The sequence below is a fragment of the Copadichromis virginalis genome, linkage group LG14 (genome assembly GCF_057382275.1).
Source record: "Copadichromis virginalis isolate Kocher_CV1m ecotype Utaka linkage group LG14, C_Virginalis_male_GT1.1, whole genome shotgun sequence".
Taxonomy (NCBI): domain Eukaryota; kingdom Metazoa; phylum Chordata; class Actinopteri; order Cichliformes; family Cichlidae; genus Copadichromis; species Copadichromis virginalis.
Window position 1 is genome coordinate 8,132,423 of NC_140631.1, and position 144,179 is coordinate 8,276,601.

The 144,179-nt window shown below is 40.8% G+C and overlaps 4 protein-coding genes across 5 annotated transcripts; 2 read left to right on the forward strand and 2 right to left on the reverse strand.

Annotated features, from left to right (window-relative positions):
• Nucleotides 1-3,477: 3,477 nt before the first annotated feature.
• On the reverse strand, nucleotides 3,478-87,602 carry LOC146693355 (solute carrier family 12 member 9). Its single transcript, XM_085479171.1, has 13 exons — nucleotides 86,977-87,602; nucleotides 84,074-84,208; nucleotides 82,282-82,419; nucleotides 81,844-82,146; nucleotides 76,405-76,512; nucleotides 76,213-76,324; nucleotides 54,169-54,326; nucleotides 44,158-44,240; nucleotides 35,117-35,241; nucleotides 19,871-20,063; nucleotides 9,338-9,512; nucleotides 7,876-8,022; nucleotides 3,478-7,073 (listed from the first exon to the last, which is right to left on the reverse strand). The coding sequence occupies exons 1-13, from the start codon at nucleotides 87,194-87,196 to the stop codon at nucleotides 6,118-6,120; spliced, it is 2,853 nt and encodes a 950-aa protein (XP_085335297.1). The 5' UTR covers nucleotides 87,197-87,602; the 3' UTR covers nucleotides 3,478-6,117.
• A 505-nt stretch (nucleotides 87,603-88,107) lies between these two features.
• On the reverse strand, nucleotides 88,108-96,174 carry LOC146693356 (uncharacterized). Its single transcript, XM_085479172.1, has 5 exons — nucleotides 95,928-96,174; nucleotides 95,226-95,356; nucleotides 94,907-94,993; nucleotides 90,411-90,554; nucleotides 88,108-89,848 (listed from the first exon to the last, which is right to left on the reverse strand). The coding sequence occupies exons 1-5, from the start codon at nucleotides 95,938-95,940 to the stop codon at nucleotides 89,666-89,668; spliced, it is 558 nt and encodes a 185-aa protein (XP_085335298.1). The 5' UTR covers nucleotides 95,941-96,174; the 3' UTR covers nucleotides 88,108-89,665.
• Nucleotides 96,175-97,462: 1,288 nt separating this feature from the next.
• On the forward strand, nucleotides 97,463-110,480 carry LOC146693357 (uncharacterized). The gene is made up of 6 exons (XM_085479173.1): nucleotides 97,463-97,522; nucleotides 98,621-99,326; nucleotides 105,731-105,752; nucleotides 105,853-105,936; nucleotides 106,135-106,383; nucleotides 108,766-110,480. Exons 2-6 carry the CDS (start codon nucleotides 98,952-98,954, stop codon nucleotides 109,302-109,304), a joined length of 1,269 nt encoding a protein of 422 aa, XP_085335299.1. The 5' UTR covers nucleotides 97,463-97,522; nucleotides 98,621-98,951; the 3' UTR covers nucleotides 109,305-110,480.
• Nucleotides 110,481-119,034: 8,554 nt separating this feature from the next.
• Nucleotides 119,035-135,122, forward strand: chrd (chordin). Of its 2 annotated transcripts, none has more exons than XM_085479174.1 (21): nucleotides 119,035-119,429; nucleotides 121,513-121,616; nucleotides 121,741-121,867; nucleotides 124,264-124,410; nucleotides 124,518-124,635; nucleotides 124,932-125,019; nucleotides 125,928-126,069; nucleotides 126,312-126,449; nucleotides 126,561-126,643; nucleotides 128,284-128,431; nucleotides 129,563-129,669; nucleotides 129,994-130,273; nucleotides 130,365-130,600; nucleotides 130,697-130,810; nucleotides 131,458-131,658; nucleotides 131,793-131,886; nucleotides 132,007-132,063; nucleotides 132,633-132,736; nucleotides 132,965-133,228; nucleotides 133,934-134,027; nucleotides 134,247-135,122. In XM_085479174.1, the coding sequence occupies exons 1-21, from the start codon at nucleotides 119,285-119,287 to the stop codon at nucleotides 134,312-134,314; spliced, it is 2,859 nt and encodes a 952-aa protein (XP_085335300.1). In that variant the 5' UTR covers nucleotides 119,035-119,284; the 3' UTR covers nucleotides 134,315-135,122. The 2 variants fall into 2 exon arrangements, with proteins under 2 accessions (XP_085335300.1, XP_085335301.1); XM_085479175.1 differs by lacking the exon at nucleotides 119,035-119,429 and adding an exon at nucleotides 119,873-120,031.
• The last annotated feature ends 9,057 nt before the right edge of the window (nucleotides 135,123-144,179 follow it).

Genomic DNA, 144,179 nt, shown 5'->3' on the forward strand with positions numbered 1-144,179 from the left:
CAAAAACTAAACACAGACGGTGCAGCTTAGCAAAGTCCAGCAAGTGAAGTTGGACTTTGTAGAAAGCACTCATCCAGATGCTCCTGGTGAACACTCACTAAATGATTGACCTGCCTACCTCTTGGTAGGGTTGGTCATCAAACTATGTAATACAACCTAGGGCTAAGTGCATGTCTCCCCGTAGAATTAAATAGTTGCGTTGGCTCTTGTCTGATATCACGATTTAATAAAATATAACTGCAAATCCTTGTCAGAACATTTCCACCTGGGTTGTCTTGGTGCAGTTTCCAATTATAATGCACATCTTGGTCAAACATGGCGGTTGGCACTGTAGTCCACTGAGAGAAAGCCAGTTAAAAATTAAGAGAGCAGAGTTCATCACATGGCTGTGTTCACTGTAAAATCCAAAGCTTAAAAGTATGAGTGGGTCAGCTGGAGTGCAGTTTGGCCAGTGGTAGACATGACTGGTTATTAAAATGCAATTTTTGAGTACTTTCTAAAGCAAAATGTGCCAAAATTGCTCAGTTGGGAGAGCGTTAGACTGAACATCTAAAGGACTGTATTTCGAGCCTGGGTTTCGGCAAAGTCATTTTGATCACCATCTAGCACTTGGTAGGTTTGTTGGTAGGACTTCATAAAACAGCTTACAACTAAGTGGGTCATTCACATTGAATCAAAAACTAAACACAGACGGTGCAGCTTAGCAAAGTCCATCAAGTGCAGGTAGCATTTGTGGAAGACCACCCTGCAGAACACTCACTATATGATTGACCTACCTCTTGGTAGGGTTTGTAATCCAATTCCTATTCAATTCAATTCATAATACAGCCTAGGGAGGCATGTCTCCCCCTAGAATTAAATACTTGCATTGGCTTTTGTCTGACATAATGATTTAATAATATCTAACTGCAAATCGTCGCTAGTACATACAGTGAAATAACAGGTTAAAAGTTCACATTTTTACAGAACAGAAAAAATATATATTTAAATGTGTGGACCAGATGACAAAAGTGTGACTTTTGGAGCCTGGGTAGCTCAGATGGAAGAGCATCAGACTCTTTTGTCAATCACAAGACAACTCGTGTTCCAACAGTGTTCAGTTCCTTACTAATTTTGTTTTTTTTACCAAAGCAACATGTGCCAATTGCAGTGTTGTACACAAAGCTATTTCAACTTTACTCTGACCTTTACTATGGTCTTAAACAGAATCATACCCTGCATTCCCTTTCCTCCCTACACCTATAAACAAGTTCCTACTATTGACCCCAGAATGTGGCAATCTATGCTTTATGAATGCTTTTTCCCCCCTGGTGGTGGTCAGAGGGCCCGGTGGCGCCAGTGTCCGGCAGCCTTGCCACTGTCAGTGCGCCCCAGGGTGGCTGTGGCTACAATGTAGCTTGCCATCACCAGTGTGTGAATGGGTGGATGACTGGTTGTGTAAAGCGCTTTGGGGTCCTTAGGGACTAGAAAAGCGCTATACAAATGCAGGCCATTTACCATTCTTATATTTTGCTTGTTCTTATGTTATTGTATTTTTGCACACCTCTGTTGCTTGTGAAGCTCGCACACAAGAATTTCACTCACATGTACTGTACCAGTGTACCTGCACATGTGATGTGACAATAAAGTGATTTGATTTGATTTGAAGTATTAAGCCAAGAAATTCTTTGTGAAATGGAAAAGTAAATGCCACTTTATGTAATCCGTTTGTTCATACATACACATACTGATTGACCTAAAAAGATGTAACTCTTAGACCCCCTTGTATTCATAAAAATTCGACCAGCTGCCACGCAAGAAAGTTGAAAGAGACTTTCAGGTTTCTTTTCATTTTTTCCAAACAAACGGACTATTCATTTGCCCCAAACAATGACAAATTGATACCAAATACACCCAAGTGAGAGCTGGTAAATAAGGTCAACTCAGCCACATGCAATGAGATACTAGTGTGGGAAAAGAACAAAGGACGAAAGTGAAAACAGTAACCCTAAAAGTAAAGCAGCAAGTAAACTGAAAGAAGAGCAGACAAGAAGAAAACAGAAAGAAGATGACACACACACACACACACACACAAAAAACCCCCAAAACAATTATGACATTTTTACTGGCATCTGTCCAATATTTACAGATTTATCATTTTTGCCCCCTTTTTTCTAACTGAGTTCACAAGGTATTGTTTTTCTCCCTTGAATGTCTTTTAAACATCAAACATTAAAAACATGAAATTTTCTGCAACAATATCTCAGAAGGTCAAGCTTTGGAAAAACACTGTTTGTTCATAGTCTATGATTGAAAAGTACCCAGTGAAATGCAAACTGGCTAATAGCTGCTTAGAAAATAGAGCTGTGCCATGAAGAAGTAACATGCTAAGCCTCACTTTATTATTGCATGAGATGTGCAGACCTTAAGGATTGTTATCATCAAAACAGCAGATATTGAGCATTTACTGAACAATCCTAATATCATCCTACTAAAAGTGGACAACACGCGTTCAGTATGTAAGACATCTCAAATGCACTGAGACTGCTGTATCAATGTGAGAGCTTTAGCTATTCAAAATCTTAAAATGTGAGGATGCACTTTCTACACATTTGCATGCACACATGATTCACAGGAAAAGCCAGCGGCCTGTTTGGCCTCCGAAAACCTTAACTAGTAATTGAATCTGGGTGTCAGCATGACCAAATCCTACTTGACACCCCCCTTCCTCCTCTCCTCCCGTCTTCTCTCTCCCTCTCCGATCCATCTGATGACTCTGGCAATCTGCGTGTCATGTACAATTAAGTGGATCTGGAGATGTAGAGAGGGAGATGAAATTTAAAGTGCTGTAGAAATTAGAAGTGATGAAGTACGGTGGTGTGTGCCGATGGGATCCCCAGTGGTTAGAGCTCTGACACACTGTAGAGGTGACAGGTTTCCTCTGATCAGGGCTGCACACGTGGCAGAGCAGGGTTGTCATAGTAATATTTATAATAATAAGTGTATAATAAAAAAAAAAATGTATACATACTCATAACATTTGCATTTCCAGTGTTTATAATAGTGGCTCATTGGGTTGCATGTTTTTGTGTGGGTTGCTACTCATTGTGTATACAGTAATATTTCATTCGCAGCACATTTCTGTATCTCACTGATGGTTGCTTTTGGCTTTTTTTTGGCATCATTTACATTTTTTTTCATGCCAAAATTCAAAAAATGTGTTCATATTTGTGAAAATGTTTTAACCATTTGTTTTCAAGATGCAGTGCATGTACAGGCCATCCTTTTCTTGCTGCCTGTTTCCTAATGTGATAATAATAATTTAAAGGAGACGAATTCTGGAGTCTAAAACACAACATATGCTATCCATTCAGGCAGCTCATTCCCAAACATAGTTAGTTGTCAGTTTTTCTTTTAATGAGCAAAATTTCTGACTTGCTAGTCTATATTTTCTTCTTTCATTAAATCATGTGTATGGAGAATGAAAGTAAGCAGTGATAGATTCAAGTGATAGATACTTTATTAATTATAAAGAGAATTTAGGCATTCAGTAGCTTGTTAAACACAGTGCATCACACAGGAGATAAACAGCAAATAGACTGGCTCTTATACAGTGCTTTTCTGCTCTATTTGAGCACTCGGAGCACTTATACAAAATGCCTCATTCACCTATTCACACAAGCACTTTCTAAGCCCAAGTGCTCTGTATCTAACATTCACACCTACAGCCACCCCAAAAATCGTCCTGATGTCTGATTCAAGCAAGCGTTCTTCTAACTGGGTCTTTCTCATGAACAGGTTTGTACAGCTGGGTGGAGCTTCTGTGCTTAAGGCTAGAGGAGTGTGCTTGAGATGACCATATTAGGAATATCCTCTCTTACCAACAGTCAGAAACTGTCTGAGCTTTTGGCTCTCAGGGATTATTTGTACATGGGATGATTTCATTGTAAAACTAATAGTATATTTACGACAAAAAGAAAGGGAAAATCTAATCAAACTGCTTGTCAACTGTAAATTGTAAGAGCATACGCCTTTGTATTTTTGATTCATGTTGGATTATATATCAGTTTGTTTGATTCATACTGATTGGGATTTGTTTCGATCTACTTACAAATTGCATTTTTCTTAAGACTAATTACATGCCATTAATGGTGCAACCAATAAACAAGCACGTCAGAAAACTAAGTTGCGATCTTTTTTTCTCTGCACACACGCAGACCCAATCCTCTCAGAGCCCACGTCTTTCCCTCAGTGATAAATGTCAGCCTCCCTCCTCCTGAACAGATATCGATGGTTATTTGGGCTTATTTCTCCAATCTGTTGTTCACCTCAGAACGGAGATGGAATCCATTTCTGCCTGGTTGGCAGCGAGGGTGACTGTAGGACAAAGTAATTTGGCTGGCTGGCACCCTCTAGAATCTCTCTGTCTGAGCTGCTGAGCTATCTCAGCCCTATTTCCAAAGTTTACCTCACACAAACAAGCGCTCACAAAAACCCCTCAGATCTCTTCTCAAAGACGCATAAACTGGTCTAAGGCTGAAGGAAACAAAGTGCAGACATTTGGAGAAGTAGTTAAGTTTGATCTGGCTTTTGCAAACAATCTGAGCAGGTATAACAAAACAAAAAGGACATATAATACAAACATTTTATTATTTATCTGCCATTTCAATTTAAAAGTATATATCAAACTCTAAACATTTCATTCTTTCAATAAAGCATGTGATTTATTTTTTTTGCAGGACAAAGAAGAACTCTATAATCAGTTGCTTGTTGGGGGCTGTAGTGTCCAAAAGGGAACCCAGCTGTAGCAACAGAGTGGACCCAGTGGGTCGAGAAATAAAAATATGTGTCATTCCAAAAACTGCAAAAAAAACCCCCAACAAACATTTCAAGCCATGTCCAAAACCAAGCACCAACCTCTCTTCAAGTACCACACAGGCATGTTGGAGTCAGGGTGAAAAAGAGTTTCAAGTGTAAGTTGAAGTGAATTAATTTATTTTACATGAAATATTTATGGACCCCTAGCCTTCAGATTTTTACAGAAAAGAGAGGGATTTTCCAAAGAATGGAAATCCAATTTGCCACAGAATCCTGGGTCACACAGGGATGACACACTATGTATATTGGTAATCTAGCAGTTACAAATATCCCATAAATTTGTCCATACAGTTTAGCAAAAGCTACATAGACTCACTAAAGAAATGGTTTAGGTAAAAGGCAAAGAAGTTACTTCAATTAAGCCTGGCCAACAACGCCGTACCAAAAATGACATATCAATAAAACATAGATAATCACAGTAACGATTTGCATTGTAAACATGTTAAATTAATGTTGGAAGGCTGCTATTTGGCAGTGGAGGGACAAAAGTGTATTTGGATAAAAGGTGGAGTGTGTTTCTCAGATCCCACACGCAAGATGTTTGGAATTAAACCTTAAAGGCATCAAGCACCATTGTTATTGTTCGGGTGTTTCATTTGTAAAGGCAAAAAATGGAGATTTCACGAGTCAAGGTCTAACAGTCCAACTCCAGCTCCCTAACTAGCAAGGCACTTTTTGATCTGGAAAAGTAAAAAACTAAAATAGAATGATTATTGTAAGAAAACAGGGAAGGAAGCTCTAGGAGAGGGGAAATTTAAAACTAGCTGAGCCTGCTGCGAGCGATTTAGCTCATTAATGTAACACTGGTGAAAAGTGAGAACAATTGTGCCATTTGACTGTGGTTTTTTGATTGACTGGCTCTACTTTTTCAACATTCACCTCCTGCTTTTCCCCTGAAAACATTATTTTGGTAAATCCAATCATCATCTGATTGTACTCATCTTATATTGAAATGAGGTCCATAAATGGAATATGATGGTGCCTTCAGGGGCTTGATTGGAATACTAGAATTTTTACTGGAGTGCACATATAAAATAAAGAAATGGTAAATATGTAGACAGTCAAGTTGAAACTGACGACTTTGTTCTGTGTCAGTGTAAAATGTGCAAGGGAGTGCAGACGGTCTCTGTGAGTGACGAGGTGTTTTGTTGAACTACTGTTGGGTGGACAGGTCAGACAAAGGCAGCTCCGAGGTCCACACACCTTCAGTGAATTCAAGAAAACTCTGTGTGTGAAGCACACTTCATCGAGCGTGCCGTTTCAAAGGTCGGTGGTGATGACTGGTGTTACGCCGTGGATGAGCAGCGTAGGGCCAAGGTCCTGAGTCAGCAGCTCCAGCTGGCGCAGGTAAACAGTATAGCGGCGGGTGTCAGCTGGGGGGCGTGGCAAGTACAAGAAACGCACAGCGGGTTGGGGCCGGGACTGATCCAGGATCAGCTTGTTGACAGCTGAAAGGTAGTCATCTGACACACGTGTGGCGTTGCTTGGGAAGCTGTTGACGTAATCTTCTTCGTTCTCCTCATCCTCCTCCTCCTCAGGTTGCAGCTTCTTCTCTTCCGTAGTAGCATCCAGCTGTTTCTTCCCCCAGTTGCCTTGACGCTGCCAGTGTAGTGCCACCTGCTGATCCCAAGGCACGGGGTGGATCTGAGCCTTAATTCTCAACTCCTTAAGCAGCTGGCTGAGCTTCTCCTCCGGGCCCCTCACACTTCGGCCCTCCTCAACACACAGGAAGAGACGCAGTGTAGCTTTGCGCCAGTCCCGCACCATGTTAAGGATACATGCCAGCTGCAGCAGGAATAGAGAGCAGGTATCCACATAGCTACAGCTGTCTGGGCGTAGGAGGTTGACTGGCCAGACATCCACATACACAGCTCTCTTCCCGGGAGTGCAGGAGGGAGGTGAGAGAACCTGGGCTCTGTCAAAGTTGTTGAAGTATCGAGCTAGTACCACGTTCTTGAGCATCTTCATGGCATCAGCAATGATAGCTACATACTCCTGGGACCCTAGAACCTTTCCGTCTCCAAATTCACCATAGTCCAGTCTGTTACTAGAGCCCCGCAGGGATACAAAGTGGAAGAGAGGAGGTTGCTCTGGCTCGTGAGAAGGACCTGAGGGATCTGTGGACTGAGTGCTCGACATTGATGGTTCAATCAGTTTGTCTTTTGGAAGACAGTCATCATAGAAACCCAGGACAAGGGTGTTAGGACGCATCCCACCTGGGAAGAGGAAAGGCAAAAATTATTTCTTTTATTACCATCATTCATTTCCTATAATGTTGAGAGTGGAAGACTTAGAATGATTCACAATATGTCCGTTACATGGCCTGGACTGAAAGTGAGCAAAAGAGCAACCGATGGCTAAAGAAAATTTTTAAAAGACCTTATGAAAGCCTGGAGAACTATTACTTAAGACAACTTGAACAAAATAACAAGAAAATCTGGCTCCTTGGAAGCAAAATATATAGAACTAGTGAGTAACTCAAGACTTTTGCGCAGTACTGTATGTTTTGTGGCTCTGTAAAGACCTTTTTGATCAAATGTGACTCTTTTGATATGCTGCCAGTCCTTGCCCTTGGGGCGGGATTAGGGTTATGGTGCATTTCAGGCATGTTAAATAAACACATTTACATAGAAACTACAAGAAGTTAAAATCAAGTGCATTTTGGGCACATAGATAAAAAGTGCAAATAGCAGTTTGGATATCGCAGCTCAATAACCGACACAGCATATCATCTTAGAGTGTTAACGTGTCTGCTTCTGGATGTTTGGGCAGTTTAGTTCAATACTTGAAACTTTGAGTAAACATAGTAACCAAACCACTGGTTGAAGAGCAGGTACTATTTTTTGACAGTCTAAATAATAATATAATATAATGTAAATGTAAAAACATTCATTAGGCATTGGCTTTAATCAAAATGTAAGTACGTGGAAGGAACAAAAATCATATTAGTATATTGATACTTGCCTTTGAATTTAATAACAAATAAGGACAATGTGCGTTATTAATAGGGGTACTGACCAAGTCCTGAAATGAAGAGGAGATGTTGGACACCATGACGTACAGAATCAGCTAAGGTCAGGTTGACAAAGGCTTTGATATTTAGATGGTCCACCAGGGACAACCAGGACTCATATTGGGCCTGCAGAGGGTCAGACGGCAAAGTGTCTGGAAAAAAAACATAAAGTTGAATTGCACTAGAAATACATCTGACAGTTGAACAGAAGTGTGCTAAGATTCAGAGAATGAGAAGGAAATGGACCCAGAAGCAGGAAAGCCAAAAAGTAAAAGGAGGGAGTGGAGAAGTGAGTTGACAGAGCTGGAATTAGAGGCAGAGCGTGAGTGAGATGCAAGAGAGCATGCTGAGATATGGAGGAGAGGGAAGAAACAGAAAGATGCAAGCGCAAATGACAGTGTAGACAGACTTGGATAAAGAATGAAAGATACAGGGAAGCACAAACAGGCGAGCAGGTGATCAGTCATCCCAAAAAAAAGCATCAGCATGTATGTAGAGGGCCATCCAGAGGCCACGTCTACAGGCGTCCTGTGGTTGTTTGAACTGTGCTAGAAGCTGCCATGTATTCCATTCAGCTTTAAGGCAAACAGCTGCTGCACAATTGTAAGCATAAATGGGTAGACTCAAAATAGATTAGCAGGGCAATGTGCAAATCCTCAACAACAAACTCCACTTCAGTGTAATTATGTGAATGAATCGCTCGCTCATATTTCTCAAGACCAAGTGGCTCGTCAAGTGAGAGAAGGGCCCTTCAGCGGCTAATGAACATATCATTTTTTTCCACTGTGAAACACAAAGGATTTGGACTGGGAGCACTCCATTCATGGCCAGTCCCGGTCTGCCATCATCTCCCCCACCCCTTTACACCCCACGGAAGACAAAGAAAAAGACAATCAATGACCTTGCCCCTTGAAAATCTGCAAGTGTGTAGAAAGGAGGTGCCTCCAGAGCTTTGTGCGTGCGATTACTTCCCTCGACAGCAGCAGATGAGGCGATGTCAAAGAGAACGGGTTAGCATTCTGAAGAGGTCCATTAAACAATGAACCGCTCAGTCTGGAACTTTGGACTGCATTGCCAACATAGAGGCGCATTTCTCACTCATATACTTTCCATATTTAGCCATTTTAAACTGAACCAAAATGAAAGGACTTTAGTGATAGTGGTATATTTGATATATTTTATAGCAATACAGTTGAAGTTCTCAGGGAAAGAAGATTTTTTTGCTGCCTCTGCTGCTTTTAAATATCATAATCATGTTAAAATCCTCCAAAAACAATATCTTCTCAGCATCCCATATTTATTTTGCTCATAATTAATAGTCTCTCTCTCACACTGAGTGGGTGTACATGAGAAATGGTGCAGAAGTAAGCCTTCGAATCCTCCTAATGCAAAAGTCACTGGAGAAGAAGCTGATTAAATAAACGAAAAAAGTTTCTCGAGGTTTAAATTGAACTTTGGTGTTCTTACTAAGGTCTCCGAGCTGGACATGTCCCAGCACGTACAGGCCACTCTTCTTGATGTCGTTGATGAAGGTGATGAGGCCCACGCTACTGCGAGGGTTGGAAACCATGAGCAGGATCTGAGGTCTCCAGAATTTGACGTGGTCCTTCCTCACGTCCAGCATTAGCAAATACTTACGCACCTAAAGGTTGAAGAGAGACATGTAAGCAGAGCTGTTGGAGAATCTGTGCGTTTTTAACCCCATAAACTCCTACTTCACTAAACCTGCATTCCACAGAAGCCTCTAGTTTGACTTTCACTAAATCTGAGTTGTATCTGCAGCTGTCTCATGCTCAAGTCCATTTGAGTCCCACCAAAATAAATATCCAGATGTGACTGAACTTGCAATGACCTAAATTTTAGTTTTTTCACTTAATGTTAATTTCCATAATATTTGATATTGTGCAGGGGAAAAAAAACAACACTTCAAGCTGAAATTGCCAATATACAGTGGGGCAAAAAAGTATTTAGTCAGCCACCGATTGTGCAAGTTCCCCCACTTAAAATGATGACAGAGGTCAGTAATTTGCACCAGAGGTACACTTCAACTGTGAGAGACAGAATGTGAAAAAAAAAAATCCATGAATCCACATGGTAGGATTTGTAAAGAATTTATTCGTAAATCAGGGTGGAAAATAAGTATTTGGTCAATAACAAAAATACAACTCAATACTTTGTAACATAACCTTTGTTGGCAATAACAGAGGTCAAACGTTTACTATAGGTCTTTACCAGGTTTGCACACACAGTAGCTGGTATTTTGGCCCATTCCTCCATGCAGATCTTCTCGAGAGCAGTGATGTTTTGGGGCTGTCGCCGAGCAACACGGACTTTCAACTCCCGCCACAGATTTTCTATGGGGTTGAGGTCTGGAGACTGGCTAGGCCACTCCAGGACTTTCAAATGCTTCTTACGGAGCCACTCCTTTGTTGCCCGGGCGCTGTGTTTTGGATCATTGTCATGTTGGAAGACCCAGCCTCGTTTCATCTTCAAAGTTCTCACTGATGGAAGGAGGTTTTGGCTCAAAATCTCACGATACATGGCCCCATTCATTCTGTCCTTAACACGGATCAGTCGTCCTGTGCCCTTGGCAGAAAAACAGCCCCATAGCATGATGTTTCCACCCCCATGCTTCACAGTAGGTATGGTGTTCTTGGGATGCAACTCAGTATTCTTCTTCCTCCAAACACGACGAGTTGAGTTTATACCAAAAAGTTCTACTTTGGTTTCATCTGACCACATGACATTCTCCCAATCCTCTGCTGTATCATCCATGTGCTCTCTGGCAAACTTCAGACGGGCCTGGACATGCACTGGCTTCAGCAGCGGAACACGTCTGGCACTGCGGGATTTGATTCCCTGCCGTTGTAGTGTGTTACTGATGGTGACCTTTGTTACTTTGGTCCCAGCTCTCTGCAGGTCATTCACCAGGTCCCCCCGTGTGGTTCTGGGATCTTTGCTCACCGTTCTCATGATCATTTTGACCCCACGGGATGAGATCTTGCGTGGAGCCCCAGATCGAGGGAGATTATCAGTGGTCTTGTATGTCTTCCATTTTCTGATGATTGCTCCCACAGTTGATTTTTTCACACCAAGCTGCTTGCCTATTGTAGATTCACTCTTCCCAGTCTGGTGCAGGTCTACAATACTTTTCCTGGTGTCCTTCGAAAGCTCTTTGGTCTTGGCCATGGCGGAGTTTGGAGTCTGACTGTTTGAGGCTGTGGGCAGGTGTCTTTTATACAGATGATGAGTTCAAACAGGTGCCATTCATACAGGTAACGAGTGGGGGACAGAAAAGCTTCTTACAGAAGACGTTACAGGTCTGTGAGAGCCAGAGATTTTCCTTGTTTGAGGTGACCAAATACTTATTTTCCACCCTGATTTACGAATAAATTCTTTACAAATCCTACCATGTGGATTCATGGATTTTTTTTTTCACATTCTGTCTCTCACAGTTGAAGTGTACCTCTGGTGCAAATTACTGACCTCTGTCATCATTTTAAGTGGGGGAACTTGCACAATCGGTGGCTGACTAAATACTTTTTTGCCCCACTGTATGTGTTTTGCTCACTTTTCTGTGTTGTTTTTTTGGCATCAAGGAAAATTGACTTTTATTGGTCCTGAGATTTAGCATGAGGTACATTAAGGAAGGTTTCAGAAACTATGAATTTCATTCCTCTACCATCTGTACAGGCAGTCATCTTTAGAAAGATTTTTTAGCAACTTCTTCAACAACAGAAGCCCGCTTTCTTCTAAAGCAGTGCTTCCCAAACCTTTTTTTACTGGGCCCCCCTTTGTTTTACAAGAAAAATATTCTCCCCCCCTTGCGCGCGCACACACGCACAAACACATCCTCCAACCACGCACACCCATATTTTGCCCCATTGCAGTTTATTTCACACCTCAAACATTTAGTAAACAATTAAGCAAATACAAGTAATCTGCAGGTAGTAAGAAAATAAACTACTAACTCTTTTACGCTGCGTCTGCACGTGATTTTGAAAACGCAGCTGTTTCGTCCACATGTAAACAGCGTTTGGAATCACCGAAAACTGAGATTTTTTAAAACTCCTTTTTTGGGTTTATATGTGGACGAGGAATACGGAGTTCGTCACGCAACGTTTTCCACGTCACGCTGTGCGCCACGTTATTGTTTACATGAGATGAATTGCAGAATGGCAGATAGTCAGATTAACAGTATTTTGTCTCTATCTTCAGGTTTTATACGCTTACATACACACATGCAGTTACTGTCCCTCCATTTAGAATTCAGAGGCGTCACTGTGTAATTATTTTACATGTACTTGTTTTTTTCCTTTGTATTAATATTCAACATTGCTATCAATACATTTTTCAAAAAATGCCTGTGCAGGTGAAACCAAAGGGAAGATATGCTTCACCAGATTTTCTAGTCTTTGGCTTAGAATGAAGTTGGTTTGGAAACATATTCAGCGATGCGATGCTTCATCTCCTGCTTTGCGTTTGTGTGGGAGCCCCGTGCTAGCAGTGTCCAAGCGTTGTTTTTTTTCCCCCTTTTCATGCTGCGCCCCCCCTGCAATGGGGCCCCACACTTTGGGAAGGTCTGTTCTACAGCTTGTAGCAGTGACCAGTGATGAAGTTCCCACAGGACCAGGGATCCCAGTTCAACTAAAGCCTGATCCACACATGTCCCTGTACCAGACACTGCCATGGTTTTGTTGCCATGGATGAGAGGTAGATAAAGTATTTATAGTGTATAGAATAAAGTACTCTATAAATGTATGGTGGAAGTGGTCTCTAAAACTAGAAAAAGGCTATATAACCACTAGTCCAGATCCATTCATTGAATAATAATAATAATAATAATAATAATGGATTGCATTTATATAGCGCTTTTCAAGGCACCCAAAGCGCTTTACAATGCCACTATTCATTCACTCTCACATTCACACACTGGTGGAGGCAAGCTACGGTTGTAGCCACAGCTGCCCTGGGGCAGACTGACAGAAGCGAGGCTGCCATATCGCGCCATCGGCCCCTCTGGCCAACACCAGTAGGCGGTAGGGTAAAGTGTCTTGCCCAAGGACACAATGACCAGGACAGAGAGTCCGGGGATCGAACCGGCAACCTTCTGGTTACAGATACGCTTCCCAACCCCCTGAGCCACGGCCGCCCAAGTATAGAATAGTCAGACATGTTAAGATGTTTATATGCATGTATAGATTAGAGATGGACCGATCCGATATTACGTATCGGTATCGGTCCGATACTGACCTAAATTACTGGATCCGATATCGGAGAAAAATAAAAAATGTAATCCGATCCATTAAATATCACGAAAGCACCTCACAAAACTTGCAACACCCGTAACTCACCTCAGAACGTTAGCACGTCGGAGCAGTATGCATCACGTGATAGAGCGGCTGTGGCATGCGGGACCTGTCGGTGGTCTGGATAGCATTTGGAGCTTCGCTAGCAACCCGGCATTTCATCTCCGACAAAGTTATCCCCGAGAGAAGTAAAGCAAGTGTGTAAGTCCATCTCTGAATGTTTGTAAAGCATTCCTGCGTTAAGCTTAACAAGCGATATATGGAGCGACTTCCTCCTCTTGCTGCTACTTCAATCATGAAACTGCTTAATGATCAGCTGATCGGCTTTTCTGTCGCGAGTCCGTGTCTCTTGTTTGTTTTTGGCCCACTTTGCACCAGAAAGAGCAAACCAGCGGCTGAACAACAGCAGCACGTTTAAGCTTGATCAGCTGCTGTTAGAATTTATTTAATATTACTTTCTACTCGAGGATCTTTTTCTACGTAGCTGACGGCTGGTAACTGTGCAGGGACGGATCTAGCAAAGTTTAGCCAGGGGGGCCGATAGGGCATTAACAGGGAAAAGGGGCACAGAGACATACTTTTCTTTCTTATTCTCATTTAAAATGTCGAGCTTTTAATAAATAATTATCTGACACCCAAAGTTTTAATTTGATGTAAAATGAATAGAAGTCAATTACTGTATATAGTGACTATTAAGTCTAATATACCCTAGTAAGCTATAGTACTTTTTCCTTTGGGAAGGTACCATCTGTGCAGTCTGCAATTTTGTTGAAGAAAGATGTTGAATCTATTTAATATTTTAATATATTGAAAAAAATAATTGATTTCTGTGCATTTTTTTTCACACTGCATCAAATTAAGGTTGATTACGTCGATTAAGCATCATGAGGTGGAGCGTGAGGGGTGGTTCCCTATTTTTTATTTATTTATTTTTGTTGTTGCTGGGAGTTGGAACCCTATTAGTTAGGTTGCTTAATATTTCTGCTAAGTACTCTTTAAAATACCAGAATAGGGAGGATGGTGTAGGTTTAAGTTTATTAGATTGATCAGTATTGCTGAACTATGAAATATTTTTTTTTGCATACAGGTATAACAGAATAGCTTTAGTGTAGTTGTTGTTTTAAACTTGAGTATGAACTTATACAAAATGCAGCAAGATATTTAAAAAAAACAGTTTTGTTGATTAAAAAACACTATATCGGATTCATATCGGTATCGGCAGATATCCAAATTTATGATATCGGTATCGGACATAAAAAAGTGGTATCGTGCCATCTCTAGTATAGATGTGTGTCATTCAGACTGTTACTGTGAAAAATGTGCCCATGTGCTGCTGCTTATGAATGTACACTTAAATGCCAGAGTGTATTAGAATTATATATATTATATATATTATTATATTTTACAATGCAAGCAATCATGCAGCCATCATCAGGATTCACGTTGATAAAATTGGCTCAAGGTACCATTAAGGAAATGCAGCTGAGTAGAACCAAACATTAGGACTAAACAGCAATGATTAACGCTGACTACATATTGATCATTAACTCTGATGACATGTTAAAGCTGCATCCTACGCAGCCCAATTTATCTCTATGATAGAAAATGGTAATGGACAATTCCATGCTTTTCTTCAGACTTTTTGGAGTTTTGAGTGTTAAAACCAAGGAGCAATTTCAGGGCTGAAAAGGAAAATGTGACAAGACTGCTGTTCCTCTACTGACCAATTGGGGCTGGCTGAAAAAGCAAAGACATTCCAGTCACTGCCCAACTTCACAGCATTAAATAGAAATGATTACACTCTGATTAAAAAAAAGAAAGAAAGGAAGAAATACTTGGGTCTGTACAGATATCATCACCTTCAAAAAGTATAAGGTGGGTGAATTTTCTTTCTATGTATTTGGACACCAACAAAGCCTGAAGGAAGGACTGGTGTACTCTAATTATCTGACAAATATTATGGACTGGTATGCGGTACAACAAATGAAAAATGTTTGTGCTTCAGTTCTGGTGAGTGAAGTTATAGTATTTTATTATCTGTTACTTAACACTAATTAGCACATACACATCTATGTATTTTGAACCTGTCAAGGTTATGGATGCACCTAATAAACCAATCTTGCCAACATTAGTGGATAACTTAAAACTAGGGACGTGTGCGACCAGTTGACCACGCTATTGTCACTAGTCAGTACCAGACGTATTGGCATTTAATCCGATTGCTATCATTTTAATTGATGCTGAAATACTTTAAATTGCTGTGTTCTAAATGTTATGCAGCGATGTGCCACCAGATGGAGCATCACTGAGAAATGAGATTGCAGGGAAATGAGCGATTTCCAAAGGGTGGAGGGGCTCTCGAAAGAGGAATTCAATAATTCGAGAGAAGTTCAGAGCAGAGTTGCTGCTCCTCCACATTGAAAGGAGACAGCTGAGGCATAAGGTTAAGATGTTTTAGCCAGGGTTGGCCTACTGGGAGGAGGCCAGGGGCTAGCCGAGGACGAGCTGGAGAGATTACATCTATTCTTACATCTGGTCTGGGAATGCCTCGATGTTCCTCCAGATAAGCTGGAGTAGGGGACTGACAAGAGTGAGGTTTCGGCTTCTCTGCTTAGGCTGCTGCCCCCGTTACCCAACTCCAGATGGGTGAAGAAAACAGGTGGATGATTTATCATTTTGTTGTTTTAGACAGTAGTTGTCATGAATCTTTGAACAGCGTTCATAATGCACCACACTTTTCAGCCGCAGTTTATCAGTTTTTCGGATATTTTTAAAATACATGGACTTTTTTTATAGTAAAGAAATCGATTTAGGAACCAGGCACATCAACTAATTCATTTCAAAACCATACACAGAACATACATTACACCCTATAAGAGATTCCAGATGAAACTACAGGATACATATCACTGTCACATATGCAATGATTCGTCACCAGGCACGTTCTTACACATGTTATGAGACTGTCCAGTTATATCCAATTTTTGGGTCTTTGTGAACTCTGTGTTATCTGAGGTGCTGGAAGTTTTTTTATATCCCCAATCCTGGTCTTTGTCTCCTCAATGATACCTCTGAAATCTCCTTAAAACAAATACAATGCAAAATGTTGTTCGCCGGATTCACATCCGCAAAGAAGAAAATTACAAAGCAATAGTTCAGTCCTGACATTTGTATGGAATCATTCTGGATACGATGTCTTATCCGTATCATTAATCTTGAACATACCACAGCAAAATTAAATAAAGCTCGACCCACGACTGTCGAAGCTTGGAAAATCTTCTCATCCAAAGTTATCTCCTGGAAGAGGCAAGAACTGGTTGTAACTGTGTGTTTTTGTGTTTTTTCTTTCCTGTCCCCATGCCTTGTGACCAATGTTTGCTTTGCTACTGCAGTTTACAGTCGTGCTGTATATGTCTGTACACCCCCAACCCTGTTGTAAATCAATAAAATGTTGATCACAAAAAAAAAGAAATCAATTTAATATCATATTTCACAAAGAGACTGTTTGTTTGAAATACGACGTGCAATGTTGATAATGTGTGACGCGAGGTGCCGCTCAGTTAAGCAGTATGATTCATTACTGAAGAATGTGATTAATGGCTTCAAATGCCTTTGTTTAGATTGATTTTGACATTTTCCATTAATCGATTCACAAATTCAGCTTGATATAATAATAATGGATTGCATTTATATAGCGCTTTGCAAGGCACCCAAAGTGCTTTACAATTCCACTATTCATTCACTCTCACATTCATACACTGGCGGAAGCAAGCTACAGTTGTAGCCACAGCTGCCCTGGGGCAGACGGACAGAAGCGAGGCTGCCATATTGCAGCCCCTCTGAGAGCCCGGGGATCGAACCGACGACCTTCCGGTTACAGAGGCGCTTCCCAACCCCCTGACCCACGGTCGCCCATATCTGAGTGTTATTTAGTTTTAGACTAGTCGGTTAGTAATTTTTTTCCCCGTTTAGTCAGCTGCCAGGAACATCTCTATTTAGCACACCACCCTCTGGTCCAAATACTCTGGCTCCAAAAAACGGACATGGCAACAGCGACTGCTGCTATTGTAGAAGTTTCAAAATGCCAATCGATGGCATAACAGTAGCTTTTATTTGCAGTCTATGGTTAAAATTGGTGTTCCTGGTATAAAAGGAAAGTTGGGGAGGAAAAAAATAGTTTGAAAACCTTTAAATACATTCAGACACTTGCAGGGTGACTATAAAACAGACAAATGGAAAACTTCACTTGAGAATATCCTAAAATAGTTAAAATGGCTTCCACTTAAAAGTACTTTCAGGGTGTGCTTCATTTTATGGACTATAATCACTCTTGTGCTGCAGCTGGAGTTTAGCCTGAAAAGGCCTCGAAAAAGCCTCTGACAATAACGACTGTCTTAACAATCCAAGTTCAGCTCAAGCTGCTGAGTTTATGTTTGTGTGTACATGACTATCAATCAAAACTTGAGGATGCAACCAGCATTATTATATCATGATTGTCACACTTGTTTTCGTTTTTTTGCTGTAAAACACACACACACACACACACACAAAACATGGTCCCAGAGGCAGCGTCCAACTGCCTCCACTCATCTAATCATCTGTCTTCCTTTATCTCTCCATTTTCCCATCTTCTCATCCATCAGACTATCATCATTTCACTGTCGCTTCGGTCTCATCCATCACTTAGTTTCTCAATCACTCAACCCCACTCCCTCCTTATATTCCTGCTTCCTTCTTTCTTTTCCCATGATACCATCAGGCTTTGGTGCCTCAGTTTGTCTTTTTCTCCTCTCACTTTCTTTCCTAAACTCTGTTGTCAGCTGCTTGTTATCTCCAATTGAGATTTTTTTGTTGCTGTTGCTGTCGTTGTAGAATGCTGTGTTTTGTTTTTGTTGCTTTGCTTCAATGTCACCCAGCTGGCAGACCGCCACACTGGTTACTACTCGAGGGTGCAGGAGCATTGGACAAGTGTATGCATGAGCTCAGTAAATGTGCATGTATGGTCTCCTCTGCTGAGCCCATCAGTATAATCATTTGCGCTCTTTGCCTGGGGAGGTTTGAAAGCTCGGAGGGCCAAGCTGAGGCTCACTTGTGAAATGAGTATTCAAAGGGTTTATGACTTACATTTTAGATATTTGGAAATAAGTGCGGATGCACTGATATAAGTACCTCGTTGTTTGCCAGCAGCCTATTGGCATTAAAGATGACATTCGCAATGGCAATGTTTATCTAGAGTGTCAAATCAATTTTGCGCTGGATAAATATTCAAACACATTGTGATTTAACAGGTCACTTAATTTTATAATGACATAACAAAACAACAACAAAAACACTGGAATTCTAACTGACTGTCAGCCAAGCTGTTTTTAAAAATATGAATTACAGCCAAAGACTGTAAACAAAAAGTGGATGTAGTTGCCAGATCTGAAAAGTGATGCAATATCATTCCCTAATGGCCAGCCCCCATGTGGGATTTGAAGATGTCTAAGATTTCTAGTAGCTTCACCTGTGGGATGAAAATCCTTTGTCACCTCGTTTGAGTTATTGTGTTCAGAGTTTTAGAAAATTTGACCTCTAACTTTAACCTTGAAGTTGAAGTCACTGAGATTAATGTACCTATGGTACTAATTTGAAAATCGTACACCACCTGGTTCTCAAATTATCACACTGATGAACTCTGGTGTCAACGGCAACAGCCCGCCCATCAGCCTTTTACAGCTGAGGGGTAAAAAGCTATGGTAGCTATTATATGGATTAAAAACTATAACAAAGGACTTTACATAATTATTATAATAATAACTACACATAGATTGAGTGTTTAATAATGGAATAGAGATTCATAGATTGACTGATGATATGTTAAAATACATTTTAAATATTATTCAACTACTGACAAAGCAGTAATATGACTGACCAGCTAAGTGCAGGTTTAAATAAACCAGTCTTCAGCCCTCATCCGTACCTATCACCACCATTCTGGTAAACAGAGCTATCAAGGGTGGCCAATTGAATTACTTGAGAGTAGCTGCTGCCTCAGTGTTGTGTCTTGTGTAAGAGAAACTGCAGAAGTGGGAGGAGATGATACTAGAAGAAAATGGGAAAAGGGGGTGGTGAGGATTTGGAGGAAAAGTGCAATAAGTTAAGTGGTTGTAATCATGTTCTGCCTCCTGACAAGCGAGTGGCAAACCCAGACACCCTCTCTGCAGCCTTGGCAATGACTCCCCCACTCGGCTGTGGGCCGTCCTGGCAACGGTGAGCTGTCTCCTTGAGAGCAACAGGCTGGCCCGCTAGAGGACATGAAGAGCTGGATGATGTAAAGCTCTGTTTGTGTGTATCAGTGTCATAAATGTAAAGAGCTTTGCGGGGGAATAGATGTAGGTGTGTGTGTGTGTCTGCTAAGCCTGATATAAAGGTGACAGATAGCTGCTGTAGGGATGACAAGGCGGCATGAGTGAGAAAAGAGAGAGGGGAAAATGTGTGTGTTTGTCTGCTAAATGCAAAATCATTGGCTGAGGAGAGGCAGCGGAGAACTGTCTGTGTTTGTATTCGTTTGTGTGTCTCTATAAACCTGATAGAATGGTTGCTTGGCAGAGGTACGGGCTCTTGTAAAGCTGAGGGGATGAGATTTTAGTTGCTATAGTAATGACAAGGCAATACTGAGTGTGTGTTTGTGTGTGTGTGTGTGTCAGACCTGGTGGAAAATGAGAGCCTGGCTGATGTAGCCCCAGCTGGAGGTGGGACTGAGGTAGTGAATCAGCAGAAGCAGCAGGAGCATGAAGGCGATGCTGGCCGAGGCGTAGATGGCATTGATGAGGAACATCATGATGGCGCAACCGATGATGCCCAATATGCATGTGTGCCAGGTGAAATAACGAAAGGTGGGCCTGGGGAGAAAACAAGGGTGGTGAAGAGAGCACCACATTAGAATATTAGCCACCCCCCCACCAGCCCTCCAGAAAAACAGACTGCAAACCTCTGAAGTCATTCAATACTGGAGGGATATTTGTGCTTTTTTTAAAAAATTGTTTTCTAACTTAATACTCATTACTATTTTCTTACTAACTAAATGGTTTTGACTCTTCTAATATTCTAAAGATGAGATATTGCTTTGCTTTCAAATCAAGCCTTGAGAAACGAGAGAAAAAACCCTGCAGGAAACAAACGCAGTTTAACTCTCTGCTCTATGCCTGTTTCTTTTTACTTGTTTCCCAAGTTCATTCAAAAGGAGACCAAGTGTGCTTGGTCTGCACTGAATGCATTCACATAATCTAAACTAAGTTCAGATGGTACTATAGGGTATAAGGTTTTTCTGAAATTACCAACCAAACAAATAAGTAGACACTTGTAAACCAACTATAGTAAACTGTTTCAGAGTATTTAAAGTTTAGTTGCATTGAAATAAAGGTGGGTGAGCTCTACAAAGTTCTGGCTGTGTAAGGGGTACAGATTTAAACTGCCAATCTCCCTTTCACAATAACTTCTATCAATAGCAGCATAGCTTTGGTTTGGCTTTTTAAAAATGCAAATACGCTTCTACTGCAGAGCCCAGTGAAATTAGATGTATGAAAAAACAGACATTGCGAAGGCCTACTTTACACTTTAAAATTGACATTTTATAAACAAGGGCAACACAAACAGACCGTCTGAAATGTCTGTAAAATTCTGAATCCCACGTAATAAACAGCATGTTTCATTTGTGCGTCGCTGTTTGATTGGACTCCTTCAGAGGATACAGTCAGACAAACCTTTTGTTAGTGACCAGCTTCCATCTCACACCTCTGAAGAAAGATTTCCCAAAATGTCAGAATGTTCTTTAAAATGAGAAGGATTTAACAAACCACCAAGGAGTTTAGTGAAACAGCAGCTGCAATGGAATGAAGATTCTCCTAACATGGCTGTACATGTACTTGGGCTGAGAAAGATAACTAAGGGAAGGCCCTACTGAATGAGTAATGTCTGGCAGGAGCAAAGAATTACATTCTCAGCCAGAATAGTACTGCTCCCATTCTCCAGTCAATTTTTATTAGCAATTAGCAGTTGCTAATTTTAGAGTTAGCAACTGCTAACTGCTGATTTAATCAGACACCAACTATGCTTTTAATACTTAAATAAATACTTGAAAGGATGTCTAATCAGCCAATCACATGACAGCCAATGAATGCGTTTAGACACGTTCACATGATGAAGACAAGCTGCTGAAGTTCAAACCGAGCATCAGAATGGGGAAGAAAGGTGATTTGAGTCAGTATTTCAGAAACTGCTGATCTACTGGGGTTTTACCACATAGCCATGTCAAGATTTGTACAGAAAATGGTCTGAAAAATAGGAACTATCCAGTGAGCAGCAGTTGTCTGGGTGAAAATGTGTTGATACAAGAGGTCAGAGAAGAATGGTTAGACTGCTTCAAGCTGATAGGAAGGCAAAAGTAACTCAAATAACCACTCGTTACAACCAAGACATGCAGAAGAGCATCTCTGAATGCACAACATGTCAAACCTTGAGGCAGATGGGCTACAGCAGCAGAAGACCACGCCAGCTGTCACTCCTGTCAGCTAAGAACAGGAAACTGAGGCTATAATTCACACAGACTCATCAAAAAGTAGAGAACAATTATTTATTTATTCATTATTGTTATATACATATATATATATATTTATTTTTTTCTACTTTCTTTTACCTCCTCGGTTATTTTACTTTTCTTTTCTTTTTTTCCGTCTCCATGCTTACAAGTCCACATATGCTAGTAATTGTTTACAATTGAATCTGTATAAGCATGCTGTGTTAAAAAAAAAAGCAAAAAAAACAAAAACAAAGAGAGAACAGAACATTAAAAAAGTAATTTTTCATAAACAACAATAAAGAGTGGATCCATCCTTCCCTGTGTCAGTGGTTCAGGCTGGTGGGATATTTTCATGGGACACTTTGGGCACCTTAGTATGAACTGAGCATCATTTAAATGTCACAGCCTACCTGAATGTTGTTGCTGCTGACCATCTCCATCTCTTTATGACCACAGTGTATCATCTTTTGATGGCTAGTTCCAGCAGAATATCACATTTTTATCATAAAGCTCAAATCATCTCAAACTTGAAAATAAGATCACTGTATTCAAATACACTCCACAGTGACCAAATGTCAATCCACAGGAGCACTTTTGGGATGTGGTGGACATCTGCCTGATCCAGTCATACCAAAATGATCCAAAATCTCTCAGGTGTGTCCAGTACCTTCTTGAATCTGTGTCATGATAAATTATGGGAGTTCTGAAAGCAAAAGGGGTTCAAACCTGCTACTGGCAAAGTGTAATGAAGAGTGTATATGCTGTGAAGTAAAATCTCAGGCCTCAGACTGCTTGATAATTGTTGTGATCTTCTGCTTTGCCTAGTGTATAGTTGTGCTACTTACCATGGATTCTTTAAGTATATATCGTATCAAAGAAGATAAAAACTGGGAAAGAGCCATCTGGACACATTTTTACCACTGCTAAGGGAATCTTTTATACAGCTGCTACGGCCATAAAAGAATTTAATTTGTCTGAGTTTCACTGGAGAATTTCAGTGACACGTGAATTCCCACTTGCTGAGACTTTTGTACTTTCACAGACATGAAATACATGAATGCTTACCAGTTGTTTGGAAAACACTAACATTTAAAGTATGAATTTTATAGAAATCAACTACACAAAATTTACAGGGAATAAATTGTGCTCCTTAGGGTTTATCACCAAGGTCTTTATGCAACTATCTTAGCTTTTGACATCATAACATTTTAATTTCTGCCTCTCATTACCTCGGTTCTGTGTTCCTACCTGATGCTCCAACAGCTTGAGATGCAAATTTCTTGGGGGCAATATACTATTATCTGTCCTTGATTATACTACCTTAATTAAGTCAGGTTAAATTACTTGGCTAAGTAAACCTCATAATGAAAAATCTTCAATCAATATCTATATTTTAGAAATTATGCCAACTTAATATCTGCCATAATTTTGCTAAAGTGTTTTTTAAAGGTTTTTTTTTTTAACCAAAAGTGATGTCTCACTCTCAATGTTAGACAAACCATAATTAAACATCAGAGTCATTCCCTAATGTGTGACTTCACAGCAGCATCAAAACTAATGTGGCGTTAATGCTGTGACAAGATCAATTAAAACAAACAGCACACATAGATAATAGGCTGCTGCTGCTTACTGCTTTAGACCTTTCAGTGTTTGTGTGATCGGGCATAAATTCTTATATGAATGCATGAATGCATAAGGACACATTAGCTGGCTTCCATCCACAAATACTTGCATGAATTTTTGTACTAGTTTTAAGTGGAAATGAGTTGGAGGGTCATGGAGTTGGGAACTGCACAGAGGATGGAAATGCTCATATTTTTGGAGGAGCATGTAACTGACCTCGATTTCCCTGCAATAACTGAAGCTGTGCGGATAAACAGCCATTAAAATAGTCCCAGCTGTAATTACACAAAGCAGCTCAAATGACCGGCGGGCTTACTTCCTGGATTCACTTATAGATTTAGACTCTTTGTAAGAGACAGAAGCAACAACTGCTGAACACAACGATGCAGCGAAGTGCTAAAGTACGGAGAGAAGGGCAGGGGGGTGGGCCCACCAGAAAGCTAAATTAAAAGAGAAGACAAACACAGAGCTCAACTGAAAGAAGCAGCCATGAGGTAGTCATTAGTCTTTCTGTTGGTCAAGCTGTTAAAGGCAAAGGAGCAAAGCGAAATGTGTGCAAGTCTAAGATTAAAAACCTGAAAGTGAAATCTTTCAAAGCCAAAAATTGCTAAGGCAAAAATTTTCTTAGTACTGGCTCAATAATGACAGTTTTTAACTGTGTAACTGAGTCAGTAGATCCAGCCTATTTGCCAGAAATACTCGTGACTAAAACACTAGTAACATAAGCCCAATTTATGAGCGGGATTTACAACAGCCGACAAATGAAAATTTAAAAAGCAGAAGTAGAACAGATGGAAGAAACATCCTTCAGTTTTGTTCACCAGAAAGAACTTTGCAACTTCTCCGTTGGAAACACTCCAAACAGCTGATCCAGGGGTAGAGGGTAAGCGAGTAAATAAATAACTTGACATAACTAATTTTAGGGAAAGATGTTTATGGTTTTTGTCATGAGGTGCACATCAGGTTGGTGAGAACAGAAATAATGAAACGCTCAACGTCACACCAGCTGAGTTGCTGATGCAGTTTGTGGAGTTTATATGATTAACATAATTTGGGTTAATGATTAAAACTATAAAGTTATAGCTTGGAATAGAATAGAATGGAATAGAATAGAATAATCCTTTAATTGTCCCACAAGGGGAAATTTGGTATAAAAAAAGAAAAAAGGACTCTGTGTTGACACTGCCAGCTCGGAGTGGCGCCGGAAGAATCTTGGACTTGCTTAGTGTTGTATTATATTGGAAGTAATACTTACAGATTAACATATCAGGAATAATGGAATAAGTTTGTAGTTTAATTTCTTGTGCTTAAAATGTATACTTTTATTTTGATAGTCTGGCAGAGACAGGAAGTTAGGCGAGTTCAGAGTGGAGCCACACAGTTTTTTGACCTCTAAATCTCTGCATCCATTTTAACTGAACTTTGTAAGCCTTCGATAATTCCGGATTCAGTTACCGTGTACCTGTTTTGGACATTTTTGGATAAGGAAAGATTTTTGGATAAGAAAAAAAGGGACTAAGTGGAGAGTCGAGCTAAGGCTTCATTCACTGGAAAGCGACACATACTATTCTCAGAAGCATTTAAAAGAGCAATGAAATAACATGGGGAACTGAAACTCACACCGAATTTGATGGATGGCTGGTTAGCAACTGTTTAAGTTACAAAAACGCTGGTTTCATTAGAGTTTAATGACTAACACTTTAGGGAAAGTTAAGCCTCCATTTTGAAGACGAAACAGTAAAACACTTGAACTTGCTGGAGGACGGTATCTTCTTAATATTTCAGCTCCCTCCTAGCTTGTTCCCAGTGTTGTACCATACAGGCCTTCTGTCTTCAAACTTTGCTTTTATTTCCTCTTGACCTGATCACTTCAGCATCAGCGTTGCCCACAATTGTCTCATCTAATCCTTCTCTTCATCTCATCGAAGAGTTGGTGTAATTACGATAAAAGCTTGCCCACCCGGTCTGCCTCCCCCCTTTACCATCAGCGACGACGGTCCCCTCGTACACTCACCTCGCACGCTCCCCTTTCTCCCTGCCTCACTTGTTCTCAAGCAACTGATGTCACTTAGCTGACACAGCAAAATGCTGCCAATCAAATCCCCAGAGACATTAAGAAACGCAGAATGATGAAGACAGAGAGAGAGAGAGAGGGAGAGAGGGCCAGGCTTTAGCCAAAAGACACGTCATAATTGAGAAGTAGGGACAGAAATGTTATCCTTCCTCACATACACTCCCAAGGGGAGGCGAGAAGAAGATGCCAGATTCTTTAAGTAAGAGGTCAGTGAGTTTGAGACGTTACGTCATGCAGCACCCCAACACTGGCACAACACCAGTGGGGACGGGACTGACCTTAAGAAACCTTAGATCATTTGATATTGGATCAGCCTGGTAAATTGCATCCGCTTCCTCTTAGTGCTTGATATATGAGATACCTGAGCAAAGGTTCAACCAGAAGTCAGAATATTATCTGAAAACTCTTCATGCAATTTAACAAGAGAATCATGGCAGGATAAGTTTTTTGCATCATTATTTTTTCTTAAAATCTCTTCTATTTTCTTTGAAGGGAATATAGTATGTCCTGTCCTACTAAGGTTTTTCTCTTCTGCTGTTGAATACCTTCATTAGAAAACACACCGTTTTATCTTTTGTCTCTACATGTTCACGATTAGTAAGTCTGAAGTCCTATCACAAAATATTCCCAATCAATTGCAGCTTTCATAACCTAACATCACTAGCAAAGGGGAGCCAATGACAATCTCCTGCAAACATTGGACAACACTGGTGTACAAATCTATGATTCAGCTATATTTCATAGCTGAATTTGTTTGTACTCTACAAACACATCTAGAACTTCAGATCATGCGTGTGAACAAGCTCTTCTGGTTTTCCTGTCAAATTAAACAATAATAGCATAAGCAGAAAAAATTTAGACCGTAACCTTTTATTTTAAACATATTCCAAAATACTTTATCTTATCATAAAAATAACTTCTGTCATTGTGAATACTATCGGCTAATTTACTTGGAAGTATCTCAGTCTCTATAAACATACAGTTCCAATCGATTATATTACCTCAATTCTTCTATTAACTGCTTTTAGAAATATAAGCAGCAACTGTAAAAATGTTAAAAAAGAGTAAAGAACCAGACAAAGAGTATAAATCAGCTCTCTCTTATGTATAAAACTGTTAAATGAACTTTATACATAAAGGTCATCCAATACAAGCCCTAGGTGTTGCATTTTAAGATAAAAAAAAAAAAACAACATCCAAGGAATACAGTTGTTCTTCAGAACCAGAAAGGGTGGTCTGTAAATCCTATAGATCTTCTTACTGCCTGCACATTAGGGTCTATGGAATCTTTCAAGAATAGTGAGGTCACCTTTCAGTTGTTGATCTCTTAATCCATACATAACCTGCTCCAGAACGCAAGTTACCACTGTGATGGACCTTAATAAGATGAAAAACAAGGATTAAAGCTGAAGTCACCTTAACAAGCTCTGAATCCCCCTCATATTACAGGCCTCTGCCTTTCTGTAAGAAATCCTACACTCTGACATATGTCACAGCAAATCACTATCAGTTTCTGTCCCTGTTGTCCATACTCAGTTCTGAATCAGCAAGTCTTTTGGGTCAGGCTGATATTATGTAGTTTGAATTTGAGTACAGGAAGAGCAGATATCCTACTGTACAGTTTGGTTCCACAGGTTGAAAAGGCCGCCGAGAGAAACTAGTGATGTTGGGCTTGACTTCACAAAGTATGATACAAAGTGACGGTGTTCATGTATGAACAAATATCAGTTTAAAAAACATCTGTAAACTGAGTATCGACTATACTGAATCAGTATCATCACTAACTGAAAGGAAGCATTCAGCAGAGGAGCTCCCCTTAATGTTGTCTGAAAGCAACTTGATGAGCTTAATTGTGATCACTTTGGAATGAATTTACATAAATTAAATAAGCAACATGGAAGCTGAAATGTGTAACATAAGATCATTTTCTCTCCAGCTAATTCTGACACAAGCTATCCAAGTCATGTGGGAGTCCTGCATGTTTCTGCAATTAGAGAGCAACAGTTATTTGTAAAACAGGAGAGAGCCTTCAAATCATAATGCAATAATGCTTTTGTAAATAGGTAACTGCTATGCTGATGGATTTCTAGTGCTTGGCTAGACCTGGTTTTGTACTGAAATGAGCATAATGGCCTGAACCAACAACAGGCGGAGGCACCACTTACTATTCCACTGAAGGGGTTTAGAGTCAGAGCCAGAGTGTCACGGCATTATGAAGTGTGATGTGTTCACTTGCTGATACTGAAGTGCATTTGAATGGTGATGGGATTCTGTAGCTTTGATAAAAATTGAATGAACTCCACAGTTGCTGAATATGAATGGCAATTTGCAAAAGGTTATCCACTGTACATTACAGCATCAGCCTTTCATCGAAAATTGGAGCACTTGATAAAACTCAAGATGAAACGGATCAAACATCAAAGTGTATACCTCAATATATCGTTCGCAGAAGTCTCCCTCGGACAGGATTTTATTTTCAGAGGTGGTGGGGTGTTTCCCTATTACATGCTTTTGTCTGCAATTTCAATGTCTGAAATTTTACACCCTCTCCACCCAAGGAATAATTACAGGCCGGGTTTCACACAGATTTTCACCAAACTCCCAGGTCCTCTTGCATTTAAAATCCAGCTCGGAAATCCACTTTGCATTTTAAAAATATGATTATACAGCTGCTTACTGATACTGAGTTTCATCAGCCTAGGATAGTATGGGAGCCAAAGTTAAATAAAACCAAGTGACACTAGCAAGACGGTAACATGACTCACAAACCAGCAAATAAACTTTCCACATAATATTTGCCGGCAATTGCAAAGTGTTTTAGATATACCTTTCTGAATTACTTTGTCATGGTTTGTGTTTTTTTCCCAGCTGTTTCACCAAGGTTTATGACCAAACATACATTTTTGAATATTTCCTATTGTAGAAACTACGTTTTCTATTAATAAAAAACATGTACTGGGAATTGTGTGTACCATTCGGCCCGTATACAGGAAAAAACATGGATGTAGCCATTATGTTACCCGCTAGTTTTGGACTCACATTTTGAAGCTTGATCATTAGTGTTTCAGCCGCTGCCATATTGTTGTTTTGAAGCTTGAAGGTACCTTGCACCTTGAAAAGGTGGATGGCTAAGTTAACAGTTAATGCAAGCAAGCTTGAATGGCAAGCTGCATCCATAAACTGCATGTGTGCAAAAGCATAGACAAAGGTTATAAAACATTTTTTAACGCATCCTCAAGCAAAACCCAGAGGAACTACAGTGGTTGTTACTTCCATGCTAACTTCATCTTACTGCTCTGGAGGTTTCCAACTGATTCCCCCCTACATTGGCTCCTCCCCGTGTCCTTTCATTTGCCATATCCAAGTTAGAATCCATGAAGAAGAAGAAGAAGAAGAAGAAGAAGAAGAAGAATCAGAATCCTTTATTGTTATATTTGGTAACTCTCGGCACATATCAGAAGAGTCCTTCGACCTCAGCTAAGAAACACAAAAAGTGGCAAGGGTTATTTTTTCCAGCCTTCATTTGAAGAAGTTAAACAAGTTTAAACAATTATTTCCACTGGGAGTTAGATAAATGTAACACTGTGCAGGGAACAATGTTCAGGGAAAGAGCTCTTCTTGTGATATATATGGCTATGAAAGTTGATTCAGGGAGCATACTTAAAATTGAGAGTAAAAAACAGCAAATAGTGTTTTTATGCTTTGTGATTCTGTCCCCTGTTACACCTCTGTGGACCCAAATGAGACTGAGAATACAATAAAGTTTAAAATATGCCACCAGCTCTGAAATATACAAATCAAAGGCATTACATGGGCACTTCCACTTAAAGTCTGCAATATTTGTTAATTCATTATAGACTTATTAACAATATTTACTCGAGGTTTCTCCTCAATTCCCCTCCATATTAAATCCTTCGTGTATCATTTCATATGCCATAGAGTTAAATGTTGATTATTTTAAGATACTATTTAACAATTTTATAGCTGAGCAGGGGGTGGCTCTAGCTCAGGATGTAGAGCAGGTCTTCAGCTGATTGGAAGGTTGGTGGTTCGATCCCTGGCTCCCCCCCAGTCTGCATGCCAAATATCCTTGGGCAAGATACTAACCCCCACTGGCTCTCCGATGCACCCATCAGACTATGAATGTTCATGAGTGTTAGTTTGAAAGCACTGACAAGTATAGAAAACAGTGCTTGTGTGAATGGGGCGTGTTGTACAAAGCGCTTTGAGTACTCCAGGAGAGTAGAAAAGTGCTATATAAAAAGAATCAGTCCATTTACCATTTACTTTTCATGTCTCCTTTAAAACTGACAGTGTTCCTTTTCTGTAACTCCTGAAATGCAGTTTAACCACAAATGGTTGCCATAGAATTTAAGGGCAAACAGTAGAAGGTTAGTACAGGTCAGCTTTCAACACAATAAATGAAACAGTGCCCGTTGGCCTGTAAAAAAAAAAAATGTTGGGCAAGTTGAGTGTAAAGCTGCTTGCCCATTTGGGCAAGTCACACCGTTTCCACCTTTTGATTCACCTAAGAAGCAAACTGACTGTTCTTCATCTCATACACATGCACACCTTCATACACCCAGTAACCTTTTGCACAATGCTCAGTCGTTTGCACATTTCTGTTGCACTGTTGTGTCTGCACTGTCTTTGCTTTGGGTTTTTTTTGCAATTTTTGCACATAGTCCTGTAGTCCTGTGCTGATTGTCTGTTATATGTCATCAGAATCAGAATCAGAATACTTTATTGATCCCTGGGGGAAATTATTTTTTGTTACAGTGCTCCATTTTAAACCATATGTAGCACCATGGTCTTGTAGGAACACTGTGTCGTTTCACTGTGTACTCTACCACTACACATGGTTGAAATGACAATAAAGCCACTTGACTTGACTTAAAACTAAAGAAAATGTATCTGTTCATGTGCTCCCGTCTAGCTCCCAGTTGTTTTACAAAGCAACAGCTCAACTAAATTAAAAACAGACTAAAATTTGGCAGATATCTTGTAATTTGCTGAAGGCTGACAGCAGCCACCCTGTCTCTTTCTAACAGTGATACCTGCAGCTTGCAGGGGTTAGCCTGCTAACTTTAATGTATTAATTTAAAAGTGTAACTTACACACTCTTTTCTGATACAGATTTATAACATAAAACATATAGATCTAGTTCCAATTATGCTTTATTCTTGTACAATAAACTGAACTTTGTAAGGCAACTTTATATTGGACCATCACCAAGTCAGATCCCTCCATTAACAGATAATGACTCTCTAACAACCTATTTTTTCTCATTCATCCAGACCTTCCATCTGGATTTTTACACTACCCCAATCTCATTTAATAACACAGGCTGACTCATATTTGGACAAAGGACTGACCCAGCTTTTGTTTTTGGAGCTGATGGCTTGTCAATTTACACGTTATTACAAAGACGATTAAAGAGAACACAGTTGTAATTTGGGCATCACATGGCAACAAGCTGGTAAAAGTTTGTTTTTTGTCTAACTGAAGGTCACTGCATCTGTGAGTTCTATGCCTTCCATAAACACCCTTTGGCATCAATGCAGAGCACACAGTCGAGTCCTGATTCTTGGCCAGTGACCCTACCATACAGTGTGTGTGTGTGTGCGTGTGTGTTTTACATGCACGTGTTCATGCGCGTTTAAGCCACTAGTCCAAGTGGCTGGTGCCTGTGCAGCATCAGCAGCAGGACCACTCCACGCAGCTGGGGCCATTGCTGATAAAGCTGCGGCCAACACAAGCCTCTTCCCACAAAAACGCATAAATAAAGATAAAGCTTCAAACACACACCAATAAAGGGGAACGCAAGCAAGCGCACACATGCACTCACACATCAGTGATCAGAAAAAACAAAAAAAACAAAACAGAAAGCGTGACGGGGATGTCAGACAAACACCCAGGCTCTAAAATTGCATACCTTAACTCTCTCTGTGCAGACACATGCACACACACACACACACACACACACACACACACACACACACACACACACACACACACACACACTTAACAAGCAGGCATCTTTTCCGCTACATCATAATTGCAGCCCCCTTCCCTCCCCTACGCAACAGCAAATTTAAGGGAAAGGGAAATATTTCTGCTAAATTAGTTATGCTAATTACACAGTATTTCTCAGGGGGAGAGACAGCACTAAATGGCTTTTAATTCTTTTCGCCTGGAAAGAGATGTGGGAGAGAGCCAGACAGAGAGCACAGAGAGAGACAGCACAAATTTGTGTTCAAGTGTTTTGTGTTCAAGAGACAGTTCAAATTTGCCCAGTGACACAGCAACAGTGAACTAACGGAATTAACAGTGGGGGGGGGGACGACACACACACATCATCTTATCAGCTCCGGAGGCCTTGGTCCCCTCGGCCAACAGAGAGGGGATAGTGGGAAAAGTTTTGAGGCTAACTTTGTGTCCTGTAGCCTTTGCCAGCGGTCACATATTGATAACGAGGCATGAGCAGATAGCACACAGCACTCTATATGGAGGGCACCAGAGGAAACACTTGGTACTGAGTGTGGCACACTCAAAGCTACTTATTCTCTCACACTCACTTTTGAGCAACCCGTTGTTCACTAAAGTATACAGTGTGTACTGGTGTCCACAGTGCACTCCTGTGGCAGTTAGCCATTGCTAATTTGGAAGAATACCGATGAAGGAATCGCAGCTTTGAAACATTTCTGCCAAAATTTAAAGTGAAAACTTTCCCCCATAGAAGACATGCTTTTGAGTGAATTTCCAAAGCTTCAGTAGCTTTTGCTGGAGCTTATTCAGAACTCTGTAGTAAGGCTATTACCAAAATAAAGAGGACATCAGCTCCATTTTAACAGAGTTTCACTGACCTCTAAGTATCCTACAGAATATAAACCTCAAATGGCCTCAGATCACGCTACATTTCTGACAGTCTGTCATGTTTATGCACCGACTCACACGCTTAGATCCTCCAGTGCTGAAATGTTGGTCGTGCAGCAGTTTCCAGAGATAAAAAGAGGAAGTAGCTTTTTTTTTTTATCTTTCTGGAATATAGCCAAACTTAAAATATTGGGGAAGCAAACTTGAATGATACTTACAAGAAGCTATTAAAGGTGCATTTTTAACTGATGTTCTTACTAAGTCGCGATTACCAAGTCTAAGAGGAGAAGCTTCAGCTAGCTTCAGTGAGCAGACAGCTACAGAACAGATGCAGTTTCTTCATCAGTATCAGATCAGCCTTCTGTTATTTCTCTGCATTTTTCTGCTTCTGTCTCTCTTTCGCTTCATGTCTCTGTTTCTCAGGGTCTCTGTTTATGTACATTTTATATAAAATCTTTGTTTGGATTTCTTGCCTTTTTTCATGTTAATATGCTTTTATATCCGTGAAGCTTTCTAAAACCTTTCTGTGCCATACTGACTTCATTTGACTCAGCAGGTAATATTCAGAAATGGGGATTTCAGATTGAGATTTTTAAGGTCAAACACGTTACTAAAGACACTTGCTATCTGTCTATATTTCTGCTGCTTCTTTGTAGTTATCTGAGACCTACAGAAAAATCATCAACATGCTGGCAAATAAAATTTTCTCTCACGGACACAGACTTTTAATTCTGCACTTTAAGGGCCTGGACATCAGTCTATTCAAAGCAGTTATGAACACATTCTTAGGTATTTTATAGATATGGACTTATTCTGTTGTGATTGCAGTAAATACACATTGTATGCACGCAAGAAAAAGCTGGAAAAAAACATGCCACATGCCTCTAAACAATATCACCAGAGGGATTCCTGACATATCAGTTTTTTTTATTAGTATTTGGCAAAAAGTTTAGTAAAATTTTAGTTCTATTTTTTTAATCAGTTTATTTGTGAAAAATCCCCATGCAATTATTTTGTTAACTAGCCAGCTTCTAGCTAGCTTATACCCCTGATAAAGTCTGTGGCAATCCTTACAGCTCAGCTGTCTCCCTAGAGGATGCTGTACTGTAGTCGGACACACTCAAACACCAACATCATGGACAACAGCTGGCAATGATTGTATCTCTGCTGCTTTAGAGATACAAGATTTAATGCAAGCTGCAGGGTCGAGCGAACAAGAGCTTCAGTAAGTGAAAGCCCGCTTCATTTGTTGCTACGCCATGTGAACCAATACTGCAAAACAGAACAACAATTAGCATAGCTACTGTTATTGCAATGCAGTACAATGGAGTTGGGAGTTCATCCACAGGACAGACAGACTCACTGAAGGGGCACCTAATGATATTTCTCTGTTATTTTCCTAGGCATCGCTTCATCTTCGACCTTCACCGAGTCCCGATCAATAGTTCTATTGCGAATAAATGGTTCCATTCAATATCGAAAATAGAAGCAACTGTTGTTGAAGAACATTATCTTACAAGTGCTCTCTTTCTGTGTGAATGTCCTTAAGTGACGAATTCAATGCCTAAACTGCTCTCCAGGAGTATAATTGTGGTGCTCAGCTCCAATATGCAGCCATCAGTTTAATCCACTCATATTGTGCACCTAAATGTTCAGAGAACAGCTGAATAAATCCCACTGCGCCCAGATCCAATATTACACGAATTACTTATCAACCTCTTTGTTTTTCCTCACATACAGTATGTTTGACGTTTGCTGCTGTATCCCGATTTCGGCTTCACTTGACTGATGTGACCTTGATATGGGCAGAAGTGTTCTAACATGTCTTCTGCCTCATTTCCAACTATCACTGCAGAGGAATATATAACGGCAAATGCAGCGCTGGAGGCAATTTGTCACAACAATAAAGCGATGTGTGGTTTTTAAACAGTTCCATTTCCCCCATAACAAATAAAAACAGTGGCAGTTAACACATTGGAAATGTATTTCACAGCCAGCGGAGAAAGTATGAATCTTTAAAATAAAAAAATAAAAAAACACAATAATACAGGTTATTGGATTTTCCAAGAGATTTTTCGTGTGACACCATCAACACCTCACAAAGAAAATATGAAATGAGTCATAAAAAGTTGCAGATCGAATCAAATGCCTGGCTGTGTCATGATGTCATTGAGACAGGGATGTGCATGCACACACACACACACACACACACACACACACACACACACACACACACACACACACACACACACACACAGAGTTGTGCTACTGTTATGTGAGAATGGTTTCCAGGAGCTTTTATAAATCAGAATCACTGCAAGCATCCTAGGAATACAAACACAGCACACACACTCTCTCTCTCTCTCTCTCACACACACACACACACACACACACACACACACACACACACACACACACACACACACACTCCACAAACATTGTAAATTTAAATCTCTAAGCATCTCCACACGCTGTAGCTTGAGCATCCAGTTCAGGCTGCTCCTCCACAAAAACAAACAGTTTTATTGTCAGTCCCTGTCCAATATGGGGCTATAAGCAGTGGCCAGTTTTATGTCTTTTAATTAGTACACCGTCGCTATAGCAGCATCCAACTGGCAAACAACCACCTCCAAATACACATATACATAAACAATAGCAGAGGGAAAAAAATACAATGGGGAGCGCAGTGTGCTCAGTGAGTCAGGAAAAAGTGATGGAGAACATGTGCAAGAAAGCCATGAGCTTTTATTATGGCACAGAATCTCTGTCTACATGTGTGTGTAAATTACCAGACGTGTGTGTACCTGAAATTAGGTGCCGAGGCCCATTCTAGGGCGAGGCAAGCCAAGTCCACAGCAGCGTACACCAGCAGGAAGAAAATGGTCACAATGCTGGCGATGGTGTTGAGCTTCCCTGAAAACAGGACCAGCTAGAATGACCGAAACAAAGAAGCAGGGAAAGAAGGGGGAAGACAAACAGAGAAGAGATTAGCATTTAGAGCAATACTACATTCTACAGTCAGAACAGTGCATTTTATTCTTTTTTTATGACTTTTTTCCAGCGCCTAACAACTTTTCACTTCCAAAAATCTAAAATATGAAGTTAAAGCCATGTCAGCTGCTCTGATACATCTGAGCTTTGTTTGCCTCTTAGCTGGATATTTTCCAAAAATATAAAATAACCAAAAATAAATACATAAAATAATACCAGCAATCAGAGAATTGTTGGAGCTAAAACGTCTCAGAGGCTTTAAAGTGAGGTCTTAACAAGGGCAGAGGTTCCATACATTTTCAAGCCAAGGATCCCTAGATAATTGAGTTTTGGTCCCAAGAAACCTTTTTGCTGTGAGATATGATTATCTAGCTCCACTGTGGCAAAGAGGTGACATAAAGGATAGATTAGACTAGCATCTAGGGAGCAAGACACCGTTAAACTAAACTGTTCTACACTTTTCTGGGGATCTTGGAAGGACCACAGGTGGTCATCTGGCTCCACTTTGGGAGCCACTTACTGAGGCTAATGTTGAGTTTTAATTAAGATGGTATCAAGCCTGCTGTTCAGACAGGCAGCTATGTTAGCTATGGCAGCTACGTGACAAAACAGCCACATCCGCTTGCACTTTATATTCTCAGTGGCCGATTCAGGGGGAGAGCCGTACATCTAATAATAATGACAGCACATAGATGTATGAGACTCACCCTTTCTTACAGAGGTGCACTAGTTGACTTCTAATGGAGCAGGGAAATGATGACCTCATTATAAGCCCTGCTCCCTGCCATGTTCCCTGATATCAGAATGTGTGAACAAGGCTCTATGCAATTCACTGCGAGTAATATTTGGACGGGGAAGTCACGAATAAAGACAGTAAAAGCTTCAACTGTTTCACCTGACAACAGTTTACTTAGCATAATAAATCACAATGACATAGCTTAATGTTTGGACTAGAAATGGTCATTTTGGATACTGGAGTATTAGACTGTTGCTGCATATGCATCTTCTTTTAAATATATATTTCTCCCTCGTTTTACCAGTACCCTGTAATCAACCTAGAATTAACACACTACTATTAAGCCGTGAAAGAAAAAACATTATTTTTTGAATGACTGTCACAGGTCATCTCTGTGTTAGATGTGATGATGTAGAATATCCCGGGCAACTTATGAACGCTCATTTAGCCTTTTGTTAGCCATCTTATTCCCTAAAACACAAAAGCCAAAAATGGGGTATTTACATATTTATTAAATGGTGGAAAATAAAATGTGAAAATGCCTATAGCAGTCATAATTTCAGGCATCTAACCAAAAATTTATTTAAAAAGAAAAACCTACATTTAGACCAGAAATGCAAAAGGCTAAGTTATATGCACAAAGCTACAGCACAATTTGAATTTTATACCAAATTATGTTGTTCTTGACTTTGAGCCACGAGCTGCTAGGAGTAAATATTAAAATGTGTCAATTATAAGACTAATACTCACTTTACTTGCTTGTCTCAAACTACAAGTTGCAAACTCCACCAACTGGGACTTAACTCCTCTCTGTGCAACTGGATTGTGGACTTCCTCACTAACCGTAGACAGAGTGTCAGAGTGGGTAAGAACACCTCTTCCACCCTTGTGGTCAACACCGGTGCCCCTCAGGGGTGTGTTCTGAGCCCTCTGCTATACACTCTCTTCACCCATGACTGTATTTCCTCCTGCGCGTCCAATCTCATTGTTAAGTTTGCAGATGACACTACAGTGCTCGGACTTATATCCAACAATGATGAGACAAACTATAGGACAGAGGTGCAACAACTAGAGTCATGGTGCCACGACAATAACTTGGTCTTAAACACCAAAAAGACCAAGGAGATCATTGTAGATTTCCGGAAGAGGGGTCATAACAACCATCTGCCTCTCTTCATTGGCAGTGAGGCGGTGGAGAGGGTGAGCAGTTTTAAATTCTTGGGGGTAACTGTGACCGAGGACCTGTCCTGGGGCAACCATATCACCTCAGTTGTACGGAAGGCCCAACAGCGCCTCTACTACCTGAGGAGACTGCGGAGCGCACACATTCCCAGATCTCTGATGTTGAACTTCTACAACTGTGCCATCAGCAGCATTCTGACGTATGGATTTCTAGTGTGGTTCCCCAGCTGCACCAAGGCCGATCAGCAAGCACTCCAGCGGGTGGTGAAAGAAGCTGGCAGAATTATTGGAACAAGTCTGCCAGAGATCAGTAATATCTTCCCCACTCGCTGTCTGAGGAGGGTGCACAGTATCCTGCGGGACCAACATCACCCTGCGCGCCACCTTTTCCATCTGCTGCCCTCAGGGAGAAGGTACAGGTCTATACAGGCCAGAACATCCAGACTGGCCAACAGCCTGTATCCACAGGCTGTGAGGCTCCTGAACTCTCTGCCCCCCTCTCACGGACAATAACCATATCCAACTTCTTAATAGCAATGAACTGGTCTGCATTGGTGCATCATATCTTTATTCTCTTCCCCCTCCTGCCCCCCTCTTTCTTAAATAGATAACTATCATATCTGATATCATATCTCACAGTACAATAATATTGAATGGGTTGCATTGTTGTATTTTGTCATGTTTCTCAGGTCTTTGTCTGAATTTCTACGAACATTATTGCTAAGGATTGTCTTATTGCATTGGAGTCACACTGGGTTAAATATGTACACTTGGGTTTTAAGGGGTATTTATTATTTTCTTCTTTTTTTTGGGTTGTATGGAAGCCCCAAACGCAATTTCATTGTTCTTGACAATGACAATAAATAAATAAATACTAAAATACTAAAATACTAATGTGCCACTAAATGCTGATAGCAAAGTTTAAGATCAGAAATTCAAATCATTATTAAATTATAAGTAGCTAAAAGCTTCACAGACAACTGTGCTAAACTAAACTGAAAACTCAATTCTGAGGGTTTCCTGCTCTTTCTGTAAATGCTTCAAACTTTTTATTCTATTCACTTCAATTCAGTTTTAGTTATAAAGAGAAAATTTACAACAACAGCTACCTTACAGCAGTACATATTGCAAGCTAAGCACTCTACAGTATTAGAAAGAAGACTCCAAAATGAAGTGATCTCCTTTTAGCAGCACTTGGCATGAGTGGGAAAGAAAAACGCTCTTTTAATAGGAAGAAACCTTTTGCAGAACCAGGGTCTGCGACGGCCAACTGGGGCAGTGAACATTGAGCAACAGGAGTGGAAAAGGGGGGCAAACAATCTGAGCCTTTAGTAGCACAGCTACGGGATGGTTCAGGTTCTGGCTCCCATTCTACTTTGAGAGACTTCTTAAGATGGAAACTACTTCTCCATTTCTTTATTTTATTATTTGCAACAACGTGTAGGACATCAAAACTATAAAATAACACTCAATGTGTGACATTTATTTAATTTATTCTATGTTGCACTTCATGGTTGTAAATATCAACTGTATCTACATCCAAGAGAATATTACAAGCAGATATCTCAGATGTATTTGACGTGAAACTACACTTTAAAAATAAACACACATGATCAGCTCAACTATCCCCCATTTGAACAAAACTCTAATGTCACAGTAATACATGTGTGCTACTTTCACAACACATTATCACCATCACGCAAACCATAGCTTAGCTGTTCATTCAGTGTGTAAATTACACTCATTTGCAACAATCTCTGTTGAATTGTGGCAGGAACACGACTAAATTGTCAGAAATGGATATCTTCCCCACTGCTACCTTCCGTTCCTCAAGCACCTCACCTTCACTTTGGTGGAGAAACAGCACATGTAAATCTTTCAGGTAAAGACCGTCATTAGCTCGTCTGTGCCGAATGAAACATTTCCTGCAGTCGTTTCATCATCATGGAGTGGGCTTTTTATATGTGTTTGTGAGCTGCAGGGCCTGATTGCACAGACCAAGGAGGTAACTGCTGTACTGTACAAACACACTCTCTCCTTTTATTGTGTGTTTTATGATTTGCTACTGAGAAACTTCTCCAGAGTTGGGGAACATATTCATGAGCTCAAGGATATATTATTGGTATGTGTGGAGGGGAGATAGCAGCCACCATAAGGCAGATGTACACTGAGAAAGAGAGAGGGGGGAGAAAATGTAACGGTGGGGAGTTGAAATTAATGATGTCACATTATTGACAGGCGGGGAGAACAGGTCACCATGCACCGAGGGAGCAGTGAGGCTGGAGAAGTGGGGGAAGACAAAGAAGAGAGAGGAAGACAAGTGAAAAAGAGAAAGTGTGTGAGGGAGCACTGCTGACCTCTGACAGTCAAAGTCAGTGGGTGTCTCTTCAGTGCACCCGTGGGAGCTGGCTCTACCAGAGCATTAATTAGCCATTAACTCAGACACAGGCCTGCATGTACAACCGCTCTGACAGCACACCAACTGAGTGTGAATGAGTTGCATTTGTGTGTGCATACACACACCATCCCGCTATTATGCGCTGATTTAAAAGACTGTTTTTACTGGAGAGCAGTGTGCATTAATTGCCACACAGGTCCTTGCAGTGTAAAGGCTCACACACACGTTTTTATTAAATAAAAAGAATAAAGTGGAAAAAGCTGAGTAATGCTTTTTACTACAGAACTGTGCTTTTCCAGACATGGCTAAGCATTACAGGTAACAATCATACAGCACATTCTAGAGTGTGTATTTGAGTCCAGATGCAGAAAGCCGGGTCCATCAGTTAGGACAGAGACAATTCGGTACAACACCACAGTGAATTTGAACTAAAACAATCAAGAATTAAAGACTTTCACCTTTCATTCAAGAGGGTTATAAAATAACTTGACTATGAAGACATAGTCTACAATTTATTATATTAGTATTTATAAAATGTAAAATGATCCTATCACGTTAACACTCAAATACAGACTAGAATGTCAAACGATTGGACCGGTACTGGTCCCAAACTCTGGAGTTTCCTTGTGTGTAAGGTAACCAGGGAGCAAAGTATAACTGACATCAGTCAAACTGTGCATCAAAAACAAAGACATCACAGAGGCAAGGAGGCAATGTTCCTCTACACCAACAAAGGGGAAAGATGTTTGTTGTACAGAGCTCTGCTTTCTCCCATCGTCTGTTAAAGACTCAAACAACTGTTTTATATTAACACGGATTCCATCAGCAGTCATTTCAGATTAAATTTGCATCCATGTCCATAACATAGCCACCCTCAACTCTTATATCCAACTCAAGATTCACGATTACCGGCTGGAGAACACCTGGTGGCTATCGACAGGTCTGTATCCATCTGAATTGCCTACGAGTCATCAAAAATGTTCACATCTGTCATGTTTCTTAACAAGATTTTAGATTCCATTGAGATTATTTGAAACCAAACGCCCGGCCTGTAGGACCAGCCTAAAACTTAAGCCTAAAACTGTGGTCAAACATTATCAAACATCACCGGCAGTGTAAAAATGACTAGTCAAGCATCAACAGTGATGAAAGCTGGAACTGAATCCAACAACAACAATTTAAGTTGTCCCAACAACACATCAGTGCCCGATTAGTGCTGGACAGTAGAATTAAAACTATGGATCAGCTTGGGCGTTCAACACAACCATGTTGGTTGACATATGACAAATGCTGGTTGAAGAGTGGGACGCCATCACACAGCAGTGTGTGACAAAGTTGATGACCAGCATAAGGAGGAAGTGCCAGGCTGTTGCGGCTTTGTCCGGTTCATCTTGCTTTGTTTTTGCCAAGTTTATTGACGTCCTTTGGAAGTGACATACATACCATTTATTTTTCTTGGGTTGCAGCCTATATTGTCAGATCACCATCCAACCCTATGCTCTTCAGTCTTCTCTTCAACCATTTATACTTTTCTCTCCCTGCATTCCCCGACCATTTCTCCTTTACTTAGAAGTCCAATAAAGCAAGGCCCCTGCCGCCCTCTTCCCTCCTCCTTCCTTTTCAATCCCGCAGCACATGAGAGTTTAAGGCAAGATTACAATCAGACTTTTGTCATCAGTGAATCATTCAAATGGTGGAGGAAGAGGCAGAGAGAAAGAGGACAGGAGTCAATGATTTCTGATGATGGCAGCAGCAGCGACGCAGCTAACGATTTCCATCTAATTGCTCCTCCTCCGCTCCTGGAGAGTGCCGGAGATGAAGAGAAGGGGACGAGAGGGGGACAGCGAGTGAGAAAAAGAGAGGGCGCAAATAATGACAAGCCATTCAGCCTTTAACACTCACCTCTGATAATGATGGTTTAGTCAGGCCTATTTGCTCCTAAGATCCTCCGCCTGCTCTTCATCTCTATCCCCACCCTCCTCTACTCTGCCAATATTTTCTCCTGGTCTAAATTGGCTTCTTTCCTCCACTTAGGTGACACAATAGAAGAGAAAAACACTATGTGCTGTCTTTTGGTCAGAGTGGGAAAAAAGTGCCAGTTTTTCCCATTCAGCTGCTCTGATATTGTTCAGTCTTGTTCGGTTTGCGCTGCCTCTATACTTTAATCACCTACACACCAGGTTGTTGCTAGTAATGAACCCAGATGGGAAGTGAATCGATTAGATGATAAGTTACTCTTGTTTAGTTATAATTTTGCTTGTCAAAAATGCTTCTGAATGTTTTCCACCTCCCTATTTTTATTCTTGGACAGTTCTAAATAGTTTGTATTTTATACTGTGAAGCTGAAGGCTTAAAGGAATTGAAAGGATTAAGTTGTATAATGTTAATTCCACTTAAAGGTTTTGAATTCATTTGACAGCCTTTTACACCTGATTATCTTGATTAACTTGAACTAAACATCTGCTTAACAAAGCCCTAAAAAGCACACTTCCACGCTATTGGTATGATATTGGTGCTTGCGGTGGGAATTAACAGCAAAGACTCAATGTGAGCCCCATCAGGCTGAAGAAAGGTTCATCCATGCAGTCATAGATTGGTCCAAGTGTGAAGAAAGACAAAATGTAACGGCAGCCACCACCTGCCACCTGTTTGTCAGCTGCAGCTTCGTATTGTAGTCTCCTGAGTAACCGTGTCTGAAATAGCTTTTATGTTTCAGCATAAAGAAATAAGTATGCATGTTACAACATACTAATGTGGTTGTGTTTTATTTACAACTGTGACACTATAAGTGAAGTGGGTTGTTGGTTTGAAGACTAACACCATGCTAATGATAGTAGAAAGGAAAGTGAAGAGGGGGGGGGCTGTATTGACAGGTCGACAGATGGGCTCAATGTGCGATGGTGAAGAGAGAGTGAAGGTGAATCTGTCCATTTAACAGTTGATCTGCATTCCTCCCCTCACTTATGGCCATGAGCTGACCACTCCCTTAGAGACAGGACGATGAGCTCGACCATTTGGGAGAAGCTCAGAGTGGAGACGTTATCCTCCGCACTGAAAGGAGGGGGTTCGAGTGGTTCAGGCATTTGACTAGGTTGCCTCCTTTGTCCTTCCTATGCAAGGTGTTTCAGGCATATCCAACTGGGAGGAGGCCCAGGGGCAGACCCAAGACCCACTGGAGGGACTACATCTTTTTCGCTAGCCCCCTCAGAAGAGCTGAGGGAGGAAAGTTCTCTGCCTCTCTGCTTAGACTTGTGCTCCTGGATCCAGAAAAGTGGCAAAAAAATGAGCAGACGGAGGGATAGATGTTCTTCCTAGATTGGAGAAATGAAGTGAGAAGTCTGAAGCCTGACCTTTTGGCTCACAGGGATTACATCTACATCCACTGGCCTCCCGATTTGAAACTTTGGCAGCCACCATTGTAACAAAATATATATGACAGAAAAATAAAGAAACACATAATGGGTCCACTTTAATCTAAAGGGACATAAATGCCTGCAGCAATTATGAATAACATTATAAACTGTCAGATATCTGACAGATACTGCCTCTGTGGTAGCAGTCTGTAACCATGTTACAAAAGTGAACGCACTTCATCTTGATCCGTTTTCCTTCCAGCTGCTATCCTCTGCAAATCCCACAGCCTGTCTGCCTGTCTCTCTATTTATTTATATCTCTTTGTCTATCAAAAATTTTAAAGTGTTATTAATAAAAGACGGGGAAGGAAAGGAAATTTCAGCATCCTCACCTACCAATCAACACAGTAAAACTACTTAAAGTAAGTAAGTTGTGCTTTTTTGGAAAATTCACTGAACTCTATTAAACCAAAGAGACTTTAGTGATGCAGAAGCACGCCTTTGGAACGCATTAGTCGACAGAATAACTGACTTCAGGTGCCATTTGTTTAATGCAAATGCACAAATTTAAGCAGCACTATGACAGGTGTGCGTGGATGCAGATTGAGCGGTGATAGAAAACAAAGACATCAAACTGCTCAGGCTGAACTGGTGAATGAATAAGTTTAGTTTGAAGGGAGAGAGGACTTTCTGATCTTCTTGCCTGAGGAAAGTTTCTTTGAAAAACACTGAACAATCCAAACAACAGGAATTCCCGATGATTTTGTCCCTCTACCTTGCCAACCTTGCATTAATTATACAGAAATAATATTGGCTTGTTTGAAGGTTCTCTACCTTCCTTATGTACTGAGAATTATATCTCTCGTAGAAGAATGTTACTGATTTCAGTGAAATATTGAAAGCCAAGTCTAAGGCTAGTGTTGTCTTGTTTGGACGTTTGATCACTGAAGCTCTTATTTTTGACACAGCATTCCTTTGCTTTTAATTTTGCTATTCAAAACATGTTTCCTCATTTGGATTTGTACAAAACATGAAGCTGACGGGACAAACTCTAACATTAGACTCTTTTCTCCTCAGCCCACACACTGATTACAAAACATTTACTTACAGTTATTTAGCAGTACTGCTTGACGTGATATAAAGTTGCACTTATCTGCTGATACTGATTTGCTTATCACTACTAACCTGCACTAGGAACCAGGAGATCAGCACTGAGACCCAGGGGTTGCCACTGCGAGATGTCTTCTTAGCCAGCCACAGCGCCTTACCTGCAGAGGTGAGAAAAAAACAAAAACAATAAAGACAGTGACCTTTTGAATCTTAGTATTAAAATATTTATCAGCAGCATCACCGTAACAACAGTCTTCCATGTTCACATCAGTAAAGCATGTGTCAACAGAACAGCTTAATCAGTGAAAGATTGTAACGAATGGCCTTTCTCGGTTTTAATAGACAGTGTTATCTATTAAATGTGTTCGTAGAAGCAGAAAAGGGGACACAGCTTGACACAGTGTCGATATCTGGGGAAGTTAAATAGCAAGTGCAGAGCACTGGGGTGTACTAAGAATCATGATTATTGGGTTAGCAAGCTATGTTGAGCTTAAAGTTTTCAGTGTCACAAAAATTTATCCTCTTTTTTAAACTGGCTAAATCACCATGGTAACGTATGTCTATGAACATATAACCTGTTCAGAGTTTTATTTATATTGAGTTTCAGTTCAAAACCAGCAGGAAGCTTCATGTTTTCACTGATTCTCTGCAGTATAGATTCTCTGCTAAGGAAATACAGTTTACATGTGCAGTTTGTTGAGTTACACGTTACTAACACCGCCAAATGAAGCCCAACACTGTCAATGGAAGTGATGCAAAAATGTATAAATGTTTTACATACATTCACACAGCAAGAAGACCTGTTCAATAAGTCGAATAATTAATTTTATTTTGATGTGCTGACAAACTAAAGCAATTTACACACCTTTGGTAGACTATGAAAGTAACGTTTGATGTTTAAATATATCCAGTTTATAGTTTCGGTTGTGTTACTAATGCGCAGCTTCTAATGAGCAAACTCATCATTTTTAATCTGTGCTTTGATTTTTCAGAACTACTGCAGTAAAAATAACAGCTTAAAAAACACTGTTTTTCTACTTCACTATTTTATCATCGTCATCATCTCTGACTGGCGTAGGCAGAACTGACAGGGATTATTTTGTGTGGAAGAAGTGGAAGAAGAGTCACATGGTGCACAAAACAACTCTTTTCATGTGAGGAAGAAATAGAAAGCTTGGATAGCCGAAAACGCTGATAACCAACGTTGTGATATCCATTATCCCTCACTGGGTTTCAGGTTTTGTCACAGCAGCTGATCCAAAGAAAGCCTGGCTGTATTGAACTTCCTTCGCTGTATACCCCACAGGTGTCAGTCATTGTGCCTGTTGCAGGCCTTTGGTCTAATGCTTAGTTTATGTGTGCCATTTTTCGACCTCGTGAATGTGAGTGACGTGAAAAGCTAAGTCATAACTGCTGGTGTGCACCACGCTTTAGTGTCGTTTTGTATGGTTGTGTACGTCTCGCTTTTCGTAACCTGGGGTGTGTAGCGCAGCCATTAGTACATTGAAATGGAGGTGCGGCTGTCGCAGTCTGCATGTGCAACAGTCGAGGCAATGACCATAAACAAGATTTTGCTGGTATGCATTACTGAAAGTACATCCAAGTCCCTTTGACGATCTAATTTGTCACTCTTTAAATTCTGAACATTTCACTCAAGTAGGGAGATATTAACACAGTATGAGATTTAAAAAACAAACTCCTCCTGGAAGCGACAGCCAATCCCGCTCCGACTCGCTAGGTTCTGTTACTGCTTTCTTTCCATTTTTTATTTTATTTCCAAGAGCAACAGATATAAATAATAACCGATGATGGTAAAGTGCACAGAACAGATCTGATTTTCACTGGGGATGGTATTTTCTACCTTTACTGACATTTGCACAAAATTTATGTAATTAACTAAATGTCTGCTTTGAAAAGGGAGAGCGAGAGAGAGGGAAAGCGAGTGGGCAGGCGACAGCGAGGGAGACAAACGACGCGTCACTCTATTTAATACCTTACAGGCCTGTATGGTCTATTGAAAGATATTTACATACATTTACATACATCTCATAGCTTGCACGACATTTCATCGTGTGGCGATGATGGTATTTGCTTTGAACCCTGTGGTGGCTGAGCACAACAGAGGTAAGGCTGGTGAAAGACTATGGAGACGATAACGAGGCTCACACGGTGGAGAGACAGGAGGTGCAGGGACGAGGCGGGCGGTCGAGGGGGATCTGAGTTTAAGAGTAAATTTCACAGATGGTAAAGGACTGGAATTAAATCAGCGCGACTTTAAAGTCAAATCAATGCGGCAGAGCAGGGAGATGGAAAGGATGAAGAGAGGCAGGGCAGAGGTGAAGGAGTTAGAGATTAGCAAGTTAGAGAGGAGAAAGAAATGGAAGAGGTGTGGGACAGAGGGAGGAAAAACAAAGAACTTCTTTTGAGTGTGATTGTGTGTGTGTGTGTGTGTGTGTGTGTGTGTGTGTGTGTGTGTGTGTGTGTGTGTGTGTGTGTGTGTGTGTGTGTTGGGAAAAATTGACGCATCCATCACTTAGTTTGCATAGGACAGTGGCAAGGTTAAGCAGTGAGCAGCATGCATGAGTGACAACAACCAGAACAACACACACGTTATGATCCTACTGTCCCTTTTACACACACACACACACACACACACACACTACACATTTATGGTTCCACAGTCACTGACTCTTAATTAAAGACATTAATCTAACTTAAGTTAACCCTTTGGGTGTCAGTGAGTGAACAGACTCGTACCAGAGTCGTCTGCCTCTGCGCCATCAGATCACTTCATCGAGGAACTCTGACTAATACGGCCATTTATCTCCCCTGACACACACGCACAGAAGTGCGGCTATACACACAGACAGAAACGGGCCAAATCCATTTGCAACAGACTTAACAAAAAAAGGAGAGGACGGGATAAGGAAGTTGCTCAGAGTCATTAATAACGACAAAGCAGCAGGCAGCGTCGACTCACACAGAGAAGTGATTGAAATCAAACGCTGCACTCGCTTGATATGGGAATGGCTTTGACTCAGAGGGTTTGTGTTCAGTTTTTTCAGAGTTTTTTTTTTTTTAAGAAAAGAAATAAGCACCACTGATCCCTGAAATACACCAGCCGCCTACACATGGACCTACACACATGACAAAAAGTTTCTGCTGGATATTAGGACTGCTTTTTGGATTTCCTGTCACGGTGAAGGTACAAACAAAGTGTTTGTCTTTTAATCTGTGTAAAATTTAAATAAGAAACAGGAAGCAGTAATTTGAAAATCTCAAAAACACATTTTATTCACAATAAAACACACAAGTATATCAAATGTTTACGCTGAGTCTTTTTACTATTTCATGTTGCTCATTTTGAAACTTTCTGGCAGTGCAAAAAAAAAAACGTTGGGACAGCTCCATGTTTACACTGTGTAGCATCCCATCTGCTTTAAACAACAGCCTGTGAACATCCTTATTGGGAAGACGAGTGTTGTCCCATTCTGATCTGATAGAGGGTTCTAGCTGCCTGGGTCATATTTTCTTTGTTTCTGTGTTTTCTTTTCTGTTTTGCTGGTGAAAGGTCTGGACTGCAGGCAGGCAGCTGCACTGTTCTACTACAAAGCCATGCTGTTGTAAAAGATGCACTATGTGGTTTAACTTTGTCTTGCTAAAACATGCAAGGCCTTCACTGTTCGAAGGGAGTATAAGTTGCTCTAAAACCTGTGCATACCTCTAAGTATTGATGGAGCCTTTCCAGATATGCAAGCTGCCAATTCCACAGGCACTGATACATCTCCATACCAGAGATGCAGGCTTTACTGATAACAAACCAGCTGGTCCCTTTCCTTTTTAGTTTGGATGATGAAGAATCCAATTTTTTTAGAGAGAATTTAAAATTCTGCTTCATCTGACCACAGAACAGTTTTCCGCAGTTCATTTTAAATTAACTTTGGCTCAGAGAAGATAGCAGTGTTTCTGCATCATGTTGAAATATGACTACTTTGTATCAAAGAGCAGCAGTCCCCAACCCCCGGGCCACGGACCGGTATCGGTCCGTGAGTCATTTGGTACCACGAGAGTTGAGGCTCGGGTGTGAAATTTATGGTTTTCAGGATTTTTATCGGTTTTTAGCGTTATTTTTTTTAAATCGTTTTTATCGTTAACTCGGTTTCCCTGGCTCTTTTCCCATGTGTTATGAATAAATCTTATTTTTTTGGTACAGGTACTGGTTTTATTTTGTTGTATTTATCTGCGACACCGGTCCGTGAAAATATTGTCGGACATAAACCGGTCCGTGGCGCAAAAAAGGTTGGGGACCACTGTCAAAGAGCTTCAACAGGCATTTGTGGATGGCATGGTGAACTATGATCCCAGAAAATGGGTTCATTCACTGATTTCCATGACACTATCATGACGGTTTTTAATGCTGAGCTGCCTGAAGGCCTGAAGATCACAGCCTTATCCCTTGCACACAGAGATTTCTTCACATACCTGAATCTTTTGATGATACAACAAACTCTAGATGATCACATACTTTACAATTCTGTTACGCACTCTTTTTTTAAATGTGAAAATGTAAACACAGCTAGGTGTTGGGTCTGCGCTTCCACAGGCCCCGCTGGTTTAGAAACTTATTCCCGTTAATGACAAGCAAGGAAACAAGACGAACAGCTTTTACTTGCTAGCAAGGGAGACTGGTCGGAACCAGGCTCTTGGAGCTGAACGCTCCTCACCTGTCTCCTAGCCAGCATCAAATAAAAAGCCTTCCTTGCCGCCTTTTATTGAAAACAGTTACAGTACACACAAGCACCTCCCATTGTAAACCCCCCCTATGGTTACAAAAGATAAGGTACTATGTGTGTATGTATGTGCAAGCATCTGTATGTGTGTGTATGTGTGTGTGTATGCATGTGAGTGTGTGTGTTTGTGTTTGGGGGTGCGTTTGTGTGACCTCCTGCTCACCAAAAGGGTCATAAAAGAAGGAAGCTTACTAACCAAGAAAACAGAACCTTCAGATAGGATGTCCCTATAATAAAACACTGCAGCCTCCCCCATGGCGATCGTGGCTCAAGAGTTGGGAGTTCGCCTTGTAATCGGAAGGTTGCCGGTTCGAGCCCCGGCTCGGACAGTCTCAGTCGTTGTGTCCTTGGGCAAGACACTTCACCCGTTGCCTACTGGTGGTGGTCAGAGGGCCCGCCGGTGCCAGGGTTCGGCAGCCTCGCCTCTGTCAGTGCGCCCCAGGGTGGCTGTGGCTACAATGTAGCTTGCCATCACCGATGGGTGGATGACTGAAAGTGTAAAGCACTTTGAGGTCCTTAGGGACTAGTAAAGCGCTATAAAAATACATTTATCAACAAACTGGTTGGAGAGGTGGTCAGAGACAAAGGAATGTCTTTGATCATGCTTGAACTAAGACTTACAAATGTAAGTAACACAATGACAACATTTAACAATTTGACTCCAACACTGTGTAATCTATAGTCAGCACTGCTCTGTAACAGATCACTTGCTCCCACTGTTCACTCTCTGGAGGTGTACATGAGAACAAAGTAACAACTTTGTTTCTAACATTCTCTCCCATTTCAGTTTAGCTCACTGTTGCAAACTTAGTTCAACATTTAGTTACTTTTCTTATTTCTTTAGCAACTTTTTCCTCAAATAACAACCTAGCAGAAAAGACTGACAGACGTTGCGTTGCTTCTAACTTTGAGTCACTACCACACAGCTATCATGTTTAACAAAGGTGTATAATTTTGTCAGATGACACTGAGTTAAAGTATTTGCTGTAGGTTACAATCAGCTCAAAAGATTAGAGTGACCACAGCTCTACAATAACTTAAATAACCAAAGACTTTTTCTTATACTTTCAAGGCAGTAAGCAGTTCTAACATTGTAATCTGTGGGTCTGATTTGTCTTGAGCCTAATGTGAACGTGTTAACAATAAATCCACGGGCATCTACCAGATGAGCCTCATGTAGAGGACCACACTGATACCCCCCTGCTGTAGGAGTAAATTTAATGCTTTCAGGAATACCCAGGGGCGTTCCCAGACCAGCCAAGAGATACAATCTCTCCAGCGTGTCCTGGGTCTGCCCCGGTGCCTCCTTCCGCTGGGACATGCCTGGAACACCGGAGGTGAGGAGGCATCTCACATAGCACTGTCTCCTCACCTAGGAGGCATCCTTGTCAGATGCCCAAACCACCTCAACTGGCTCCTTTCGATGTGGAGCTTCAGCTTCAGCTTCACTTCTACACAACAGACCGGTCGGTACAGTATCCGCATCAATGAGGCCACAGCACCAATCCATCTGTCGATCTCCCTTCTCCCGTCACTCATGAACAAGAACCCATGATACTTAAACTTCTCCACTTGGGGCAGGTGAATGTGAACGTGTTAAGAATATTCCACAGAATAGGAATACATATTAGAGGAAAATATGAGTAAACTCATTTAAATTGGAAAAAAAATATATCAAGAAGGAATAAAAAAAAAAAAGTCTCCTGAACCTTATGTTCTAACACTAACTACAGTGCTGCCAAAAGTATTTGTCCCCTTCCTGATTTTCTGGCAGAGAGCAGAACTCACAGTTTCATAAGTAAGGTCCTAAAGCAGCAAAACAGTCCAAGACCGGTGGTTGAAACCGTGGATGGACAGATCGATCCTCACTGCAGTAAACGCCAGGACCGCCTCCTACAACGCGGGTCTCGCCACTGGCGATATGAGCGCCTACAAAGCGGCCTCATACGGCGTGCGGCGCACGGTGAGAGATGCCAAACGCTGGTACCGGGAACGTGTGGAGTCCCACTTCCACCAGGGCGACACACGGAGTATGTGGCACGGACTACGCACCATTACGGACTACAAAGCCAGGGACACTGCGCTGATCAACGCTGACTCTGCATTCACCAACGAGCTGAATCAGTTCTACGCCCGTTTCGAGGTTAGCCAGGCGGCTAATGCTATCTACCGCCTGACTACCGAGGACAGTGATGTCATCAGCGAGAGACCGGTGACCAGCATCGCGGAGCATCACGTCCGAGCGGCACTGAGGAGAGTGAACACAAGGAAAGCGGCGGGGCCAGACGGCATCACCGGCCGTCTGCTGCGCTGCTGTGCTGACCAGCTAGCAGGTGTGTTCACTTACATCTTCAACGAGTCCTTGGCGAAGTCTGTGGTCCCCACATGCTTCAAAAGATCCACCATCATCCCTGTGCCCAAGAACAGCAAACCCTAATCCCTGAACGATTACCGGCCAGTTGCACTGACCTCGGTAGTAATGAAGGTGTTTGAGAGGCTGCTGAAGAACATCATCTCCTCCTCCATCCCAGACACCACAGATCCGCTGCAGTTTGCCTACAGATCCAACAGATCCACAGAGGATGCCATCGCCCACGTCCTACACACCACTCTCAGCCATGTGGACAAGAAACAGGGTAACTATGTGCGAATGCTGTTTGTTGATTACAGTTCAGCGTTTAACACAATAGTGCCCTGCAGACTGTTCACAAAGCTGAGGGATCTGGGACTTAACAGCCGTCTGTGTGCATGGGTGTTGGACTTCCTCACTGGCAGAACTCAGGTGGTGAGGGTGGGCAGGTGCTTCTCCAACAGCATCACCATCAACACAGGAGCACCTCAGGGATGTGTCCTCTCGCCACTGCTCTACTCCCTCTACACTTCATACTGTGTGGCCACCCATGGCTCCAACACCATTGTGAAGTTTGCTGACGACACAGTGGTGTTGGGTGCTATCTCCAACAATGATGAGACGGCCTACATGGATGAAGTGAAGAATCTGGCATCGTGGTGCCAGGACAACCACCTCCAGCTGAACGTCAGCAAGACCAAGGAGCTGGTGGTGGACTTCAGAAGGGGTCAGCACAGAGACTACAAGCCCATTATCATCAATGGAGCTCCAGTGGAGAGGGTGCAGTCCTTCAAGTATCTTGGTGTCCACATCTCCTCAGACCTGACATGGGCTGCCCACATTCAGGTCCAGACCAAAAAGGCTAGGCAGCGCCTGTATCACCTACGACAACTGAGGAAATTCAGGGTCTCTCCAAAGATCCTCAGGATTTTCTATACAGGCGCTGTGGAGAGCATCCTCACACAGAACATGACATCGTGGTTTGGGAACAGCTGTGTGAAGGACCAAAAAGCTCTCCAGAGAGTGATCCGTACAGCAGAACGCTGCTGCAGGATTGCTCTCCCCGCGCTTCAGGACACCTACACCAGGAGATGCCGGACTAGAGCAGCGCAGATACTGAAGGACCCGTCCCATCCTGGCAACAAACTGTTCCAACTTCTGCAATCTGGTAGAAGGTTCTGCATCATCCGGGCAAGGACAGAGAGACTCAAGAGGAGCTTCTATCCCCAAGCCATCCGTGCCCTAAACACACACACCCGCCCTCTCACATCATCTATAATTGACTGAGTCAGGACTCTCTTCCAGACACTAAACCAAGGCACAATGTACATTTCAATTCCTTTAATTTTAAATATGTTTATATTGTCTATCCTGTAAAATAGTCAGATGTCTATTCATATTAATGTACAGAATTCACCTGCTTGCTGCTACTACTGCACATTCACCCAATGTATATACTACATATATATATATAATGTTCTTCCTCTACACCCCCCCCCCCCCCAATTTTTTTGCACATGTCGAGGAGCGTGTCAGGCTACATTTCACTGTGTGTTATACTTCTATAACTATGCATGTGACAAATAAAGAACCTTGAACTTGAACTTGAACTTGACCATCACACTACCAACTAAGGTGTGAGTGCTAGTGGGATGTTCTTTCTATGAAATGTTGTGTTAGTTTTATGTCAGATGTAACAGGACTCAAACCTTCCAAATAGTTCCATGTCATCATAGCACTGAGGATCAACAAGATGTTTTTGCCCAATATGAGACGAGCCCTTGTGTTCATTTTTGGTACTCGCTGGAGTACCACTCTGTGCTGGGGGAGGTTTTATTGTAGATACATCCTATCTGAAAGATCTGTTTCTTTTGATGTAAGCTTCCTGGGTTTACGACCCTTTGGTCAGCAGGAGGTCTAACACACACACACACACACACACACACACACACACACACACACACACACACACACACACACACACACACACACACACACACACACACTCACATAACACACACACACCCAGTGTATACATTTACATACAGTCCTTGTCTATGTAACCAAACGGGGTTGCAGGGGGAGGTGTTTTGTAAACTATTGTTTGAAGTTTGTCAATAAAAGGCAGCGAGAGGAGGCCACCATTTGGGGGGTTCTTTGTCGTGCTGGACACAGACGAGGCCTCCCTTGCGCAAGAAATCGATCGAACACCGTTGCCTTGTTGTTTTTCTTTCATGGGAATAAGTCCTGGATACAGCGGGGTCTGAGTTTAGACCCAACACTATGGTTAATCACACTTCATTCATGACTGATGATTGTTTTTTTCTTCAAAGGGCCAATTGGGTTTCTATAGTTTTTATCCACTTAATACATGAAGTCATCATTAAAAACTACATTTTTTAATTTACTCAAGTTATCTAATATGACTTTTTTTTGATGATCTGAAACTGGTGGCAAATATGCAAAAAAAGAAATCAGGATATATAAAATACTTTTTTTTAAATATTTTTAACAAATACTATGAAAATAACAGATTATATAAGGCTTTAAAAATACTCCATCTGAAAGGGTAATTATGGCTCTAGTTATTAAAGCTGATGATATTGATGATTATTTCACCTGCATCAACTATAATCCATCTTATCGCCTTGCTGCTATTATTATAAGCAATACAAATTTTACAGTCAGGATTAAATGATATCATCTTAAGATTTTTAAAGAGTGTTTATTTCTCTGCAGCTGTAGGTATACAGTTGATTGTCTGGCAGCCAGCACTGCTATGAAACAGACACCAATGTTTTCTCTGTTGTCAGTGGCATTTTCATATAACAAATCACATCTGTGTTCCTGGCATATTTTAAACACTGAAATGTCAGTAACGATGGTTTCAGTCGAGATTTTGCGTCCCTTGGAAAAAAAAAAACAAAAAAACATAGAGCCACCTACCAAACAGGTCATCCTTTGCCATGGCGTAGAGGACGCGTGAGGCCCCGATGAGGTTGCTCATGGCAGCAGACAGCGTGGAGGAATAAACTCCGATGAGGACGAAGGGGTGCCAAACATTGATGTCTCTCAGGAAACTGTAATCCCTCTGAAGGAGAAGGCTGCAACGGTTTGGAGAATAAAATTGACAGATAGGAGGAACCAGAGTGAATATTAAACTATATAGGACAAGTACTTTAACAAAGCACTGGAATTTTCGGGAGAGGTTTATGGCACTGAACACTGTTAAGTTGATAACTTGAGGATTTCTTGAACATTTTCAAGCACAGTTTTTGGGGGGGAAAAAAAGATTGTGCTCAGTTTTGACTCCTTTCTTAGTGCTTTCTATGTTTTAGAGTTGCTGATTAATTAGAATGATTTTCCCCTCCCATTTAACAAACTAGGAAAGAAGTCGACAGGAACATCATGGAATTTCAAAACCGTTGTCAGAAATTTTCCGAACCTTTCAGATTAACAGAGTATATCTTAGTACAACTTGGTCCTAGAAAAACTGTGTGTGTGAAATATCCACTTGCTGTTGCTTTTCTGTAGTTGTGAACTCTTTAATGAACACGTTCCAGACAGCTTTTGGTACATCTCTGACACTACATAAACATACCACAGCTGCATAATTATGCATCAGATACTCCTCATTATGTTTGTCGCCTAAACAAATGACAGAACATCTGCACCACAATAAAGTCTGACAACACAACAGAGCTGCTATTTTTGGATAAATACACTTGGTAATTGGCACGTCTCTGCAAAACACTGAAATGAAAGACATTATAACATTTGTAGGCACAACTTCATTTAGAACACACTTCAGTTATAGGTCCTATAAAGGTTAACTAAAAGGGTTAAAAGGAAATACCAAAGGCAGCAGTACACATCAGACAAACAATTCAACACACCAACCAGTAAAATGCTTCCCTCTGGTGGTGAAAGCTTTTGTGGAGTTCTACAAAGAGTAATTACAAAATGTAGCTTTAAATACTTGTCCCATTGTTTTTATAGCTCAATTGCAAATATTTGAAAAAAACAAACCCAGCTGCCTCACTAAACAGCTGTGACAAAATTAGAATTTTTATATCAAAATTTAAACTTTAACATAATCTTAACACCTTTACAACGATTTTTGTCAGTTACAAGTTCTGAAATAGTAACACAAATGTCAGCAAAATCCTAACACAATTCCATTTTGGCATACAATGATAACCAAGTAACAGAACCCACCCCAACAGAGATTATTAGCCAATACTATCTGTTTGCTAATTTATGTGTTATGGTATTCATAACGGGCAATCAGGTGAACTGACCCGTGGTCGTTTTTTTTTCATGTTTTCTGATACTCATCGATGCTGAAGAAAAATCCAAGTATGAATCAGAACTTTCACTCCAATTCACTATTTATCTAAAATGATTTCGATGCCCTGTAACAGACCTGCACTGACTTTTGGTGTGAAGACAAAATGGTAACCTGCTACAACCTAGTACGAAAAAAGAATGATCTTCCATCAACCCAGAGACTTTCATTTTAATCGTATTCTGTTTATAAGAGGAGCTCTAAATCAAGTAATTCAAAGGGTTATTTATCATTTCAAACTTGTTTGTCCAAAATGCGCTGATGTTCAATGAAAAAGAAAAAGATTGAAGAGGAGGTGATGATTACAATGCCAGGGTGCCTAATGATGAGATCCTGAAATAGCGGGCCCACTACACCGTGTGTTTGTGTGTGCGTGCAAGATAGACATGGAGAAAGAGAGATCAGAGAGTACAAAAAAAAAATCAGCAGGGAGCGCATGATTACGGCCAGCCCCCCACCTATTTTCAATACAACACAGCGAGAGAGATGAGAATTAGAGTGCAAAGTATTTCTCTCTTTTTCCTGATCCATCTCAGTCTCTCTTTGTAACTTAATACACACACACACACACACACACACACACACACACACAGTCCATCTATTACCCTCTACCTTTCATCATGGTGTTTTTAAACCCATTCAAGAGGTTTTTCTTGCTTCTCTTGCTCAGCCATCTTCATTTTATATCTACATGTACCACTGTCCGCTATCTGTTTTTCTCCATCTTTCTCTCCTAATTAAGTGTCCCATCACGTTTTCTTTCAGGTCCGCTGATTTTAATACTTATTATCATGGGCCTATTAAGTATTGTTCACTCCATCCACAGACCTGAGAACACTATTATTTCACATGGAGCCTGAGACGCAGTCAGTGCACGCACACGCGCAGGTTTTTTTGCATTACCACAAATCAACTAAACAAAAGGTTCTGCAGCGAAGTTAACATCACCCTCGAAATTAGGAAATGCCAACTACTTTGTTTATGGCGTGCGCGTGTGTGTGTGTGTGTGTGTGTGTGTGTGTGGTTGTGTTTGTGTGTGGTTGTGGTTGTATGTGGCGTGGGGGTGAGCACAGCAGTGAAAAGTTGATGAACTATTGCTTTAATCAGACTCCATGACATTTTCATAACACAGGAAAAACGGGAAAAAAGTTCATTGGGCTGATACTCAAATGTGCACGTGTAATTTTCACAGAAAAAGATGCATGCATGATGAGGAAATAATGTGTGTGTGTGTGTGTGTGTGTGTGTGTGTGTGTGTGTGTGTGTGTGTGTGTGTGTGTGTGTAACACAGGTGACTGATGATTTGGGTCAGAACTTATAGACTGATTATTAATTTCTCTGACGTGTGGCAGCAACAAAATAAATCTCAAAAAAGGTTGACATTTCCAAACTGACTCCCAAAAACAAAGCCACAGTGAAATGACAGTGATGACAAATGGGGTGTTTGTTTGTGTGTGTGTGTGTGTGTGTGTGTGTGTGTGTGTGTGTGTGTGTGTGTGTGTGTGTGTGTGTGTGTGTGTGTGTGTGTGAGTGAGAGAGAGAGAGAGAGAGAGAGAGTTGGTTCATAATAGAATGGCAGCAAATGCATTTTGCATTCATACTTTTATGCATGGGGAAGACAGCAATTTGGTGCAGTTGTTAAGCACTACGACCTTGGCAGCAGGATAGTCCTGGGACAGACTGTCTCAGCAGGACAAAAGTGGAAAACTAGACACCAGCTACGTTTTGAAGGGTGGAGTTGGGCTTGTTGACATATTCTACCTTGTGACTACCTACATCACTATCATTAACAGATGACTGGACAGGAAAGATGGAGTATGATAACTTGTTCTTAATAAAGTTCATGCTTAGGGTCCCTGACCAACCCCCCCCAGTGCAAGCTACAGGGTAAACCAACAGAGCCACATCACCTGCAAAAACTAGAGATGAGATCCAGGGATCACAAAACCTGACGCCCTACATCCGTTTGCTGCATCTAGAACTGTTTAAATAGAATTTATGGTTGAGCACTGGTGTTTGCACACAAAGTTCTCTAGCTGCTGAGAGAAACTGACTGGGAGAATTCATCTAGCATGCATGCATTCCTCCAAAAAGATACCATGATGCAAAAGAGACACAAAGATAGCATCTAATTATGAAAAAGCAGCCCTGAGAAGCACAGACAGCAGGTACACACTGGATAGTTTTCCATTGTGTTTCTTTTATATTATTTAGTTTTATTTATATAGCGCCAAATCACAACAACAGTTACCTCAAGGCACTTTATGATGTAAGATAAAGACGCTACAATAACACACAAAAAAAAGCAACTATCAGCTTACCCTCTATGAGCAAGCGTGTTGGCGTCAGTAAGAGGAAATAATGGGAAGAAACCTCCGGCAATCAATTCTGACTTCTTACTTCCACACCTCAACGGTCAATCTAAGGACCAGTAGCACAACACTGCTGTGTGAATCACAGCAGAATCAAATTTATAAGAAGTTTGCCACCTGAAAAGCTGAATCACTACATCATCAGCCAGCCTGACTCCACCTGTGATGGTGGATTTGTTTTCAAGTGCAATCAAGTACAGCAGGAGTAAAAAAAACACTATGAACATAACTATAAGTTACAGAAAGAGAAAAATAGTGAAGAATTTGGTTCAAATTGGACAAAAAAATCCCATCAATGTGAAAACAATGAAAGAAATAGCTATAGTCAAGGATCACCATAGACAAGTATAAAAATCATATTTAATTAAATTCAGTTAAAATTTAGTTTTAATAAACTGCCTACATATGATCAGTGGGGGCCTAGAATGGGTGGGGGTGCTGGTTAGCATAGACAATGGATGGATAAATAAGTCTCTACTGCTTTTGAGGCTGTGTATTCGCTACCTATGGAGTACTATATATGTATATCTTTGTGTGACTGTTGTGTGTGTAGCCTGTATAGTAATTATTGATCAGATCACCCTGCTGAAATGAGCTCTGCCACTGAAATAAAGAGGAGAACAAAAGCACAAGGGAGCGAGTGACAGATTAAAGGAACTCATTTAGAAAAGAGGAGGAAACAAAGCTCGATGACTAAAAGGAGCCCACAGAGATTGCTGGTCGATTGTTCTCACTCCTCCCAGTCCGCTCCATCCTTCAGCTTATTTGTTTACCATTTTTTATTCATGCCCTCATTTGTGTATTCATGCACATTCATCTTTTAATCCATCATTTCACGTGTTGTGCTCCTGATAATTCACCATTAAATTCACCTTTAATCTAACATTATGGATTAATTATCTGAGATTTTTCAAATGGGATGATAAATTATGAGTTGACATGAGGAGCGGGTACATGTGTGTGTGTTACGGTGCATTATGACATAAGTGCGGCATCGCTATCACAAATGCTGTGTATGCTGCTGTCAGAGGCCGAGGTCACCGCTCATCAGGAGTAATGTAACCACTGAGGATCATCTAGTTTAATGATCCCCGAGAATGTTCAATACATACTCGGATGAAATCAGAGTTGGTTACTGAGATGGCTTTAGCTTATGGCTAACATCACTTTTATGCTCATTGCACCATTATGTGGCCATTTGCTTGTCTAAAATATAGCTGTGACGGTCCTGTAAGTCAATCATTCCACTCACTATAAGATTCAAAGGTGCATTAGAAAAAATATACACAGTACTGTGGAAATAAATCTTGATTCACCACTAACTTATTTAAGTTCTGCTAGGGAAATGGGAAGTATGTATAGTTGGCACAGTACAGTGGTGTAAAAAAGTGGTGGCCCCCTTCCTGATTTCCTCTTTTTTTGTGTTTGTCACACTTAAATGTTTCACATCATCAAACACATTAAAATATTAGACAAAGATAACACTAAACCTATATGGCCCAGTGTGAAAAAGTGATTCAAGAATGCTCTTTGTGGACTAGCTCAGTGTCCAGACTTCCTCACCACCAAACTGAAACACCTTCAGGTCCCCTCTGACACCTGCTCCTGGATCAAAAACATAGCCAACCAGCCTCAATCACTCCAACTCAGCCCCCACCTCTCCCCCCACCACTGTCACTCAGCACTGGATCCACAAAGTGGCTGCGTTCAAGTATGCCAATGACACCACCATGGTTGAGCTCGTCTCTGATGGAACTGAGACAGGTAGAGAACTTGTCCCGCTGGTGCTCAGAAAATAACCTGAATGTGCTCATAGCAAATGAACTCATAATGGACTTCAGGCGGCACACACAGATCCACTCCTCTCTCACTAGAAATGGAGAATGAGTGAAATCTGTGTCCCCACATCTCTGCTGACCTCACCTGGAACCACAACACAAATGCCCTGGGAAAAAGGCCCAAAAAGCAGCTACACTTCCTCCATGTCCAGAGCACGAATAACCTGGTCCTGGTGCTAACTGGTGTCAACACGTCTGTTTGGTGATGGCCTGTAAAGACTACCATATCTTAACAGACATGGAAGCCTACCATGACCTGAATGACTAAAACCAACATAGTCATATTCTCTGTAAACAAGATCTCACACTGCTTCAATGATGTTGAGGTCTCGGCTCTGGGGAGGCCAGTCCATGGCTGATAGTGTTCAATTGTGTGTTTTTCTATCCAGCTGTGCTTTTATTGTATTGGAACTGTGTTTGTGATCATTGCCAAGCAGAAAAAATGAAGCCGTTGACAATCAGATGTTTTCTGGATCACATTGCAGGGTGCATTAGAGTCTGAGGGTACTCTTTTTTTCCACATTCACAGTTGCATCAATTTTGGCTGAAAATGCAGGATTCAAAACATGGCAGAGCCTCCACCATGTTTTTTAGATGGCTGTAGAAACTAACCATTATGTGCAGCAAAAGTTTCAAATTTGGATTCATCAGTGATGGAGTCCCGTTCTTGTATAACTTGGCATACATCAACCTGTTCTTGTTTCTCTTCTGCAAGAATGACTTCTTTACTGCAGCTCTTCCACTGAGACCATTTCTGATGAGCCTTAAGTGTCCTCCACCTGTTCAGTTTCCCCAAATGTTTCAAGGACACACTGCACACTGTGCTGAGATATGACATATTTTGGGCTAATAGCTCTTCAGGATACCCTTTAAAATTGTTATCTTTGGCAGTTTTCAAGTAAAGAAACGGAAGGAAATTACATGGGTGTTTTCTTTCCAAAAAAGGGGCTGGTAACAACATGCCTAACACGCCTATTTTAAATTGGTTCTTTGCCAAGTTGTGTTTTATGTGTAGCTGCAACACTGGTGCAGTTTACTCCTTTGCTTTGGATATCTGGAAGCAAAATATAAAGAAACAAGGGGTGGTTCAAGACTTTTGCACATCACTGTAGAATCTCACTGTAACATTGATGGAGAGAGATTCACTTCTCTGTTTGCAACAGAGATGGTGGTATGTAATGCTAAGACTTTTAATTAAAGACAATAGGTGATGATTATTTATTCCTTTAGATTTCAGAAACACATTTAATTCAATTTGTTTTCAGGCAAAAACAAATTCCAAGACCTGCACTATCAAGAACACCTTTAAAGTGGATATGAAACTCTTCAAGTATAACGGCTATGTCTAACCTTATTCCCCAGACAATCGCTTCACTTTTGTACTGTTTTTAACATCTTAGCTACTTACTTTTGTTTTCCAACCTTCAAATTCTGCCCACATGACACTGCCATGTCTTCATACACTCCTGCCATTTCAGGAATTTGGGACCCAATGACTTGCTTTCATTTCTGATGGTAATGTCCCCAGAAGTGAACAATTTGGTGTGTTTCACTCAGCTAAGACACTTCAGCAGAAGCGACTTGTAAGTACAGAAGTACAGAAAAAGAGCAGATTGTGAGGCAGCGGCTCATTCCTTCTTCATCCTCAAATCAGTTAACCTAGGGGACCTGACTGCTCTGGGTCAGCAGCCACCCTGGCTCAGTTCTGTCAGATGAGCATTCTGTTAAAAGAAGTTTTTCCCTCTCCAGTCTTGCCAAGTGTTGCCCAAGGAGAAAATTGTTAGGTTTCTCCACATGACCTAGTAAGGTGTCAGGCTTTTATGTTACTTGGACTTGTGCAGCTTGAGCTCATTACTGATGATCCACCTTTTTCCATGAACTTCAAGTCCCTACTTCAGTGGATCTTTAAGCACATGTGTTGCACAACATCTTTCACTTCAGTCAGGAACAAAATTAAGTTAATTGTTGCATTCAACAAAGCAAAACCTACATGAGAGACTGATTAGCAGGAGCAATGGAGAAATCCTGATTTTTAATTTCTAGCATCCTTCATTCAACAGCAGTAACATCTAAATAATTACTTCTTTCAAAATCCACATGTACTGCCATTTTTAACCCTGACTTTCTATTAAAATATTACCGTTTGCAGATGGGATTTACTGTTGGTCTTCAACCTCCCTTCATCTTGACCTTAAATGTACTTTTACAGCACAGCCAAGAGACACGAGGAGTGAGAAAGAGATGCACAGAGACAAAGCAACAGCCGAGAAGGAGAGGAACACAAAGTATAAAGGGAGGAAGAGAGGGGCCGTAAGAGTCAGCAAGAGATGGGGAGGATGGTTAAGTGCCCGCAGGGGAGTAGACTGTGGTTAAGGATTATTAAATGGGATCAATATCTAACAAGGCCTCTGCGTGCACAAACACACACACACACACAACCTCCATCGCTTTTTTCCTTATCAATTCCTCAGTCGCCTGCCTTCCCTTTCTTCCCAACCCTTCACACGTTCTCGGCACATCTTAGCCTTTTCAGGAACCGTCATCTTCTTTTATAAAATGTTTATCAAATCCTTTCCCCTCCAACATTGTCATCTTGTTTTTGCAGCAGCTCTTCATTTTCCATTTCCAATTTTCAGGGTTTTTTTATTCGGTCATTCTTTGCACCAACTTCCAATTTCCAGCGTCTTGTTTTTATTACTCGATCATTTGCAACTGATGCTTTTAACAAAGCATGACTGATGTGGGGTTCATGGTGAGGGGAAAGCCTTTTTATTAGGATTGCAAAAGACTCCAGTGAATAATTAACATTTTGAAGTGATGTGCATTAAATAAACTCACTGAACAGTTTGTGATGTGGTTATACCCAGACAGGGAAATATACTGTTACAAAAGGAGATGCTACAGAGTGGGCCTGTTTCAGTTAGTTGCAAAACTTTGCTGTTCCCCAACAATGAAGGCAAATGAGCAATTAGTGGCCTTGAATTTAAAATTTAGGGCATTGCCATCTACATTTTTTTGGGGGGCCAGAAGTAACCATTTATGGACAAGAGGACTGAGTGATCAGCTTGGTAGCCAGTAAGCTTGAGTAAAGGGTGCATCCAGTGGCTATATGAGTGAAATGCCTAGACACAGAGAGCAGACAGTGTTACTATTTTAGGAATACATCAAAATAACAGAAGCAAACAACTTTTTGCATGGTACTATATACATTTAGAACAATTAATCACACAAACAGCCAATTCATTCATCAGACATTTGCATTAAAATGCCACACACCACAAACATGGTATTGAGGTCCAGTTTTTTCAAATTAACTAAGGTGACACCTAACAGACAGCCATTTCATTTAGCTACCTGTGTTGGCAGCAACTTTTCACTCAAGGTAACAGTTAACCTTGTTAACCTTATGACTCCTAGGGAACCCTAGCTGGCCTACCCTGGCCCTAACCAAAACTGGAATTCATACCAGACTTGTTTCTACTATAAAGTTGTGCCGTTCAAATGGGAATCTATGTTAATGAGACTCACTTTGGGAGTTAACCTCAAAGGGCCACTTGAGGAACTGCAGCTTTTGCTGTTGTTGGTAACAATTTTTAAGTCGGGCTGCTTGTAATAGCTTCAAAAAGTCAATACAATGGCCTATAGAAATTTAGTTAAAAATAAAGAAATCAGTTCTGTTTCTTTTCCTTATGAAATCTAATATGAGCAGAAATTTACAGATACAATTTCAAACAAACCCTGGAAGCTCCAGAACAGCTCTATTGTTTCTATTATCACAAATGAGCTTAAACAGTTTATCGGAGTGAAAATGTTCTTTTACTTACAAGGTACAAGTTACAGAGGTGAAATATGGACTTTGAGTAGATGAGATAAAATCCTATATTAGCATAAGAGTCCATATTTCACCTCTGTACTTGTACCATGGTGTAAGTAAAAGAAAACTATTATTATTATTATTTATAATTCAAGTTTAGTGCATCCCACAGACAACAGGTGAGGTAGCCATCAATTATAATGAGCTTCCTCATATCCATCACGGACAACACAAATGCCTGCCAAACCATTTTAAATGAAAAGCCCAGCGTCCACACCTCTCTGTGACCCAAATCCTCCCTTTCTCTCCTCTGTCTAAAGCCCTTTACTCCTGTGTCTCTCCTTCCCATTGCTGTAGCTTTTTATCCCGAGAGGACATGTTGTCGAAAACTTGGCCTGTGCCGCCGTCATTGTTACCACCTCCTCAAAAACTGGGACGGCAGCGAGAAAAAGAAGAGAGAGTGGGCGAAAGTGACTGGAATCTCTGCGGCAGAGAGATAGGAGGTGACTAACAAAAGGAGGGAATGCAGCTGTGTGGACGGATGAATGAATGATAGACAGGGAGGAGAGAGAAACTGGAAATGGAAGCCAAGAATGCTGCTGTGGGGTGATAGCACCAGGAGAAAGGGATGGGGAGAAGGAGGTGAGTGAGGATAAGAGCATAAGGAAGTGACTACACAGTGGACAATGAGGAAGAGAAGGCCAGAGAGCAAAGGGAACAAGCACAAGAATCAGCACACAATAAGTTAATAGACTACAGAAATAAGCATATGTAAGCTCATGTATACTTTAGCTTTGCAACGCCGCCACAAAGAGGGGGCCTAGGAAGTATAAGTGTAGTTTTTGTGGTCTTTTTTGTGGTTTCTAGTCTTTTTACTTTTGCATCAACAGAATGAGATACAAGACAGCTCAGATATTTTGGCAAACATTAAAAAGCAAAACAAAAAAAACCTTACCATTAGCTAAATGACTGATATTTACTACAGAGACTTTGTATCTTTTTTTAAATATTAAAAAGTGACTGTTTTGCCCAAAGCTGGAAAAAAGAAACTGCAATCAAGAGTCAGATCAGATGAAATTCTTCTGTAGCTTTCCATTTTGGACTTTTAGTGTGCCATAAATGCATGTGCCAACATCATACTGTCTTTACAGTTCTATAAATGTACCTCTCTTTTTATGGTTTTTAGGTGTTTTGAAGTTCAAAGGCATGATTTTCTCTATGTACCACAACATGCATCATGTCCTGTTTGGTAAGACTAGACCTCTATGTTCCCCACTTTCTCATTTGATTAGGTTAGTTTGAGCTCCCTCAGTTCTGTTTCCATCTCTGTATATGTGATCTTGGACTCTAAATGAGCATACTTGCATAATTTAGAGTTACTTTGTTAATCCTACAGTAATACTGTGTGCAGCCCCTCAGTTCATCCACTTAAATAAATCCCCCCCCCCCTTTAAGCCAACTTCTTCTGATTGGATAGGCCTCATGCACCTGCCTGAAATGCCATTTCAAGATATCCCCTCCCCATGTCATGACACAATCCAAAAATCCTTATGTAAAACAGAAATTCTGCTTGACCACTCTGAGTACCTTGGCTAAATCGTGTCTGTCTTCTTGATACTTCCACTGTGGGACACCTAAGCCGAAACTCTGAAATCCTACACGTGCTGGCTTTAAGCACAAATTTGAAATTGCATGTGTAGCACGCTGGTTTGCTTGGGTGCCAATATTCAAATGGAGAGCTGTGTAATTCTCTGATCAGTCACACTTGCTTTTGCAAACTCTATCTTAATAGCTTGTGGCCCACCCTTAGGCCACAGTCATTTAGTGGGAGACAGTAAAAAACCCTCAATTCTTAAAAAACAAAAAAGTTGAGTTGTAGGACTTGATCTACACAGAAGGTGCAGAAGCAACAGAGGAGATGATATTGAATAATTAAAAAAGTAAACACAAGCATGAAAGGTAATCCGCGCTAGGGGAGGGACGGTTAAAATATAGGATAGGAAGGCAGTAGAATGGAAATTGGCAGTGCGTGGGAGAAGACAAGAGACCGCAGACATACAGTGAAGTGTTTGGAAGAATAGCCAATGGAAAAAAGTGTTAAGCTCTGTGAAGAAAGATGTGTTTTCTAGAAAAGTAAGGGGAATTAGACACTGTGTGTGTGAGTGTGTGTGTGAGCGAGAGAGTAGAGGGGACAACAGAGGAGCTAGATGAGAGCGAGAGGCACTTCAGGGGGTGTATGGATTGCGCATGCATTTACAAAGCTGCATGTCAGAGATAGCACCACAAAAGGAGGCCCAGCAGATTCAAATTAATATAATTATCAAGTCGGTTATTAATACAAAAGCTTCTATAGCATAGGGCGGATTAGCCCACAGGTCACTCATGCACTGTGCTGCGCTCACACAAACACAAAGACGTCAATCAAGCAAAGACAGAAACCCCGACTACATGACTTTAACCTGTTAAGACTCAGCCCAATAATAATAATAATAATAATAATAATAATAATAATAATAATAATAACAACCATCATCATCAGCTTGGAAAAGCACATTGAGTTGTCATGCATTTCATTATCCACACACACATTACCAAAAGAGCTTGATAAAGTAGCGACAGGGCAATCTGTCATGGCTGGCTGGCTGGTCACATGAGGTTAATAGATTCCCCTTTATCTCCTATCCCCTCAGACTACATCGCCATCATCTGCAGCCCCTCTTACCATAGTGGCATATCATCAGCGATAATCTCAAAACAGACGAAATGCAGCCGCTCGATTAATGGTGACCTGAAAAACAGTTGGACAGTTTTTCCATCCAAATAGGCTTCATTTTCTTTGCAGTGCTAATAGCTGCAAAGGACAAAATGTGCTCTTAAAAAGTACATATGCAAAGTCAATCTTTCAGTGAAGGCCTTCGCACTTTTTTATATTTTGAAATATTTTATAATGATGTGGCATTGCTAAACTATAATAACTGAATCCATCAAACTTCAAAAGTCCATTCTGATTTATACTTAAAATAAAAATCCAACTCAGTTACTTTCTCTGCATGGAAGTGACTGATCACACTGCTAGGAAATTACAGGAAGGAAAAAAAGAAAAAAAAAATCTGTGAGCCCTCCACCTACAGCTCATAACAGAAAAGTTCAGCTAGCTGAAGCACATCATACATTAGTTCATGTTAAAACCGAGCCTGAACCATTTGAAGCTGTCAGCGCCACGGTGAATGATCTTATCCCTCGTTATAATGAGCACACGCTGACGATCGCTCACACCTAAGACAAGAGAGATGCTGCAAGAGCGGCACACACAGACTCAGGTAGGCAGCTATCAAGAAGCATTTTCAACAGCCCTTTTCTCACCTCCCTAACATTTACTTTTAAATACTCACAATCTTAACTGCTTGGCTTTTAAAAGCTATGATGGAGAGCTACAATTTGCAGAGGGTAGCAATTTAGAAGAAGAGCTCTGTGTAAAGGTTGGTCTGTCTGTCGAAATCTTTCAAAGAAGAGCTGCAGTTTGTAGAGAGAGCGTCACTGCCACACTTTGGACAACTTGTGGAACAGCAGGCAGAGGGTGTTCTGTTTTTGCTTTTATGGACAGACATTGGAGAACTTCAAAGAAAAGTAACCTGGCCATATTAGTGCCAGACATGGACATGGCCAAGATGACCTACTCATGTTTCTACAGAATAGAGAAGAACGGTGATTTAAGAGCCTAAACATGGCACAGTTGTTGGTGGCAGACAGTGAGCAGCACTGCTCTGAGTGAAAAGACTTTGTTGATGCTAGAGATCAAAGGAGAATGGCCAGAATACTTTCAACTGACTGGGGGTCAACAGTAGCTCAAACAACCACTTGTTACAACCAAAGTATACAAAAGAGCATCTCTGAATGCTCAGCATGTTGAACCATAATCATCTACAGCAGCAGACGACCACACTAGGTGCCACTCCAGTTGCTAAGAACAAGAAAAAGAGAATACAATTTGCACAGATTCACTAAAATTGGGCAAGAGTCTTGATCTCTGAGTCTGATGAGTCTCAATTTCTGTTACAACAATCAGAATGCTGTTTCAGAATTTAGCATAAACCACACAAAGCATGAATCCATCCTGCATTGCATCAATAATTGAGATTCAACAGGTTCTACAGCTGCATTGTGGAGAGCACACTGACCAGCTGCATCACTGCATGGTACGCAAACGCCTGCAGAGAATGATAACAACTGCGGAGAAGATCATCAGGACTCCACTGCCCTCTCTGCAGAGCATCTACCATCACAGAGTCTAAAGGAGAGCTGCCTCCATCCTGAAAGATTCCACAACCCCCAACATACAGGGAGTGCAGAATTATTAGGCAAATGAGTATTTTGTCCACATCAACCTCTTCATGCATGTTGTCTTACTCCAAGCTGTATAGGCTCGAAAGCCTACTACCAATTAAGCATATGAGGTGATGTGCATCTCTGTAATGAGAAGGGGTGTGGTCTAATGACATCAACACCCTATATCAGGTGTGCATAATTATTAGGCAACATCCTTTCCTTTGGCAAAATGGGTCAAAAGAAGGACTTGACAGGCTCAGAAAAGTCAAAAATAGTGAGATATCTTGCAGAGACCTGACATGGGCTGCCCACATTCAGGTCCAGACCAAAAAAGCTAGGCAGCGCCTGTATCACCTACGACAACTGAGGAAATTCAGGGTCTCTCCAAAGATCCTCAGGATTTTCTATACAGGCGCTGTGGAGAGCATCCTCACACAGAACATGACATCGTGGTTTGGGAACAGCTGTGTGAAGGACCAAAAAGCTCTCCAGAGAGTGATCCGTACAGCAGAACGCTGCTGCAGGATTGCTCTCCCCCCGCTTCAGGACACCTACACCAGGAGATGCCGGACTAGAGCAGCGCAGATACTGAAGGACCCGTCCCATCCTGGCAACAAACTGTTCCAACTTCTGCAATCTGGTAGAAGGTTCCGCATCTTCCGGGCAAGGACAGAGAGACTCAAGAGGAGCTTCTATCCCCAAGCCATCCGTGCCCTAAACACACACATCCGCCCGCTCACATCATCTCACATCATCTATAATTGACCGAGACAGGACTCTCTTCCAGACACTAAACCAAGGAACAATGTACATTTCAAATTCCTTTAATTTTAAATATGTTTATATTGTCTATCCTGTAAAATAGTCAGATGTCTATTCATATTAATGTACAGAATTCACCTGCTTGCTGCTACTACTGCATATTCACCCAATGTACATAATATATATATATATATATATATATATATACACACACACACACACACACACACACACACACACACACACACACACACACACACACACATATATATATATATATATATATATATATATATACATATAAATAAATAATGTTCTTCCTCTACAGCCCCCCCCCCCTATTTTTGTACATGTCGAGGAGCATGTCAGGCTACATTTCACTGTGTGTTATACTTGTATAACTATGCATGTGCCAAATAAAGAACCTTGAACCTTGAAGAGGGATGCAGCAGTCTCAAAATTGCAAAGCTTCTGAAGCGTGATCATCGAACAATCAAGCGTTTCATTCAAAATAGTCAACAGGGTCACAAGAAGCGTGTGGAAAAACCAAGGCGCAAAATAACTGCCCATGAACTCAGAAAAGTCAAGCGTGCAGCTGCCAAGATGCCACTTGCCACCAGTTTGGCCATATTTCAGAGCTGCAACATCACCGGAGTGCCCAAAAGCACAAGGTGTGCAATACTCAGAGACATGGCCAAGGTAAGAAAGGCTGAAAGACGACCACCACTGAACAAGACACACAAGCTGAAACGTCAAGACTGGGCCAAGAAATATCTCAAGACTGGTTTGTCTAAGGTTTTATGGACTGATGAAATGAGAGTGAGTCTTGATAGGCCAGATGGATGGGCCCGTGGCTGGATTGGTAAAGGGCAGAGAGCTCCAGTCTGACTCAGATGCCAGCAAGGTGGAGGTGGAGTACTGGTTTGGGCTGGTATCATCAAAGATGAGCTTGTGGGGCCTTTTCGGGTTGAGGATGGAGTCAAGCTCAACTCCCAGTCCTACTGCCAGTTTCTGGAAGACACCTTCTTCAAGCAGTGGTACAGGAAGAAGTCTGCATCATTCAAGAAAAACATGATTTTCATGCAGGACAATGCTCCATCACACGCGTCCAAGTACTCCACAGCGTGGCTGGCAAGAAAGGGTATAAAAGAAGAAAAACTAATGACATGGCCTCCTTGTTCACCTGATCTGAACCCCATTGAGAACCTGTGGTCCATCATCAAATGTGAGATTTACAAGGAGGGAAAACAGTACACCTCTCTGAACAGTGTCTGGGAGGCTGTGGTTGCTGCTGCACGCAATGTTGATGGTGAACAGATCAAAACACTGACAGAATCCATGGATGGCAGGCTTTTGAGTGTCCTTGCAAAGAAAGGTGGCTATATTGGTCGCTGATTTGTTTTTGTTTTGTTTTTGAATGTCAGAAATGTATATTTGTGAATGTGGAGATGTTATATTGGTTTCACTGGTAAAAACAAATAATTGAAATGGGTATATATTTGTTTTTTGTTAAGTTGCCTAATAATTATGCACAGTAATAGTCACCTGCACACACAGATATCCCCCTAAAATAGCTAAAACTAAAAACAAACTAAAAACTACTTCCAAAAACATTCAGCTTTGATATTAATGAGTTTTTTGGGTTCATTGAGAACATGGTTGTTGTTCAATAATAAAATTATTCCTCAAAAATACAACTTGCCTAATAATTCTGCACTCCCTGTAGACTGTTCAGTCTTCTGCCCTCGGGACGAAGGCTCAGAAGTGTGAAATCTAGAACATCCCGACTCAACAACTCCTTCTTCCCCACTGTTATCAGACTCTTGAACAGCTGACCTATTTTTAACAACATTAATAATTTTTGCACATTAGGTCATCTTGCATATTAAGCCAGTATATTAAGCTAATAGCTCTTTTGCACACACATCCACTTCAAACTTAAATTTTTTGTCTTCATTTATCTCTTCTATTTGTATATATTAACCGGCATCTGTGTGTGGACAGCAAAAAAAGAATTTCATTGCACAGAGAAATGCTTTCTTTGTACATATGACAATAAACACTTTGAATCCTTGAATTGGTAGTGATAGTCTAATTATGTGGGGCATACTTTCTTTGCACTTTTTGTGCCCTTCAGTGCCCAGTGAGAATTATTTAAACACCATAAGCAAACCAAGTATTGTTTCTGATCATGTTCATCACTTTATGACCACAGTACACTGATTTTCTAAGACTGTTCTCAAACAGGTCTCTCGGACATGACAATGAGTTCACTGTACTCAGATTGCCTCCATAGTCACCAGATCTCAATCCAGTAGAACACCTTTGGAATCTGATACAATGGGAGACTGGCATCATAGATGAAAAGCCGACAAATTTGCAGTAACTGTGAGATGCTATTATGTCAACATAAACAAAAATCTTCCCCCACCTTGTTTAGTTTATGCGAAGAAGAATTAAGACAGTTCTCAGGGCAAAAGTGGGTTCAACTTGGTACTAGCAAGTTGTACCTAATAAAATGTTAGCTGAGTGCATTTGTCAATGCTTATGGTGCTTATGGCAATAGTATCGCTGTTTTGGGATAAATGTTACATCAATTAGTGAGCGTTTTCTAGATCTTAAGGTGGCAAATACTATTTAGTCTCAGAGATATACAGAAGGTCTCCTTTAGCATCATGTGACATTTCTGTCATCATGTTTTAACCAAAGCCACAATGTTTTAATAAATTTTAATATGCAGTTTTGTAGTATAAGTCAAGCTAGTAAGAGTAAAAGAAAAATTGAAATTCTACTCTGACATCCCTGAGATCCAGCATCCATCCAAATGAGGTCTATATATGCACTAAGCTAAACTACCTATTGACAATCTACAAAGTTTAATAAATAGCTGCACCATCATAATAACCATCCAGATAATGTTCATAGATTAAAAAACAATTTTTAACCAATTAGTAGACTTTATTTAATTTTTCTGCAACAATTAACTCAAATTTAATCAACTAAAAATTCATAATTTATTAACAAAGTGCTATCAAGTGTTTGATAATTGAAGCAAATATATTTCAGATCAGGACAATTTGGCTAGCCAGAAAAAAAACAAGTGTAATTGACTTTGACTTGACGTGAATAATAACTCGTGAGGATTTTTAGTATCTTGATAATAATCAGCCTGTTTTGTTTTGTTTTTAAACCATAAAATGAAGACATAGTTATTGTAGTTACATCACAACATCTGGGGGTAGTTTTCACCAAGCATACACTCTGAATAGGTGTATGAGACCTGCATTCATAATGGATGGCAGTTTTTTTCCCTCATTTCTGGAACCATTTGCACTTGAAAAATAGATGTTACTTGAATTCTCGCAGTGTGATAAATATGGGTCTTCCAGCAATTTCCTTGCAGAAATTCAATAAAGTTTTATGATGCACTTCAGGTATTGTTGGTAATATTTTTCAAGGAGTGAGCCAGCTTAATGTAGCAGAAATAGCAGTGAAGGTTTAAAATAAATGGGTTTTTTTTTTTGCAAGCGGGAGATGATGTACAAGGCAGCTCACTACTTACAAGCAGGTAATGTCTATAAGCTCCTGTTTGCACCATGAGAAAATGAAAGCTGAATCTTAAAATGGACTGTTCAGTGTCCCCTGACACCACAAGCACACTAATTAGCTGATGGTAGCAACTAGTGAGCAAATTAATACAGTCTTAAGAGTTTGCACAAAACATTGGTCTGGTGATTCACTCACCCACCCCACACCACAGATTGCACAGACTATTGCATAAATTGTGGAAAGTACAAACAGTGAATTCCAGCTTCTTACAGGCAAAAGACTACAACGTGAAAAAACTACTTCTTTCAATAGGATGAGAAAAGCCAACATGCCAAAGTATGCAACTGGTTTAAAGTTAAAATTAGCAACCATCCTTTTCCATGTTTTCCACAATTAAACACATTTAAAGTCAAAAATCTCAAAGTCAGATACCTGAACCACACAAGGAGGAACAGAAATACCAGCAGTTCTAGGAAATGACTTCATATTAACCTCAATAAACCAAATGATCCTAAGCAAACTAACGAAAATAAAAGAAATGATTTACCAGGCATGAAACCTGCTGTACGCAACCTTACACCACGTGTGCCGATGTCTCCTTCTTTGTTGGAAAGATTGCACGGTTCTGCAAATAAGTTGATGATTCACTTTCTGTCTCACTCATCTGTTCCTTTTACTGTCCTTTCATAGGAATCCTTTGCACTTCCTCTGTACAGTGAAGAAATAAGTCGTATGACCAGGTTTCTAAGAACAAGTGCAAACAAGTGCAAACAAGTACAAACAAGTGCATCACTGACTGATAAACATCGTCCGTCGTACATAAAACTCAGAACTAGGCGTCAGTTATGTTACACGTTTGTGCAGTTATATATGTTCTTGGTTTGTGGTCACCAACATTTTGGTTTGAACACACCTGACAGCCCTGTGTGACCAATTCATACAAATCTAATTGTTTTAATTGTTATTTATTCATTTTATAACATCATGGAGGTTTTTTTGTACATCAGTTATTTTGTATTGAATAACTGATTTTCTTTTGGCTAACGGTTTGAAAAGTTTTTGATGACCCTTTTTAAACGTTTTACCTTTAATCAGAGTTATAGCTTGCTCTAACTGGCTTGCTCTACCTGTTTGTCAATTAAGCAAACAACTTTTAACAATTTACTTACATTTAATTATTTTGAGGATTTAGTCTTCACTTTTAGTTTTGGTAATTAACATCGCCACTTACACTTGTTACGTCACACGTTCTAAGATTTACCACAGTAGTCTAAAAACTTTACATTGTAATGACGTGGCGGGAATGAGAATTGGCAACTCTGAGAGTACTCGGGTACAAGTTAGTCAGTGTAAAATCACCACTCTTCCACATCAAAAGGAGTCAGTTCGGATAGCTCAGGCATTGGACCAGGACACCTCCTGGGTTCTTCTTGAGGGAAGTGTTTAAGGCATTTCCAACTGGGGTCCCCTAGGTGGGTCCTCCCAGTTGGACATGCCTGAAGACACCCCGGGACATGTATAAGAGTTTCAGTTTCAGTGTAACTCTATGAGCTCCAGGTGTAGGCAGGGGAGAGGGAGGTCTGGGCTCTCTCCTCATACTGTTCCCCCCACAGCCCAGAAACAGATGAGCAGTGAGGAAAAAAAAAAAGCAAAAAAAGGATGTACACTAGTGGATTAGCAGTTTTCTTACTTCCCTATTAAATATTAGCCACTTACAAAAACTCAGTAAGCTATCCGTTTCATTTCTTTATTACTTTCAGCTAGTATTCAGTGTTCATTCAGTATACAATCAATCTGTATTCCTACTGTGTACACATACACATTTAGATCAGAGAATACGTCACCACCAACATACACGTTTTCATCCCCGATACGAGTCATGTGAGAATGGCCTACTCTAGTGATAAACACAAGGTTACCTTTGTCATAATTTGTTATAATACAACACACAATATGTGTGCATTTAAATAGCTACATCATGAAAAGGATATATGAACATTGGTGATTCTAGAAAAACACATTCAACAGTGCAGATGTAGAGAAAGTGTGTTAAGAAGCTTCTTGTCACCAAGTATATGTGTATGGTAGGCAGATACAGGGAGGGCGCTGCAGCAGAGTAAATGGTGGCAGTATTGATCTCCGATGCTCTTTTATAGCCCTGTCATGTCAGTTTAGCACCTTGGCAACATTCGCTTTAAAGCTGCATCAATTCTGAACTCTGACTTTCAGCAAAAGGCAGATAGAACGAGACATTTAGAGTGAGGAAGACAAAGGACAGCTAACCAGAGAAAAGCAAGTGGTAATTGCTACATCAAGAACTTAATGTACCTAACCTTAAGTATGAAATGAAAACATTTCACACTTAACAACATACCTGGATTTAATGATGCTTTTACTTTTATAAAAAAAAAAAAAATCACACTTGAGCCACTATATAGTAACATCAGTCACTAGAGCAAACATACTGAACAACATATAAAAGATATGAGAATCCCAAATGTGTTTCCATTATAATGGTTGGCTTGATTAACTGACACCTGGTATTGATAACATCTCGCTGGAATGAATGGTTTTGAAATCGGCCTCCTCTGACGCTCCAATTCTGCGTGGTGAAGCAGAAAATGAACCCTCTCTGCATTATCTGACACCTTATGAGTATTGGATCGCTGAAGGGAAAATGTGCTGTGTCCACTACTACAGCACTGCATTTGAACTCAAAGATTTCAATAATATGAACGGCTCTGTGAACACTGGGCTGTTACACTTAGGGATGAGTACTGAGGCACTGTGTGAAACTGGTAAAAAAACCACCATACTGGTTAGTACCATAGTATTGCTGCTGTTGTTATTCATGCAACCTTAATTCTTCCTTATACAAAGCCACCAGGGTCGAGAACAAATGTAAAGTTGCTGTGTGTTTACAGCTCTCTGATAACTGCTGATCCAATATTTTAAGACAACAGAGCTACATGAATGAGAGGTTCCTTTACCAGAGCCTTGATGGGATTAACTAAACTAAAAATGCAATACCTCTGGTTGCAAAAAGCGACGACACTTCACAAACAATTTCCTAACGTCACCAACATTCTTTATACTGTTTGTGGTTACTACTCAGGACAGAGTTGGCTTTGATTTAAAACACGTCTTTAAATGTTCCTAACTGATCACAAGTACCTGTCACAGATTCTCAGTGATTACATGCAGGGAACAAGAAAAAACACTGTCACATGTTTACTGGTAAAGCTTTTTAATGGTAGATAGAGTGGTTGTTGTATAGTGTTTTTCTACTCTACTTGACAACTCAAAGCACTATATACTAAAAACCTCAGTCTCCCATTCACACAGGCTTTTTTCCTATGCGGGAGCTTTCTATCCAACATTCACACTTCGATGAATGTAGAGCAAATCAGTGAACAGTACATGGTATCAGGGATACTTTGACATGCAGACTGGAGCAGCAAGGGATCAAACCACAAACCTTCAAATTCTAGCTCCTCCTGAGCTACAGCCAGCCCAAGTTCAATCACAAACTTCATGGATAAAAGCCAACTAAATTCTTTGAGCACTCGACCTAAACAAGCTTAAACATGTAGAACTATCTTTTCACCTGCTTCCATCCAACACAGTCCAAGTGGATATGAAGTGTGTGTCTCATGAAGGCTGCTATAGCCTGATCTGCAACTTGGAACTGTAAACGTCCGTGAGCACTTTTCTCTAATAGTAACACTGTGATGCAGAGGGCGTGTTTAAAGGGCTGGTAGAGGTGACTGTGGCCTCACGGGGTCCATAACAAGCTAGAAAGATTTGAGTTTGCCTGTTTCAGTGTGAGCTGCCATGACAATTCCAGAAAATTTATTTTGTGGTAATAAACTACATGTTCACTGGCACTACAGGAACATTACCAAACGACCTCATATCTCGTTACAATCAGGTTGAGATTCCATTCAAAAGTAATAATTTCAGACCAACGTTTTTACTGACCGATCGCAGGTGCAGGCGACCAGCACGCTGAGCATGATGTAGACGATGAAGGTGAAGATTACGGCTGTGATGGTGCCCCGGGGAATGGAGTAGCTGGGATTCTTCAGGTCACCTGATGGATAATGCAGGTTTTATGGTGTATGTTCTGACACAGGTAACCAGGCGGCACACACACAACATCTGTTCACTTACCTGACATGTTGGAGCCGGCCATGATCCCCGTGCAGCCGTTGAACATGACGGCGAACACGGTGGCGAAGGTCATCGTGGTTTGCGTTGTGTAATCTACAGTGTAATCAGCTGCAGGAAGACATATGAACAGATACAGCCCTGGAGTCAATGCTTTTATCGACACCACCACTCTTCAAAGAAAACTTCAATCTGCTGCACCTGCCTGCCCATCCAGCTTCATCATGTTTTGAAGCATTAGAGAAAGCAATCCTTTGTAAAGCTTCTCTGCTGTTTACAGAGCGCCATCAAATCTATCACATGATTTATTTCGAAAAATTCAATTTTGCAGCTCCAATCTGTGAGACATCTATTCTCTGTCTTCTCTATTTGTATCAGACAAAACAATTGGGAGTGCACATCCTATCTAAGAACAAGACAGACTTGTGATCACCGTTCAGTGATATAAAAGCTCAGTGTCAATGGTTTCCTGGCCTTTGCTCTGTATAATCTCAGTGAGGGCGGATAGCACTTATTTGGTCTGTGCTCAATGTGAGCACGCATCTGCTGCTTAAAACTTCTGTCTGCAAGGGGCAGCCAATTAGTTAGAAATGCAACAGCCATTGCACAGCAAGCACGTGTGAAAAATAACACAAAATTCCAAATTTTTTGGATGCAAACTTGTCATCTAACGGATGTACACACCGAAAGCATTCATTCTAAAAAAATGAACCGTGAAAAAACATGAAGTTCACATCAAGCAATGATGTCAAGCTTGGTTCGAAAAAATAAACGCTGCAAATTCATCCAGCGACATCATGCAGTCGGTGTGAATGGCTGCATTAATAGGCAAGTCCAAAAAATATTTCTAATGCACAAATTATTTGCACAGATTTAACATGTTTGGTGTGTAAAGGTCTTAAGCAGAAAGGAGGCAATCAACTGAGCTGCTGAACCAAGGCCCAGGATAAGAAAGTGATGCACTATTTTGAACTGTGAGGCATGCAAAGCCACTATAGTAGGCTCCATAAATAAAACCTTGCCGCTTGGAAATGAGCATGACAGGGTCCCTTTTCAGGGAGGTACACAACAAATAAAAGCTCAGTACTGATGTTGTCACTGATGGAATAAAAAGTCAAATGTTTTGCTGCAGAACAATTTTCAGTCAAATCCTAGCACAACCTTTTATTTTACAAGCATTTGTGCATGTGTGTGTGTGCGTGCATGTGCGTCCTCATACTGAAAACAGGGATTATCCAAAGATGTGTGTTTAATAGCTGCCACGTGTGCATGCCTGAGTTAGAGCAATTAGCTCACAAATCATGTGCTTTACAGTAAGGCAGTGCAAACACAGAGCAGCGCTTGGTTTGGCTTCTGTGAATATTAAGATCCTGGACACATGTATAACCTCTAATTACGAAGCTTTCCTTTTCAGTCAGCAGTAAAATGAAAAAAAAAAAAAATTAATGTGCTTTTAGGAAAGCAGCCACTGTCAGAAGAATGACACCATTTTCTCCACAACAGCGACTTCCGCTGGTTGGTGTTTACACCTTCACATGTTTGGCTGAGATTGCAGGGAATAGAGTCAAATCAGTCCAAAGGTAACAAAACCTGCCGACCAGCATGTATGAAGCTCACTTATTAACATGCTGCATTTCATTTTCCGAGATTTTGGAATGAAGAAAAAAAAAGAAGAAAAAAAAATCACTTAAGCCGAATACACAGTGGAAGCAATTTGCTGATTATGCATCGCTTTGAAGCTGCCAGTAGGTCTCTTGCGGACATGCAAGGCTTCAGCTGCCTAGGTTACCCCCTAATGTATTTACTAACAAGTAATACGTCAACTGTTTTCTTCACTCTGATTGGTAGTCTCTTCACTTGCCCATTGGACCTGCGCACATCACGTCATCAGCAGTTATTTTGCCCATAGTCGCTTGAGGTCACCTAATAGACTTCACTTTCTATTAGGGCTGAACGATTATGGAAAATAATCTAATTGCGATTTTTTGCCCCAATATTGCGATTGCGATGCGATATGCGATTATTTTTTAAGGTCTTTGTCTTCTGTATTATTAAACAAAGACAAGCAATACATCATATAGTATGGCCAATACTATATTACATTAATTTTAAACTGTTCTTTCCTGGAAGACAGACCTCTGTTATGATGACATGAGGTGATGCATGAATTGATGACTGACATTTTTATTTAACTTCTTCAATCACAACAGTATATTTGAACATACACAATAGTTTATTTTTAGCTTACAAACATCTGAGCATAAAGTGCTGACAAGGAACCCTGGTGTAAACATTAAAATGAAAGTCAGTACAATGTGCAGATTGCAGAAATATACATAAAAAAAATCAGTGGCTTTACCACACTCAGTTTTTCGACATCTGTGAACTACTAGACAGTCATTCAATTAAAAAATAATATTAAATAAATAAAACTAATAAATAAAAAATACACACAGCTTACTGATCTTTGCAGTCAGTAACATTACACATAAAGTGCAAACATAATAGCAATTGTATAAACACACACACAAACACGCCTTTAAAGTTTAAAGGCGTGAAATTGGACGGTCTAGCCTTCTGATTAGCTAATCAGAAGGCTAGTTCTGATTAGCGTCACCGCTGTCTCGGTGGAGTTTAATAAACTCGGCCGTCTGCTTCTTGCTATCTAAAATATAACCAGACACTGGCGTAAATTCTCGACTGTCTCATACTTCTGTTTAATAAGTTTTCTGTTTGACGTTTAGTCAGCTGTGTGAAAACCAAGGAGGAACCCACCCGGGGGATTAATAAAGTTTTATTTTATCTAATCTAATAACTTTAATCTCAGCCAAACCGATTTACTCACGAACAAACAAAACACTGAAAAAAGCCCAACAATAACATTTTTAGGTTGTCTAAGTGACTTATATATTACGTTTAACCCGAGCAGCGAAACTCCGCGGTGATCTGAAAATGATGTGCCGGGAGTTGTGCCGTTCTCGGCCGCATCAGTAACCCTCGAGCTCCCGGCTAGCTGTCGAGCTGGTGGGTAGCAGACGCCTCTGAAAACGTCGAAGCACTTTTGCAAATATGGGATATCTTGATAAACCGAGCAGATATTTGATGTTTACACAGCTACTTTCTCGCCTGAAAATATGTTAAGTTTATTTTGTGACCCAGAAAGATTAGTATGAGTAATTTTAAAACTTAGTAGCGGCCGCCATTGCTGGAAACTGGAGTTTGGCTGGGCCGCGCTATGAATTCTGGGATATGGTAGTAATTTGGACAGCCTTCGGCACGTCGCTGTGACGTAATCGGTCTACAAATGCGGCCTCAGGAGGATGCAGCCCATGAATTTGGACATGTCCAGAGTATAATCGCAGCCTTTGCGGTTAGAAAATTGCACTTGATCATGTCGCGATATTATCGCAAATGCGATATATCGTTCAGCCCTACTTTCTATGGTCTCTGATCACTGTGAATCATTCCCAGTGTTTTCCAGATCAAACAAAAATACTTATTTTTGTTCTTCCCAAATCAGATCAGTATGGATACATTTTATTACAAAGGTAAAACTGAAAGAGTATCTCTGTATGGGGATGTTTTTATTATTCTTTCATATAATAACATGAAGACATGACCAAGTGGAATGATTGACCCACGATTCTCATGAATGATTAAAATGATCATTCAGATTTTCTAACTTATTTATAAGGGAACAATTATCTGCATTTGCATTCTTTTACTCTTTTGCAGTTGCTTTTGTTGCTTTGGAATATTCACATTTGCAATAACTGTAACCCCCAGGCCGACAGGACACTGGTAACCGGGTGCATGTCAACAGTTAATATGTTATTAACTTAGCTGATATTGTTCTGTGGGAAAGAAGTTGGTATATTTTTAAGTGCTTGATGTGTGATGTTATAATCCTGTAAATAATGGGCCATGAAATTAATTTGCTTAATCATTACATAAGACCAACAGAAGCTTTTTATAAGGAGTGATATATGCAGGACAACATCTTCCTGAAGAATTATTCCATGAAACTGCCAGGTAACAAGTTAAGACTACAGGAAGTGACAGTAAAATTAAATATAGCAATGAGAAGGGTGGCTGTTCCTGATGAAAGGGCTCAGGTAGTAAGAAATGAGTCATCAAGGTAACATTGTGCTAACACAAGTCTGTTACCATTTGAATACTTCTAATATCTGCAGAAAATAATATTTGCACTAGCGCTAACTAGTTATTTGTTCCAGTTAGCTGGTTATTACAAACAAATGATCTGAAGAGCAGGTTCCTGAGCGTCCGTGCTCACAGCCACCTCTGTATATCTAAAATATAACCCTATTAGGGATGCACTGTCTCTGACACGATGCACATCCAAGTGTAGAAAGAACAGTCTGAAACTGAGCATTCTGAAGTATTTTGGGTCCGACCTTGATATTTGAAATTTGGCAATCAACAATGGCAATATTGGAAAGAAAACCACCGTTATAATAGTAAATCTATGAAAAAAATAAAGAAACATTTGTTAGAGCTCTCCAAGGTAAATTGCTAAAATGCTTTGTGGGCTAAATCAGGCAAACCCTTTGATTCTGTCTGAGTAAGTAATTATTATGTAATGAATGTATCTTTAATGCTAATCAGTTCTGTCCACACCTCCTGCTATTCACCTTTGTCCCTTGCACAGTTCAAAGACCACTTTACGTCATCCAGAGCTGAGCTGGTTATTATTAAATCTTATATATAGCACTCTGGCTTGTTTGAGCTTTCTTTCATAGACTGTAAAAGATGTATGTAGATATCTTCAGGATATCAAAGTGAGGCCAAGACGAAGTTCTATAGTGACATAGGATCAAGTCAATAAAGCCAGAGTTCTTCCACACACAGAGTCCAATAGAGTGGTCTGCGACCAGCTGACAACCACTGACTCCAGTGAGCTAAACCGGCGCCGAAGGTGAACCTTTTACTTAAATTTTACTTTTGGCTAGTAGCTAGTGAATTTTTCTATTCAGGGAAAACATCTCCAAACAACCGGGGCTAGGGAAACGTTCACTATGGCAGACAACTCTTGAGCAATGTGCACATAACGTTATGACTAAAAACTGAAAGATATCTACTGGAAGCAGTGTTCTGATGAATTGATGGCTTCAGTCCGTAGTTTCAAGTTTTTCTAAATAGGACATCGTGGTGTTTTTGTGGTAAAAAGGATAACAATCGCTGGGTGAGCTTACCCAGTGACTGACGAGTAGCTAAATTTACCAAAAAGTTTAAGGCTTCACAATGGGCCAACCAATATTTGACATCATGGTGGCTAATTCTTTTATAGGGAGTGTATGGGTATCATGCACAATGTACACAAGCAGTAAACATACAGAAGAGCATAAAAGACACTTATTGCTCATACCAACATGGTGGTATAATTTTTTTTATACTTTTTGACCCAGCAGTCCTCTAACTTACCCCATACGTTCCCAAGCAGTGTCTCCAACTTGAAGCCTGTAAAATTGGCTGTGGTGGGGCCCGTCGCATTGGGCTTCAGGTCAGGAAGCGTGATAGATTGAGGGTGCACGGTGAAGAAGCTGATGAAGACAGTGATCAGGACAACAATAACAATCACAAAGATGAGGAAGGTGGTTTTGGCATAAATGTGGGCTCCCACCAGGCACACCAGCAGGCACAGTAGGGCAATCCCAGTGCCATAAAGCAGAGACCACCAGTAGCCAGATGGAAGAACCTGGTAGTGAGAAGTGGCTACATTCCCAGCTAGAAGGATGAAATGAGAGACCCATTTTAATAATGTTAAGAAAGCTTAAATACACCACTCCCAACCTGATGTGAGTTTTTCAAACAAAAGTACACAATTATGCTAATGAGACAAACTATGAAAGTGAAAGTTACCTTCAGGGACTCCAAATGTGGACAAGATGGCTTCAACCAGACCGAGCACCATCAGAGCACTGCCGCACACATTAGCCAGGAAGAACATGATGCCGATGCTGCCACCAAACTCTGGTCCCAATGCTCGGCTGATCATGTCTGAGTGCCATTAAGGCAAAGCACACTTGTTTCATTCATTCACATGTATGTGCATTTCTCTACGGATAGTAGTCTAATAGTTTCGGGCAATATCATTACCTCCCTTGTAGTTTTTTTGGTTTATATTAGCTTAGCTTAGCATAAAGACTTCAAGCTGGGAAAAATAGGTAGCAAGCTGTCCAAAGACCAGTTAGTGAGTTTTGGGAGTGCTGGTAAGTGGATTGTGTTCCTTTTAAACCGAGGCATACTGGCTGTTCCCATATGGAAAAGAAATAGTAAAAACTTATATGTGATTACTCATGAAAGTGGCCACTTTCTCATTACTTTCATACATTGTTTTAGTAAGTATCCAAAACATACAAGTTTCATTATATAATTTTTCAAGGGATCTTATATCTGTTTTCACTCTCATATGCTTTTCATACAAGTTTCACACAAGACAGATACAAACTTTATAAGATTTATATATATCTTTTCCATGTGGGTTAACACCCACTTCTAACAACATTTAAACAAACAGCCGTAAAAAGAAAGTAGACAGGAATACTGGGAGGCTAGATATACAGCAAAGGCAAGAAGCGGCAAAGACAAAGGAAAAGGCTTACGGTGAATTTATAGTGACACCAAGATAAGATCAAAAGACTTGCATCAATTGGCTAGACAGACAGAGACTAATCTGAAAAGGATATGCGTTAGTGATTAAGGACAGAGGGAATTTCAACAAGTGAAAAGTGTGCATTGAGAAGATGGAAGGAGTACTCTGAGGAGCTGATGAACCAAGAAATAGAGAGAGAGAAGAGGATGGATGGAAAAAAGATGAATTAGGAAGTGCAGAGGATTAGTTAGGAGTTGTAAGGGCTGCTATGAAGAGGATGAAAAGTGGAAAGGCAGGTGGTTCAGATAACATAGCTGTGCAGGTATGGAAATGTTTAGGAGAGAGGGCAGTGGACTTTTTACCAGGTTGTTTCACACAATCGAGGAAAGTGAGAGAATGCCTGAGAAATGGAGATATACAGATATGTAGGGTGAACAGGTGAAGGGCAGAGCTGTAGCAGCTGCAGTATAAAGTTGATAAGCCATGCTATGAAGATGTAGGAAAGAGTTGTTGAAGCTAGGCTAAGAGGAATTTTGAATAATCTTGGAAATGCACCATTTAGAACCGTGGACATGGTCATGGTTGGAAGGCTGGATCCTCCCAAGTTTCCTCCTGCCAAGTCAGTGCCTCATCTAGGGTCATGGCACAAATAAAATGAGAGAAAATCCGAATTGGAAAAGCAAAATTGCTAGAAGGCTTTATTAAGTTGCCCAGATACTACAAATGAACCAAAATCCATAGTGTTATTCTTTCACAGTTACCTTCAAGCAAAAATACTTAAAATGTAATCCTGGCTTATTTACACATTTTAGCATAAATGTGGCTATAATGGTTCTATTGGTCAGGACCCAAAATAAACATGATACTTTAAAGGTGTCTTTAGTACAAATAATCGCCAACCCTAGGTCCATTCAATGTCACTGACAAGTCTTGAACTGCACCAACATACAGATTATATTTGTTTAACTAGTTTTTGTTCTTTTAGTGCCTGCACCACTGGCACTGTTACAGTCGTATGCAGATGGCGTTTCTGTGTGTGTGTGTGTTTTAAGAGGATACAATAAGCTCCCCCGGCATCAAGGGCTCCATTGGTGGAGATGGCGCAGACAGACAGCACGGTCATACAGATGATGATGTAGGCCACAACATACATGGCAATAGCCTGGTAGAGCCCAGCCTGTCCCACTGCAAGTCCTAGTCAGAAAGCACAAACATGGTGAGATGAAGCACTAGAAACAATAGAGACCTAGAAAAATCTAGGATCTCTTTCTCAGACATGGTTTAATTTACCCTGCGGCACCTGAATCAGAAAACCCATAAATTACGAGCATGCAAGGAAAAAACAGATACATTAATGAGGGCAAGATGAAAAGTTTTTTAAAAAATTCATACAAAAGTCAGTCTGTATGGGTGGGGGTGGCATAAGGGTATAAAAATTCTGCAATATCAGGCAGAACCATACCATGTAGTGATTTCAAAGTAATTAATAAAACCTTAAGTTGAATTCTGCAGCAAACAGGAAGCCAGTGAAAGTAAGTACCCTTTCAGCTGTGTGCAGCTATACGCAGGCAACACAGTGAGTTTAAATACTCAATGTGGGAAGAAATGAGGGCGCAGATACGTACTTAAGTAACTGTCGAGAATTGTTCAGATGTTGGTAACATCTGTAATCTGTACATAGAAAGTCTGACCTAAACTCTTGACTTGCTGGTTGAAATCGAGGTGTGGCTCATATTCCTAATGTGTTGCTTTGGGTCAGTTATCAGTCATCCAAGGTAGGGAGTGACACTGAGAAATATTACCCAGACTATAAAAAACAAAGACTTCAGTTTTATTTATTTTTTTGTCTTTTGTAAAGCCAGTAGACAAAATTCTCTTTGCTTGGAGATGAACCCCAGTAAGAAGTGAACCATCTTTGAAAAATACTTTTAAACATGAACTTCCCTCACTGAGCCACTAATCCTGTGCTCAACTGTCTGAAAGCAGAAGTTACCTATGTGGTGTTGCACTGGTGACACCACCAAATGTGGTATCGAAAATGTGAGCAATTTAGAGTAACATGATAATTCCCCCAAACAAGCAGCGGAACCATCATGAAAATGGCCTTTTGTACTGCAGAAACAAATTCATGCTTGCTTCAACTGTATGATGAACACATCTGCAAAACTCCTTCAGGAAATGAAAAATGAAAGCAGCTCTGTCTTCGGCTTAAAAAATGACTCATCAAAACATTCCAACCTCAGTGAAAGCGAAACTGGAATCACATGTTGGAAGAAAATTCCCACTTCTCACAATAGCATCTGTGGTTGGAATGGTTCCTGACAGAAAGAAATTCCGAGTTTTTACACAACAATAAGTATAACTAAAATTTCTGATATTCAAAAGCGAATGAATGTGCATCTAAATACATTTGGGACAGGATATTAAGCTCACTTTACACCATGCTAGACACACATTTACCACATTATCACTAGTTTCTGCTGTAACCTTTGAGAGGCATTAAAAGCACCATGGTTTCATACACTGTGACCACTACTGCTGTGGATCTCACATGATCTCCAAGGACCAGATCTACAATCTCTTTAAGAATGCAGCAGGCACGGTTAATGAATGCAGCTTTACTTTCTTGTCACTATTATCTCGTCAGTAGGGCATATTTTAGTCAAAGTCTTCATCCTTATCTGCGCCAGTTGTCAAGACTGATAAAATAGTAATTTCACATCCACAATGAAACCCCTAACAGTTCCTGTGCAAGGAGTCTGAAAACAGACACAACACTGTGTTTTCCCTGTGTGTGTGTGTGTGTGTTTTAGGAATCCTCACTGCACAGCAGCTGACGTCTCACGAGACTGAGGGAGGGGGACAGTAGTGGTGGTGGGGTGGGGAAAACAACTAACACAAGCAGCAATGCCCAGATATGAGGGGTTGTGATGAGAGAAAAGAGAAGGTGAAGTTAGATGTGACCTCTTTTAATGCTTTAAACACAGAAATAGGGGAAAGTGCATTAAATTATAAATATCTGCTTATTTTCATAGCAAGGTAAACAGTGGATGACCTCAGAGTGCTCCTTACTTAATATAGTATAGTCTATTTTTTATATTTGTCAAATATGTTGTTTTAGCATTATTGAGTATGGTAGGAGGTGTTAGCATACCTCCGATGAGATTGACCGCAGATGTTATCTGTCGTTTAATATTTGGAGACCATTTCACCTTCTTTTGCATCCTCTCTGCTTAAAAAGGGGGGGGGGGGGGGGGGAGTCCTTCTCCCTAGTACCAATAGTTTTTCCTCTCGTGACTAAGGGCTAAATAGATTTGTAGCCCACTGTGATCTTCACTAGAATCTAGTCTTAACTGTAAGGGCACAATTCTTTGGTAGATTCATGGATATATAGAGAGAAATTCATCGTCTCAACTGGTCCACAAACAAGTACAACCTGTAGGATTTTAATCGGAGCAGAACACACCTTCCCTCATTTAACAACACTGAGGGAAATTTTTACATCTACTCACTTTTGTATAACATTAAATTCCTGGCTATCTAAAGCTCTTTTTAGCAAATAAGCAAAGGCTGTACATCAGTGAGGTGGAAAAATCTCTCTTACGTCATTCATCCACAGAGGCAGGTTATATGAAAAACTATGTGAGACAGTTTGGGGTTTGAATATTTAAAAAAGCTATAGATGTTTCTCCTCGTGATATCAATGAATGAATGCCGTGCATACAGGTAATGGACATATGCTGTCACACCTGTACTGCAAAGCCGGAATGTCACGGAAGTGACATGTGACAGTGACAAGTAACGGAACATAACGGGATTTAACGTGAAAGTTTAAAAAAAAATGGGGGGGGGGTCACCCTCAACTTTGCTGAAAAGTGCACAACTTTAAAAATCTCTAAAGAGTTTGGCATCGCTCTTACCAAACAGGTGATTAGCGCACGTCGGTCTAAATGAGCACTCACCTATTCTGAGAAAGACTACCACGCTGAACATCGATAGCAAGGTAGGGATGACTACACCGAAGAAGGTGGAGAGTTTCTTCTGTTGCTTCTGCTGGGCAGCCCTCCGCCCTTGGCTGCCCGGGTTATGAACCGGGGCCTGCCGGCCCGCCTGTGACCGCAGCTCGGATTCATTGACGCTGGTAGAGAGGCGGTAGTGGAGGAGAGGAGTCCGCTCTGTCATGGTGAAACCTGCTCCCGGACTAGATTTCAAAACTTCATTAAAAAAAGTGTCCCGGATAAATTTGAGCGATCAGACACCAGAGTTAAATTTTCAAGTCTGCCCGGTTCGTGGAATATCTTCGAGCGTACAAATGAGCGTATTCCAACCGTTTCAAAAACCGAAGCAAGTGTATCAGTGGCGAGTCCTCATCAAAAAGAATCAACTTTACCTACCTACATAGCAAAGCAGTGGTTATGTTAATAATAAAAAAAAACTAAAATACAAATGCGTGTTAAACCTACATTTTAAAACGAGTAGGCCTTTCCTATAGCGTTATAATTCTGTTAAATGCCACATCAAGCGACTGTTGTATCGTAACATCTCATACAACTATATAGAAGAATGTCATGTGACACGGGAATGTCATTTTGTCTTAATAGCGGTGATTTCCGGTTAAAACTCCCACAGTAGAACACAGGGAACGTAATGAGAACGTAATGTAATTATGCCTAACTACCCCGGATGCAAACGGCAGGCAGGTGTATGAAGAGCTACCGTGTGGTTTTCATATGTGTGCGTGTCATATGAAGACCAACATGATTTTTTTTTTAATGCCAGCACAGACGACTATACAAATGTTTTATTTTGTAGGCAATGTGCACAACTTCCGGTTTTGTCCTGTGTTTTCAATCAGTGCAGCGTCTTGATTTTCTGATTTTCCAGCGCCCCTTGGTGCCTGCCTGTTGCCTTTGGTCATATGACCGGGTTGGCCAATCACAGCAGTCCATTTTTCCGGCCACCTGCTGCATCAGGTTAGCCAGTTATTACGCTTGTGAACCTGGATACCTTCAAGGTCTTACAATGTTACAATGCAAAGTTACCATTCTAAACTTGAAATTATGACAGAAAACATACTAAATGCAGGCTTATTGTTATTATTATATACTTTATTATTTTTTGAAATTGCCGAAGGCACACTGAACATTGATGAACACAGATCAGTCATGCTCCTTCAAAATTTTTACACTGTAATTTTAAAATATAATTTTTTTTAAAAAGCTATTACATTTTATAGCTTTTTTATGTTTTAAAAGTTCATTTAATATCAATAATTAAAGCGATCCACATAATACAGAGTGGTCCAACTGCTGCCACAGACAGTCCAAAGTCCTCCACAATAAATAAATAACAAAAAACAGAGTGTCTCTAGCAAAGTCTTTGATGGGCACTGCAATCATTCAGCAATAATTGGCTAGCGTATACATATATATAAACTGAGCAGCACTTTTACATGTTTTAAATAAGCAAACACATACATACATTTTGTGCAGAATATATAGAAATAAGGCAGAATACCACATACTCTCTGCATCCATACACATCCATCTGTTATTTATTAACATGAGACATGAGTGCAGTCATTATGATCACTTTTGTTGTAGAATACAAAATTCTCATAAACTTAATCAATTCCTTGCACTCCAGGCCAAGTACACAGAGTTGGGAGCCATCCACAGGTGGTGACGGTGATGAACAATATCTGATGCATATTGACACACAATACGATTAATGCAACCTCATACCTACAGAGGGTGCTACAGTCACAGTTTCTGTTGCACTTTGCCATAACAAGTATGAGCACACAGACAGACTTTGTTCATTTGTAGGTAGCTAGTCATTACACAGATTCCCTTGCATGATTCATCTGTGGGCCAGGAGAGTAAATAGCACTTTAGTCAGATTTCCTCATCTTAAAAGCCAATTTGAATTTTCCTGGCACAGTTGGTTGCGCAATATATCTTTGTAAAGGCAAACAGTGGGCTTTTAGATCTAAAGCACACTGCCACCACCACTATCAACTCTACTATCAGTCACTGTCGGCTCCTTCACTTAAATCCATGTGATTCAAGGTGAATGGAATGTCTTAATATTAGTCATGCGTGGCAATCTGTTGATGTGTCAGTTGCTTGGCTCCAAACTTGAGTACACTCTCACATTTCCCAACTTAGTTGGATGATCTGAGCATATTGACTGCAGTGATCCCTAAACATTTTCTCATGCCAGCATGAGGTCCAAACTTCAATTTATCCACTATTGTGATTTAGGATTAAATATCTGCAGAACTAAAGGCAGCCTTAGTAAGCTGTGTGTTCTTCTTCAAATGCAAAGCAGTGTATAAAAAATTATACCTGGTCAGTTCCAGCTTGTTATCACGGTGATGTTGAGCATGTTATTAGGCTTTATGCTAGCACTTGTCTCCATGCACCGATGTAGGTTTCTCTTTCACTTGTACAATTAGAGTCTTTAAAAACTGCTCTTGTTGCCTTTTGGAAACTTTTCTGCAGAAGCATTTCCTCCATATGAGGTTTACATCTTCCATTTGCACTCAGAGCACTCGCAGATTGTTACCTTTAAACATCCTTCCATTCAATGCAAATGTCACAATGTTCCAACTCCCAGTCTTTTCTTCCTGGGTCCTCTCAGCGTACTTCATTCACATCTTCGATCAGGATCAGATTCCTTCCTTTTACTAAGTGAAACTTGTGGACACTCCTTAGCAAAGAGCTCAAGTTTTCCTTTGAGTAGCTGTTTGGAGCCAGCCAGCACTTTTTTCAGTGTGGTTTCATTTGAGCAGTGCTGCACTACCGAAGGAGACGCTGTCACCAGACCACTCTGTAAGTAAGAAGAACTCAGTTAAGCATTCATTGGCTTTTTTTTTTTCAGAAAAACTACAAACATTTCTATATAAAGGCTGCTGATAGCATGCATGTGTCCAAATCTATATGTAAAATTTGTGTCATCTATAAGACGCAGTATGTTGAAAAATTAAAGATGGTTTCATTGGGTCTCATTAATCATAAAAGCAACACCAAGGGCACTTCAGGTGTTACATGAAACAAGTGAGTTTCTTCAATTAATTAGATGAAGTCAAGTATTTTTTTACATGGTGTCCCCTTTGTACTCATTCTCTAAATATTCCTGTTTTTTCTCTGTCTTTTCCAAGGGTATATGTTGTCAAGTAGTTTGAATTCTCCGTATTTGTAACAAACTATATACACAGCCTACACTCACTGGCCACTTCATTTGTTCCTTACTAGTACCAGGTTGGACGCCCTTTTCCTCCCTGCCTTAATTCTTTGTGGCATAGATTCAAGAAGGTGCAGGTCCTTATTTGACTTTTATCGCCTTAAAAATTTGCACAACATTTAGGAAAAGTAGTGTTATGATGCATTACCTGAAGGTTATTTTTGACAAGTATCAGATAATTGCGGACAATAGCACGCAGGTCAACCAAGCAGCTCTGATTTGTTTTAGCCTGCTCTAAACCGTCGTGTAACATTTGGAGGGATGCCAGTACGTCAGCATGCTTCTCCTGGAGCTTGAAAAAAAACCAAACACAAACACAAAAACGATTACAACTTTGCTATCGGTTACAATCCCAACATACGTGACGGTATCGTGGTCCCATTAATGTTCAACAATACAAATAGAGCATATCAACATATGCTGACATCCAGATGACCTGTTTTTAGGGGAAAATAGTAAAGCTTTGTATGTGAAACTTATACTGGAATCAGCAAACTGAAAGATCGTTTGAAGCCTGAGTTGTAATGTTGCAGCTTCAGTTTTACAAATCAAAATATTAAACAGAAAAAATCATTAAAACAATCATTTCAGTAATGCTGGAAAAATATCATGCCTTATAAATTTGCAGTGCCACCTTCTTTCAGGTCTATCTGTCCACTTAATGCATGTTATTACTTCCTATCATTCCCACAGTGAAGTTCAGATTGGGCAATATGTGTTTACTAAAGGCCTACAGTTGTCTGCACCATCATGCACGCCAGCATCTTAATGTTGGCAATGTGAACTTTGGATTGTGTCCATTTCTGATGAATTTCATTCAGGACTTGAAAAGGAATTAAGTTCAATAGAATTTCACTCATTATTCATATCATCATGTCCCCATGTACGATATGAATAAATGAACATGAATGATGCAAAGTTTATTTTTAGATGCTTCTTCCATGCCATACCTCTCACTCATAGGTAGGGCTGAACGATATATCGCATTTGCGATAATATCGCGACATGATCAAGTGCAATTTTCTAACCGCAAAGGCTGCGATTATACTCTGGACATGTCCAAATTCATGGGCTGCATCCTCCTGAGGCCGCATTTGTAGACCGATTACGTCACAGCAACGCGCCGAAGGCTGTCCAAATTACTACCATATCCCAGAATTCATAGCGCGGCCCAGACAAACTCCAGTTTCCAGCAATGGCGGCCGCTACTAAGTTTTAAAATTACTCATACTAATCTTTCTCGGTCACAAAATAAACTTTTAACATATTTTCAGGCGAGAAAGTAGTTGTGTAAACATCAAATATCTGCTCGGTTTATCAAGATATCCCATATTTGCAAAAGTGCTTCGACGTTTTCAGAGGCGTCTGCTACCCACCAGCTCGACAGCTAGCCGGGAGCTCGAGGGTTACTGATGCGGCCGAGAACGGCACAACTCCCGGCACATCATTTTCAGATCACCGCGGAGTTTCGCTGCTCGGGTTAAACGTAATATATAAGTCACTTAGACAACCTAAAAATGTTATTGTTGGGCTTTTTTCAGTGTTTTGTTTGTTCGTGAGTAAATCGGTTTGGCTGAGATTAAAGTTATTAGATTAGATAAAATAAAACTTTATTAATCCCCCGGGTGGGTTCCTCCTTGGTTTTCACACAGCTGACTAAACGTCAAACAGAAAACTTATTAAACAGAAGTATGAGACAGTCGAGAATTTACACCAGTGTCTGGTTATATTTTAGATAGCAAGAAGCAGACGGCCGAGTTTATTAAACTCCACCGAGACAGCGGTGACGCTAATCAGAACTAGACCGTCCAATTTCACGCCTTTAAATTTTAAAGGCGTGTTTGTGTGTGTGTTTATACAATTGCTATTATGTTTGCACTTTATGTGTAATGTTACTGACTGCAGAGATCAGTAAGATGTGTGTATTTTTTATTTATTAGTTTTATTTATTTAATATTATTTTTTAATTGAATGACTGTCTAGTAGTTCACAGATGTCGAAAAACTGAGTGTGGTAAAGCCACTGATTTTTTTTATGTATATTTCTGCAATCTGCACATTGTACTGACTTTCATTTTAATGTTTACACCAGGGTTCCTTGTCAGCACTTTATGCTCAGATGTTTGTAAGCTAAAAATAAACTATTGTGTATGTTCAAATATACTGTTGTGATTGAAGAAGTTAAATAAAAATGTCAGTCATCAATTCATGCATCACCTCATGTCATCATAACAGAGGTCTGTCTTCCAGGAAAGAACAGTTTAAAATTAATGTAATATAGTATTGGCCATACTATATGATGTATTGCTTGTCTTTGTTTAATAATACAGAAGACAAAGACCTTAAAAAATAATCGCATATCGCATCGCAATCGCAATATTGGGGCAAAAAATCGCAATTAGATTATTTTCCATAATCGTTCAGCCCTACTCATAGGCGAACAGCAGCAGGCAGTCTGAGCGGGGTCATGCTAAATTCTTTCCTTCCAAAGACTTTATCAGATTTATCTTAGCTGTTATGGCCTTTGTTTCTCTTTCGAGAGTTTTGAACTGCACATTTTAGTCAGTCTTACAGCTGATGTGAAGTTATCGCAGTTCAGTGAATCTCATTTGATAAGAAATGATTAAAATGTTTGTTGTTGGCTTTTTCAATGATTTTTTATTAAAGCATTTTACTTTTAATCACTTTTGATATTTAGTAATATATCTGCAGACCTAATATTAATTCCAACAATCAGGTGTGTTTTGTGTTTAGAACAAATTGTCAGCACGTCCGCATTCTTATTGTTAGCAGTGTTTGCAGGGGCTTATGCAAGGAGACATGACTGGGCCTCCCAGGTGCCTACCTATTGATGCAGTTGGGCTACAGTACTGCTAGTCTTACAATGCACAGTGCCATTCGCTGATAGCACAGGACCAGTGATTAGGGATGGGTATCGAAAACCGATTCTTGTTGAGAACCGGTTCCCACTGTTTCAATTCCTTGGAATTGTTTGCCATTTTTGCAAACGATTCCCTTATCGATTCCAGTCGCCCCGAATGATGTCACCACGTTGCGGAGCGTCATTTACCTGGCAGGAAACATGGCGGCTCAAATGCTCAAAAGTTTGATTATACTGATTATACGGATGACAACAGGGCAACTTGCAATACTTGCAAAGTAGATATTTCATTTAAGGGAGGAAACACTACGAATATGCAAAAGCATTTGCTCACAAAACACGTGATAACCTTAAATGAATGTCGTGTTTTTTAATTCCGCTCCGGACTCGTGAATCTCAACCCAGCAGCAGCGGTAACGTTTGCACGTCCTCTCCCGTTAATATGGCAGGTAAATAATCAACTAATAGTGCATATTATGTTAGCGCGATCTGCCTTATTACAAAACCTGCCATTACTGTGCGTTTAGGTGACCATGATGAGAGAGACAGACAGAGTCTGGCTGGCTCAGATGCTGGCAGTTCTCACTGCAGTCTACCGGCAGCGTCTCAGGCCAGGATAGACGAATGTCACCGAGCAGTGACTAAGTTTGTGGTAAAAGGCTTGCACCCATTTGCCACAGCAGATGATTTTCAGTAAGTGAATGTGTTTAATTGTAGGCAGGGACATTACTGGATATTCTTGTGTAATTGCTACTGAATAATTTATGTTATACTTTATTATTGCTACAGAAGAATATTTATTTTATTATTTTACATTTACAATTTATTTTCCTGAGGACCCTGTGACACCCCATTGAAGAGCTGTAGGCTGTGGATCTCTTAAGATCTCACTGTTGGGTTTGTAAGGCCATGTTACTCCTAAATTTCTATCTTGTTCAAAGAGAAGATATAAAACAAAGTTCTAAGCTAATCAACCTTAGTGTTCTTTTAAAAAAAAAATAAGAGAATCGATAAAGAATCAAATCGTTAAACAGAATCGAAAATGGAATCGGAATCGTGAAAATCTTATCAATACCCATCCCTACCAGTGATAGACTATAACTTAAAATACACACTTCACAGAATTGCTGCTTGATGTCCTTAAACATGTCACTTCGTTGCTCGTTGTTTTGCAGATTTTCAAATATATAATCTATAAATCTATGGGCAGAGTCAGGGCAGAGTGTATATACAGTAAAAATCTATTATAGTTACCAGTAACAACACTGACAATGCTGTCAGACCGGAATAGCAGCAGATTTTGGCGAGTGCAACGTAGTGGGAGTATATTACTTCCATGGAAGTCTGTGCAGTATGTGCCAGAACTTTTTCTGTCTAGTTTTGTGCATGTGACACAACTGACTGTGATCCACTACATTATATCTCTTCTAAACCTCTTCTAAGCCCTTGAGACAGCCTTAAAAACACAAGCTGTTACTGAACTTTTTAACAAAGTAGAAATTGCTGTTTGAACAGAAGACAAGAATGCTGCTTTGTTTAATTGTCTTCTGTATTCTTGGTGAAGCTTATTGCAGTTAACTAACTGAAAAAAAAGTTTAAAAGTAAGAAATAACTGAAGTTAGACTGTACACTTGCAGACAAAATAAAATGAGACTTGGTCAGTGGCCACTGACGCATACATTTACTGAGAGTAGGATGTCTGGTAGCCTACTCTTATATTTGTTGACAAACTGTTTTTGCTAAACATACTTCGGTTGTACTTACAGTTTTATTATTCCATTCTGCGGGTCGTATTGCGGTACATAGCCGTACTGAAGAGGGCAGCTTCTCTGAGACGCTGCACTTGAGTACCTGAGTACATCAACAACAGCACATTATCCATGCAGTCATGAAAATGACTCACTTTGTTAAACAAAAAGAGTCAAGATCTTTCAATAAAAATTCAAAATAAATATATAAATAAATGTTATAATTGTGCCTCCTAAAATGTGTACATTTAAAAACTGCTTATCAGCATCCCCACATTTACATTGTTTTAATGTTACTTTGGTAGATTGATAAAATGCAGAAATCATTTCCTCACCTGCTTTTTAAATCTATTCATCAGTTCATCCCTAACACATTTTTTGCAGAACTGCAAAGACAGTGATGTTGCATGAACTTCAGGTCGGTGGGTAAAAATCATTCCTGTCAGCAGCAGCAGCAGCAGAAGTCCTGGAGGAGCACACAACGGAGATGACTGACGAGCCATCTACCTCATTCATGCAACAGCAGACACAATTTAACCTATCTGTGTTTGTTTCATTATATCTCCTCCCCTCTTTTATCCACATTGATGCGGAAAGTTCAGTGAAGTAAGCAGCATGTAGCATAGCCCGCCCATTTATGCGTCGCTGTCTGATTCTGCCAAATACCGTCGCGTCTTTACAAGCCTTACACCCATTTCCATTCATGTGTTCTACTCGCATATGTTTATGTTAGGTGTGAAAGTTAGGATGGGGTGAGTAAAAGTGTGAAAGCACTAAGTATCTTCATTTAGCTTTCTATTTTTCTTGCTGATTACATAAGTCACAATGATGTCATGAATCACTGTTCCGAAGAAAAAGCATGAAATTCTCAGGTTCTGGAGAAATACATCAGAGCAGGAGTCCTAAAAAAAAATCAGGGCCGAGACTACCACACCATGTTTGATATAAAACACATTTATACACCACTCTAAGTAACTATGAGTCTCACTGTCGTTTTATCTCCTCCTCTTCTCTGCGAGTACAAGCAGCATACTTACTGCTATGCGCCATAACCCGCTCCTGGACGCATGGTTTCCTTAACTATGGTTCCTCAACCTCCATTCTTCTTCTTTTTGTTGCCATAAAAATTAGGGCATATGTTCAGAAATCATTTCGTATTAATCATATAGTCTCTTTTCAGTCTACAAAGCTCCAGCAGAGTCCCAGAAATACTGGCATCAAGATTCCATTCAGCTATTTTCTCTTTCACTTGTTCACCGCAATAAAGCGTGTATTGAGAGGGGCTCGTGGGTTTGCTGTGAGCTTTAGAGAAAGAAGCCTGTGTATTTGACTTAGCCCGAAGTTAATATTTGACTATGGTTCAGTGCAAATAAGACCAGAGAGGCACCACATAGACCCAGACTATAGTAACCAGTTATGACACCATGATGCAGACATATGGAACTCATAATGAAATACTGTAGTTAATTTCGCTCTTATAGTGCTCTGTTTTGGGTCATAAGGCACTAGGCTAGAGAAGGCTTTTGTGACAACAACATTGTTTCAACTGCTGCTTTTGGCACATCCAGTAATGGTCAAGCCATGTTCATTGCTCATAGAGGAATCCAGTTTGTTTTGGATCACCATCATAGAAAGAAAAGATACCAAAATAAAAGTGATGAAACCATTGGAGGAGACCCTCTCCAGAACAGACATGCATGCTATATGGGTAAAGCAAGCAAGCTGAGGTTTCCCCATGAATGCACTTTACATTCAAGTGGCATTCTTTGAATGTTTCCTGCAAGGGAAAATACAGCAAGCTATTTTCAGCAGCTCCCATATTCACATGAGGTCACCACAACAAGAAACTCCACTCCCCATCTTTGATTTGTTTTTTACACCATATGCCTTTCCTTACACAACCCCAAAGGGATTTGTGTCTCCTGCTGTGAATCTTTTGTTTATTAAATGATTGTGTAAACCATTACACCAGAAACACAGACAAGAAAATTCAGCAGTGGAAGCTACTCACTACTCGCCTTTCCCGAGTGATCTCTATATGGTGAGCAAAATGCAAAAATATTTTTTGCACACTACTCAGGTCATTTAATTGTCACTGCAGTCACACATGTAGAGTGTAATAGACAGCAAGAGATATTTTCATCATAAATGTATTTTCTCAAATAAACTAAAATATATGTAGTTAAATATTTTGTCAATGTTTTTGTATGGATGTGCCCTATTTTCATGAGGCATTGTTAGACAGTTCTTTTTAAAGGGAATATCTGGTTTGAACCTTCAGGTCCTCAGGTGTGCTACCTGTACTTTGGGAGCATTCTTTTCAGGTACTCCAGGCTCACTGTTTCACATAGCAGTTGAGAAAGTGAGTCATTAAGAAAGAAGGTGGAGCTTGTTGAAAGAAATATCAGCAAGGACAAGTACAATAGCTGAAAGTGTTATGGGATAACAACAAGTCTACACGTGAACTTCGGTACTATTTCGCAATATATTAGTATCAGCAGGTCCTGAGTTGGATTCTACCACCTGGCTGGGGCCTTTCTGTGTGGAGTTGGCATGTTCTCCCCAGGTTTCTGTGGGTTCTCTCTGGATACTCTGGCTTCCTCACACAGTCCAAAGACATGCACTTAGTTGGGTAAGGTTAACTGGTAATTCTAAATTGCCCATAGGCGTGAATGTGAGTGTGAATGGTTGTCTGTTGTCTGTCTCTACCCTGCCTCTCACCCCATGGTAGCTGGGATACCATGGACAGATGGTGTAGTATTTTCAAAATGTATGAATTTGGTTCACTGGAGCAATCGAATAACTCCTCTTGAGCGCCAATTACCTCAGTGGGTGAGCGAGGGAACATGTGCCACTTGCCTGATGCGTAACAGCCTGGGATCGGGTCTGACCTACGGCCCTTTCCCTTCTCTCTGTCCCCACCTTCCTGTATATCTTGACTGCTCCGCAAAGACAGAAAATACCCATATGTCACTAGCCCCCCAAACCCTTCTCTGAATATGAAAAAAATTTGCTTAGTCCAACCCACTTCTGAATCCTAACTCTCCCATGCTACAGTAACAAATTCATACATTTGTGTGAGCCCTTTGAGATTACAGGCTTTGACAAACTTCTCTGGTATTATGTTAAGCAATACTGCAACTATGTGATCATGGTTCACAGGAATTCCCATGAGGAATACCGGGGACCTTGCCAAAACAGATAATCACACTGATCACAGAAGTCTGTTCATGCTTGTCTAAGATGTTTTTATCACACACATTGTCATCGTTAATTATTGTTTTAACGTACAAAACACTGATCTTTTAGTGCAAAATAATAAGATAAGATAGAACTTTATTAATCCCTCGGGTGGGTTCCTCTGGGAAATTCGACCCAGATCCCAGATCCTGACTTGATTATATCACTGTTGTTTTTGCAAGCTTTTGTGCACGTGTGTGTGTGTGTGTGTGTGTGTGTGTGTGTGTGTGTGTGTGTGTGTGTGTGTGTGTGTGTGCCTGCATGCACAAGTGGGTTTTTGTGGTGCATTATCTTGCAGCTGTGAGTCTCTGCAGGAAGAGCCATAACCATGGCAACGCCAGGCAATAAGTACCTTTCAAAAGGCTGGCCTCCTCTCTCCTGCTCCCCACTAATCATATTCTCCTACTTCCTCTCTCTCTCTTTGTCTGTCTCTCTCTTTCCATATTTTATCTGCTTGGTCATTCCACCGGTTTCACCCCTTCATAACCAGCTGGGAGGCATACTGGACACCACAACAAGAATACATCTATTCAGCTGGGCTCCTCCTATTCTGCAGTTTCACTTTGTGAAAGGCCACAGGAGGATACCACTTCCCATTCGAACATCTCTGCGGTTTGCTAAAAGGACATCTTTATAAACAGACGTTGCACGCGTGGTCCCTTTTGTTTGGAAGAACGGATTTCGAATGCTGCTTCTACTGACTGATGCCTTGTGAAGACCATGGCTGTGTACATGCAGTCAGACAGCTGTGGATCTCAAACAAAAAATTGATGTAGTGTATCTACAATGACATTGCATTTAGACAGAACACCTAAATAGCAATGAAACACGGTTCTTCTGAAATAACGAGCAAGGAGTTGACTGTGGGAAGATGCAGAAGGGGAGAGGATGAGGGCAAAGACACAGATTGTTTGCAGCAGTTCCCCCACTGTCCAGCTTGTAAACAAGACTATGACATCACTCTGATCCTGCCATGCTCTCACACCATGTGTGGTCAGTGTGTAGCAGCTGGAGAGGGAGCGAGGCTACGCCGTCAACCCATGTGCTCTGTGCGGTGCCCCTGTTGTCGGCATCCTGTGGAGCTGCCGTGCTTGACCTGGTCATCTGCCATATCTTGCCTCCCAAAACATCCCAGCATGAGATCTAATCATGTCAACAGAGAGGCCTCACCTGAGGATCACCCGCCACATGTGCAGGTCAGATGTCCTTTAGGGAAATTCTGGCATTTCCACTTAAACACAATGTGGTCTAGGTAGGCTAGGTAGGTACTCTGCCTTTTGGGGTCTGGGATAGTAGCCATAAACCTGATAGCACATTTTAAAAAAAAATAGATTGTCTAACCCACTTCCGAATCCTAACTCTCCAATGCTACATTCACAAGAGGGAGTTATTACTGTTGGTAAGATAATACTACACTGACAATAACCATTTATAACCCAGATCATGACTTGATTATATCACTGTTGTTTTTGTAAGCTTTTGTGCAGTTATACTTACAGATCATACCTAATATCTTTAAAACTTATTAGCTATTATACCTTTCCACATTTCACACATGTATTGCAATAATATTGTTGGGATTTTGTTGACCACCATTATTATGAATTGTAATGTGACAGCGCTAATAAAAAACAAACAGATAAAGCCAGAAGAGTCTGTCAGTTGGTGCTGAGACTCCCTTAACCCCCGAAACACACAATGACCAGTCTCACAGCATCACTGCTTTTGAATCACCAGTCAAGCAAAACCAATTATCCAATTCAAATCTATCCAACTGTATTGATAGCAATGCTGAATTGGTATAAGATTCATACTAGAGGGATAGGATCAATACTTTGTTTTGATTTTCAAAGTTCTTTCTTTATTTTTTTTTTTATGAAAAAATACACCTCAAACATGCCCTATCAAAAATGTCTGATCTTTTTTTGTGTTACCTGTCACGACTATTTTATTTATACCATATAGAGCATTTAAACAGCAAGCTGACCCTAAGTGCTTTAGAGACAGACATATTTACATTTCAGGTCTCTAGAAAACCCAGTTTAAAAATACATGAAAAGCTGCAAGGTGTCATTATTGTGGAAAGTAAAACTCATAATTTTGCAGTGTTAAATAAAATGTGTTCAGAATTTGCAAATTGACTAAGAGTTATCTCATGATTTATGACATGCTGCCTTTATAGGTTAAATGTATCAGTATCTGTATCAGTATTGGTATCAGCACCACTGGCCCTGAATTTACTTGGTATCAGATCAGTACCAAAATCTGCAGTATCACACAGCACTAGATGTCTGTGCAATCACCAGTTCTCTGCACGAGAGGACCGATGCTTGCACATTTTGTTTTGTCACCCTCTTTCCTGTTCTGGTGTGTTTATTTGTCCTGCGGTCATGTGACTCAGCGGCTCTGAGTAGCAACATGTAGGCTGCAGTAAGAAAGCGCAGCAGATGGAAGGAAATTTTCTCCTGGTCCCTCAACCATTATTAACTTATATAAAGATATGAAGGAGCACACAAAAAAGAAACGAACAGGAGGAAAGATATCCCTCAGGCAGCTCTAGAACCCCAGCACAGAGACTGACTCTGTACTCACGTATTATTGGTCATCATAGTTGTTATTTTAACAGACTGATTACCTTTATATTGTATCATTTGTAGATTAAATTAATAAATACATATAATAATGAATTAATTATTGTATTAGAACAGAAACATATTCTGTCCTATTTATTTATTTCTATTTTATCATTATGTATTTGAAGTGTTTCAAAGACAGACAAATTTACATTTCAGGTCTTCAAAAAACTGATAAAAAGCTGAAAGTTGGAATTTGTTGCATTAACAAAGTATGGTACAAAGTACATTCACCGGTATTTAATGGTCCCTAGAGTGTGTTTATAATTGGCAAACTAATGATGATTCATCAGTCATTCATAAATCTTGACACACTACTCTTCCTTACATAAGTCCTTACATAAGTTTAAATTATCAGTATCACCAATACTGAATTTGTATTTACTTGGCACTGGATCGATACCAAAACCTGCACAACACTAGTAGCCAAAAACCCGTAATCGAACAAGTGTCTCTTGATAGATAGATTTAGATTAATTAAATTAAAAGATTATTAATACTTCCAAGGTACACTAAAAGCCAAAACAGCATTGCTTGGCTCAGCACAGAAACACTTGAAACCTATGGAAACAAGTCTGAGTGTTTCAAGAGAAAACAAAATACACTTGCCAGCATGCCTAGAATTCAGGTTACCGCTTATTTAATGTGTACCTAAAGTTAACATCTATACTGTTTGCCTTCTTATGGCACATCAAGGCCAGCAAGTAAGTAATGAATATCAATAAACATCTACAGGAATAAAGTTAACTGTATGACGAGTTTTGAGTTAGGTACTTTACTATTGTATGTACTTTTTTTGGTAACTAAGCTAGCTTAGTCTGGCTACTCCACATATCACTAGAGATGGCACGATACCACTTTTTTATGTCCGATACCGATACCGATATCATAAATTTGGATATCTGCCGATACCGATATGAATCCGATATAGTGTTTTTTAATCAACAAAACTGTTTTTTAAATATCTTGCTGCATTTTGTATAAGTTCATACTCAAGTTTAAAACAACAACTACACTAAAGCTATTCTGTTATACCTGTATCCAAAAAAAATATTTCATAGTTCAGCAATACTGATCAATCTAATAAACTTAAACCTACACCATCCTCCCTATTCTGGTATTTTAAAGAGTACTTAGCGTAAATATTAAGCAACCTAACTAATAGGGTTCCAACTCCCAGCAACAACAAAAATAAATAAATAAAAAATAGGGAACCACCCCTCACGCTCCACCTCATGATGCTTAATCGACGTAATCAACCTTAATTTGATGCAGTGTGGAAAAAAAAATGCACAGAAATCAATTATTTTTCAAGAAATATTAAATAGATTCAACATCTTTCTTCAACAAAATTGCAGACTGCACAGATGGTACCTTCACAAAGGAAAAAGTACTATAGCTTACTAGGGTATATATATTAGACTTAATAGTTACTATATACAATAATGGACTTCTATTCATTTTGCATCAAATTAAAACTTTGGCTGTCAGATAATTATTTATTAAAAGCTCGACATTTTAAATGAGAATAAGAAAGAAAAGTATGTCTTTGTGCCCCCTTTTCCCTGTTCATGCCCTATCGGCCCCCCTGGCTAAACTTTGCTAGATCTGCCCCTGCACAGTTACCAGCCGTCAGCTACGTAGAAAAAGATCCTGGTGTAGAAAGTAATATTAAATAAATTCTAACAACAGCTGATCAAGCTTAAACGTGCTGCTGTTGTTCAGCCGCTGGTTTCCTCTTTCTGGTGCAAAGTGGGCCAAAAGCAAACTACACAGAAAAGCCGATCAGCTGATCGTTAAGCAGTTTCATGATTGAAGTAGCAGCAAGAAGAGGCAGTCGCTTGTTAAGCTTAACGCAGGAATGCTTTACATTCAGAGATGGACTTACACACTTGCTTTACTTCTCTCGGGATAACTTTGTCGGAGATGAAATGCCGGGTTGCTAGCGAAGCTCCACATGCTATCCAGACCACCGACAGGTCCCGCATGCCACAGCCGCTCTATCACGTGATGCATACTGCTCCGACGTGCTAACGTTCTGAGGTGAGTTACGGCGTGTTGCAAGTTTTGTGAGGTGCTTTCGTGATATTTAATGGATCGGATTACATTTTTTATTTTTCTCTGATATCCGATCCAGTAATTTAGGTCAGTATCGGACCGATACCGATACGTAATATCGGATCGGTCCATCTCTACATATCACTGCTTTAGTTTTCAAAATCAAAAGATACCTTGTAGCTTTTTTTCCTGTTGAGATAATTACCCATTCAGGGATGGGCTTTATGTGAAAACTGTGAGCCTAGCCAGGCTCCCATAAGCACAACAGCAAGTGCATGTGTTAGCATGCAGTGCTGAGTGTCACACTGGCACTACTGTCAAAACATATTCTGTTTAAAGTATTCAAGCTAATGTTACTCAGGCTCTAGTTATAAAAAAAATATCTGTTGACATAAATTAACAAATAAATTAACAAATACAAACGGCAAAAGCTTTTCTGGACCTAAGATTTGGTAACTTTGCTCACGTCACTGTTATTAGTTGTCGTTGTATTTGTGACATATTGCAAGCTTTACATAGCTATGACAAGATCAGACGCCAGTTGTGTAGATCAGATTTGGCCTACTAAAATTACAGGGTTTTTTCTTTTAAATAAATGTTTTTACAGTAGAATTTATGTATTTATTTATTATTTAGTTAGTGTCTTTAACAGAGCTGTAGCCTATTACTTGATAAAGCTGTTCCATGTTCTCTCTTCATGCACACTTCTTCAAATCTATTATTTCACTAGCTGGGCCCATGTCCTCATTTTAACTTTGACAGTGTTTTACTAGGTAAAAGTCAATGCTTTGACATGAATTGAGCTGCGGTTTGGGGAAGGCCTCAAAGGGGACTGCCAATGGCTCCCGGGCCTGGCAGATCCCCGTGTACTAAATAGAATTGAAGAAGTTGAAGAATGGAGAAGAAGGAGGGAGGGAGGGAGGGAGGGTGGGGCACGTAAACAAGAATGATCAGCTTGCAGAACTGGGAGAACCCAGATGACAGCCGGAAGGAGCATGTTTGGAGGCGTGGTCCTGCTCCTGAAATTCCGATACATAATCTCCAATTCTAAGTGCCGCCTGCTGTTTCAACCCTTTTTGTGTATCATATTTGTGGGAAGTGATAAGCACATTTTTAAATCTTTTTTTGTATTTTGTTGTTTTGTTTATTGCTTTGTTACATTACACTGGACCTTTTATGGGGCATTGGATATTTTGTTTCATAGACAATATACACTACCCCAAATAAAATACTCAATGTCCCATAAAAGGTCCAGTGTCAGGAAAACTACGAGCAAGTCAACGTTGAAAATGTAACAGGAACTTTCCTCAATGTGTAAAGGTGTCACCGTGGGTTCTTATGGGTTAATTTTGTACAGTCAAATAAATCCCCTTTGGTAACCTTTTTGAAATGTAATTTAACTACTAGTGCCTCTGATGAAGGCAAATATAAAAACAGCAAGACTGATTTTATAAAACCCCTTTCAATCCCCTTATCCATTCATTCAACAAGATTGGCATTATAGACTAAAGTGTCTGATGTAGAGTAAAAACAAAAACAAACAGGTACAACCAAAAAGATGAATGAGATGGATCAACAGACTGGGAACTAGAACTACTACAGTCATGTGAAAAAGCTTTAATACCAATGGCTTGAAGTCAAGAGTCAGGAGAAGCGACTACCCACCTGTCATCTGTCACCTAAGATGCACAGAATGGGTGAGGTTGGAGAAGGAGGGAGAACATCTTTGAAAAAAGGTGGAGTCATCAACATTTTATATATGTGTACTAGCAATAAACAGATCTATATTTTGAATACAGACCAGTCAGGTTTTAACTGGTGAGGTTTAATGGTTTAATGCCACAATTACTAACTTAATTGTGATTTAGGAAAATTTTATACCCCTACAGTGTCATTCCTGTACAAGAGTAAACATAAAATGCAGTTTATAAATGATGATTTTGTATTTACTTATCAGTGAAAAATGCTTATATATTATATATCATATTATATATTTACTCAGGTTACCTTTGTCCAATATTTTTTGATGATCTGAGACATTCAAGTGTGACATATATGCAAAAAAAAAAGCCCAAATCAATAAGGGGGCAGATAGGGTTTTTTTAAGGCACTATGATTAAAAAGGCAATGAAAATGGACAAATGTTCAGACAAGGGGAAGTTTCAGCAATAATATGTTGCTGTTCAGTTTGAATTTCTTCAATTCAGTTCAATTCAATTTTATATAGCACCAAATCACAACAACAGTTGCCTCAAGGCACTTTATATTGTAAGGTAGACCCTACAATAATACATACAGAGAAAAACGCAACAATCAAATGACCCCCTATGAGCAAGCACTTTGGTGACAGTGGGAAGGAAAAACTCCCTTTTAACAGGAAGAACCTCCGGCAGAACCAGGCTCAGGGAGGGGCGGCCATCTGCTGCGACCGGTTGGGGTGAGAGAAGGAAGACAGGATAGAAGACATGCTGTGGAAGAGAGACAGAGGTTAATAACAAGTACAAAAATTCTTGTAATGAAAAGGTTTTAATTCTAAGACCAGTGTCCATATTGAAATTTTATCCAAGACGTCCTTTTCATTAATAAAACATTGTGAGGTTTTTAAAAACTTGGGTCATTATGGTCATTATTAATAGGATCATTATGTTATTACTTAACAATCCAATCCAACAACCTCTGCTGCAAATAAAATGTGTTTGGTTTTTCTGGCATATTTATTTGATAAATAATACATGCTTCATCCTGAATCTCAGATGGGTACTGTGATTAAATAAGAGAGATGTCAGAGAGTCATGGAAAGTTTGATTGTGCAAATAAATAAATAAATGGATTATTATGCTGTATGACTAATGTCTCTGGCATTTTTCTTCTGTATTTCATTATTTCTCACCACACATCGCCACATTTAGGAGGACAGCAGTAAAGTAACAGGTCAGACCAGTTTATACTGTAAGTATAGCAACCTCACTTTCAAGCAACAACCCAAAAGATTCTCATAAGGTAACCTAGACATTTCCCTCTTTTGGCCCAGATTCCAGTGTTGCCAGTTCCACGATAACACCAGTGGATGGTGCTGTAGATCTCCGGGAGGAGGAAATGGAGGCTTCTGTCTTTGGTAGGTAATTATATATATATATATATATATATATATATATATATATATATATATATATATATATATATATATATATATATATATATATATATATATATATATATATATATATGAGAGAGAGAGAGAGAGAGGTGTGTGTGTGTGTTTACATGCTGTACTTGATCTGCTCTGTCCTATTTTTACTCTGGCCTAATTTAGGACTGCATTTTGTTCTGGATCATCTTGATGCTTCAACTGCCCCACCATCTCTCCGTCTTTCTGACTCCTCTTTAACTGTCACCTACCACGAAGAGAATCCCCCTGTACCAGCTCCAGAAGGCAAAATTGGAAGACCTGTGATGACCTCAGACCCAGGGACTCTCCATCATATTCGTGCTGATGTAGTAATTGCACGGGGGCAGTACTACTGGGAGGTGGAAGTGTGTAATAGCTCCATCTACAAGATTGGTAAAAACAACAACTTAATTATTCATGGCACACATAGGAAGACACACACAGTGTCTAAATCAGTAGCATTACAGCTTCCCTCCTCTTTTCTTCTGTGCTGTACAAGCAGGTTGATAACAATGGAGAACTGAGAAGACAGCCAAACGTTAAATCTGCATTATTTTAAATGGCCAACAGAGGACAAGTCTTCCATTTAGAACAAGAAGTGTCTTTAGACACAAGTTTATATTAAAACAGCCCTTATTGTCTTTTCACTTTGACCTCAGTAAACTCTAGTGTAATGAGTTTATTTGTCAGTCACTAAATTCAAATCTTATACAATACAACATGAAGCTTATTTGGTCAATAATGGTCTCCCCAGTTAAAAAGGGGCAAGAAAACAGGATATGTTTTACTGTATGACTGGCAAGAATGTATGGTGTCCATCATTCTTCGGTCAGATGAAAAGGGAAAGACCATGTCTGAATTGAGGAGGGGGCCTAAGGGTACATCTTTCGCCATCTTAAAATGCTGTGATTGCAGCCATCAGTGGTCTTTGATCAATGATCAATGGTCTTTGATCAGTAGTTGTTAATAAATGGTCATGAGAATGTACATATTAATGATCAAGGAACTGACTTCACAGCCTGTTGTTCATTCAGTGGTGCTAGTTTCAGTCATTGTGCAATATACTCTTTATAAGGTTGGAGAAACCTGCAGTCAGCTGAGGCAGAAGAAGTCACCTGGATGAGTGATGAAACATTTCTCTCACTGAAAACGCTACGTCCAGATGAACAGAATCAACCTTTTGGGACTTACTTACCTGGATGATTGAGCATGCATCAAGACATTTGGATTTGTGTTTGTGGATATATGTGTGTGTGACAGATCAGATGCTTTCTAGTGGTTAAAATCACATTCAACGGCAGTGATGTGAGTAACTGAGGTTTCCTTGTTGGTGTTTTTCTGAATAAACATCATTGGATCTTTTTATATTCAACCGATCCAAGATTAAGGCAGGGCTGGAGCTTATCCCTGCTATTATAGGGCAAGAGGCAGGGTACACACTGGACATGCTCTCAATCTGTCACAGGGCTAACACAGAGAGACAGACAACCATTCACACCTCCAGCTCATTTAGAATCACCAGTTAGTCTAACATGCACATCTTTGGACTGTTGGAGGAAGCTCGAGTATCCAGAAATAACCTATCCAGGCACAGTGAGGACATACAAGTTCCACACTGGGAGGTCCCAGGTGGCCAGCGGATTTCAACCAGGACCTTCTTGCTGTGACACAATGGTGGTAACCACCACACCACCATGTTGCCCAACAAAAAAAACACACAAAAAATTAAAGTTTTCCACTTAAGATATAAACTCGTAGAGGACATGCATGTAACAAAGTTAAAATGTTGTTTTTCATAGTCGCCCAACTTTATACTTCACAGTATCAGAACAGTACCCAGCTGTAGATGACACTCAGTAAAGACATTTATTCACTCTGTTTGCCAATACAACACAAAAATGAAATGAAATGAAATCAGTCAAATTAAAACAAAACAAAGATTTAACATAAAAAGAAACTTGGTTTCTTACTTATTTTATTCAGAACACCATTGCAGACCACAACATTAAACAAAAACTCAACACTTCTTTTGGATTTAAATATTCTTTTTAGTTATTCCCACTCTTTTGAGCAATATCGTTGAGAGTGTTGTAACTCATAACTATGAATCACAGCATTTCTTGTTCCTGTCCAGGCTGCGGTGATGGTCCCAGAGGGTATCGTTTATGCAGGAGGGGTATATCTGTGGTGTTTCAAGGAAAGATGTCTTTTGTCTTCTCCTTGTTTATCCATGATACCACCAAGTTGGTGGCTCACCTCCTCAGCATCCAGACTACATCACAGACAAATAAGAGCAACAATTTCCACTAAGCAAAAATAACAAACACACAATGAAATGCCTACAGTTTATAGTAGCATTTGATTTATTCCTTAAGCTATTTACTTCAACCCTAAATTATTGTACAGTTGTCAGCTTATTTTAGTTACATTATATTAACTTAGCCACACAGATGGGAATAACATTAATTAAGCTGACTCGTTATAAAAGTATTGAGCAATGTGAACTAATGATCTGATAGTGTCTATAAACACTACAAATGTCAACCTCATGGTGGTGCAAGAGGAAAAGTAAGAAAGCCACCAAAGTCAAACAGATGCATCGTCTTAGGAGAATAAATAAATAAAATATTGTAAAAATCAATTGAATGGCTATTGGGATATTTGAGCGTTGGCCAAAGTGTTATCCCCAGAGCCAGGAATTGTTAAAGACTATTTTAATGCATAACCAAATCCATAAAAGTGCAGAGAAAACTGAAACTTTTCTGTCTCCCTCAGGTGTGATCTCAGTGGATGGTTCTAATGGCTGGTGGCTTGAGAGGCACAGTTTGACTTTTTGGGCAGTGTATGATGGGAACTGTGAACAACTTTGTACCATCCCACCTCAGATCAAAACCATTGGGGTCTTCCTAAACATTGGAGGAGGGACCCTAAGCTTCCACAACCCTCTAACCCAGGAGCATCTCGCCACACTGCCAACACGTTTCAGCAATGCTGGAGTGGTCCCAGCCCTGGGCCTGGGCCAGGGCAGACTGAGACTGCGCTGTGGCCTACCCCCACCTGTTTACGTATTTCTTAGTAAGAGCTCAACCTACAGGGAGCCTCATGGAAACAGCAGAAGTGAGTGGCGCCAAGAGGTTCCCTTTCAGTCGGTTAGGAAAGTGATCCAGAAGTTTGAGAAGCTGGCACTTTCTGACTCAGACTCAGGTCTGGTGTCCAGTTTTGGATCATCATGCTCCACCTTGGCTTCCTTTCCAGATGTGGGGGTTCCTGGGACCTTTCAGTCAGGGAAAGCAGGACAGGAAACTGAACCCTAATAAGAAGAGCTTGTGAAACCTCCTCTTCAATGAAAGGATAAACAAAAACTCCCACAGATGACCTGTGTAGTTTTAACTTTAGCTGTCATTTGAAAGGCTAATTTTTAATCTTCACAGACTTTTGGAAGTGTCTCTCCACTCCCTGCGTGACCCCCGGACCTACAATTGACTTTCTCACCAGGAGACAACCTTTTTCTCAGCTAAACAACCCCCACAGATTTGGCTTGGGCCAGAAAGAGTCCTCTGTGATGTGAAGTGTGAGGAAAGGGTGGGTTTTTAGCAGCAGGACTCCTTGATTTGTCTCTGTGTGATGGTTGTCAGACAGTAGGGGTCCTGTGCTCATAGTGCGCACATTTGTTTGTGTGTGTGAGAGAGCAGAAGCACTAACTCTGAGCATTTGCTCAGTTAGTCTTGGATTTCAAGGTGTGTTTGTGTGTGTGTTTGCGTGCATAGGAAGAACCACTGTACAAGTAGCCGGGGGTGGAGATGATGATGCATGAGTACAGCGACACCAGCAGTGTTGACACAGAGCACCAAGGACAGGTGGTATACTACGCTTATCCTGCAGCCTGTCTTTGATAGGACAGTAAGCCTGCCCCTTTCTGACCCTTTGAAACCCATAGGGCCTCTAAAGACTTTAAAAGAGCAGAGAGGGAAAAGACAAAACAGCATGCATAAATTAAAGACAGCAGGTGATGGACTGGACAAAAAGGAATGAGCTCAGAGAGTGATTCCCATCTGCTTTCACTTCCAAGACATCCTAATGGATCAAATGGCTCAGACCATATTTTTAAGGCAGCATACAGTATATTAATAGAATGGCATACTTTTTTACATTGCCAATTTGCTCATTGAACTTTAAGAAGAATCAAACAGGGAAATCAATTAAATTGAAACAATCTTTATTCAACACTATTTAATTACAGTGTCAAATCTTCATTAAAACCCGACAAGACTTTAAGACAAATGCATAAAGTCTTCTCACACAGAGCACACACTGAGGAATGTTTACTGCGTTGTTTTTTTTTAAATGAAAACCAAACTTTACTGGAATGTCTTTTGAACTAAAAGCCTAGCTATAAAATACTTTATATTAATTACACAATTACTGCAGTCACAGGTCTAATGACTACTTTATGTGCTGTGCCGGCTCAGCATTCACAATAAAGTGGTTTATATTTGTGTTGTGCACTCACTGAAATCAAAGTTATTTTGTTTGCAAATATCTGGATGTGCATGTTAAGCTGTCTGAGATATTATAAGACAGATGTGGCACACACATAAATTTGGAAGACAAATCTATTGAAGAAATGGCACAGATGGCATCTGTCTCGCCTCTCCGCTGATACATGTGCACAGTAAAGATTCAATTCAGTTTAGTTTGATTTACACAGCGCCAAATCACAACAGCTGTCACCTCAAGGCACTTCATATTGTAAGGTAAAGATCCCACAATAATACAGAGAAAACATCAGCAGTCAAGGATTTTTTAGTACATCCTGGGGATAAGGAATTATAAGAATACAGCTTAGAAGCAATAAATGCATGGGCTAGTTTTTTTTTGGCATAATTCTGAGACAGGATATGTTTAATTTTAGAGATATTGTGCAAATGGCAGAAAACAGTCCTACAGATTTGTTTAATATGAGCATTGAAGTACGTATGCTGGTCAAAAATGACTCCAAGATTCCTCATAGCGTGATTGGGTCCCAAGGTAATGCCATCAAGATTCACAATTGTTTTACTGTAAGGCATGGGACAAACACTGTTTAAACCTTATTTTGAGGAAACTTTGCACACTTTTCCAAACGTTGATTCTGTTCATCTGGAACAGAATCAACTTTTGGAGATTTACTTACCTGGATGATTGAGCATTCATCAAGACGTTTGCACACTTTTGAAGCATTTTTATTGTATTTCTTTCTTGATTTTACCAGTTTTTATCTCCTACTCGTCCTAGCTTCTTTCAGTGACCACTTGTATTACTGCAACAACAGCAAGAACAAATAAAGAAACCAGCATTTGACCTCATACACCATAATTTTCAGATATGTCTGAAAACTGTTGACAGGGACTGAAATTGAACACATAATCTGGTTATTAAAATTTCACTGAGGTTTCATATCTCTAGCAAATCCCTAAAGAAGTGTGTTGTCTTGATAGGAGCATATTTGGACACTTGATCAGCATTTCTAGACATCTGATTGGACAAAGGCTTCTTACTGGATATATGACCAACTTGGTGGCTCATTTTAGTTTTTCCACCCTATTTGCAGACAAATCCTTCTCCAGAATGGAAAAATATATTCAAAAATAAAAATCATTCATTAGAATCTATCCTTAGTATCTTTAGCTGGTTTAGAAGTTATCTGGGAGACCTCAACACGTTGAACAATCCTGATTTGTGCCCAGTGACCTAGACCCAGTTTCGTTGCTGAGCGCTTTGGGTTTTCTCCTGAAATCTTCACATATCCTTTTATATATTCATGAAACATCCACCTTAGTGTGATTCCCACTTCTGGACATACTGCAGCATACTCCCACCACCGTGCTTCACTGTGGGGCACACTGTTCTTTGGGTTGTATGTCTCTCATCTTTTTAAGCAGTGTTTCTGTGGCCAAAGATCTCTAGTTTCATTTAATCTTTTCTGTAGAAATAGAATTTTCTTTTTTGGTCTTAATCCTCACAATCCATTCCTTTGCAGGGTTCCAGTAATTGTTTTCTTTAAATCTACAATTCTTGACTTGGTCAAGTCATTGTGTCCTGACAATTGTTCTGGGTCTTTAGACAAATCTCACACTTTTTTTTCATACTCTTTGAAATCTTTCACTTCCTACCTCTGCCAGGCCTGTATCCTGCTAAAAAGTATACTAACAGAAAGTATCTGACTTGACACAAGAATAAAGCAAAAATATTAGTAACAATCTGTGAATCTGCATCCAATAAGACCCAAGCCTGTGCTGCAGAAAAGCATCATAAGAACAGTTTAAAAACAGTTTAAAATACTTAAGAAAGAGGGAAGGCAGAAGAAGACACCAAACGATGATACTAGCTGGCCATGTTACACACGTCAGTGTGAAACCATTCTGAGCCATAAGTGTGTTCATTCTTTGAACAGAAACAGCTATTTGCTCATTTCTTTGTTATTGGTGTTTAAATTCATTTTAATCTGCAGATTAAAAAAAAACAACAAAAAACTTTAAAGTTGTGTTTTTTGGACATTTCATGCCTTGTTAGGTCTCTGGCTCCACTTGGTTTCACTAATGGCCTCACCACACTAATAACATACTATATTTTGCATACTATACAATGAAAGTGGTACTGTTTTTGCCATTTTATTTGTCAAATCTGTAATATTTTTTTTTTATGTTTTTATTCCTTTCTTTGCACCTCCCTTTTTTCAATTTTTTTCTTTTTTGTTTATTTTCTTTGTTCCAAACACTTCTGGACTTGTAAGTTTGGGAAAGATTCATTTTGTGATTCTCTGGCAAAGAAAATAATGAAAGCATAAACTTTCCTTCATTTTCTCAATCTTCAGGGCTCCAAGCCCCGCTGGAAGAACCACTGGTGCCGAGGACTATTTATTCTTGGCTCGGCTGATATTCACATTCATTCTTGACCACTTGACTTGTGATTAGGCAATAAAGCCTTTTGTGCAACTCCCTCCTGTACCATCCTCTCCTCCCTGCCTGTCTTCAGCGATTGTTTGCCTTTTCTTTCCTATTCCATTGTCTTCCAATGTTCAGTCAGACCACCCAAACAGTAAATCTCATTGAAAAAGAAAAATCCTTGCAATTAAAACAAGCATCAACCAGCAGAAGTTCTTCAGGGGCACTTTTGAAGAGGTGGAGGAGTAGCAGTGGAACTCGGACCAACTTTACATTGAGCATCATTCATTTCATGCAAGCACGAAATCAGTTAAGCAGCGGGCCAGACTCGGTAATTACTGATGAGTCAGGAGAAGCTTGTTAGACTGTCGCCTCTCGGACCACTCATCAGGATGACTGCGTGTTGATGTTTAACGGTGGAGGTATTTGCCGCGCGAGTAAAAAATGCATGTGCCGTGACCGCTTTTGGCACAGCTCGCTCTCTCCTTCTCTCTCCCCTCTGCACATCTATCGACTTTTACAAATAAAGTGTGTGGAAGCAATTTGAGCCTTGTAAACAGAAATGAGACCGGAGTGATGCAGATTTCAAAGGGCCGACAGGAGAGAGCGGGGAGGGCGGGAAGGGAGTCTGCCAGGAAGGATGGATAACGTGTCGTGCCATGTGTGCACATTTGGCAACGTCTGTCGTATTCTGGCTCTCTGAACATGAACTGCACAGCAAGATGCTGGACTTTCTTTTCCCCCCTTTTGCTCAAGTACTGCAAGTGCTTGAGATAATTATAATTGAGCATTTCAGTTGCATGTTTTTAGTTGATTTTTTTATTCACCTTTTAAATCAAACACGTCTTCTCTATTCTATGATCTCATTATGTTTTATACTTCTTTATATTTTCTTTTGGTTCTTTGTGTTTGTTCACTTTTTGTCTTTTACATCCTGTGAAGTAGCTACTTTGAATGGTCTTCTTGTTCAAAGAGGCCCCCCAAAAGTGCACCTAGCTGCCAATATCTTTATTCTTGACCTGATCTTTCAGAGTCTGTGGATCTATCTATACACCTTTACTCTGCAGAGTGATATTTTGAAAAACATAACAGACTAATGCATTTAACACAGGAAAAGAACCTAAGAAGAAACATACTAACTGTTGAAATAGCCAGACTTTAAAGTACCGCACTACATATAATTATTAAATCTTTCTTTAACAATACTGTGCTATCTACCCCCAACCAGCAGATGGACTCCACTCCCTCAGCCTGATTCTGTTGGCGTTTTCTTCTTGTTTTTCCTTTCCACTGTTGTCAACTGCTTGCTCATGGGTGGGTCATCTGATTGTTGCTCTTTATCATTTTAGGGTTTTGCCTTACAGAATAAAGGACCCTGAGGTGACAGCTGTTGTGATTTGGCGCTCTGGAAATAAAATTGAATTGAACTGAATTCTGCTGAGTTTAGCTTGCCAGCTTTGTCAGGTCTCTACAATACTGGGTTGAAATAGTAGCAGATTTTAAGCAAATTAAGTCTCTTGAATAGTCACACAATCTGAGATTTTGTGCTGACTGACAAACACAACCATACCATGTCTTGAATATCGGAGTAATTAAATTCAGACCTATACTTCTAATTGAGTCTTTGCAGGTCATGTTTAAGTTACTTCTATGTATGTATAAAGCTCAGTGCTATTGCAGACAGACAACCTAAACGCTAACCTAAACACTGTGTAAATTTGCTTATTGCATAAATACTTAGAGTATAATTTGTTTTCAAAATCTTCTAAAATATTTCTCCTTGATTTCACTCTGGAATTAACAAAGCATTCTTCTTCGGAATTAGCCCCGAGTAACCACTGCTTATAAAAACATGCTTACAATAAAAAGGAATCGTTATTGTTGCCTTTAAGTCTTAGCTCATCGTTCTACCTACATTTTAGTACAATTATTCACTGATAAGTATTTTGATCACTGAAAATCACATCCTAATCACCGCCGTGCACAGGTCAGTGTCGGGAAGTTTGCTGGCTGGAAATAAGAAGAGCTTTTTATAATTTCAGCATAACTTCGTAGACTCTCCACTAGTAATCATCTGTTACTCCACACACGCACAAACTTCTCCTGGTGATAAACTAAACGCTGGGAACGTCCCCTGTAACTACACAGGTCTTTTCCCGGAGGTGTCAAAACAAACCGAGCAGCCTCCCCACACACACACTCACCTCCACTGCATTTGGACATAGCCTATGCTCGCTAATTGCCTGCAGTAATTATGGTCACGCCTCCTCCCCGATCCACAATAGGAGACGGTGAGAAGACAGGAGCAGCGCTCCTTTCTCCTCAATTTCGACTGTGTCTGCAAATTGATTCAGTTTGTATGAATAAACACCAACTCTGCAAGACGTCTTCTTCCATTTGCACATTCACATACTGACTGAGCAAAGGGCCCATTTGACTCCCCACTCGCCCGCCCCCTCTCTCCCCTTTTCCGCTACCGGCATCAGTACACAATTAGCTCTACAGCCTCTTATTATTATCAGCATCAGCATAACACTGGCAGGGGCGAAAACATGGTGTGCGTCTTAATTTACCATATTCAGAGCACATTTTTAAAAACACGATAGATAGATAGATAGATAGATAGATAGATAGATAGATAGATAGATAGATAGATAGATAGATAGATAGATAGATTTAAAAAAAATCTTTTTATTGATGACGTTGATGGCGGTTTCCAGCACCTCGAAGTAAGCTACCTCTTCTTCAGATGTCCGCCCTTGATAGAAACCTAAAACGACGCTGGATTCCAAAAGGGAAACGCGTAATTACAACAGGGGCCGTGTATCTAAACATGAGTCAGAAATAATTGGGGTCTTGAGATGCATGGCGGCAAAAAAGGGAAGGTCACGCAGAGTGTACGACTCTAAACAGAATAATTCCGAAACCGACGCTTCTCAATGTGAGCGCGTGGAGGCACATCGAGTCTGGGAACAGGTGGTGACTGAAAGGGAGGTGCATGAGCGGGGCATCCAGGGCTGACTGATATTCACACCTTCGGTCACTCCGAGCAGCAAACAGGATGCCCCCCCCCCCCCCCCCCCCCCCCCTTGAGTGAGCGCTCTGAGTCTGGATGTGGAGGTGGGGGTAGGATGAAGCTGTGGTCGTCTGGCGTGAAAAAAAGAGCAAATACACAGCGATTTGCTCTCCGTTACAGAGGAAAGTATCCATGAGCGTATTCATGGGTAAACCTTTATTATGCGTGACTGACAGCCGATACCCACCCTTGACCACCCCCTCCCTCGCAAACCCAGGCGCGCGCAGCAGGATCGCTGAGAACTTTTAATAATGTCCTTGTAATGGTGTCACGTAAAAAACATCCACGGCCGTTCCGTGCCAGCAGTGTTTCATATCACTCACATATCACGCACTCTTCTGAGAAAGCTCCCCGTACAGCGGAGCGGGAATCTTAATAAAAGAGAGAGAGAGAGAGAGAGAGAGAGAGAGAGAGAGAGAGCACCATGTCTGCTTTTAATTATATCAGAACCGCACAGAGCTGCCAGCATCCATATCCACGGTTAATCGATTTTTATTGGGCTGTAACCTTTCGTGGCAAATTAGAGATGATTTAAGACTTTTGAGCCTCTCCTTTCCAGTCCGCTCATCTCCAGCCTTAAAGATTAATGAGGGACAGTGATCAATCCAAGATCATTGTTTTTATCCAGGAAACAATCTGTAATTAATACCGAATAATGACCATTACACGACCCTATAAATTCTGCGGTGGAGGGGAATCCAAGGATCTGAGGCCAAGATACACTCGTTAAAAAAAGATTTACAATGCGATCGAATCTTTGCGAGTTATCAGCAACAGGTCATAAATACGTCATTATAAACATGCTCAGGTTTATTTTTTCTAAATGTGTCTCTTGATAAAACATACACGAATTATGACTTTATTGATCATTTGCTTTTATTTCTGAACCTAAAAGTCCGATTTTAGTTAGGAAATATGACGATTTTCCCCTGATAAAAATAAAATAAAATACTGCAGGTGAGGACTGATTTAACTCACCGAAGGATTAAACTATTCGATCAGCGTTCCCCCTGCCAGCCTTACAAACCATCAAAATAAAAGTTCCGCTCAGAGCAGAGCGGACACCTTGAAACTTAAATGTGTATTTGTGATCTTTTGGTTGATGGTCGAAAAGAATGACGGTGAGACCCCAGAGAAATGTCGTGTTATAAGTACTATGAAACAGAGGTGCCAGACTGATTTTAAGCGCAGGACACCTCCAATACACAAAAACCCGCTGTCAGTATGGGGGGCTGTACACTGCGGGGTTTTTTATATAGACGATTTGCCATCCCGTCTGCTTAATTAATCACTTTGCAGCGCAGAAGAAAAGAGTCGCTTATCACCCTATCATGAAGAGCAAATAGCCCATCATTGAGTCCCATTGCTGAGGTGAAAGAGGGTTGGGCAGTTGCGATGGGGGGAGCCGCGTAAATCCTCACACTCGGGTGGAAGTGGCTCCTAAAGGCCATGTAATGTGACACATGTATAAAAAAATAACACCTTGCCTGCGCCTTTGGCACGGAATGAATGAAACTGGCGCTTTTTTTAATGTAACGGTTTAATAGAGCTATCAATATTAATGCATTTTCTAGCCTATGTGTGGACAAAGTAATCCACGGAGGAGTTTGAAATGGTGCGTAGAGGCGAAAACACATCTACCAGCGAAGCCATACAGATTTAGCACATTTTGCGCAACGATTTAATATGGAGGTAATATTAATGGCCCTTGCAGTCGATTTCTGGTATAGGAGGGGGTACATAATATACAGCGGAGTGCACAATGCTGCTGTGCATCAGTGGGGTGTGTGGATTTGATAGGAAAGAAGAGCAAAATGAGACACAAACTACCAGGTGAACTGTGAACACAGAAAGCTTGGTAACATTCTGACAAAGCCTGACCTTTCCTGAACCCTGTGGTATAAACCAAAGCAGCACTATTGTAATGTAAACCTGACCAGTTTGTTTTGGGCTCCCCTCTGTAGGGACCACAGTGAGGAACTGGACTGTAAACCGCTACTTGTGTTTGATGGAGATATTTCCCAGGGCTAAATAGTCCCTAATAAAATTCACTTGTTGTTGACGTGGTGAATTTTTTTAAAGACTTTATGTTAAATAGCCCCCAACACATCCACAAATGAATACATTTTATTTTAAAATACATGTGATTTTAAGTGGAATCGTTCAAGCAGGCATGGCTTCGAGACAAGCCAAAGGGAAACTGCGCGGGAGGGGGACACAGAGGTCTGCAGAAGGGCCAGGAGAAATTTGCCATGAGGTATTCCAACTATTTTCATTTGTTTCTGTTAAGTCACTTAGGTCTCAGCGCCAAACGCACTTGAAAAAATAAGGGAACAGAAAACAGCGGACACTTACACATTCCTTACTGTACATGAGCTGGAGATTCCCACTTTCTCCCCAGAGCTCGTGGCTCATGTCCGTGGGCGTCAGATGGCTGAAAGCGTGCCGCTCATCGCGGTGAGCAGATTAGACTTTATCTTACGGCACAGCGCTTTAATGTGCGCAAAGGCCAAATGATTAAAGTTGGGGAAACGGACAGATAAATAGGTAATCACCGCTAAATAACACCAATACTGATTCAATTACACAATAACTAAATCAAGAGAGCAGCATAACTCCCACGCACGGGATTGGCACACAAAAAACAATTATACCTGGCACATTTAATATCGAAGCAGCAGCGTATTAAACTTTATTAAAAGCACCCACGGTCCTTTATAACCTCAACATCAAACATGCAACATGAAAAAAATAGGAGGGGGGTGTTGCAGAGAAGCTATTTTATTTTAACAACAACCAGAAAAAAAATATTTACCAAGCTAATTCAATGACAGGAAAGATATTTATGCCGTCACCTCGTCTCAGATATGTGTGTTGAAACACACTGCTGTAACTGCCCAGTCGTTTCGACAGCGTATTGAGTTGATAGGGGTGTCGATTGCCCTGTCCATCATCCACCCCCTCACCCATCACCCGGCCCACCCTTCATCTTCCCCCTTCCTCCTCCTCCCGGCTGTTTGGAGCTGTCAGGGAAGCAGCCTATAAAATCAAACGAGACAAGGCGAAGAGACCGCTGGTACCGAGGAAAGACGGTGCAAGTACTGCCCTGCTCACGGAAAACTTTTTGTCTGGCCGAAACTCGGATGATTCTCAACAGCGGACGTTCACATCTAACGACAAAGGACGTTTTGTTATAAGGAGGAAACGTTTTATTCCCTCTCATTACTGTAATTCCCGGTTTAAAGGAGCCGGTTTCTCGGAAGTTTTTGAAGGGAGTCCTTTGCGGAGGTTTGTGATGCTGCTTCCCTGCGCACTCCACTCCTTGCTTTGCGCGCTGAGCTGCGCGTGGTGGCTGCACGGAGGAGCGGCCTCACGGCTCAAGTCTCCCTCTCTGCCCATCCAGCCCGAGAGAGAACCGCTGCCCTTCAAAGGAACATCAGGTATGTTGTTTTTGGAAACGTAAGAAAAGCCACGTAAGAAAAGCGGTGTTGCAGAATTGAGCTGGCAGCTGGAGTATACTCGTTTTTTTTTTATACCAGCAATAGCTATAAAAATGGCCGCACGCTTTGAAAGCCTCTGAAGAAGTTGGCTACCTAAGCTGCATTTGTTAGCATCAGTTTCAGGCTTCCAAATCAGATAACCCCTGCTGTGTAAACAGTTTGTGACCCAGGGGGCAGCACTGAGCAGCAGCTAATTAACAATTTAAAAGTTTTGTTTGTTTTAAAACTTTTGTTATTAATTATTTCTTTTTTTATATGAAGAATGTATTTAAAAAATGTGCATAATTTGATATAAAATTACTTACTGTTAAAATGTCTATTTTTCCGTGAGTTGTTTCGTGGGTGTGGGGTTATGACCCCAGTTCACCCCTCTAGCTGTGCACGCGACAGCAGCGCCGATAGCGGAGCTAGCTAACATTTAAAGACCGTTAAATCTCGACATTTAAAAGTTAGCTTTTTCCGCTGCAGTAGTACACAGTCGTTTTTTTCTAGTTTCCTCTCCCGGTTCCAGGTTGCTTCATGTGTAAACCAGCGGCAAACATGTGAGTCATAACCGCAGTCGATGTCTTTTATTCATATGTGAAAGCCCCTTCGTACATAAGCTCGCCGCGGTTTTTATAAGGTAACTACTCTGGAGCACAGAGCAGCGGGAACTCCACGTTAACCACCCCGTTATAACGTGTAATTTCATGTTGGAAACTCAAATCAATCGACTTTCCATTACAACCGCTGGCTCCTCGGAGCCTCCTCCTCTATTTGAGCGCAGCGCGGAGTGGCGAGGCTCTCTGTTTGGCTCTCCCTTTAACTCGACTGGACTGTTTAAAGTGTGCAGTAACTTTAATGAAAGAATAATGCGAACCAGCTTGGTAGCCGTGAGCGGGGGAGAGCCATCAGCTCGAGTGAAGCTGGCCAGGGTAACATCAAGTTTGTGCGTGCACACACCACATACAGTCACCCTAACCAAAAATAATTATAATACTCCTGCGGTAACTCGGCGTGACAAACACTTAATTATGAGTGCAGCCTAGTAATAACAACACTGAAAGCTATTTTTATCCCCTGTAACATCAATATACAGCCCCGTCCCTACATATTAGGACATGGATGTGTATTTTATAGCCGTAGCTCTGCTCCAGCACACTGGGTTTAAAGTGAAAGGCTCACATGTTCTGCAAGAGTGTTGGAGTTCCTTCGCATCCACTTTGGGCAAAATATGGGAAGAGTTGCAGCCCATTGTTCACTTTCATTTCAAAGTAGACTGAACTCATCATGTACTGTAAAAATCCTTTTCACTAGAAGTTCAGTATACTGTATAATCTTTATAATATGCCCACTGAATTAATTAAGACGTGTGTGTGTTTCTGGGGAATCTGGGAATCTCTGATAAAAGTTTGAGTGGAACTTCTCTCTGGATCATTTAGGTCAGACAGGATGCAAAGCTCGAGTTCCAAAATTTGAGGCATCCAGGGAGTTTTGGTAGCTTCCAGCAAGTCTGGGCAGTGAGCTCATGTGTGGGATTTATTTGTTTTTAAGTATGCAAATGGCACTCGTGGTCTGGTATCTGTGGTTTGTCATAAAAATGAGTTAGTCTTTTTCTTGCTATTAAAGTGGAGTATTATCCTTATTTTTTAAGTTGTGTGTTTTTTATTTTTAAATGTTTTAATTTTTTATTACTAGAACTTACTAGAATAGCTTTGCATGATATTCCGTTCAATATAATCCTTATTTGCCTTATGCTCGGCCTTGAAAACATTGCCCATGTTTAATATGAGGTTCCACCACTTATAACAGAACATAGTAGGAAAACTCTAAATATCAGAAAGTCCAGCTTATCTTTTAAAATGTATTTTTTTTTAAGTTTTTTTGTTGTTGTTGTGTTCCCTAATTAATTTTGGCATATCTCAAAAAGAAAAACATTTTTTAAGCTTTTCTAATCAAGTTCTTTATTTTGGAAAGAGCCAAAGAAATGAGGTTGTAATCGCCTAATTTTTGCTGTGTGTAATCAACACCGTTTGCATTGCAGGATGCTCATTTGGAGGTCGCTTTTATTCCTTGGAGGACAAGTGGCACCCAGACCTGGGGGAGCCCTTTGGCATCATGCACTGTGTCCAGTGCCACTGTGAACCTGTAAGTTTTGGCTTAGTGTGATCTCACTCCACATGTTGTGTTTGACTTTTTTCCCCTGCAGTAAGCTGTAACTCCAGGTGAGCTGACTAATGTGTGTGTGTTTGTTTTTATTTTTCTCTGGCAGCAAAAGAGTCGCCGTGGTAAGGTGTCGGGAAAGGTAAACTGCAAAAACATAAAACAGGACTGTCCGGCCCTGGACTGCGACAATCCCGTCCAGCTGGCGGGTCACTGCTGCAAAACCTGTCTTCAAGGTAATCATCCTCTCAGCTCAAATGCTGCTCTCAGCTTTTGTAGATGTCAAGCCATTCTAGTAGTCCTAAACACACGAAAAACAGGCAGCTGAATAAACAAGCATGAACATTCTTAATTCAGTAAACAAACTGTATGTGGAGAGAGCAGTTGTTTCCCCCCTTTTGTCACAAGAGCAATTTTTTCAACTTTCTTTTTGTTTATTCCGTTCAACTTCTATTTCTTTCTTTTTCTTCTTCCTCTCTATAACTTTTCCTTGGTTGTTGTTGTTTTTCTTCCCTCCTTGGGTAAGCTTGTTCGCCGTCAGAACAGCTGCTGAATACAATGAGCGAGTCAATTGATTTTCCATTCAGCCGCATCAAATGGACATTTTCTCCAACCAGTCTCAGCTGAAAGCACCACCCACCTATTTAGCCTCATTCTCACATAGTCACTTACCTTGTCTGCACACTGCTGCGCACACAGTCTCACCCTATTAGGGAGTCAGAGCTGCTTTACACATGGTCACACACGCACGCACACACACAAAGGGTGGGCCTTCATGCTGCAGTGTTATTCTCCATGGGTGTTTTTCTCCATGGCATGTGTGGTAATGGAATGGAAAGTAAAGGTAAAACACTGTGGAGACACTGTGTGTTTATATATGTGTGTGCGTGTCTGTTGTGGTCAAGCTTTAAGGAAAAGGTTGAGTGTGTTTGTCTTAGCTTTGACAACCTTGCACCTGGTATATTTATGTAAGTGTTGGAAAATGGTGGGTGTATAAGTGTGTGTGTGAGCACCTGAGCATGTAGTATTACCAACTGGGGAGAAGTGAGAGTGATGCTGCCCAGAAGGGCTTCAGCGTGCCCAGTAGAGCAGTGGAATTATGAGATTGGAGATGAGTTTTAGGTGGTGTGTGTGTGTGTGTGTGTGTGTGTGTGTGTGTGTGTGTGTGTGTGTGTGTGTGTGTGTGTGTGTGAATCACACAGCAGACAGTCCAGTTGAGTTCCTCAGGGAAAAAAAGCCTTGGTGAAATAGCGTTTGAGTGAGTAAGAGGCAGTGTGTGGATTGCTTTCTCAAAGAACATATCAGAGAGGCTGTATTTGGCTGAATGAGCAGGGCTTTATGTGTCACTTTTTGTCTGTGTGTGTGTGTGCAAAGCAGCGAAGGCCACACATAGCATCAGGAGAGTTTGTGTGAAACAGCAGGTCATTGTTAGGATCGCATGCCAGTGTCGCTCCCAATTCTCCTTAAACTCCTCTGCTGCAAGAGACAACCTCGTGCTGAGAAACAAGAAATAAGTGGCGTCTGACGTCTTCTGCCTCATTTGTTTCCTCCCGTCTCTGCTCATTCTTCTGGAATTTCTACCTGCCATGATCAGCCTAGATTTGTCACTGTCCGATCCCTTTATCCACATGCTTCGCACTCCATCCATTCTTAAAACACAGCAGCCAGTGTTTTATTGTCATGTGTGAACCAGACTTTGGCACAATGTGTTTTCAAATGTTTGTCTTTATGCTGTTTATCTTGCCAGGTACTGACACTGTTTCAAAGGCAGATGCTGAAAGAAATCTCAGTACCATAAAAGTAGTTAATAGCAGTTGGGGTTTTTTCCAGAGTTTGATGACTTGGCTTCACTTATGCAAGAACTTGTGGCTCAAATAAGAGCTCTTTTACTCTGGCGTGCTGTGTGCAGTTCATATGACTTATCATCCTGAAGTATTTCACAAGTCAAAATAAAGACCTTAAGTTAATGTTTCTTATTCGTATTTAGTTGAGTTACACCACATGTTTATTTACATCATTTTCTTACTTTTGTATTTACTGAAGTGGGATAAGTCACACACTGTCCGATTTTGACACGTTGACTTTACTTAAAAATATGCAGACTCATTGCCTCCAAAAGAATATACCAATTATAGTATATCAAATAAAAAAAAACTTGATTTAACTTTTTTTTAAACTTTTGCACTCTTATTATACACAGGATTTATATTATGTGTTAAAAGACAAACATCTTATTTTTCTTCCCATGCATGTGTCCTATTCATGTGTTATTGGCTAACCCTTTAGAGTGTTCTTAGCCACACAAACAGTGGAAACCACATTACACATCCACAAGAAGACTAAACATAACCTAACTGAACTTATTCCCGTGAGAAAAAGTACAAATGAAATAAATGCAGGCAAAGAGTACAGATAACTTAATTCTACCTTCATTCTTCATTTAAACTTTTTTCAAATTTACATGCTTATATTATCATTGAAATTACACAAGGTCATTACTTACATTTGCAGTGTATAGCCAGTGTACATTTCAATACAGTAGTTTGGGAAACTGTCTATTTGCTTATACACTATTTGACAGTAATTTACAGATTCTTTTAGTGACTTTCAGTGTTTTTATTTTATTTTATAGGTGGTAAAAAACAGATTGACTCTGTGCTGAACTCCTTTGAATATTTCCCCCGAAAGAGCAAAGAGCGAGAGGAAGAACTCCACAAGTCATACAATGATAGATCCTACCTGAGCTCTGAGGACGTGGGGCCTGGGGAGAGCCGCACAGGTACATATGGAGCACCTGCTTACAAATAGACAGAATTGTCCTGAACACACATGACACAGAGCCTGAATAAAACACTACAGCTCATGAAACATTCTGTTGTGGTGCAGACTTTGTAGCAGTGCTGACAGGACTGAAGGACTCGTGGCTGCCCAGCTCCAGTGGAGTTGCCAGAGCTCGCTTTACTCTGACCAGAAGCAGCCTGACCTTTTCCATCACATACCAGAGGTGAGACTCTTTGCTTCTCTTCAGATGTCGTTCTGTTCTTTTTTTTAAAGATCAGGTACGCTAATATCAGTGCCTGTTGCTAACTATTCCAGCGCCTTTCCAGCTTATTCCAAACAAACCTCCTGTGTTAATATATTTTTATTTTTTGTAAAAACAAACTTTGTTTTTTGAGTAGCAGTCAGTATAATAGAATATAAAACTGGAATTGGTGAAAAAAAAAGATTTATTTTCAATAAATTAAAAGTTTGTCAACTTTTCTGCCTGCATTTCGCTTACATTTCCCTCTGGCTTTCCAGAATGGGCCATCCCACTAAGATTGTCTTCCTGGACTCAGATGGGACCCCTGCTTTCGAGTACAGAGTCCCCAAGGGAGACTCCGACATGGTAAGAATAGAAAATCATCTCCTCACATCCTGTTACATGTGCGTGAGTGCTCCTGGACAGAAAGGGAAACTAAGCACCGGTGTAATGAGCACTCACCCTGCCACTTCTTCACTCATAACTCACTCTGCAATAATAAACAATAAACACACTCGCTGACAGCCAAATACACATGCGGTGACACTTCTTCTCTGTTCCATTGCCCATTCTTAAACATGACAGAGTCAGCCTGATTGCGGTTAGCATCAACACGTGGCCGTTCAGGTTTTTAAGGTTAATAGCAGGCTAGCATTATCCAGATAAATCAGTAAACTGATATGTTGATGTAACAGTATTAAATGTGCATGCATGTCCATATGCTCCTCGAGGTCTGACTCTTGTCACTAAGCATCATTTCCCATCAAAACACACACATCTCCACTTTCCATTTCAGACCTGAACTGCCTGCTCAGTGAGGCAGGAGCCCCCTAAATGCAGGTCCCAGAAATTGGGCCTGTTATTATTTTTAGATAAATGGCAGCGTCAAGCGCCAGAGGACCTTAGAGAAAACACTCTGGCATGAGAAAAGGAAGGGGGTTTTGCTTAAGCAAAACTTTGGGGAAAGAGAGGATTTTTCACATGTTACATCACTGCTTAGCAGGGGGACAGAGAACATCGCTAATTAAAATGGAGATTACCACTGAACTCTTGAGTTATGAGGCACAGGCACAACGCCACATTTCTTCCCTCTGCTCTCAGGGAGAGGTTTTATGTTGAAGCTTTGCAGCCCAGGATTGAGAATACAATGGTTGGATGTATTCAACAGATGTGCCTGTGGTGTCTGATATGTGTTTTTGCCACATGCATGCTATCCTGAAGAAGTATAAAATGATTTCCATCTTTTAAGCACCTACCTGCTTCTGTGTGTGTAGATCTGTGGAGTATGGAAGAACGTGGCTGAGCCTCTACTGCGACAGCTGCAGTCTGAGCAGATGCACATCAGTATGTCCACGTCCACAGGCCAACGAGACGAAGTGGAGGGAAGGATCATCAAACACAGAGCACTGTTTGCTGGTGTGTATCCATGTGGGATGCTGTAGCTCTCTAATGGCTCATTTTTTTTTGAGACATGTGTACGCCTTTGTCTTTGTGTCACAGTACACAAGAAGCCCAATATTTACAAAGCAGCAGAGCCGTGTATATTTTCATGTAATCTTAAAAGGCTTCGCGTGGATTAATGTAGCTAAAATGTGCCGGCTTTGTTTACAAGTCCTGTAAGAGAATGCAGATCTAATGTGCACATGTGTTACATACAGAGACATTCAGTTCAATACTGACGTCAGAGGAAGAGAATTCAGCCATGGGAGGCATTGCTATGTTGACGCTGAGTGACACTGAGAACAACCTCCATTTCATCCTCATCCTGCAGGGCCTCATCCAACACAGAGATAGAGGTGAGAGGAAGGAGAAAGTTCACTTGAAATCTTTCTATAAATGTAGATGCATTAATATGAAAGTCAAGGAATGTAAAAGAGTGACACTGAGACAACTCTGTCTCTTCTCAGACCCCATTTTGGTGCCCATCCGAGTCCAACTGTTGTGCCGGCAGCACATCCTGAGAGAGATCCGAGCCAACATCACGTCTCATGTGAGTACCCAGCTTGGTGTAGCCACCATTTCACACCTCGCAACACTCCTTTTTAAGACTCACTTCTTCTTCATGTTTCTTCTGGGAAATTATTTAAAAATGTTATTTTTAAATAATGCATCCATCCGTAAGTGACAGGTAGTTACTGTGCATATTGAGGGGAAATTTTTAGTTTAATGTCACAGTTTCACAAAATATTTGGGTATTATGCTGAAAATTAAATGAAAAAGAACTGAATAAAATGCCAGATTTTGAAAAATGTTGACAGGTATTATATTTTGTACTCAAAAAGAGCCATAGATGTTCTTCAATCCATCACCAAGTAAAATAAGTGGGCACTTTGGGTAAAGTAAAATAGATGTATTTATATCTGAGACAGACTAAAAGTTAAAAGGTGACTGGGGGAGGAGCAGTGTTGTTTTCACTAAAAAACTTAGGACACAGAACATCCCACGCCTCCTTCTCTCAGAGATGGATGTGGTTTTGTCACCACATCCTAGTTATGTTGCCACTGCCGCTGCTCTGATCACAGAAAAGACAAGACTAAAAAAAAAAACTGGATGGAGAGGAAACTAGAGGGGAGAAAGTTAGCAAGTAGTTTTGCATGAGACAGATGTGAGACGTCTGGGAGACGAAAAGAGGGGAGGGTAGGAGGGAGGTAAAGAGGATGCACTGCGTACACACTCCTCACACATGTCAGTGGTTAGTGGTCTGCGGGGCTGAGATGGATGGAGGGAGGAGGAGGAGGAGTGATGAAAGGCGGGCCTGTTTTTAATTCTGCCAGGAATTGCGTGAAGGGCCGATGCACCTCTCTTTCTCTGAGAGACTGTCCATGAAAAATACACGCAAAACACACACTTTAACTATGAATTACATATCATACACTATTTCTAGCTGGGCAATGATGATGAAGATAATTGGCTTTATTTGTACAACACATTTCCTCGTCTCTCATAATTGTGTCCATTCACCCCCCCCACCCCCCGCCATTCCCACTCTGTTTTAGCCCCTCGCTGTGTGGATTTATGGTACATGTGTATTTATATTGAACTGCGGCCCCACAGGTCATAAAAGTAACATTTCTCCAACACTCGTGTGCATCTGTCCTATTAATCCAACATTTTTCAACGTCTTCTTGGAGACCGGTCAGCCTGCATTAAATCAAATTTCTCTCAGTATGAAACTTTTTAAGGCAATTCAAGCCATATTTTTTGCCTCAAGTTTTAAGTGTGCATGTATGAGTGGGGGCAATTTTAAATCTGTGTTCTTTCTGTAAGAAAGCCATTTGTGCCCTTGATGCGTTCTGACTTCGTGATTCCTTTCTGACTGCCCTATTTATTTTATCTTAAGCCAATTTCACTGTCTTTCGGCTTTTGTTTTTGCTCTCTGTGCTGCAGATCACATTTTAATTGTCCCAAAATGAAGAAACTTTTTTTATTTTAGCTGGAAACTGGTTTAAATAAGTTGAGGTTTCGTTACTCTGGTAACATGCCAGTGTTGAACCAACATCCTGTCAACAACATCCAAAAAGGCATAATGTGACATTTTTATTGCTAGCATTTGAAAAGGCATTTGTTTTAAGAGGAAAATGGTTTTATATTTATCCACATTTAACTTTTCGTACTTTTCAATGTGTGCAGGATCCGGACTTTGCAGAGGTGCTGACAGATCTGAAGAGTCGTGAGTTGTTCTGGTTATCTCGCGGTCAGCTAGAGATCGCTGTGGCCGCCGAGGGTCAGGATCCCAGGCAAATCTCAGGTTTCATCACAGGCAGAAAATCTTGTGATAGTAAGTATTTACTGCAATCGGTCCATCCTCGCCTACATGTCACCAGCAGTGTTAAGGCACCAGACAATGAGGCTGCTGAGAACATGTTTGTTGGTTTGCTGCTCGTCCATCTGTGGACTGTTTTTGTCATTCACCTCTATAAATACTTTTTTTCTGTCTGGGTTCTTTCAAGTATTATCGCTGGGGGAAAACCATGTTTACAGACCTTCTGTTTGACTTGGTGGCCCACCAAGACTGTTTGCGTGCGTGTGTGTGTGTGTGTGTGTGTGTGTGTGTGTGTGTGTGTGTGTGTGTGTGTGTGTGCGTGTGCGCGCGGGGAATGGCTGGAGGAATGTTGTGGACAGCTTAATCGTCTGAAACAGTTAAAGCATGCACACAGTCTTTCAGTGCAATGCATATTTGGACATTTCACATTAGCGTGAAACATTTATTGTAATACACAGACACATATGTATGAAGATGCTGGTTTGTAACATATTTACACTCACATAGTCACTCACACAGTTGCACTGCCAAGGTCACAGTCTGCAGGACGTGGGTTTCCCTGCCAGTGTTCCAGTCCTGTGATTAACAGCTTGATATTATGTCTGAAGAATTCAAACCCAATCCCCCCCTCCTTCTCACTTTTTCCCACTCTCATTCCCACTCTCTCTCCCTTCATTTCTCTATCCCATCATCTGCTGTCCTCTTTGGCATCTTTCCTCTTCTCTGGCTTCTTTCTGTCTGTGTCATTTTCAGACGTTTTTCTCAGCACTCTCCTCTCTTACTCATTCCCTTCTGTCCTCTCAGCCCACTCTTTTAAGCCTTCTGCATTCAGCCAAGGTTACCTCATTTTGAAGCTTAAATCTTGGGTGGGTTATTGTATGCATGTGTGTGTGTGTGTGCACGTGTGCTAACATATATGTATTTGGCCTGAGTGCCACACAAGCAGACACGCCTCCTGACTAGTTGTCCAATTTAATCTGCCCTCTCAATGACTCTTTTTCAGTAAATGGATAAAATCATGGGTATGTGGCTGTAATATTTTTTATTCTCAGAAAACTTGAATGTGACAGATTTTAGATAAGTAGTGTGAGCAGGAATGTGCTCTGAAGTGGACTTTTGATATGAATCTGTCTTTCTCTGGCTCAGCTATTCAGAGTGTGATGTCCAGCAGTGATGCATTGATCCCAGGGAAGACGGGAGGTGTGGGATCTGCTATCTTCAACCTCCATGATAATGGAACGCTGCAGTACCAGGTATGAGTCTGCTCACTTTTGCAGGGTTGTTGTTGTTCACAAATGTGTCTTGCAATACATATTTTGACTGGATTTGACTCAAATTTTATTTGAGTGTTGCAAGAGGTCCAGCTGCATTTCTGTCAAGGTACTTTAGTCAAAATAGGATTATTATTTCCATGTGGTTTAGTGTGACTCTGTTCTGGGGCCTCCCCACCCTGTATGTTTCCATGTATACATGGAAAGCATAAACACAGAGAGATCAGCAGTAACCCTCACCCTTAGAATAAAACAGGCAACACTGACAGTGATTAGACTTCAACCTTTCTCTCTCCTCTTCTTCAGGTTCAGGTCACAGGGCTCACCAGCGATGTTGTCAGCCTCACCATCGAGTTGAAGCCACGTAGGAGAAACAAGCGCTCCATCCTGTGCGATTTAACGCCAGAGTTCAGCAAGGCCACGGGGCAGGCGATAGGAAGCTGGAGCCGCCTGGAGGCCCGACACATGCACATGCTGCTGCAGAATGAGCTCTTCATCAATGTCGCAACAGCACACAGCCAGGAGGGGGAGCTGCGGGGGCAGATCAAGGCCCTCCCTTATAGTGGCCTAGAGGCACCTAGACATGGTATACATTGATTAAGGTTGTGAAATTAATGTAAAAAACCATGCCAATATGCATGCAAATATTCTGAACTGCTTCCTTCTTCTTCTTCCAGAGTTGCCCACCCCTCTAGCTGGCCACTTTGTGTCCCCACCAGTAAGAACAGGTGCTTCTGGCCATGCCTGGGTGTCAGTGGACAAATACTGCCACCTGCATTATGAGATACTTGTTGCAGGCCTCAGCCAATCTGACGACCTGACGGTGAACGCCCGCCTCCACGGACTGGCTGAGATCGGAGAGCTAGATGATAGCACCCACATGAGGCTGCTCACTGGCTTCTATGGCTCAAAGGTACATCAGTGTACACAATAAATGTGTCCTTACGCACATCAGTGTATTTGGAGTAAAGAAGGCCACTCAATGTTTTTGTCTTTTGGTCTCCTCAAGGCTCAGGGAGTGTTAAAGGACATCAGTGTTGAATTACTGAAACATCTGGACCAGGGAACAGCCTTCATCCAGGTCAGCACCAAGCTCAACCCGAGAGGAGAAATACGAGGACAGGTATGTACAACTTTGGCGTGCTCAATTTGTGGTTTGTTTTTATTTTGGATTTTTTTAAAACAGGCACTTCAATCTCAGGTCATATATAAAAGATGAACCACTAAGATTTTCACATTTAGAAGTGTAATTTTGGATGTGTGCAAACGGGAGCTTCTTTTAGCAATCTAAAGAAGCCTTGTATTTGTGAGGTTGCGTGATTGCCCACTTAGTGCCTACTAGCCTACACAAAACAACACACTTTCACAGCCATAGCCCACAGCTGCTTGCAAAGCTAGCTGCAGCATTGCAGGTGTAGTTGTTGAACAATATGTTGTTTAACAGTTGAACTAAGAAGAGTGATCTCTCTCACACACTTGGAACAGAAGTATCCAGCTGTTTTAATAGGAAACAGGTCCAACACATAAACAGCCATCTGCTCAGGAGCACAAAAATGCTCCATTTAAGAACAATTAACTATAGATGACTTGACACCGGTTTTTAGTCAGCTGTGTCCAACATCACTCTTGCTCTAACCTTGCTTTCTCCTGTTTTCTTTTTTTTTCCATCTTTCTTGTTATTTCTCCCCCTCCCCCTTCTTCTTTTTCTTTCATGGCCTCCATGTCCATCTGTCGCTTCCTTTCTTTTCCTCACACATTCCCTCTCACCAGGTCCACGTGCCAAACAACTGCGAGTTTGGGACCAGGAGCGAGGCAGAGGAGGAGGAGGAGGAGGAGTTGGAAGACTTTCTGTCAAAGGACCCCGAGGAGCTAAAAAAAGACCCCCATACCTGCTTCTTTGAGAACCAGCACTACCCTCATGGTTCCAGCTGGACGCCCAACTATGACAAGTGTTTCTCCTGCATCTGCCAGGTTAACACCAGAAACACAAAAAAATGTTTTTTTGATGTTTAAATGAATCATTTTAATAGAATGTTAAAACATTTAAAAAGCAGGTCATGTAAAATTCACGTCCGTGTCAAATCTTTGTGGGCTTTTTTCTGTAGAAGCGAACAGTGATCTGTGATCCAGTCATCTGCCCGGCGTTGACCTGCTCCAGAACCATTAAACCGGAGGGCAAATGCTGCCCCATCTGTGATGGTGAGTTAGCCCGTTTTTAGTTCAGCATCAGGTTTCATACTGCTTTTTGTGGATCTATTTTATTCCCACAGCAATCATAAAGCTTCAAACTAATTCCTCCATTTCCTTTTTCCTGTACAGAGACGAAGGAGCTCAAAGACGTGAAAGTTCCAGAGAGGGTTGATGAACATCCTGAAGGTAGGGACCACTTCTTCTGTCTATAACTCAGCTCTTCTTTCTTTCTCATTCTTTAAAAGGGACCTTTTTTTTGCTCGTTTCCATCTCCTATAATTTTTTCTTAATCTTTACTTCAGTACTTCTGCGTGAGTTGAAAGAATACTGGGCCTTGACAAAGCTCCTCGGATTATTTGCTGAGTGAAAGTCATTTTAGCTCTGTTCCTCCTCTTTTTTTCAGTCAGCTTTTTTTCTGATTGGCTGCCCCTCATAAAAGAGATTAGAGCAACAGGTGGGTGGGGATTCTGCAGTTTTTGCCAGAGCTATGTGCCAGAGATGATCACATTAAGATCATATTGAGGATATCTGCTCTTACTAAACCAAAAATCAGACCAAAATGATCATTTAAAGGCTCTTGTACGTACACGAGTGTAAAAGATAAACTACCATAACAGCATATGTAAAAAATAAAACGTGTAACAGGTCTTCTTTCATTTTTATTTTGCCTTTATTTCTGCATGTCTCGGTGCTGCATTTTTTTCCTTCAGGGATTTTCTTACTGACTGTCCTCAGTAACCCTTTCTCTCTGTCAGGTTGTTACTTCGAAGGAGACCAGAAGATGCATGCCCCTGGGACCACATGGCACCCCTTTGTTCCTCCTTTTGGCTACATTAAATGTGCCGTGTGCAGTTGCAAGGTAAATACATATCAATAAATCCCCTCACATCTGGCTGGCTTTACTTTCTGGCTCTTAATGGGTCATTTGTTTTGTATTAGAGTCCAAAGAAAGTGAAGCCTTAATACATTTCTCATCAGTTCTTTCTTGGGATATGTCCAAACTATTTATGTGGAAAAAGCAACAAGTCAGCTGCTGAAGTTAAAAATTGCTGCTGACCTCCTGCTGTTGGCTGTGTTTTATCCATAGGGATCTACAGGAGAGGTTCACTGTGAGAAGGTGACATGTCCAATGCTGACCTGCAGTCACCCAGTGAGACGTCACCCCACCGACTGCTGCAAGGTGTGCCCCCAGGAGGAGAGGACCACTGCAGCCCTGGAGCACAGTGACATGATGCAAGCAGACAGCCCCAGATACTGCAAATTTGGCAAGAACTACTACCACAACAGCGACAGCTGGCATCCCTGGGTGCCACTCTTTGGGGAGATGAAGTGCATCAACTGCTGGTGTGATGTAAGTAAATATGACACAAGAGGAAATTCTCTTACTTTACCAAAATGTTACTTTTATATTATTAATGGTTTTTCTGATACTTAATGGATGATAGATGATATTTTCATTATATAACTAAGGAAATGAATCATAGTTTCCAGAGAGTTCAGACTAAATGTATTCAAGATAACCGAATACAAGATCTGATAAGGAACTGAAGCCAGTAATGTGAATGTGCTGTGTGTGTGTGTGTGTGTGTGTGTGTGTGTGTGTGTGTGTGTGTGTGTGTGTGTGCGTGTGTGTGCGTGTGTTGAGTCATCCCCCAGTTTTGCTGTTCAGTATTTAAAGTACCTCTCAGCTCTCTGTATTGGTTAATCTGTTTGGTCAACTCTCACTATTTTCAACATCCTCATTTCCAGCTCCAGTGGGCAACAGCTGGTTTCAGTTAAGATCTCTAATAAAAACTTTGTATCCTACGTACTCATTCTAGCTTATGGAGTTAGTTAACTCTGTTAGCTAGAGTGGGTAGTGAAAATAGTGCTTAGTAGCTGAAAAGCCAGATAATCTGAAAAAATTATCAAAAAGGAGACCCAATTAATGCATTTATTCAGTGTTGAGTTTACAGCTAGAAAATACAGCAGGTATATCTAATGTTATCAGAGGAAACAAACAACCTTTACTGCCACATGTTGCTTATTTTCACAAATCCTTCCTTTTTCTCCACAGCATGGTGTGACCAAGTGTCAGAGGAAACAATGTCCACTACTGACTTGCTCCAACATCACCCGCACAGAGGGCTCCTGCTGCCCCGAATGTCTCGGTAAGCACACTCTCTTGACCTTTTGAAAGGTCGCTTTATATGTAATAAAACATCTGTGATGAGTGTAAATAGCTATTAATTACATGTAAACATCTGCACTGAAAGAATTTGCTTCTCGCTGGGTAACGTTGTACTTGGAAGCTGTTTCTGCACAGTGTTAGTGTAAAAGCACAACTTCCTGTTTCGTGGGTGCTCAGCACATTTTGCTTTTATCTATAGATGACAAAGAAGAAGATGACATGGTGATGAAGGCTCCAGACAAAAGACAAACCTGGAGACACCACTGATCCCTGAGCCTCCCTTATTCGTCCAAGATGGACAAAAAGCCAGAGCTGCTCTCTGAGGTCTTCCTTCCTCCCTCCCTCCCCTCCCCTGACACCCACCCTGTATCAGCTTCAGGATTGTAACGAGGCAACGTGGACACAGCGGGCCTGTAAAATGGAATAAAAGACTCAATAAGTGAAGGAATGTAAACTGCGGAGACGACCCACCAGCATTTACTTATATGCTGCCTTCATTTTCGTGCCTTGATCATGTGTTGGATTTTTAATTGTAATTTTTTTGGAAGCAGCTCAACAAAAAATGGACAAATGGTGTAAACAGATAACGCTGTTCAGTGTTCAGAAATCCAGCTGGACTTTTAAATGTTGGTAATATTGAGAGAGCTAGTTGTATTTGACTGACAGAGCTTCTTTGTGAAGCACAGCTTAAATCAGTGTGAATGTGTGCGCGTGCAAGTGTTTCCTTTTTTTTACCTGTAAAGAATATAAATAATAAGCAATACAAGATGTACAAGACAGTGAAGTTGGCAGGGTTTGAAAACTCTCTGCCACAGTCTGCTGCTTTCATTGTTGTGGTTCCACCCGCTGTCGCTCACGTACGGATCAGTGCTGCTCGACAGCAAGAGGTCTGAAACACCTCCAGTCGATCTCAGCGCTTCTCTGCTCTGCTCTGGTTATTCTTCTTCCTGTTTTGAATTTCAGTCAGATCTCATGATGCCCGTTGTCTTTGTTGTTTATGAATATGAAGCTTGTTTACATTTTGTATTTATTGAACAGTGTGAAAAAAAATAAAAAAAGATGTTTGTTGGTAGAAGCGGGCTGATAATCCCTCTGGTTTTTCATCATTTATACATCGTCATTTAAGGTCGGCAGGATTTTTATGCTGCTTTCCTCTCTGAGTTTCCCGGCACGTTCCTCTCCCACAGTGTTGGAGCTGTGGAGTGGGAGTGACAGACATGAGTGATTTGACTTCATCCTTAGATTTTGCTTTCTCTTTCTCCTCTGACCTCCCATTTCTGTCATTTAATTTCCTGTTTCTCATATTCCCTTTTATATTTTTCCTTTTGCTCCATCGGTTCTTTCTTTTTTCCTTCCCCTGGTTGTTTTCCACATCACTCACCACATGTGCTGTGTAATGTTTTGTCCCATACGTACCTCACAATAAAAAAGACACAGGCAGAGCGCAGACAGACCGGAACATAAATATATTTTTACAGATGTACACATGTACGAAACTCCTGAATCAGGAGTGCAGACACTGCCAAAGGGCATACAGAATTCTTTCCATTACACACACACACACTCACATAGAAATCTGCTGCTGCACTCTGCTGGATAAAGCACATTAATACACCAGAGGTGTGTGCTGAAAACAGCTGGTTGACCACACACCTGTCCACCTCCACTATGTTTGCCAGTCAACAGGGAACAGGGATTACTACACCACAGCCCGATCCAACCTGAAGAGAGGCATCAGAGAGGCAAAGGGGGACTATAGGAGGAGGATTGAGGACCATCTGAAGAGTAATACCAGCCGGCAGGTGTGGCAAGGCATCCAGCACCTAACCAACTATAAGATCAATCTCGGAGCTGCGGACGGTGACCTGGAGCTGGCAGAGGAGCTGAATATCTTCTTCGCCCGCTTTGAGACCAGGGTACCGGAGGTATTGGAGCCACAGCAGCAACACGCCACCCATAGCAGCACCACCCTCACCCTGGAAGAGCACGAGGTGAGGCGCATGCTGCAGGCTGTTAACCCGAGGAAGGCGGCGGGTCCTGATGGTGTGCCAGGTCGAATATTGAGGGATTGTGCAGAACAGCTGGCTGGGATCTTCACCAGGATCTTCAACAAATCCCTCGCACAGGCGACTGTCCCACTCTGCCTGAAGTCCTCCACCATAGTCCCCTTGCCTAAGAAGCCCCACATCACCGGCCTGAATGACTACAGACCGGTGGCACTCACCCCAGTGGTAATGAAATGCTTTGAGAAGCTGGTCCGCAGACACATCACAGCAGCCCTGCCCCGCAGCCTGGATCCACACCAGTTTGCCTACAGAGCAAACCGGTCCACGGAAGACGCTGTAGCCACAGCACTCCATGCTGCATTAACTCACCTGGAAGAGCATGGTAGCTATGTGCGGATGCTCTTCGTGGATTACTGCTCAGCTTTTAACACCATCCTTCCACACAAACTGGTGGCCAAGCTACAAGACCTGGGGCTTCCATACAGCACCTGCATGTGGATCAACAGCTTCCTCTCGGGCCGTAGACAGAGAGTCAGAGTTGGCCATCACACATCCTCAGCCCTGAGTCTTAGCACTGGCTCACCCCAGGGCTGTGTGCTCAGTCCACTGCTCTACTCTCTCTACACACACGACTGCACTCCTCGCCACCACAGCAACATCTTTGTGAAATTTGCAGATGACACCACAGTGGTGGGGCTCATTACCAAGGGAGACGAGTCTACGTACAGAGACGAGGTGGAGCAGCTGACGTCATGGTGTAAGGCCAATAACCTCCTCCTCAACACTTCAAAAACCAAAGAACTCATAATAGACTTCAGAAGGAAAAAGGCAGAGATCCAACCACTATTCATAAATGGGGACTGTGTAGAAAGGGTGGCAAGCTTCCGCTTCCTGGGAGTCAATATAGAGGAGAACCTTTCCTGGAGTGTGAACACCTCCGAGCTGCTGAAAAAGGCCCAACAGAGACTGTACTTCCTGAGAATTCTCAGGAGGAATAACATCACACAGAAACTGCTGGTGTCCTTCTACAGAGCCACCATTGAGAGTGTTCTAACTTACTGCATATGTATTTGGTACACTAGCTGCACAGGGGCTCAGAGGAAAGCACTCCAAGGGATCATTAACACCGCCCAAAAGATCACTGGCTGCCCTCTCCCCACACTGGAAGTTCTACACAATGCCCACTGTTTTAAAAAGGCCCAAAACATCATAAAAGACACCTCACATCCTGGCCACTCCCTGTTCGAACTGTTGCCCTCAGGCAGACGGTACAGGGCAATCAGAGCAAGGACTAATAGACTCAAACACAGCTGTTATCCAACTGCAATAACACATCTGAATACTACAAAAAAATGTCCATCACGCCAGTCTTGTGTTAATCTATGCACGGCCTGAAGCATGTGTGTGGGAATGTATGTGAATGTTTTACTGTTACATCTTATTAGTATTTTAAGTATTCTATCTATTTTATTTATTGAATTTTATTGTTTTATTTATATTTTGATATTGCTAGGGATGATGCAATGATCGGGGACCATTCTTCATTTCGTTGTTCTCGTGACAATGACAATAAAGTTTCTGATTCTGATTCTGTGTTTTTCAGAGAGTAGGGATAGTGGAAGTCAAAGGTTAAGTATCCTGTGGTAGCCTGTGATCACACATATGAGAGGTGTGTGATTCCTGCACCTGCACGCATAGTAAGGCCATGTGTGAATATGATTTTCTAATAGAAATGACAAACATCCATTTTTCCAGATAGTTTTTTAAGCCTTGCTGTGGTATAGCTGTTTCGTCTGTCGCAGATGGGAAATATCTGACTATTTCTGGGATGAGTTATCATCCTTTTGATTACTCATAAACCCATAAATTCCAAATAACCTGGACTCTGGTCCCTTTTTTTCTCCTATGTGCTTAAATAGAACATAGATGACCTGCTGCTTTGAATTTCTGTCATTCATTCAAAACCAGATCTGATTGTACTGTTCCCCTACAGATTTTGAGCCCTAAATAGATAAAGATGCATCATAAAAAGCATATTAACCATTCTCTCATATTACAGATGAGTGATAGTTTCTGACCTGAGGCCATTAAAGTAACAGTGGAAACCACTCAGCGTGGATGTTTAAATTAGCCTCAGCTGGGATGTTCATTTCAAGAGAAATTCCAGTTCATCTTACACTTGTTTCCCATTTATAACATCTTGACCCAGGCAAACACAAAAGAAAAGAGAAGAGCAAACCTTCCTTGTATGTGTGCTGACTCAGCACGAAAAAGGAAAGCAGAATGTCTCACTGTGTTATATTCCAGTATAACAATTTATTTTAATTTTTGATCCAGTATTGGACAAATTATTTTGTTACAGTTGTTGAATTAATCATAATAATTATAACAGTAATGGAAGCAGTAATATTAGTAAGAACTATATTGTATATACACTAGAGATGGACCGATCCGATATTACGTATCGGTATCGGTCCGATACTGACCTAAATTACTGGATCGGATATCGGAGAAAAATAAAAAATGTAATCCGATCCATTAAATATCACGAAAGCACCTCACAAAACTTGCAACACGCCGTAACTCACCTCAGAACGTTAGCATGTCGGAGCAGTATGCATCACGTGATAGAGCGGCTGTGGCATGCGGGACCTGTGGTGGTCTGGATAGCATGTGGAGCTTCGCTAGCAACCCGGCATTTCATCTCCGACAAAGTTATCCCGAGAGAAGTAAAGCAAGTGTGTAAGTCCATCTCTGAATGTTTGTAAAGCATTCCTGCGTTAAGCTTAACAAGCGATATATGGAGCGACTGCCTCTTCTTGCTGCTACTTCAATCATGAAACTGCTTAATGATCAGCTGATCGGCTTTTCTGTCGTGAGTCCTTGTCTGTAGTTTGCTTTTGGCCCACTTTGCACCAGAAAGAGGAAACCAGCGGCTGAACAACAGCAGCACGTTTAAGCTTGATCAGCTGTTGTTAGAATTTATTTATTATTACTTTCTACTCGAGGATCTTTTTCTACGTAGCTGACGGCTGGTAACTGTGCAGGGGCGCATCTAGCAAAGTTTAGCCAGGGGGGCCGATAGGGCATGAACAGGGAAAAGGGGGCACAAAGACATACTTTTCTTTCTTATTCTCATTTAAAATGTCTAGCTTTTAATAAATAATTATCTGACACCCAAAGTTTTAATTTGATGTAAAATGAATAGAAGTCAATTACTGTATATAGTAACTATTAAGTCTAATATATATACCCTAGTAAGCTATAGTACTTTTTCCTTTGTGAAGGTACCATCTGTGCAGTCTGCAATTTTGTTGAAGAAAGATGTTGAATCTATTTAATATTTCTTGAAAAATAATTGATTTCTGTGTATTTTTTTTCACACTGCATCAAATTAAGGTTGATTACGTCGATTAAGCATCATGAGATGGAGCGTGAGGGGTGGTTCCCTATTTTTTATTTATTTATTTTTGTTGTTGCTGGGAGTTGGAACCCTATTAGTTAGGTTGCTTAATATTTACGCTAAGTACTCTTTAAAATACCAGAATAGGGAGGATGGTGTAGGTTTAAGTTTATTAGATTGATCAGTATTGCTGAACTATGAAACATTTTTTTTGCATACAGGTATAACAGAATAGCTTTAGTGTAGTTGTTGTTTTAAACTTGAGTATGAACTTATACAAAATGCAGCAAGATATTTAAAAAACAGCTTTGTTGATTAAAAAACACTATATCGGATTCATATCGGTATCGGCCGATATCCAAATTTATGATATCGGTATCGGTATCGGACATAAAAAAGTGGTATCGTGCCATCTCTAATATACACTCAGTAACTTTATTAGGTACACCATGTTGGTACTGGGTTGGACATCTGCTTCTTCAGAGCTGCTGTAATTCTTCATGGCACAAATTCAATAAGGTGCTGGAAACATTTCTCAGAGATTTTGGTCCATATTTACATGACAGCATCACACAGTTGCTGGAGGAATTGTTGGCTGACATCCATAATATGAATCTCCCGTTCTACTACATCCTAAAGGTGCTCTATTTGGTGACTGTGAAGGCCATCTGAGTACAGAGTATCCTTTATGATGTTCAAGAAATCAATGTGAGATGCTTTGAGCTTTGTGGCATGGGGGGGTTATCCTACTAAAAGCAGCCATAAGAAGATGATACACTGTAGTCATAAAGCGATGGACATGCTCGGTAACAACACTCAGGTATAGGCTGTGGTGTTTTAACTTGCTCATTTGGTACTAAGGGTCCCAAAGTATGTCAAGAAAATATCCCTCACACCAGCACACCAGCAGCAGTCTGAACCTGATCAGGCAGGAGGGCTCCATGCTTTCATGTTGTTATGCCTCACTGTAACAATTCACTTTAGTTTCCTGTTCCTAGCTGACAGAGGGAACCCAGAGTATGCTTGAAAGTTTGATGTTCTTTGAGATCAGAGATGTCCTTTTGCATACTTTGGGTGTAACAAGTGTTTATTTGTAGTATAATCATTATGTACAGCTACTTTTAAGACCCCATGTATAATTTTCTAGATTCGCTGCTGCCTTGAGGTGATTTCCTGTAAACCTGAAGCAGTGTGTGTCCAAAGGTTGACTCTGTTCATCTGGACGTAGTGTTTTCTGTGGGGGAAACGTTTCGTCACTCATCCAAGTGACTTCTTCAGTCTCAGCTGACTGCAGGTTTCCCCAATCTTATAAACAATACATTTGCATAATGACTGAAACCAGCCCACTGAAGGTTTCAGTCATGTCTGATGTGGGCACAGACCAGTGTGCAGATGTGTACAATCACAGTGTTTGTCACCATCTAGTGGTTGATTCGTTTAGTTTAGTTCATTCACTTTATTTACCATCAGTAAGACAAATGTTTTGGAAAAATGTGTTTTTAAAGAGTTTCCCGCCAAGGTGTACGTCTTGAACTGTGCGAGGAAAGCCAGTATCACAGGGAGAACATGCAAACACTACAAAAAGCGACTTCTGAATACACAAGATTTAGATGAGCCACTGCCAGCTCACTTTCAAAATGTCCTGTGATCTGACTATTAGATTGATGAAATTTCCTCAGTCCTAATGTTAAAAACATTGCATTACACTTTCCAACCTATTGAATAAAAGGTTGCAAATTAATCAATCAATCAATCAATCAATCAATCTTTATTTATAAAGCACTTTTCATACAAAAAAAAATGTAGCACAAAGTGCTTTACATAGTTAAAAGCAGCCCACCCCACCCTCCAACTCACTCCCCACACTCTCATTAACATAAATGATGTGAATACACACATATCCCCCCCCCCCCCCCCCCCCCCCCCCACACACACACACACATACACACACGCGCACACTTAAAGAGTAAAAATTGGGCTGGGCTCGCATGAGCCAAGTGAGGAAACACTATAACAGGGAGCCGTCTGCACCGGGAGCCGGTCACAGACCGCAGCCTCCAGGCTGGGCACACAGCAGGAGGGAGGCCAAGGAGCCCCCCAGCCAGGCTGAGAGGACCCCCAGAGACCCAGCAGCCACAGTCGATCACAGCCCCGGTGCAGAGAGCGCCCTCTGAGGAAACACTGGAGATATGACACAATAGGATATATACAGGGTAAAATCATAAAATAAATAAGAACAGGATACAATATAAATATAAATATAAATAGAGTAAGAAGGTTAAAAAATGAATAAGAATAAAATCAATAAATATTAGGTAAAGTCTAAATTAATAATAGAATAACAGGATAGAATAAATAAGCATAAAATAAATAAACGCTAAGTAAAAGCTAAATTAAAAAGGTGGGTCTTGAGCCTGTTCTTAAAAACATGTACGTTCTCTGCGGCCCTGAGCTCCTCCGGCAGGCTGTTCCACAGACAAGGACCATACCACTGAAAAGCTGCCTCTCCGTGAGTATGTGTCCTGACTTTAGGGACAATTAAAAGGCCAGCACCAGAGGACCTCAGGGTCCGCGAGGGTTCGTATGGTAAAAGCAGATCTGAGAGATAAGAAGGCCCACGACCATTAAGACATTTAAAAACCAATAAAAGAACTTTAAAATCGATCCTGAAACACACGGGGAGCCAATGCAGCGATTCTAAAACCGGTGTAATGTGGGCCCGCCCTCTGGTCTTCGTCAGCACACGAGCTGCCGAGTTTTGCAAGAGTTGTAAAGTTGAAATATTCTTCTTAGGAAGACCAGAGAGCAGGGCATTACAGTAATCAATGCGACTGGTAATAAAAGCATGCATCAGCATCTCCGTGTTGGCCCGAGAGAGAATTGGACGGACTCTGGCTATATTTTTTAGATGATAAAATCCAGTTTTGGTTACATGTTTAGTATGTGGGATAAAACCAACCAAGTCAAAAATAACACCCAGGTTTTTCACTTGTAGCGAAGGACATAGTGAAAATGCCTGTAATTTAGACAAGAGTTTCTCTCTCTGAGCCTCGGGACCGACGATTAAAACTTCAGTTTTGTCCTGGTTAAGCTGTAAAAAGTTTTCTGCCATCCAAGATCGTATATCTAAGATACAGTTAAAAAGGGCATCCATTGGTCTGGTGTCATCAGGAGACACGGAGATGTACAGCTGCGTGTCATCAGCGTAACTGTGGAAGTTCACTCCATGCCTCCTGATGACACTGCCGAGAGGGAGCATATACAAATTAAAAAGTACAGGGCCTAAAACCGACCCTTGAGGCACACCACATGTCATTCTATGGATCTTAGAGGAGCATGTATCCATACTCACCATAAAAGTTCTGTCAGAGAGATAGGAAGTGAACCAGTTGTGTACAGCACCAGAGAGGCCCACCATGTGTTTCAGTCTGTTTAAAAGAATAGCGTGGTCTACTGTATCAAAGGCTGCGCTTAGATCCAGTAGCACCAGGACTGAGAGCTTTTGGGTGTCCCAGTTACATCTAAGATCATTTAAAACCTTTAGGAGAGCCGTCTCTGTGCTGTGGTTCACCCTAAATCCAGACTGGAATATCTCCAGGATCTGTCTATCATTGAGAAAATCAGTAATCTGAGTAAAAACAAGTTTTTCTAAGATTTTACTTAAAAATGGTAAGTTGGATACAGGTCTGTAGTTATTAAAATCATTACAATCCAAATTGCTCTTCTTCAGAAGGGGCCTCACCACCGCCGTTTTAAAGGCAGCAGGGAAGACACCCAACTGAAGAGAGCAATTCATCATGTATAAAAGCTCAGCCTCAAAAAATCCATAAAGTGTTTTAAAGAGTGAAGAAGGGATTGGATCTAAAAGACATGTGGTGGGTCTCACTGTGGAGAAAACTTTCTGAAGGTTCTCAGCATTAACCAGGACAAAGCTGTCCAGTGTCTCCTCAGGTACAATCGAGCCATCAGATGTGTTTACAAACATATCGCGATTAGATGAAATATCAGATCTGATGGCGCTGATTTTTCCCCTGAAGTGGTCTGCAAACTGCTCACAGAGCGAGTCTGTGGGGGTTCTTTGGGAGCTGTTAAAATCAGGGTTAAATAAATGATCTATGGTGGAAAAGAGGACCTTGGGATTATTTTTGTTATTACTGATTATTTTGGCGAAGTATGAATTTCTTGAGTTCCTTAATGTATTATTGTACATTTTAAGTTGCTCACAAAATATTTGATGGTTGATAGTATTTTTATTTTTCCTCCACCTCCTTTCTGCTGCCCTGCAATTTCTTTTGAGTTTTTTGACTTCTTCGTTTCTCCAGGGTGATACGTGTTTTACGTTAATCTTTTTGGTGGTGAGTGGAGCAACGGAGTCAAGGCTTTTCTTCAGTTTGCTGTTGAAATGATTAAAAATCAGATCGCAGGGTGCAGGTAAAATCACAGGGGGGCATTCGTCTAAAACCCTGGTAAAATTTGCAGCCACTTCAGAGGTTAGATAGCGCCTCCTCACAGTTCGCACCGAGGTCTCCCGCTGAATAAAACCGGTGATGTTAAAAAACACACAGTAGTGGTCAGAGACAGCCAAGTCAACAACAGAGGACACGCTGGTGGACAGCCCATGGGTGATGACCAGGTCCAGAGTGTGTCCTCTGTTGTGAGTCGGCTGCGTGACGTGCTGGGTAAAATCCAAACAGTGAAGAATGTTTAATTAAGTTATGGAGGT

What these genes read in the sequence shown, in the direction of transcription:
- chrd (XM_085479174.1), top strand. Translation starts at nt 119,285, where the DNA reads ATGCTGCTTCCCTGCGCACTCCACTCCTTGCTTTGCGCGCTGAGCTGC. An exon ending in GCCCTTCAAAGGAACATCAG is followed by an intron (nt 119,430 to 121,512) that starts GTATGTTGTTTT and finishes TTTGCATTGCAG; the next exon opens with GATGCTCATTTGGAGGTCGC. An exon ending in ATGCTGCCCCATCTGTGATG is followed by an intron (nt 131,887 to 132,006) that starts GTGAGTTAGCCC and finishes TTTCCTGTACAG; the next exon opens with AGACGAAGGAGCTCAAAGAC.
- LOC146693356 (XM_085479172.1), bottom strand. An exon ending in TGAATAGATTTAAAAAGCAG is followed by an intron (nt 94,994 to 95,225) that starts GTGAGGAAATGA and finishes TGATGTACTCAG; the next exon opens with GTACTCAAGTGCAGCGTCTC. An exon ending in CAGAATGGAATAATAAAACT is followed by an intron (nt 90,555 to 94,906) that starts GTAAGTACAACC and finishes TTTTTTTTCAAG; the next exon opens with CTCCAGGAGAAGCATGCTGA.
- LOC146693357 (XM_085479173.1), top strand. Translation starts at nt 98,952, where the DNA reads ATGAAACACGGTTCTTCTGAAATAACGAGCAAGGAGTTGACTGTGGGA. An exon ending in GGACAGCAGTAAAGTAACAG is followed by an intron (nt 105,753 to 105,852) that starts GTCAGACCAGTT and finishes CTTTTGGCCCAG; the next exon opens with ATTCCAGTGTTGCCAGTTCC. An exon ending in AATGGAGGCTTCTGTCTTTG is followed by an intron (nt 105,937 to 106,134) that starts GTAGGTAATTAT and finishes GGCCTAATTTAG; the next exon opens with GACTGCATTTTGTTCTGGAT.
- LOC146693355 (XM_085479171.1), bottom strand. Translation starts at nt 87,196, where the DNA reads ATGACAGAGCGGACTCCTCTCCTCCACTACCGCCTCTCTACCAGCGTC. An exon ending in ACTGCTTGGGAACGTATGGG is followed by an intron (nt 76,513 to 81,843) that starts GTAAGTTAGAGG and finishes GTCTTCCTGCAG; the next exon opens with CTGATTACACTGTAGATTAC. An exon ending in AGGCTCTCATTTTCCACCAG is followed by an intron (nt 9,513 to 19,870) that starts GTCTGACACACA and finishes TTCAACCTTTAG; the next exon opens with GTGCGTAAGTATTTGCTAAT.